Here is a 144179-nt window from a genome sequence, read left to right as displayed (position 1 = left end):
TGAGGACTTTAGAAAAGCCCCTGCAGTCTTAACCTTTTGATGTTGTTGTAATAAAGGAGTTAACATGTTGCATTGCATCCTAGCAAAAAAATTGAACAACAACACAAATATTTAATTAGACACAACACAAATTACCTAGTTACCTAGTTACCTTCTCCTAGACACAACACAAATACTGAATTAGACACGATGAAAATGTAAGTCTGTATCAATGCTTGACTTATTTAATCCTTCCTGAAACATGTCTGTAGTCAGCCTCCATGCCTCTGACACATCACTGTTACACGGTTGTTTGGCCAAAACAGTTTCTGTGGTGTTGTGGTTGATACTTGTTGATGCAAATCGATTCCACCTTTGACCACAATGTGCGTTGTGATGGTAACGGTGTGGGGCTGTTTAATACAGACAAAGAAGCCAGTCGCCAAAGCATTTTGTGTAAAATTACAAAATAAATCAATCATGTTGGTTAACCATCCCTTTGCATAAAATTGTGAACAAAATTTTGTGAGCCTGTTCATGTGACCAAAGGAATTCAGATGTACAGGAAAGAACAGCCATCCATCCATCCATTTTCTACCCCTTATCCTGTTAAGGGTCTCGGGGGTGGAGCCTATCCCATCAACTTTTGGGTGTGAGGCGGTTTCCACCCTGGACAGGTCACCACTCCATCACAGGGCCAACACATATGGACAGACAACCATTGGCTCTCAAAGCCACGCCTACGGTCAATTTAGAGTCTGGATTAACCTCGTCCCCTCTTGATGTCTTTGGACTGTGGGAGGGTACCAGAGAGAACCCACACAGGAACAGGGGGAACATGGAGACTCCACACAGACAGACCCCGTGTTCCAACCTGGAACCTTCGTGCTGTGAGGCGACAGTGCTGCCCACTGCAAATCTGTGCCGCCCCAGTAAAGAACAGTGGATCACAAAGACCCTCATTCACCTCCACTGTGTATCCTCATCCTGCTCACCACAAAGAGAAAGAGTGGTGGTCTCACTCTGAAGGCTGCTGGTCCTCCCTTCAGTCCAATCATCTGGCCTTTGTTATTGTGTCAGGGAGGCTTCTGCAGATGAAAGATATGATTTTTTTACATGAGGGACAGAAGAATTTTCTGTCACACGAGTCATAACTTGCATAGGGGATCATTCTTGGAGATCTTTTACTTCTGAAAATGTCAGGGAAACCAAAACTAGACATGAAAACTCCTGAAGTATTTGAACCAACATTAGTAATATTTCACAGTGTGTGTGTGTGTGTGTGTGTGTGTGCATGCGCGTGTGTGTTGTGCGTGCGTGTGAGTGAGTCCTTAGAGAGAGAGAGTAAAAATGCAGGCACAGATGTTGGCAGTGCTGTGGAGATCCAAGGGCCACGGTGTCCTCCCTGCTTCACCCTGAGGGATATGACTGATGGCCCGAGGGCATGAAGATGAAGTTGAGACAGAGGAGGAGGAGGAGGAGGAGGAGGAGTCAAGAGATGGAAAATCCAAATGTGAGGAATACAGTAGGTAAGGACTTGAAAGTGGAGGCTATGTGACAGGGACCAGAGGATGTATATGAAAAGATGATGAAAAAGGATCCAGTGTGGGGTTGCTTAGTATGAATGGTTCACTTGTCTCCTCCACGTCCACAGCACTTCTGTCTCCTCATTGTTTGTCAAAGAGTTCTGGGATGTTAAAAAGGTGATGAGCGTCTGTAGGTAAAAACTGTACAGTAAATGCTTTCCTTTTTGATGAGAGAGAGACAGACAGAGAGAGGAAGAGAGGAATGGTTTTCAAAGCTGTGCTGTCAGATGACACATTTTCAGCATAGTGTGTAACGTATCCTCATTAGTCAGTCTTCATTCAGCTCACTGTTGACTCATTGCTGCGTTATTCCTAAAAAGCTCACCTCGGTCCACCAGCCGTGTGTATTGATACTGCACCTTGGCTGTGATTCCCCTAAAAGATTTTGGGTCCACAGACAATCCAGGTGGCCACTGCCTGACCTGCTGTTTGCTGCAGAGTAGAGAGATTGACAAAGGATTAGAGAGACGGAGAGTAAAGGATTTTTTAAGCCTGTAAAATCCCATTTACTCTGCCAGCAGCAGCAGAGAACACTCTCTACCAGCTTGTGTTGAGAGGGTATAGCTTAGTAAGTGACAACTTTGAAAATTTTTACATTTATAAGAGAGATGACAAGCTGGAGCAACAATCAGAGTCTTTCTATCCCCTTTTCTGGGTCGCTGTACAGCTGCAACCTGGTGGGCTAAGTAGAAGAGAGCATTCTTACTTTCAGATGAATATACACAAAAATAAAACTGAATCCATGCTAAATAATACACACTTCACTTTTAATACGTACACAGATGGCGATTCCAGCGTCAGTCAAATCTGAACAAAATACACCAGCACAGTCATTAAAAAGCAAAACAGCTCCATTTCTTTAGTTTGAACAATTCTTTGACAATGAAACTACTGTCAGCTCATCTCCAGTGGCAGCAGACACCCACATAGAGGAAACTGACAAAAACTCAACAATCAAAGCTAGCAAATAGTTTGGTGGAGCATTTAGCCGTTCAGGGAGACTCAGGAGGCTCGGGGGGTGGTGCATTGAAACAACAGCCCCAAAAATATCTGATTTCATAAAAGTACATGGAAGTTATCACAACTCTGTAAACATGTAAATGTTTAAGTGTAGGGAGTGACTTGTGGCGGATATCGATTGGCGTGGAGTGGGCACAGCCCCGCATGACAGGGCATGCACAACAGGCACTGTGGTTACTTCTGGTTTGTCTTCCGTTAATAAATGTGGATAAAATCCCTTCTGACTTTCCAAACGTTTTCCAAACGTCATCTGACCTTTCACAGGGGTGAAACTATCATTTCTGATAGAATTTTGATTGGATGTTTGACAGTCAAAACAATTTATCCAGGGTTTTCTGCCATAACTTTATGTAGCTGTGGAAAAACTGCAGAGCAAGCTACTTCCGCTTAGCCCTCTGCTAGCTTGGATGTCAATTTAATTCAACTGTGCAGCTCTTCTAGACCTTCCAAATGTTATCAGACACATGGATCCCATTATCATAGTGAAATAAATGAGGGCGGGACATAAAAATCAGAGAAAGCTTTTTCATTGCACGCAAAATTCCTACACACCCCTTCGTTCAAGAAGAGTCATCAAACATTTGACTTTTTTATACAGGAAGAAAAAAGAGAGGGGTTTGGTGTAATAATACTTATGTATTGCATTTGGTTTTGTTACATATTCTGCATGTATCAGGAGATGAATTAATAATTAAAATGGGATTAAAACAGGTAAAATGTATTTGTCACTTCATGGGACCTTTAACATGGCATCACTCTCTGTTGCCTTCTGTTGACGTCATTTCCAGGGTGCTGGAGCGGGATTTTAAGATGCGGTGACACCACCATGGTGCCAACAGAAAGGCAGCGGGAATCCTTTCATGGTAGCAACCAACATGGAGTTTTTCGAATGTAGTTTATTTTTCACTTATAACACTGATTTTGTCAACTGGGAAACACAATAGACCAGAAGTGACTTTATCATTCATTTGGAGAAATGTGTCTGGCCACCTGGTGAATGGAAGTCGTAAGCTGCTAAATGCTGCATTGTGCTGATAGTTGACCACTGAACAGCTGTGTATTTTTTATAGTTTCCTCTAATCTCTTTGCAAAAGCTCATAGTGACAGCCACACAGTCAAAATAGATCTGTTCTTCTCAGAAATCCCTCTCTGGAGTGAAGGGCCATCAGAACTGCGTCTCGGAGGGTTGATCCACATCTACGTGTGCTTCTTTGTGCATTCAGGATGCCATCTGCCCCTACTGTTATTTGAGTGGCGCTGCCTAAATGGATTTAAACTTTACAAAATCTAATAGTATTCTTCCACAGCATCAGATGTCTTCTCAGAGACATGACAATAATAGGACGGGTAAGCTGAGAAGGCTTCGATTTGTAACGGCAACACGAGAGCTGGAATGGAGACAGAGAAGGTGAAGGAGACTTAGGAGGGATGGATGAAGGGATACAATAAGGGGAGGTTCAAGAGGGATAGAGAGAGAGAGAGGAATAAAGACACAAATACACTCAAAATATTCAGGGGAAGCACCATCCATTTCAGTGTCAGAATCAGAAATCCTTTATGAATCCTTTGTGGAAATTTGTTTCTAGAGAAGAATTATTTTACAATGTTGTGAATACCTGTAGTCTTGGTGCTCAATTGATGATGGAATTTTTTTTTTTATCTTATGTATGTTTTAACTTTAAAATTTTGTCTAACTTACTTGCATGAAACTATAGTGTTAAAAAAATAAGGCATCAAAGGGAGAAGGAAGTACGTGATATGAAATAAGGGAGCTATTTAATGAGGACATGATATGGAGAACATTTAAAACAGGAAATAATGAGGCTTTAAAAAAAAAAAAAGACACCAGTGAACTTAACGTTTGAACTGCCAGACTCACAGCAGAGCCTGGGTCCGCGCGCGTGTGTGTATGTGTGTGTGTGAGAGAGAGAGAGCAAGAGAGAGAGAGAGCTAAAATTTAGAAAGAAAGAAAAACCAGCAGCCCCTTCCATGACTATAATTTTAGGGTACTTTTGACCCACTTAGCAACAAATTCTCCAAGACGGTGGCAATTGGCAGCTGGAAGCTCAAATATGACTACGCTGAAAGGTGAAAGGCACGTCTTCCTTTGATAAACCATTACTGTGATATATGTTCATATTACCAAGATGCTCTTGAAGAATTACAACCTTGGCACTGAAAAGGTGCATAAAAGTATGGAGGTCTGAGAATGGTGGTCTATAAATAGCCCGCTGAATCGCAGCCATAGAATGATATGGACTGCGCATATTTTATTCTTTTGCAGAATACCTTTGCTGACTTGTACTCATATTTCAACATATCAAGAATCCAAAATAACCACATGAATGCACCGACCACATTCTTATGAGAGTAGCTCATAAAAATCACATGATAATATAATTATTTGAGGCTAATCGACATGTTAAATGTCCAGTGGCAGTGAAGGCAGGTGGTTGATGCAGTTCTTCTCGTGCCACACTTTACCAAGATGCAACGGTTTAACTCCCAAGGCTGCAGATCGAGGCTGCAGCTGTTAAGGGTTGGCTTTAAGATGTCCTTATGGTGTTTCCACTGACCGCCATGTGAGCCCGTTGCCATGACACAGTTTGCCGTAGAACAGCCTTTGAGGCAGATGTTCGCCTGCCGTGCAGTGGATGTGCCCAGCCTATCTCAGCTGGGAGTGCTTGAGGATGTGTGGGTGCTCTCGATTTCGGCCCCATGGAGGATCTAAGTGTGGTGAAGTCTCCAGGCCCTTGTCCTGCCATGTGACGTGGAGTAGCTTCCTGATGCATCTTATGTGAAAGCTCCTGAATTGCTTAGCACGATGACCCAGCCCAGTTTTCACAGGCATACAGCAGGGTGGGGAGGACAGTGGAGGAGTAGACTAGGAGTTAGAGTTTGAGGGGGAGGCTCTCTGTGCTCCCAGAGGGAAGTCTGCCAAAGGTGGCACTTCAGACAGTCCTGCACAGGTGTCATCATGGATGCTGCCCGTGCGAGACAGGGTGCTGCCCAGGCACACGACTTGTCTGCCACATCAAGCTATTCCCTGTTCACAATGATCAAGGGCCCGGTGTGGTGGCTCCAGGGGCGGGTTGGTGCGTCACCAGTGTCTTTTGGCAAAATGATCTATGTTTTACTGTATTACTAGAAGGTCAAGGGCATTCAATGGGAAGTCAACTGTGGCTATGACCGACCTCCATGATGGTTCTCTGTCCTTTGGTCTGGGCCTGGACTCTGTCCCACTGTCACATGCTGCTGGTGAAGGTGCAGCTTGACGACCAGGAAAAGGAGGTTAAGGCTGACAATCTTTAGGGTGCTTTTTCTAGCCTGTTCCTCTTATCTTTGTGTGAAGATGTACCTAAGGCCCCCTTTGAGGTCCGCACTGCCCCCATCACCATAGGACTTAGAATACAGATGAGGTCATGACCAAGGTTTGGATTATAGTGAGGAGGGTTTGTGCTGAATTCTCAAGCCCAACTGCACCCAGTAGCAAGACGGAGCCGAGACGGTGGGAGATGGAGCCGAGTGCAGTGAATTGCCTGATTGACATCTGGGCCTCATCCAGGCCACAGGACTCCGTAGGTGTTGCTGGTGAAACTGTGACGCCTGTTGAGCCACTGGAGGTTTCCCCTCGCAGTCTGAAAAAGCAAGTCTTTGTACTATTCACTCATACTTAACACCGTGTCGGACTTGGCAGCTAGGTGAGCTGTGAAGGTGACACTGTTACCTTCACCTAGCCTTTGTCTGAGGAGGCACATCCAACGCTGCAGGATGCAGTTTAACGTTGTGCCCACACCAGAATACACACTTGATTAAGAGAGGTATGTGCATATTCATACTAGTAATCTGGATAAATGCTGTGATACAAACACCACACAGACACACACCATCACTCAGGGATGCCCGCCACTTCTGCTCTCTGCTGGTAAACAACTCCTCGACCTTTTTCCACTCTCCCATCCTCTGTGGGACTTATCGGCCCACATGAAGCGCTTGCCTGGTTGTATCAAACATACATTCCCTGTCTTTCTTGTCTCTTTTTAGAAACGTGGTACAGAGAAGCCAGGGTGAGTGAGCTGGAGAGTGTAGACTTTCCTCCTCCCACACACCTCCTTTTAAAAGCCGCCTCCCTCCTCTTCTCTGCTGTATCATTGCAAGCCTTTATGGACCTCTTGTTCCCGCTGTGAATTATTAACTATTGCTCTACAAGCCCAGACAGGCGAGTGGAGAGAGGGAGGGAGAGAGAGAGAGCGAGAGAGCATCTCTCCTTGCTTAAATGAAGAGAACTTCACTCTTGTTTTTAGCTTCCCTCTCACTTTCCTGTCACCCATGCTAACACTTGTGGAAAATCTGCTGGTATGTGTTGGAGAGGAGAGGGAGTCTCCCTGCTCCTGCCCCTGATACTGTCTGCTCATAAACTACAGATGGCGGTACACTGTGAAACTGTGAGACACATTTGTAAAAGCTTGTTGACACTAGTTCCTTTTTTTTTTTTTTTTACTTTTTCTTGGGTGTAGAATCAAATTTATCTAAATAAGCTGTTACATTTAGTCAAAACTGACATGGAGACATCAGGTGAATAATTCACCACTGCAGGATCATTTCTAGTGGAGTTTTCCTTGCTTTTGATTTCAGTAGTAAATATTTTCCGAGATGATAGAGGAGTGAAATCAATGAGTATTAAATTGTGTGTGTGTGTGTGTGTGTGTGTGTGTGTGTGTGTGTGTGTGTGTGTGTGTGTGTGTGTGTGTGTGTGTGTGTGTGTGTGTGTGGCAGCAGCAGCAGGGATTATCCTGTTACTGTACCAGTTTAAAGCTTCAGTCCCTGATTTCATTGAGCATCTCCAGCCCCAGAGTCTCAACATGTGGGCAGTGACTTTACTGGGCTTGTGATCTCCCTCACCGCTCTCCGTCATGCCGTTTTAGCTCAGGCTACTTTAGCTTAGCACTGACCGTGACCAGCAAATACAGCCCAAATCATCTCAAACATCGCTATCAGGTGAGGGGACGATAACAGAATGATCTATTCTTATAACATTACATATTGTGTTTGGGTGGATGTCACAGGATGCAAAGAACAGCCTGTATGAAGTGATGAGCTCAAGAAGTGTAAGAAGAGACAACCGCCCATACAGGTCACCATGGAGGTCAAACAGTGCATTTACTGTATGTCAAACAAGCCTCTGATTCACAGAGCGGAAATCATTCGGTCATCTGATTATCATGGATCCACAGTTCCTTTCAGAGTATCATTTCAAGTGTGTGATATGTGACTCCTCGCCTGTCAGTTGTAACCTTGAATTACCATAGGCAGTGGCTGGATAACAGCATGACTCATAGGCACCTTTCTACTCACCAGGTGACACAACGGGAACAGCCCCCCCGCCTCCAGTCTGCCCTATCAGGCTTCATTTGGGCGTAGGCTCACAAGTAGGAATTTGTAACAACTTTAATTGCGATTCAAAAATGCTCCAAAATGAAAACAGAGGCAGATGATATAGAAGAGCAACCAGGAACACACCAACCCACATGGATTTCCTCAATTTGTGTTGCATACATGAGTCCAGCAATTTTTGGGGATTTATCAAAACTTTTTTTCTACCTTGAAAAGTGCCCTGAAAGAGATGCTGCTAAAGAAGTGCAAATGTGCAGGCCACCTGTAAAAGGGCTGCTAGTCCCTGTGGTGTAAAACTTCTTGTAGGCTGGACAGGATACACCAGCTGTGTATTTTCAGAGGAACTCCAGCTATGCTTTGAAAACTTAAACTACGCAGGGCTGCTAATTGGTGATAGATGAATAGTAATTGCAGTTAAATGAGCATAAAGTGACATATACTTATTTACAAATTCATAACATGAACAAATGAGGCATTCATGATGAGCACAAATGGCTCAGAATTAAACTGGTGAATAAAACTGGTCTTTTCTTCAGACAGTGAGCTAAACCTGTTACTTCCCTAAGATTAAAAGAAATGATGGGATTTGGAGCCCCATCTCTCTCTCATCATATCATCAGATGGAGATTCGGCCTTTTTCGCAGCATACAGTTTCAGACCGCTGTCATACAGGAGAGACCTTGTTTCAGCTCTGGTGGGAACGCAGAAAGACAACCACAGCAGTAGGAACAGCCGACAGCTTCTCCATATCACGGCGATCCATGGTGGCTGGAGTCAGATACAAACTCAGACACATTCCCTTTCTATCACTCCTCTAATTTGTTTAAAGTTTAAAGCAACTGGAGGTCTGGAATAGACCTACTTTACGAGAGGGACTCACTCAAGTGGTCTTGTAGATGGAAGCTTGTTTCAACTACCGATCAAATATGTGCAATTTAAAACAAAAAGCAGAAAAGGGTTCTTGAGGGCGATGACGATGATGATGGTGATGATGACGGTCAGCCTGATGACACCCATAGTCAGCGCTCATGTACCTCTGGCTCAATAGTGGTGGGCCCTCCATCTCTTTACAGTGAGCCAGATCATTTGGCTCCACTCAGCAATAAGAGTCGCCTCTTTCAGCTCCCAAATGACTCTTCATTTAGAAGCACTTCTGTCTTTTATAACTCTGCCAAATTTAACAATGTGGTCGACCCAGCACTGCTTTGCGGGCATCCATCACTTAAATTATTCCATGAATGACAGTGGTCTTTTTAATGACCAGAAAACTTCGGTGTAGGTGGTGTTTAACGAACATGTTGAAGTGTCGTCCTATCATTCAAGAGGTAACGCGACGCCGGTGTTAGCAGGAAACCTCAAACACCTTTTGGAGGTGAAGTGATTGTTAGGCTTTCAACATTTCCTCTCACAAAAAAAGTTTTCAAATGGATCGTTCACTTGGAGTATCAAGCTAATTCATCACTACTGTATGAAGACTAGTTAAATTGTACATTGCACACTGATGTGATCTCCTTAAGACACCATCCCCTTTTCCAACTTACTTAGTCCAGGTTCTTGAACTGGTGCCATTCAAGATTTTCTGAATGTTGTATTTTTCTTCTGAACTCACCTGCATTCTCATCAGTTTTGAGCTGAGCCCTTGCATTATTGACAGTCACAGGGGGAGTTGCAAACCCACCAGAAGTCAAACGCCACTGCAGAAGTGACGCTATGATCCCTAAGCTAATGTTCACAAGCAGGGCAGGTGAGCTGTTGACATGGTTTGCAAACCAAGACAAAGCAGGTGGCATTATTTTTCATGCAAAACTGATTTGGGGGTTTGGAATGAAAAATATTTTGGTTCAACTTAAGGTTCAGTGTGGAATCTCTTTCCTATAGTGGGAAAGGCCAAACGGTTACCTAAAGCCACCTTCCTTATCATTTGTATCATATCCTTGGAAAAAACCTCCTCTGTAATAAACTCTAAATAAAATAGGGCAACATGACTTATTGATTGACTTCTGCAAATTTTTAAACAGAAAGCTTGAAAACCAAACAGCTACAAATGAACCAATTAGTGTGGTTGCAAGATTTACTCTGAGATTTATTTTATGTATTTCCATAACAAAGAAATGCAAATGTGTTGATTTGCTCGGACTAAAAAAAAAAAAAAGGAGGAAAGTGGATTAAAAGAAGAGCTGGTGGAAGTAGATGACTTATTCAAGCATTCATCCTTTCTCTCTCCCCTGACTGTGCTACAGTATGTCTTCTCCTCTTGTGATCCAGCGATCTTGCCTGCAGCCTCTTGTTCCCTTGTTTCGCATCTTGCGTGATAATTAGAGAGAACAGTTGGCCTTTTTTTGCCTCCCACAGCAGTGCTGCCCATCCATATGTTGATGCACCACAGAATATCTCTTTACTGCTTGTCAGTGAGCAATGATTGCAGGTTAATTGTAATTTAACATTCCCCCATCTTGTTGTGTGCAGACTATTATTTGAAAAATTAGACCAAGAGGAGGGCATTGAGAGGAGGAGCGAGAAGAGAAATCAGGGAAAGGAAACCCTAGAAAGCAGGAGTGAAAACGAAACTGAATAAGCGATTAAAAGGCTCTCACCACTATATTTTTCTGTAGGCTCTCCTTTGGCTGCCTAAAGATTTCAAGTGAATTCTAGTCATGCCTGATCTCCTTCTCTCTCTTCAGCACTCACATACATACACACACTTTTTTCAGTCAAACAGCTCTGAGTAGCTTTGAGCACTGTTGCCTCTGTGGCTTCAAGTGCCTGAGGTCAAAGGGGCACGCTTCAAGCAGAAACACTAATTGTCCTCTTGGCTTACACAAGCTACAGAGATGCAGATAAACACACAAGAGCAGACTCCACATCAAACCCCCTAAATGACTAGTCCTTCTCTTGTATATTGTCCACTCTCCTATATCCTTGCAACAAATACCCACAGAGCAATTAATCTCCCCCAAATAGATGTTACTGTGTAATAAGCAAGCGAGGACTGCAGAGCGTGTCTTTGCATTTAGTTCATGAGTCAAATCAACAAATGCACATGCAAAAACACACAAGCGCAGTGCAGTGAAGCATTAAATAGAGTAGCTGAGGAACATATCAGAGGAATAACCTGCTTGTTCAGGCAGATTCTGTATATAGGCAACAGTGGGATCAAATGTTTCCGCTCTCCAGTTTCCTCTCAGGGTCTTTTGTTTGCTCCATTAATCTGAATCAATTGAGAAGCAGAACTACAGATGCAAGGTATGATGTATTATTGATGGCCTGTTCACAAGGAAGCTCGTAATACTCACTTGTCTCTAGCAGCAGCCTGGATGAACAGAATCTACCATTGCTTCTGTCTCTGCAAATGGTTAATTTTCAGCTGTCACTGCTGCGGCTGATCAAACTGAGGACAGTTGGTAAAAACCCATCAGGACCACAAAGACAGCATAAGAAAAGTGGTGGAGTGAAATCCAGCCTTATACTTTTTGTCTCTCCTCTCTTATTACTTCGCTTGCGGCTGACACGGCTCCCCCGTGCTCACTCACTCCACTCCTCTTGCCGTGTTCTGGGGTGGGAATTAATTAGTGCTGCGGTTTGAGCTTGGGATGGAAGCTGGGATAGAGTGAAGGGAGCTGGGGATGTGGAGAGGGATTTGATGAGAATGTATGGATGTGGCAGCGTGTGTGTATGCATTGCTTGTGAACACACACATTCGCTTGAACACTCTAAGTGGAGGCTTGTGTGTGTTTTATTGTGTGTATCTCTATACTGTACTGCAACAAGCACCGACAGTGCACACACCTTTAAAAAGTATGACATAGTATTCCTTCAAAATTGTGATTTGACGTTATATGTCACACACATCCAATTCTTCATTGCAACAAAAATGCTGCAGTTAGACATAAACTGCCGCTGAGTTCTCGGAGGGTATTTTGTATTCTCTGCTTCACCGCATTCTGCCACTACAAACTCTTTGGCTGGGTGCTTGAGCTCAACCTTAAAGAGCAGCAACAGTCTGGTAATCATACAATACAGTAGTACTTCTCAAATAATGGGGCGAGGTGAGGTGTTGGGTGGGGGGGGGGCATGAGAGGCAGGGGGGACTTTCAGTATTAATGTCTTTATTCATGCTTGATTGAACAAGCATCCAGTCTCCGGGAAACCATTGTGATGCTCCATGAGGTTCGATGTACGAGCTTTCATTGACTTCTTACCATATATCCGAGAAAGAATTGTGAGTTAAAGGTTTCTTTAGATTCTTCAACCACCCTTCACACACACACACACACACACACACACACACACACACACACACACTGCAGGTAGCTTTTTGTGGCCCTGCTGTTTCTGTTGCACCTGTGCCTAACAAGCAGCAAGCAATTCAGGCTGAGTCCAAATGAGCTTCCAAGCTACACTGCCAAGCCACAAAAATACAGAAGGAAAATAAGTTTCAAATTGCTTCCCTGGAAACATTTTGTCTCTTACTTTTCTTCTCAAAGTCATTTCACACTTTAACCCCAAAACAACCTACAGTAGACTCATGGTCCAGTAGAGAATACTGTCTTGTCAATACACGTTTATATGCTTTGTAAATTTCTGTTGTCTTTGGTGCATGCATTTATCACTTCTAGGCTGGACTACTGCAACTTTCTCTTGTCAGGATGTCCTAAATACTCCCTAAAGAGTCTCCAGCTGGTCCAGAACGCTGCAGCGAGGGTTTTGACGGGAGTTAAGAAGAGAGAACACATCTCTCCCACTTTAGCTTCTCTCCACTGGCTTCCTGTAGGATCTAGAATCCACTTCAAAATCATTCTGCTGACTTATAAGGCTCTCAGTGATAAAGCTCCATCCTATTTGAAAGAGCTCATTAGTCCCTACTGTCCCACCAGAGCACTCCGCTCCCAGAATGCAGGTCTGTTAGTGACTCCCAGTGTCTCTAAGAACAGACTGGGAGGTAGAGCCTTTAGTTACTGGGCTCCTCTACTGTGGAACCAGCATCTCTCCATGGGTCAGAGAGGCAGACACTTTAACTACTTTTAAGTCCAGGCTTAAGACTTTCCTTTATGACAGAGCCTTCAGTTAGGACTGGTTCAGGTAGCTCTGAACCATTGATAGCTATGCTGCTATAGGCTTAGACTGCTGGGGGACACATCAGGTTACATGGAGCCCTCTCCTCCTCTCTTCTCCTCTCCCCCTCTCTCCCCCTCTTTCCTCCCTGCACCTTTCTGGAACTGTCACTACCACTACTTGTTGCACTTTGTAGTTTGGCCTTGGTGTCTCCCAGTCTCTCTGTGTTTCCACAGATCCACCAGAGCCCCAACCGCCGCCTGCATCGTCCCCCCCCCCCTGCCTCCCCTTCCAGAAGCTTCCTTCTTCAACTGTTATTAACATTTCCATGTTTTCCACATTTGTATTATAAACTCTTTTCTTGTCTGTAACAACATCTCCTGCACGTCTGTCCCTCCTAGTGAGGGATCCTCCTCTGTTGCTCACCCTGAGGTTCCTCAGATTTTTCCCTGTTAAAGGTTTTCTATGGAGTTCCTCCTCAGTCGATGTGAGGGTCTGAGGGCAGAGGATGTTGTTAAGATGCTAGGTGAAGCCCTTTGAGACAAACTGTTTGAAAGAACGGGCACACAAATAAAACTGCCTTGCCTTGCCTTTGGTGACAGTGGCAAGAGCATCCACACATCATCTCAGGTACCTGAAGGTTTCTCCCGTCACATTCTAGACCAGCTCTTGGGCCACGCGTAGAACTCTTGTCTGAGTATTAGTTTCCTCCCTGTCCAATTTGTTTTCTTCTTCATCATTTGGGCTTCCTTCCAACAGTCTTTGTTTTCACAGCTCCCAGCCAGCCACGCCCCCTCCACCAGTTTCCCATTTCCCAAAAGAGCACACCTGCAGCAGATCCCCACTGGAGGTGTACTGTACTTAAACCCTGGCCCTTCACCCTGTTCTCTGCCAGATCGTTGAGTTATCTTGAGCTTCTTGCACTCCAGAAATGTGTGTTTTCTAAATCTGCCTGCCTTGCCTGCTTGCCTGCCTGTCTTCTTCCCCACCTGCCCTGCCTGTCCTTCTCTCTGCCTTCCCTGCCTGCCTGCCTGCCTGCCTGCCCTGCATGTCTGCCCCTACATCCCTGGACTTCCCAGTACCAACCTTCACCTGAGCCTCGACCACACTCCTGTCTGCCCATTCTCCTGAATCAGTTCCATTAAAGGCTGTTTGTGCTCCAGATGATGCATTTGGGTCCAACTTCACGGTCCTTGTCAATTTGGCCACCAAACATCAAGCGGATGAACACGAAAACGCTTTCAGGAACACATGCTATCATTTCATCGTCACTGACAACAAATCCAGTGTATTTTTGGTGTGTCAGTATGTCCTCTCTTAATTTAAATGGTATACGAACCATCTCTCAACATCCCCTGTCAGAAGACTCATACACAGGGATTGCACAAATCTCCTCTGCCTCTTATTTGAAATTTGTAAACAACACTTGTACCAATTCCCTGGAAACAAGTGATGCATATTGGTTTGGCACAGTACTGAAACCATCTGAGGCCTGTGCATATACTTGGAAGTTTTTCTTAGAATGTTTCTATCTATGTTTCTATTCCTGTATCCTGTTTGTGAAAGATGCTGTTAATTCAACATTGACTTTATCTGCTGGACTGACAGCTGAAGGAAATATCCCTTCTTTGCAGATATTCTGTTTTCACTGTCAAGCAGTTCTATGGCAAGATCTGTTGTGCAAGAGCTTTCTTTAGTCCTTGATGCATTGTTGCTTTATCTTCTAAAAGCAGTTTGGGTGGTATTTCCGTCCTAAGGTCGCTTATACCTGCTGTGTTCACATGGGCCTCTTGGTAATACTTGGACGAATCCAGGATCTGATCACTCATCTTAAATGTAGACACAAAGTCCCTCATCTAATCAAGATCAACATTAGTTCCATTGACTGGAGTAGGTGTCAGAGACATAAGCCGCCAGCATCATATCGGTATGCCGCGAGCCTGTCGGAGGTCTGGTACACCTTCCCACTGACTATTTAGGCTCTTGGTAGATTTGTGGTGCATTCATGTGCAAGTTATTTTACATTTTACATCAGAAACACCATAAAACCTTTTTTTAAAAAAAAAGTTTAATGAAGATTAGTAGCAGTGCAGATGACATAACCACCTTGGCAGTGGAATCATAGTTGTTGTGCTGCTGGAGCACACAGGAGCTTTTTTCGCCAAGTGAGTAAAACTGAATATTTGCAGCTGGCAGCTTCTGAAAGCTTTTTACCACAAATAAATCACAGAGGATTGTAAAATAAACTTAAAGTTGATTTTTAAAAACAATTCTTTCCTGTCAGATACAGTGGCACTGTGATAAAGAGATTATCTCCATGCAGCCACTCCACTCACCTACAATTAACTGACTGATTCACACATACGCACGTGAACTCATCTCTCTGTTGTCTGACATCTTGAACAAGCATTCTCTCGCTGGCTCTCCTGACTCCTGTCTAGTCAATAGAGAGAAAAGCTGCAATCGCCACAGAGCAAAGTGGTTTGCTGCGATGATCCCCTATGATGACAAGTATGCTGTTTGGTTCATTGTAGGGGTTTCAAGTCAGAGAAAATTCAGGTTGTAATGCTTGAGTTTTGGGGGCCCATGGCAGCTGCAGGGCCCCAAGCAGCAAGCAGTAGCAAGCTGACTTAATGAGGAGGGTCGGCTCTGAAAGGACCGCATGTTAACCATGAGCATGCACACATAAACGCATATAGCTGCTGAGTCAAGTCAAGGCTATTTATATAGCGCCAAATCACAACAAAAGTTATCTCACTTTACAAGTAGAGCAGGTCTAGTACCTCACTCCTTCACTGAATCTACACCCAACAATTCTCCATCAGCAAGCACATCCTGCAACAGCAGCAAAGAAAACCTTCCTTTTAACAGGCAGGAATGTCGAGCAGATCCAGGATCAGTAGGGACGGATGAAAGAGAGCAGGAGGGCAGGGCAGAGACAAAGACAGATAATGGAGGAAGACAGATATACAGAAGGAAAGAGAGGGACAGAGATAAAGAGAGAGAGAAAGAAGGAGAGACTGATGGACGGGGACGTGAGCAGGTGGAGCTACGGGTGGCAGCTTGAGCCTCTTCAGGTCTGCAGCCTCCTCCAGCAGCATCAGTCTGTATTTAAGGTGCACTTAACGACTAATACATAAAAAAAACACCACACCCCTGGAGGTGTTATGTAATACTGCAACTCTTATTTCATAGTTAGATGGTGGATTCATATTTGTCACACATTGAACTGTCAAAACATGCTGTATGTTAGCTTTTCCTCAAAAATGCCAACCACGTTGTTTTCCAGAGAGATTTTTTTTTTTCATTTTCCACCGTGACTACAGATAAAAAGGGAAACTGTGGAGGGAAATTGATATACAGATTAATCAGGAACTGGATCTTTTAAAAACGCTACAATGTTGTAGAACCTGCAAAGATCATGGTTAGTACAAACAATCATAAAAACAAACATCCAAAGTAAACCCCACCTCCCGCCCCAAAGCCGCTGGGATGGCCTCCAGAACCCCCCCCCCCCCCCGCCCCCTTAACAGGATAAGCGGAACAAAATGAATGGATGGATGGATGGATGGATGGATGGATGGATGGATGGATGGATGGATGAATGGATGGATGGGTGGATGGATAAACAAACTTCCAGATGCAACCCTTTCCCCATGTTTTCTTTATCATTTCACTCTTTTCCTCATGTTTTCCTCACTTACTCCTGTACAGTTCTGGTCAGCACAACCTCCCCAAACCTCTGCCTGCTGCAGCCCCAAGGTCACATTTAATGGTCTCCATCTGCATGTTTGCATTGGTTGAAGTCCTTATCAGCAACAAAAATGCCAATGAAAGGTTGTGATATCAGCCAAAATGCACCAAGGAATTACTTGGATCTCTTTAACTCATGACATCATGTCTGATGAAACTGTAATTTGCAGAGCAGCAGATCATAATATTGAAAGATGCAGGTTAGAGTGCATTCTGAGTTACCTAATTACCCCTGGTTCTGGTCTATCGGTGCTGTGTGTTACTGTGGGACTAATTGTAAGAAAGTGACGGCACAGCTTTAGAACAGGCTGGAGGGGTTAGAGGAGTGATGCTGGCGGTCTCTGATTCCTCACTTGCTTCAGATTTGAAAATCATCCAGATGTGTCAAAACAATGTTTGGCTACAATACAAAGTTTCATTCATTGGGTTTTAGGTAATGCAATAGCAGTTGGTAGCACAGACTGACAGAGGGATAAGACCAGCATAAATAATTCATGACAGCTGTCACAGAAAGTCAGACGGCATGCCTGCTTCTGCCAGTCATGGCTGCAGCATCCAATGAGTAAGAAAATACGCGGCCAGCATGTGTGATCGGTCTCTTGCTCTGCAGCCATGAGTGTACATGTTCTGCTGTGGGCTGCTATGATGGAGGGATTCAATAAGCCCCCACTGTCTGCTCGTCACCTCCTCTGAGCTGACTCTCCCTTCACTCCTTCCATTTCTTTTTCTTTCATATAGAATGATTGCCTCTATTTGTGTGTCTGTAGTTGTGAGAACATGGCTAACACGCCCCCCCCCCCCACACACACACACACACACAAACCCAGCAACGGGCTTAAAAATGACCGCTCAACCCACGTTATAACATGCTGCCATGTTTAGAGGGGACGCTCTGATTAACAATAAGGGCAGCTGGCTCTCACACACCAGGCTGCCCAGATTAAACAAGGAAAATGCAAACACACTACTGGCAATACACAGCCACACGCACTGCAGCCACTGGCCGACACGCTCAGTTTAATTCAACATGAGCAATGCCAGAGTAATGTTAACAACATTTCACACTTCAGAGTAAAAAAGAGTGCAGTTTCAAACAAATTATAGCAGTATCTCCACATATTTTTTCTCTCTCTGCACCAGTGTGTGTGTGTGTGTGTGTGTGTGTGTGTGTGTGTGTGTGTCACCAATTCTCTCCTACTAGCTTGCTGCATCCATCACCTCATCTTCGACCTCACTAGCTCCTGTAACTGAATTAAATCGTATTCGCGGTATTTCTCTCATCATTCTCTCTGAAGAATGGACGCCTGTAACTGAGATCTACTTTCCATATTTGAAGACAGCTTGGCATCCACGACCGCAGCTGCTGCAGGGAATTGACGTCTTAGTTTAAGCTTGACAGTGTGAGTAGAGAAAAAATACAGCTTCCCCAAAGAGGCCCTAATTTTAGGAGGAGTTGAACTACATTTCAGCTTCATTGGACATTTGGATCAATTTTGGACATGCATGAAATTTTGATTAACCATCTTGACTCTTGAAGATGAGCCATGATTCAACACCCCAAGGTCCCCTCTTTTTTCCCCTCAGCACCTGTGAGATGTGGAACATAGAGTAACTGAGGGTGGTATGGGGCCACACGGCATCACGTGGATGGGAAAGTATGGAAGCCAGGCAGTTTTAGCTGTGGCAACAGTATACACTTATTCCTCAGTGGTTCCTCTTCCTCCTGTCATGAATGATATGAGGCAAGAAACATTCATTTCACCTTTATCATTCTAGATGTACCACACACAGCACAAACAGATGATGGAGGCAGCGTGTCTCTGCCTTGTTAGCATTAGTAAAGCCAGTAAGCCTGTGAAACACACCTCCAACCACCTCAAAGTTCCAATTAAATCTTTCACCGTGTGGTGACTTGATGATTTGACTGTTCTCTGAGCACATAAATTGTCCAGCAGGACTCAGAATTAAATTATCACAGTCTTGAACGGTTGATTTTTAGTTTTGAACTCTATTGCGTTCACCGTGAACTCAGTTATGGACACATTTGCACTCTTTGAGTTTTTTGACATCTCTATTGTTCTTGTTCTTGGTTTCTTTTCTTTTTATCATGTTGTAGTTCCCTTTTCATTTTAAAATGCACTTCCTTTTACTTCCTGTCTTTGTCTGTTTCTCTCTTTTTTGTGCGTATCTCATGTGTCTGGTCCATTGATCAGTGCTAGTCAGCCACAGCCCTGTTCCTAGCTGTTCCTATCCAATCAGTGCCTTCCCTGCCCTTCGAGTCCCCCCACTTGGATGTTTAGTTGTGATGGAAATATCGGGGATGTTTGAAAAGTCCTTCCCATCTCCTCTTCCTAACCTCACGGAGTCAAGCTAAGATGTCGAGGAGAATTCATAAAAGAAGTAGCCTTTATTGTCACATGTACATTGAACAGGAAAATGACTCCTCTACATTTACGTGTCATCTATGGAGCAGTGAGCAGCCACGTGCAGCAGTCAGGGACCAACTCCAGATCTTCCACCAGTGTTGGTCAGGAGCACAGACAGGAGTAATTAACCCTGCATACATTTTTGTGATGTGGGGTAACCTGGAGCACCTGCAGGAAACCAACGCAGATGGGGAGAACATGCAAACTCCACACAAACAGGACCTGGGATGACAGCTGAGAGAACCCAGGAACTTGCTGCTGTGAGGAAGGAAGGTACGAAACGGTGCTGGGGGAATCTGACTAGACTTTCATGAGCAAACAAACACACCAACTTCTGGTCATCATTGATCATCAGTGACCATCAGAGAGGAGGACTCTAGTTGCTTTAAGCTGGTTTTGCTTATTGAGAACATTTTAAATTTTGAAGGTCACCAAAAAGTCAAGTAAGCTGGACTTTGGATGGCTGACCAAATCAGAGTAACATACAGAGAACTGATGACACAAATGAACCCACAACTTGCTGTCCATGACAACATGCATGCATCATCACAAAGGCTGACAGCACCTCGCTACTCTCATGTGCTGCATGTTGAAGTTGCTACGAGGAGCCTGTAGCAGCTAGCATTAGCCAAGAGACTGATCTGGGCAGTGTTATAAACTTTCATCTTTGTTAAGAATAGCCAGTGTTAATGATCTTCCCTTCTGCTCATGTGGCAGACGACTTTTGCTTTTTTTGCTGTGTATTCGAAAGGACATTTGCTGATTTGTTTTGGTCAGACATTTCCTTTGAAAATAATTTTAAAAATCCAGTTGAATCCATCCATTGTCTTTGTGTTGTTACAAAAGATATGAATGATTTGTTTAGATGGAACTTAGATATGTTTGGAATCATCTTAGAGATACAAACTAAACTCTAACATCTCGGAAAAATCCCTCATCAGGGAATGTTACGTAAAAGCTACAAGGTTCTGCTCTGTGGCGTTGTGGATGCAGGTCCATCCCTGGAGAGAATCGATCCCTATTCAATTAAGGTAATGCAGATGAATCAGTAGCCACAGTTGATCACCTTGCTAGATGAGGTTCTATCTTCTTCTTGCCAGCCATATTATCACTTTATCAAGAGCTCTGTCTTGATCCAGAGCACAGTGGTATGTATTCTGTTACCAGTAATGAGATGTTGAAGGAGAGAGGCATACCTGGTTGAGAACTCAAGTTGTGTGTGTGTGTGTGTGTGTGTGTGTGTGTGTGTGTGTGTGTGTGTGTGTGTGTGTGTGTGTGTGTGTGTGTGTGTGTGTAAGGATCGTGTTGCCAGCAGTCCAGCTATAGTGTTCCATTTGTCTGATGGAAAGGAAACTCCCAGGATCAAATCAGGTCAATGGGAAGGAAAAACATTCATAACCTTTGACCAAAGCTCTGAGCTCCACCTCATCCATGCATGGGTTCATCCGAAGGTGCTTATCAAGAACTCATTACCAGCCTTCAGCCCCCAGTTGTTCCACACTGAAAGCTTTTAGCCAAAGACAAATGGAGTTGTGTTTTTTTTTTTCAGGGTTTGTTTGATAATTTTGGACCAGCCTTCTTAAAGGCTCAGCCCTCAGAGAAAGAAAGCGAGAGGAATGCAGGCTTTTGCAAGGATTCTTATTTCATTTCCATTTATTTTCAAGTGGGATGAAATAGACCAGACAGCCAGACAGTGTAGTTAATTTGACACATTAATCAGTTTAATTAAATGAGCGCACGATGTGAGCTAGAGGCTTACAGAAGGATGTAAAACCTTAAAATTTGAACGTAGTGGAAGGAAGATGAAAAGAAGAAACTAATGGACAAACAGAGAGGACTGAGACAGGAGTCAGTGATTCACCTGCTATGCTGCCATAAGAATCCCTTTAACGCTGGCAGTGATTGTGAAGTCAGCAGGGAGCCTTGTTGATCAGCTGTGAACCTGCTCTGAATATGAATGATGTCACCGTACGTCGCTGCTCATTTCAACTGATTTAGCCCATCCAAGCGTGCAGTTTTGAATATCTTTATGATGCATTCTGTACGTCCACCATCACTCACAATTATAAACACGAATCATTATTTATCCATCCCAGTTTTATCCAGCTGAAAGCAACTCACCCACCAGGAGACTGGCAGCATCAGTGTATCCTCAGTTCTCCCTATAGCCCGTAAATCTCTGCAACAGCTCCCTCTAACAAAATAGCTGAACAAAGATGGCAGAACAAATCAGCTGCTTTTATAAACAAATAGAGCTTCTTCCAATAGTACGCTACTGCACATACAGCAGAGTGGGAGTCTGCTATGCTGCTTTAATGAATACTGTACACTCCACTTTCTCCTCTTTTATCCATCCGAGCTGAAGAACCCTCCAACAGGAAGCAGCACAGGTAAAAGACGCGGCTGCCTCCTAGCTCGTTCTGGGCCATGCAGAGGAAATCCCAGCCATCACCTGTAGGATGAAAAAAGAACATTCCTCAGGTACTGAATCCTCCCCACCAACAATAGAGGCAACATTCTTTTCCCTCACAGATAAAACAGATCATGAGAAGGCTTTCAAATATGTGCAGGTTCTTGCGTAAAAACCTTTTCCTTTTTTAGTAACATGTCTATTTTTTTGTTTTAAAGAACGATGAGTCCAGATAAATTGAAATGTTTTTTTGAGCTCCCAAACCAAAATGTTCAAAATTTGTACTCCTCAGAAGATAAATTAATGCTGAAATATTAATGAGTTCACGAATGAGAACATTTTCATGGATCACACTGTTAAAGCGTTGCCCAGTCAGACTGGCCTCTTCTCCAGTCACCCAGCCTCGAGACTCGTTTAGGCAGTCGTGAACAACATGGAAGTGTGAAGTAAATATCTGCTCGTGGAACTCAGTAATCATTTAAAAACTTCAAGAACAGTAGGTGCACGCCCCTGCAGGTGATCAGAGCATGGCCACTGGGAGTCTCAGGCACACTCCTGGGATCTCATCAGGGTTGTCTGCATCCAGCCACAGTGTCCAGCTGTACTTCAGCTTGGTGCATCAGGGAACACTAATATGTCCGCTCCCAGTGTGTGGAGAAGACAACCCTCCATTTGCTGTAAATTCTCACTGAATGACGAGCAACATGATGGACATAAAGTGTTGAGAGGGCAGAAGGCTTCATTACCCAACAAAATGTAGCAGGGGAATTAACAGAGCACAGTGGTGCAAGATGCTGTGTATCAGGACTCTGCTGCCTGCTCCTCTGCAGTGGTTGGCTCTCTGATGATTCCTGGCATTGCTCTGGGGGGTTGTCAAACGCCCAGAACACAACATGATAGCATGCCCCACTGGCCTGCCAGAACAGAAACACCAGCAGCTTTTAGGCTGGACTCCATCCATTGAGTTGACGGACCATCTACAGCATGGGGGCGGTGATAAGGTAAAAGTCAGGCCAAGTGTCTGCCCCTGACACTGGTATGCCATGTGTCGTGCCCCTCTATTTTCCCAGTAAATTTGAAAAAAGACCTAGTAACATGGTGATATGCTGTATATCATTTGACAATTGGAAAAAGTATCATTTGAAATGATCTTTTAATGTTTATCTTATTGTAGTGCAAATCTGTGCTTTACAGTTTTCTGTGTATTTAGTGGCACTTGAGGTTTTTCCACACGTTACAACTTAAAGCTGTTGCAGCAGGCCCCCACAGCACCACTAACCCGTTATCATGTCTGCAGTACCCACGTCTGACGGACTGGAGAGATGAAACCCTCAAGGGTACAGTTAAGTGATGAAGAGACCCCAGACCTGCCCACAGACCACAGTCTGACAATGAACCAGGAAAACAGGAGGAAATATCAGAGATTCAAGAGACTCAGGAAGAGTTATTGTCAAACTAGCGTACGTTTACACATGGTTAGCATGAAATTTCACCCTCAAGGTCCCTTTTTTATGCCCAATAAATATCTAAGAAAAAATAGAATAAGATAAAAGAAAGAGATCCTACTGTATGTGCTTAGAAATATAAGCAACCAAGAGTTGTTTTCAGAACTGATGAAATGGTAGCCCTCAAACTGTCACTAACGTAGACAAGTTCGCCTGAGCTGTACTATATTGTCTGTACTGTATATAATCACTACTGCAGTTCACACCAGCAAAGACATGACTCAGGCTGAAGGGTTTAATCAGAAACTATAACAAATGTTTATCATCAGGATAAGAGATGGCCTACAGTCTATCAGGATTAGAGATTCTGGTCATGTGACGCCGCCCTCACTAACTACAACAGCTAAACTTCTGATTGTCAACGACAGGACGCAAGCTCTCACGAATTTGGCCTCATCCCTCCTTGAATACTGTTTTCCTCCACCACTGAACAATCAAACTAGTTTCTGCTGTGCTACGCTGCGTCTTTACTAGTATATTTGTTTTTTTTTGTTTGTTTTGACATGGTTTTGGTTCCGTGGGATGAGTTACACACACATACAGTCAAACATTTGTTTTAAAAAAGAAAGCAGAGGTAAATATCTTTGTTGACAGACAATGTCAAATGTCCATGCCAGCTGTAGAAAAGCATTCTTTATTTTGGTCGTGATGTAGAAATGACAGTGCTGTGAAAAAACAATGCATAACATTTCAACATTTACAGGCAACTTTATACTGTGAGATCAAAAGGAAGAAGCAGATCTGGCTGGCGTTCCTTCTTGCATCTCTTAACACCATGTACAGAAAGAGAAACAGACGCAGGATGGAAATGAAGTGAGATAAGACAGTCTGGAATTTTTAAGTTCATTAAAGTGCAGTGTTTCATTAAAAACTAAACATTTAATGGCTTTTTGCATGGCTTGCCCATGCTCTGACCAGGCCGCAGAACTATGAGCCCATCGGTCCGGTAGTTTTTGTGTAATCCTACTAACAAACAGGCAAACAGACAAACGAACACCATCGAGAATATAATCTCCCTGGTAAGTATCAAGTAAATGGAAGCCACCAACGGCACAAGACCTCCCATCAAACAAAACAAAATCACGTGATATCTCATGTTCAACTGATGAATTACAGCAGTCAGGGACTTGTTCTTCCATGGCCCGAGGTCCAATACGAAGCAGATGATGCCCAGACACACCAGAGTCATGACTAAATTTTCCCTACCAGAATTGCAGTTTTCCAGAATGTTTCCAACACAGACGAGAGCTGCTCCCACTTTCAGCAGCCGCCAGAGTGGCCTCACCAGAAATGTGATCAAGTGAAAGGTAAGATAGATGAGCGTGAAGCTAAGGAGGAGCAGCAGAACCCACTGGGCAACGATGATGACCCCTTCTGGTGTCACTGGATTGATAGGAATGCCATCTGTGGAGACATGGGGGACTCCAAATAAATGAAGACACAAGTAATAATAATAAACTGTATAAGTCCTTATAATGTGTATTATGTCTTACTACATGTGTTAATAAGATTGCACAAAGACTATAAGACTCTCTCCCATTTGATGTACGGTCTCACCACAGAATTTTTCTAAGAAACAAACTCTGCCTTTGTAAATTTGCACGTTCACCATGAGATGTGTGCGACAGGAAGTGATTGTCTGTTTGTCGTTGGGAGCCCTGTTCCTGTGTCGGTGGTCACGCTGTTCATGTGTGGTGTTTTATTTGCTGGTATTTTATTAGTTGAATTTTATTGTCATATTTATCTTTTTTAAACCTGTATTTTTGTTAAGAGTTCTTCCAATTTTACTTGTATGAAATGTGCTATTCTGAGAAAACTATTATTATTATTATTATTATTATTATTATTATCCATCCACCCATCATCGTCTTCCGCTTGTCCCTCACTAGTAAGGGTCGCGGGGGGGCTGGAGCCTATCCCAGCATGTACGGGCAAGAGGCGGGGTTCACCCTGGACAGGTCGCCAGTCCATCGCAGGACCAACATACAGAGACGAACAACCATTCACACTCACATTCATACCTACGGTCAATTTAAAGTCTGGATTAACCTGGTCCCCTCTTGAAGTCTTTGGACTGTGGAGGAAGCTGGAGTACCAGAGAGAACCCACACAGGAACAGGGAGAACATGCAGACTCCACACAGAAAGATCCCGCGCTCGAGCCGGAACTCGAACCTGGAACCTTCTTGCTGTGAGGCCACAGTGCTGACCACAGCACCACCGTGCAGCCCTATTATTATTATTATTATTATTATTATTATTATTGATGTTGTTGTTGTTGTTACATACAGTAAGGGTTAATTATAGTTGGGTTATAAGACACAGGGCTGACTTAAGTCATATGTCTATGTTGACCTTATACTAAGCTTGTTCTTTGCTTTATTCAGATTAATACAGTACATATGAGGCATTTATCAGAACTGCAGTCAACTAAACCTTTTGTAGCTGATGGATCTAAAGTGAGAACAGTGCCTATCAAAGTTCAGTCATTATTTTGCATTACTTAACATTCATACAGCCTTATTAACACCTAATGAGCATCTTGGAGAGTTCTAAAGGCCTTATTACCGAGTAATTAACACTTATTAAATGTGCCAGAATTTACAGACCAGAGCCCTGACAAGCTTTTCATTCCAGTCAGACGTAAAATAAGTAATCAGTGGTTCACGTTAGACGAAGTAGTTGTCAAATCTTGAATGAAACTGTGCCTACAAATTGCGATAATTTTAACAACGATTACTGGAGCAATTCACGCTCCTTTGACCCAAGATTGAATCACAGCTGGGTGTGAAAATCACACACATACGCACACACACACACGCACACACTCCAGGTTCAGCCACAAACTCACTTGACTAGTTTTAAGATTGAAGATGAGATATGGTAAACCTATTTGTTTGTACTTTCTTTGTTTACAGCAGCAGTGACAAACACTCTCATACGTCATATACTATATATCCATAATAAATGATAGTATACTGTATTATAATGAAAAAACACTGCATAACTCTATTTTATACAATACAGTTTTGTCATATATCTACATTTTGTGTATTCTGGTCATTTTAAAAAGCACATTATTACAAAAAGAGAAACAATATTTTGTGACAGCAACAGACAGTGATAATGATAAATGACTCCTCCCTTTGATACCAGCAGCTTGCAGGAGGTCTGTGGTAAACTGCAAGAACTCATTCAGACCACTGGTGGAGTGCGAAGCCAAAGCATTAACAGGGTTTGAGAACATCTGCAGGAGAGTGAGGAGAGGGGAGACAGCTTGATGTCAGACACTGAGTCTGCACGTATTACTGTGAAAGGCTGGGATGATCTCACTCTATCTGAAGCAAGTCCCCGCAGGAAGTGGGACCAGAAGAAAGCTTTCACTTTCTTTACAGAGAATCACCCCCCCCCCCCCGCTCTTCATATACAAGGTACACATTCTCTTAATAGATTATTTCTACTGTATGAGGACAACATATTGCTTAATAATGTGAAAGGGAAAAAGGTTTAATCAAGCCAGGATTAACCTACTAGTTATTTGCTGGGAGGCCCTCCCCTACAATCACATTTTCAGAACTCAGAAAACTTTCAGTAGATGAACGTGAAAACAAAGTCCCTACTGAACATCACGCTGCAGAGTGACGCTGCCAACTGCAGCAACCAGAAGAAAAATGCATTTTTATTACCTTGCTGTTTTCCAGCATCTCTCTCTCTCTCTCTTCTTTTTTTATTTTAAAATTCAGTGATGTGTTCTGGTTTTAATGATGTTTCATTTGTTTTGAAAAGGCTTGCTTTTTATGGTATCTAAATCATTCATTTTATTGTTGCCATGGTAATTGAAATTTTAAATCGATTCTTGTTTGAAAAGTCGAGGAGTAAATATTTCTGCATTTACGTGACTAATCTAGTTCTACTTTTGTAAAATATTAGTTGGGCTTTTGGAAACATATATTATTTAACTGTCCATTAGGACGCGTGTAATGTTGTATTTCCTCTAGACAGTATCATGGCTCTCTTCTGTTGAGTTTCTAACCAACATTTTTGCTCCGAAATGCATGAAAAACACTGAATCTGATGCAGGCTTACAGATTTGCTACTAAACGATGCAGCACTGCATCCATAGCCGAGGGAAGCTGCACAGTTCACAATGGAAAGCAAGGTTTCCAAAAGCAGGACAGTTTACAAGTGGATGATTTATGTGCACGCGTCTTTGGGTGAGGTGAAAGTCATCACGATCCTTGTCCCTGCATGGATAGCTTGCTTCAACAACACTGAGAGCAACCTATCAGCCAATAAGACACGAGTGTTCCCATGCATTTTTCTGTAAACACTCTCTCATTGGTCTTGTTTTTGTTGCATTCACGGACCACAAAATTACAACACTGTCATCACTGTCACTTATTTAAATGAGAAACCCACCAGACACACACACGTACACACACACACACACACACACACACACACAGGAGAGAAAGTCAAAGGGGAGACTGAGAATCATTTAGAGTAAATGAGATCTTCTCCAGAGCAAGGACGCTGATCTCAGACCAGGTTACACCTCATATATATATACTTATATACTTGTTCAGACTGGGTGCTCCATGTCACGTATCTGTCGTAACTCCAGCTCTAAGAGTATGGCCAGATCCCTCAAAGAGATATTGCTGTTGAACAGTGGGTATTTGAGGCTTTTTGCTCTGGCTGGAATCTGGCATTGTGAGGTTTTGAATCGATATCAGATTGTATCATGATGGCTGATATACAGTATCTGTATTAATATTGAGTTAGAGAAAAAAAAAGCTCTTATGTCATGCAAAAATGATTCAAGCATTGAGCAGCTTTGGTGTTGTTGGTCTCTTGAGCAGACCAGAGGATCCATCCATCTACCCATCCATTGATTTTCTACCGCTTATCCTGTTAAGGGTAGTGGGGGGGTGGAGCCTATCCCAGCAGCCTTCGGGCGGGAGGTGGGGTTCACCCTGGACAGGTCACCAGTCCATGGCAGGGCCAACACATATAGACAGACAACCATTGGCCCTCAAAGCCACGCCTACGGCCAATTGAGAGTATCCAGAGAGTGTCAAACAGGTCACTTGCCACCACTCACTGTTAGAACATGAACAGCATCTCCCTCAGACACCTGAGGAAGAACAACCAGCTCTGTCCCTTCCTGTGGGGTGCATCACATTCATGGACCTGTTCAGCTTCTTCAGGTGCTATAGGTTTGCACCACCTTGATGTTGTAGCCCTGGGTGCTTACATGGGTGGCTCCAAGCTGCAAAAGTCCACGACCATCTCCTGTGTCTTAATAAAATATCTAACTCGTGCAAAAATGATGACATCCCCATCAGCGATTAGCGCTATCTGGAATGTTTCTAGCTTCATAAAATTGTTAAACATGAGCATGTGAGCATTTTAGCACAGCCTCACATACGCAGCTGCGACAGTGGATATGTTAGTGATCCTGTTCTACCTTCAGTAAGATGACGTTCGGAGCAGCAAACAGCATCATTTTACTCCTCATGTCTAGTACAGGAATCTGCCCTACAGAATAGAATAGAATGCCTGTACTGTCATTGTATGGTCAGATACAATGAAATTGAAAAAATTGGCAAGGTAGAGAAAATATTATTCAACAAGAAATGTAGACAAAGAATTTAAATTGATATATTTATAAATTGGAGCAGCACAGTGGAGCAGTGGTCAGCACTGGAGCCTCACAGCAAGAAGGTTCCAGGTTCGAGTCCCGGCTGGAGCACGGGGATCTTTCTGTGTGAGTCTCCATGTTCTCCTTGTTCCTGCTGGGTTCTCTCTGGTACTCCAGCTTCCTCCCACCGTCCAAAGACATCAAGAGGGGACGAGGCTGATTGATACTCTAAATTGATCGTAGGTGTGACTGTGAGTGTGAATGGTTGTCTGTCTCTATGTGTTGGCCCTGTGATGGACTGGTGACCCGTCCAGGGTGAACCCCGCCTCTTGCCTGAAGACAGCTGGGATAGGCTCCACCCCCCCCCATTGACCCTTAACAGGATAAACGCTAGAAAATGGATGGATGGATATTTACAAATTTATAAATAAGTAAGTATTTATTTATTAAATTTATATTTATACAGCCATCTACATTTGAATACTTTCTCAAGGTCATTGGACCAAATGTCTCTCTGTGACGTCCCAGCTGTTCAGCCACAGTAAAAGGTTTGTTGTTGTCATCCTTCAAAACAGTTAAGTCAGCATTTAGATTTCTGTTCCTATGAAAAAGAAAAACAGCGACATTTTTGGATCGTGTGAATGTCGTTGTTCAGGACACTGAGTGAAGGAGACTTGATGTGCACACTGTCTTCCAGCATCAACCTGGTGTTTCATCAACCTGTCCCCTCCTTTTAATTTCAATCTGCTCTTTCACGTGTCTCCTCGCCATCTCTTTTCCTGCCTGCGTGAAGACCTTTTCCCTCTCTTCCTCACCAATCCCCATTACTCTGATCCTGGCTCTTTCCTGTTCTCACTAATGATCTTTGCTTTTTCTTAATTCCGTCCTGGGAACCGAGAGCTAATCTAACCATTGACATTGTCTGTTGAGAGTGTAATTAACCTGATCAAAACTTGCTCCAGGTGACATCACACAGATTTCAAAGTGGAGGGCCGTAAAGGAATCTCTGAGGGAAGAAGAACTGTGACACTAGAGAAGAGTCTGCTAAAGGAAATGATAGAAAAGACTATCGGGTGGCACTTTGAGGTGGCCATCAGAGTGAAAATGTGTTCAAATGGTTTTAAATAGCTGAGTGACTCATTGCTCCCCTCCTGCATGCACCTCACACAACTGCTCATCAGACCCTAGCATGCCGGCTGCTCCGATCTCATCTCAGCCCCTCTTGCCTGTGAGGGATTAAACTCTTAATCCGCCAGACTGAGGCCTGCTATTAGGACCGACAGGGCTGCAGCTCTCTTTGTGTTTTGGGCTGGATGCATGTGTGCGTATGTGTGTGTGTGTGTGTGTGTGTGTGTGTGTGTGTGTGTGTGTGTGTGTGTGTGTGTGTGTGTGTGTGTGTGTGTGTGTGTGTGTGGTGGGTTCCATTGTGGTGTATTTGAGATTTAAAAAAAACGATTAGACAGAGGAAACATACTTGATGTCATTCATACATTCATATATTATTTTTTCTATTTTGATTCCTATTAACACCCGTGCAAAATCCCCACCCAAACCACTGAGTTTATCGATGTGATGATAAAATCTCAAAATGATGGATGGAGAAAGAAGATATATTTCATTATTGTCATAGTGACGGGGGTTGCAGGACAGATAATCTATGCAGCTGCGACTGAAACATCATCTCCTTTGTAGAAGAAAAAAAAAAAGCTGACACAGAACTAATCGCCCAGCGTGTGTGATCAGTCTCATGTTGCATACACTAACCAGCCACGGGCATATGCTGCACTGCAGGTTAATGAATAGTGATGGAGGGATTCAATAAACTAAGCATGTCCGTTCTCATAACACACACACAAAGATCCCCCCACCTACCTCAACCTCACTAATGTGTTGTCTGTTCCGTTAGCAGCCATAAGGGCCTGGACAAAGTGTTTGCTTGTTTTAGCTGCTCCCTCAGGCGCATGCAACCTAATGAGCTGCCTCTCAAGGACAAAGTGGGCGTGCGAGGCCAGTCGCACAGGCAAATATCCCAGCATCATGATGGATTTTTCCCTGAAAGTTCTCCTCATGCAAATTGGTTCCAGTGTTGCGGAGGTTTGGTGTGGAACTGCGTGCGTTAATGTGGAACGTTCAGGTTTTCAAAGTCAGTCCGAAACACTGAAGTCAGTTGCTGTCCATAGTCGTGCAACTAAAATCTCTACTTTGGTGGGATTAAAAGATCTTCTATCATGTATGTGGCATTAGGTCATAGGCTCCGCTGTAGCATTGTTACTGTTTCAGTTTAAAAATTCTTGTAAGCATTCAACACCCCCCCCCCCACACACACACACACACACATAACAACTTGTTTAACTGACACAGTTTTGATTCAGTTGATCTGATTTGGCAGCACTTTAATAATGAAGAGAGCCCCGCCATTACATTGCTCTCCATACTGAAGCTAACGACAAGTCATAGTATCCAACAATTTAAGTCACCGCGGTCATGGAGTGTCACACACAACTTATTCAGTAGTTGCCTTCTCCTAGAAAGATAGGTTTCTGTTTCAGGCTCCATCAGGAGATCACATCACATCACAATTCATGTGGATACAGTGCTAAATCTGTCAGATTGACAAAAGATGCAAGTAGGGAGCATCAAAGACTCTAAATTGACCTCTGGTGTGAAGGACTGGCTGTTTCTTCATATCAGTGCTGTGAATGACAGGCGACCTGCCCAGGGTGACTCCGCCTCTCACCCAGTGACTGCTGGGGTGTGTGCTCCAGCGCTCCACAACCCGCAACAGGATAAGTGGTGTTGACTATAGATAGATTTCCAGAACATATAAGCGCCATTGTGCTGAATTTTCTTTTTATATGTATCACATTTTCTTTAGAGGTTTTTACATTATCTTCTTAGTTTCCCATTATTATTCAATAATAATAATTTTAAAAAATTACAAGACTGGCAAACAAGACAGGACTGGTGACCTGAGCATATAACACGTCAGTGTGACTAAAAATGTTTCAACACTGGACTCAAAGAGAACATCACACTACCTCAGCGCAGACAAAAAAGAATCCATTCACATACTGTATATGGAGGTGCTACTCCTCTGTTTGTTCTCATTCTTTGTATTCTAGCTGGTGTTTTCACACTACCCACTTTGGTCATGTTCTGACATCATCCATCCATACTCTATACCGCTTATCTATCAAGGGTCGTGGGGTCGGGGGTGCTGGAGCCTGGAGGCGGGTTTCACCCTGGATGGGTCTCCCGTCCATCACAGGGCCAGCAGGACCAATTAGGGGTTCAGTATCTTGCTCAAGGACACCTGGACATGCTCACCGGGGGAAGTGAGGATCGAACCAGCGACCCCTCAGTTGCTAGACAGGCACTCTACCTCTGAGATGTTTTGACAGTATTTTAATGTAAAACACAGAAGAGAGTTCGGTTCATCGATTCTGGGTTTCTGTAAAAGTCTGGCAGTGCAAAATGGTGCAACCTGTATGAGACGAGAGCTTCATTCTTAGATGGAAAAAAACCCAGGTAGGTTCAGACTTCAAAATGCACACACTGGTGCTGATTTGGGTCATTACCTGGGGAAGGACAGACTTCCACATACTGGCTGATCTGCCTTCCAAGGCTGCGCCTTGAGTGTTTTCCTGCAGTTAGTCCCAATATGATTGAAGATGGACACCACAGTCAGATTGTGAGGCTGCCTCCTCTTCTGCTTATAGTTACCTGGCTTTTGTGGGTTGACCCTAACATGCTCCTCAACTCTCTCCTCCATGCTGCATCTCTGCTATCATGGCTGAACAGGTTTTCACGGCTTCCTGTGGAGGAGGAGCATCAGCTCTTAAATGGTGGGAGACTGAAGCCTTCATCTTTGACAAAGGACAGGACAGATAATTGTTTGTGCTTTTCAGACTGATTAGTCCAAAAGGAGAGCCGGCTTTGTGGTCGCCTCACTGAACAAGTTTCCCTGCTTTCTGTTCGCCCTGTTTGGTGGCGCTGATTTGGAATAATGCAGGACAGTATGATTTAACCAACTTGCCCTGTGCGCTCGCCAGTCATGAAGATTCAGCATCTCACCTTCAAAGAAACTAAGCAGTCCAGTGAACAATGTACACACACTTAGGTTCATGGAGACCTGTTAACCTGTCAATCAGAGCCATGTGAGAGCACAGTGTTAATTGTTGCTTCAGTCAGAATATCGGATCTCTCTCTCTCTCTCTCTCTTTCTCTCTCTCTCTGTCTGTGTCTGTCTGTCTGTCTCTGTCTCTCTCTCTCTCTCTCTCTCTCTCTCACACACACACACACACACACACACTGTGTTACTTAATGCGCTGCAGTGTTATGAGAGGCAGCCTTCGGGAGAGTGAAGTAATGTGAAACGGGGAATGGGAAATGTCATTGAGCAATAGTTTTGATGTGATAATTGTATTTTAAATCCTTTGCGCTGTGCGCTGATAATAATTGGTTTGTGCGTCCCAGTCTGCCACTGCCTACCTGGCCCAGTATCTCACTGCACGTCGGTGTCAGGTGACTATACACGACTGAGATGATTAAATTCTATTTCTGCCATTCGAGCCCTCAAAAATCTAACAGTGGTTCTTTCAAGTTGCCTCTGTGGTGGTTTGCTTGCTCCCGTTCCAGCCGTCAGACTCACACCGGCAGTGGTTTTAGTGTGCAATTATCATGCCACTGCCATGCTCTCTGACAGCTTATTTGACTGCAAACTTGTGGTTAGACGTAGAAGCAACCTTTGGAGAACCGCGCCCCCTGACGCGCAAGGCGCAGTCAGGATGGGCAGTAGACATGGAAGCGCATCTCCTCTGTGTCCTTGAATTCTCTCTCATCTAAAGAGGAATGTGGAAGTGTGTGTGAGTGGACACACACTCCGCCTACAGTTGTCTAAACCCAACGCCTCCCTCTCTCCTGGTCACCCCGGCTCTTGTCAGCTTTACGCAAACTTGAACTTGGGCACCCCCCCCCCCCCTCCCAGTATCAAGCACCCCTCCCCTCCTCTTCCTCCGCTCCTCCTGCAGCAGCAGCAGCACTGTAACGGGACACTTTGAGCACAACTGGTGCACCGAACCTTCCGTCTCGGCTGTGTGAGGACTCAGCGCTATGCCGGACAGGTGTCCCTGTTATTCTTCGGCTGTGGCGGTAGAGACTGCTCTCTGACTCCGCGGCTTGGCGTTGAATCATCGGAGGGACAGCGAGACGTCCCCTTCCAAGCGGCTTTGGGAACCTGGAGATGAGTTCGGAGCCCGGGTGGGTAAGTTATACCGATGTCTGCGTGCTTCATGTCTGAGCGGCATACGGGAAGTTATTGCAGTAGTTAGAGTGAGGAATGCTCGTGTCTTATCACCTTGTCACCATTACAACATGCGCACTGTTGCAGGAATCGAGAAGTATAAATGTTTGGAAATCGCAGAAAAAAAAACAATTGTGTATTTTGTCATGAATTACAGAAGAAATTGGAGCCTTTAGGCGTCTGTTTGTTTTCCTCTCTACAAAACGGTCTAAAAGCTGGGAAATCTTCATTAATCGCCCTGTTGACCAAAGCCTAATTAAAGACTTCATAGGAAATTGTTCCGCGGAACCCTGTGTGTGTGTGTGTGTGTGTGTGTGTGTGTGTGTGTGTGTGTGTGTGTGTGTGTGTGTGTGTTTGATAGAGAGAGAGAGAGAGAGAGAGAGAGAGAGAGAGAGAGAGAGAGAGAGAGGTGTTCTCCTATAGTACCCAGGGCAACCTGTTCCATGAAAAATGAAGCTCCTGGCAGATGCAGTTGTTGATTTGCTCATGATGGCCAAAAACAATATAGCAAAAATACAACACGTAAGAAAATGATGGTTATATGTCCCCATGTGTTCACATTTTCATCACCAAACCTTCATTCTCCGGTTAGATCAGTGACTTCTCCCTCTGCTGTATTCTTTGTAAATGCAGTGGAAACCCAGGAGGTCAAACACAGCTGACAAACCAGGGTTCCCCTTAAAACAGCTCTTCAGTTAATATTAGAAATACCAGCTATGTCCACGGGGAGCACAAATCGATTACTAAATAGTTTATCATGCTCTGCTCCCCTGTGAGGTGGAAATGAAACACCACCAGTGGTGACAGAAGTGATTTATGGGTTCCTCCGATGCACGATCCATCTCTGGATCTGAATTAGTGACGCATGCTGCAGTCCAATGCTTCAAACTGTCCTTACTGTCCAGCCACATGTTTTATAAATCTGTGGTTACTGTATTAATCTGACTATTCTCATAGTCAGTCGCATATAACTGCCACATGACCCCTTGCTGTGCTCCTCATCGGGCTGTTCACACTGATGGATCAGTGGTCCACAAAATGTGAACAGGAAACTTTCCACCTCCATGTGAAACGGCCAGAGACACGCAGGCTTGTCCTCTGAGATTCTGCTTCACCTAAATTGCTGCAGAAAAGCTGTCGGACCACATACACATTAAGTCGGCTGTGTTGTTAGGAAGTGGACACAACAAGCAGAACAGAGAGTCAGTGGATAATTCCTGCTGTTGCAACCTGGGCTTCATCCTTTCATCATGCTCCCTCCACCCGTCTTCACGAACCACTGCAACCAATGTGGAACTGGTTCAACTGCACCAGCAAATACGTCGGATGAAAAGAATTAGATGCCATCAATCAATAAGACAAAAGAAACTATTGTGTTTGACATTTTTCACTGCAAACATGCTGATGCGTGGCACTGATCGGTCTTAATCGCCTTTCACAGCAGCACAGCTGGGATCCAGCTTTTAAATAACACTATTTAAGTGGGCACTTCCTTTTTCGACATGTCACTGGTAGAGAGGAGCAAATTCCAGCATACTGCCCTTGTATTTGCTATAAAGATTATTCACTGACCTTAGATTTTAATGATGCAAACCTGATGGGGGTTTAGTCACAGGGACAGAGTGTGACAGGACGCCTCCTTCAAAGAAACTGAAAGTGCTCATGAGACTTTGTGGTTAACATTGGGTTTCAATGGATAACAGTGCCGATCCCCGCGTTGTTCACCTTTTCAACAATAGATCCCAGAAAAATGTCAAAAATATATTTTACTCTATATTTCTATAAAAATCCAATGTTTTTTCCTTCAAACACAAAATATGACACTACCACTGATGATCCCGATTAAGAATTCACACAGTTGAATCTGATTGGTCACGTTTGCTAACCGTCAACTTCCCATTGGACCATGTCTAATGTTATTTCTTGCTGTCTGGTCCATATTCTCTTTTTCCCACACCAGACAAAAGAGCTGAAACAAAAAAATAACAAATTGCAAGATAAAACTAAACCTGATTTAAATGGGGCATGGAATGCCTCCCAGCCACATGTCTACAAACTAAGCTATATTAGTTAGCTAGCTAGCAAAATGGTTTGTAGTTGATGTTGCGTCTCAATCCCTATTTTCATTCCACATAGTGGTACAGGCCCGCCGGCTAAACTGTATTCACAGTGAAGAAAGTGGGATCTGTGACGGCTCCAGATTACATTTGAGGAACTTTGCGGAGGACTGCTGCTGCAACTACAGTACTCAAAGCGCATGACAGGCTTCATTTCCCTAACTGACACTGCTTGTCCATCCGTCTGTCTACTCTGTCAGGCCTTCGGGTCTGAAACCGCCTACTTCTCCAATGAAGTTCCAATGAAATTCCTCCCAATGTTATTTCCAACCTAATACGTCACCACAGCAGTTGGATCTGCTCCTATTGCCATTTCAGCTGGACTTTTATTCTGACAGTGGTTTCATGTCCACCTTGATTTGTTGTCAGCTGCTGAACTTTGTGCATTAAGATGGTAAACATTGTTATGCTCTGAATTAATCAAAACTATTTATGTCTTTTGATACATAACAAAGCATTCTGGGCAGCCGTAACAAGTAACAGTGCCAACTATTGTCAGGGCTAAAGTATTGCCAAGAAAAACCTTTTGGACCCTGCGTTTAAGAGTCTATCTACAACAGGCAACTCTTCAGTGTGAAAGCTGAATGTTCTTTTCTGCTGCTATTTCTTGAAATGTTTTAACACCCGTAGAGACTGAACCAGCCAGATCACCCTTTAATGGACTAGATTTGAGGTAAATTCCCTTGCTATCTGTTAAAGTCCTGTGCTGAAGGGTGACTGGGCATTTATAGCAGCAAAACTGATGTTAATCTGTCCGTGTCTCACTGAAAGAAAGTGAGAGAGCAGCACTGCATATTCATCCAAGTCTGCTCTATCTGTCTTTTCCTCAGGATACAGTCTGTTTTTACTCTCCTTTCTTTGTCCAGCGTTGCAGCGTACCTCCCTTAATCTCAGTCCATCATCACTCATTCTGACATTCATCCCTCTTTCTTTGTCTCTCTGCCTCAGTGCCTGCATGATGCCACCACTGGCCCTCCATAATCCTGCTACAGAAACACAGAGTATCCCTTGTCTGTCCCTGGACACCACAGTGCCGCACATTTGGCTCCCTGACTCATCCGGTTCATTCTCTGCAGCCAGCAGCCCCCGATCAGTTGTAACCCACTCTCTCTTTTTGGGCTTCCTTTCTCCAGACGTTCACCTTAACCAGGCTTATTGATCTTATTTACTTCTGAATCCCAGTAAGCCTGTTGAGTCAATCCCCGAGGCAAAAACTCGTCCACATTCAGATGTGACAGCAGAGTCCCCAACACTCCTCATTCTTCTCCAGCTTGTGTCTTTGCTCTCTCAGTTGGAAGACAAAGTCCAGAGGTTGTCTGTCACAGAGAAAAGACCAAATGTAATGAAGTTCAGAGGCCAAAGACTGAGGGCTATTTTTTTTCAATAGCCCAGACTGGGGCAGGAAACCTTTTTTCAAGTGCAAACCTTGATATACGTAATTGGAGGCTACAAGTTGGATGCGATGGACTGAAAAGTTTAGCCTGGCAAAGAAAGTTTTGTCTCTTCCCTGATCTGAGCTGCCCCGTCCAGAGCAGCGAGCTTCCCAGATGCTGCCATGCCCATCATCAGCAATGCTAACCATGACTTCAGTAATCTGTCTGTCAGCGATGACAGCAGTCTTGACCGCATCTTCACTGAGATCCCTGAGACTGAGACCATCAAGGTATGCCTTTTTTCATTTCAAATCAACAATCAAGCTTTGAGAAATAGTTGTAGTCATATTTCAGGTTCATTTGGCTTTTTTCTCTCTACAGGGCGTGTACTACAAGAGGGCTCAGTTCATCCAGCGGCCAGAGGACCTTGTGTCCATTGACCACCGCCTGCTGGCTGTGATCAATGTTGGCGGCAACCGCTACACCTTCCCTTGGAGTACACTGGAGCAATTCCCCCTCACTCGGCTTGGCCGCCTCTGTGGCTGCCGTTCACCTGAGGACATCGCCAGTGTCTGTGATGACTACGATGAAGCCCGAAAGGAATTCTTCTTTGATCGCTCGCCATCTGCCTTCAGGGTCATCCTCAACTTCTTGGCTGCGGGGAAGCTGCGGCTGCTGCGGGAGATGTGCATCCTCTCCCTCCATGATGAACTCACCTACTGGGGCGTAGAGATGGCCTACATGGAGCGCTGCTGCAAGAGGAAGATGTACACCCGCATCGAGGAGGTACATGAGCAGGAGCGGCGAGAGGAGGAGCGCAGGCAGAGAAACGCCATGCAGCGTGTGCCAGTGGAGGAGACCAGATACCGGAAAGTCATGAACTGGCTGAGAGATATGGTGGAGAATCCGCAGTCTGGCTTACCGGGGAAGATCTTCGCCTGCTTGTCAGTGATCATGGTGGCGGTGACTGTGGTCAGCTTGTGTATCAGCACCATGCCAGACCTCCGGGAGGAAGAGGACAGGGTGAGTGTGATGCAAGTGATGTGTCAACAGCAAAGGGCACTCAGCCCAACCCTCTCAAACAATTAATGATCAGCTATATATATATTTTTAACTTGAACCAGGTCCATACAGTCAAGGTTTGTAGTAAGAAGATTTATCACAAGTCGTGTGTGATTGAATTTATTCCCCACTCAACGACACAGGGATCATGACACTCTATGAGCAGTATCTCATAACTTACATAAATAAAATGGATGCTCACTCAGTCCTCGCAACATTAGAAGACTCAAACACGTTTGAGTCCTGTTCTATTCATTTCAAGTTTGGGCAAACACGCTGCAAATAGTCTGGTTTCAGAATTCAGTAAAATAAGAACTCCCTCCCGTCACACCCTCTTAAATATCCCAGTGGGGCAGTGCTGTGTGTGAGTGTGTGTGTGTGTGTGTGTGTGTGTGTGTGTGTGTGTGTGTGTGTGAGTGTGTGTGAGTGTGTGTTGGCTCTGCGTGTCCTGTGATCTGTGTCTACCCATAGCAGTGGGGGATAATGAAGCTGCTCATTGAAGTCTGTCCAGTATCTGTCAGTAAACACTGGGGGAATAATGAAATGGGCTTACTGTATCTCACACAAAAGACACACACACACACACATATAAATGTGTGCAGAAGCAGACATACTTGCACATACAGACAGATACACAGTAATGAAATAGTAAGAACCTCATCCCCTGTAACTGATATGGCTGTCTCTGGATTTTGCACATTTACTTTGGAGTCTTTTGTTCCCTTCTAACCCACTCTCTGTCACTATTCGGCTTTTTAAATGACACTTCTATTTTCAACATCCTCGAGGTAAAGATACTCTAATTTACCACTTTCTCATCAGGTTCCTTCAATCTGTGAACAAACAACTTTGATCAGGACTTGGATCTGTCAAGGTGACCTTGAATTTGTGTATACATGCTGTAGGTCCTCAAGTAACTGCTTTTTCATGCATTATGCGCATTTTGAAGTATTGCATTCAAAAATGATGATGGAAATGGCAAAATCTGGAAAAACGGCCTCGGTTTTGCTGAGATGTTACTCTTGCTTGTGGTAGATCGTATCTTTTTCAAAACAGAGTGGATGTGAAGGGAATTCCTCTAAACCTTTCTCAATGTTTTGCTGGTAAATGGTTGTGATTTGGGGCGGCACAGTGGTGCAGTGGTCCTCACTGTGGCCCCCCAGCAAGAAGGTTGTGAGTGGAGCCCCGGCTGCAGCACAGGGTCTTTCTGTGTGAGTCTGCATGTTCTCCCTGTTCCTGTGGTTCTCTCTGGTACTCCAGCTTCCTCCCAAAGTCCAAAAACATCAAGAGGGGACCAGGTTAATCCAGACTCTAAATTGACCGTAGGCGTGGCTGGGAGAGCCAATGATACTTTTTGGCAGTATTTCCAATATTCACTTCCAGTATGATTAAATGCAATGTGCAGTATGTGTCAGCTTTGTCAGATGAACTCAACACATCTGTTCAACATCTTCTCCTCGAGAGGTTCACAACAGCAGTGCCCCTGGATTCATTTTTGTATTAGCAGTCACAGGTAGCCAAATGATGGACTGCAGCAGGGTGTGATATGAGAGGGTGCAGATGGCTTGATGAGTTGTAAAGACAGAAAAGAGGATTTTTAGTGCCCTGCCAGGAGGATCTAGTCATAGGAACACAGATGGAAGCACTGACATACAGGATTGGACTGAATCCATGAGTGTGTGGATGCTGTAAACCTGCAGGGCTGGGGGATGTCTTGGATTTGGAGGTTATTCTGCAAGTCTGAATGAATGCACAAAGAGAAATCTGTACAAAACCCATCAGGGCTGGATTGTTTGAATATGTGATCAGTTTTTGTCAGGCGTTGTCTCTGTGTCAGCAGTGTTATTTCCCACACTCATGGGTGGGATGATGCAGATGCAACTGCAGATGGTTCACACTCATCTGCAGTTTCTGAGGGGCCCCGGTGATCGGGCCGCTGTTGTTTAAGTGTATGATTGTAAATTGAATCATGACCGTAAGAAGAGTAATTGGAGTTCTAGGATGTGTGTTATTTAGAAACAGAAAAGACTGAACTCAAAGAAGATGCACAATTTACTTTAGTGCTGTCATGTAAAGGTGGAAATGACTGATGTCTCAATGCACTGCATAAAGCGAAGAAGTTCCCTGTAAGTAAAAAACCCTGCCTGTGTTGTGTTCGGTAGATTAGGGATATCAGTCGTGGATTTACTGCGTCTCACACGATATCTACTGTGCAAAACTGGTCTGATGTAGTGCAAAACATTTAATCCATAAAAGTGATGCGCTGACGCGTAAGGGGAATCGTGAGAGAGAGTAGGACAGACGAGTTGGCTGTGCTCGTAAATTGATGTGTTTTAGGGGTGAGGATGACAAGAGAAACCAAACAGGGTCTTTCCTTTCAACAGTAACTGTTTCTTTTATTGATTTATTATAGTTATTTATTTATTTATTCATTTCGTTTTCCTGCTTACCATGTAAAGCATCTTTGAGTGCTATATTAGGTGCTATATAAGTCGCGAATATTATTATTGTTATTGTCATTATTATTATCATTTCTGAAATGCTACTCACATCTGTGTAGCTGCTGTGCTAAGTGTTAGCTCACAGCTTTGGGCTGCTGGTTGAAGCTTGCAGGGACGTGATGACAAAGTTTGTAAATTGGCAGCTGTGTTGTGAATGGAAGTGCAACACTAGCTAACAGTATTAGCCTTATTCTAGTGAGAGCCTCCCCCTTCTCTGGACAGCTAATGCAGTACCAGACCTGCTGGTGAAAAGCCAGTGTCACCGATCCACAGCCGTCGTCCAAACCCCTTTAAAAGATTCTGCACCATCCCATCTTGACTGTAGATTTTATTCTGTGCTTTTTCCATTGTACCAGTATCAGAGTTTCCCCTCCTTCTTCTTCTTCACTATCTTTGTCTCATTCACTTTCTTTTTCGAGCCTTCGTGATACATTATGGTTAGATGAGACTCAAGTGATCAAACTAGATGTGACTTGGCAACGCGAGTGATGCTGTGACTGCATCGCCTATTTCTGGCTTCAAACGGCTTCAGACACATACCTTAGTGTTGTTTAGCAGTAAATGATATTGTTTGCTATTAGGGTGCCATGTTGGATCCATATGGCATCAGTGACACACTTCTCTCTGTTTCTTCTGAATGAGCAGCAGCTAATGAGACAGTCCACAGCTCACTGTGATCATCCAGTACCATTTGCCTCGAGAGGGCTGGTGCTTTACTCCTCTCAGAAATCAATGTGGAGACACATCTGGGAGGTTTATTTTCCTTAAAATGGAAACAGTGACAAGGTTCACAACAAATCAGGCAGTATTCAGATGCAAAGAGATACTTTGGCAGAAGAAGTACTATTCATCCTGCAAAGAGATTGCATTACGCAGTGTGTATGAAGATTGTATTTCTGGTGTGAACTGGATGCAGTATTTTCTGTTAGTGATTCTCTCAAGTCAACACAGTAGCAGTGAAGGAGGCATGAACCTCAATCGGAGAATTCAAGCTGTCCTCAGGAGCCAATATACTCCACAAAGGGCACTATACACTGCGTGAACTTGAAGTATTGCTCCAGTACCTCTGTATGTGTCTGTGTTCATTCCTATAAAGAGATTTGAAGGTAAATCCAGTTCAGTTTTCTCTGGCAGGCTCCAGACTCACATTATCCTCCTGCATTTGACTTTGCCCACCTCAGTCTGTGGTCTGGTTAGCGCTGCAGTGGCCCAAAGTTTCCCTCATCCACTCGGCCCTGCCTCTCTGCCAGCCTCTGTGTGAATAAGGAGTGTGAAGGGAGCGATAAAGAAAGAAGATTGAAGAAGAGGAGAGTGACAAATGGTATACTATATCTCTCAAAGTGTTTGCGAATGAGAGATGGAGACAGAATTAAAAAGGGAGATTAAATGACAGTGAGATTCTGGTGGAAAGGAAGCAAAAGTGAGTCATTGGTTCACTAATTCATTGATTTTTCTCTTCATTTTGCTCAATACTTTATCCATACAAAGTGCGTTTTCCCATCTGATCGCTTTCATCCGACAGTAAATCACTAAGCGTGAAATGCTTTGGCAGTGGCTTTTATCTTAAAGGCCAAGTCCACTGATAAAAGCCACTCTATCATTCCTCCATCTCCTGCTGTCTGTTCTCTCTATACGCACTCTGCTCTTGATGTTAGAACTTTTCTTTTCTAGCTGCCTTCATTTTTCAGGCTTTGTATAGATGCAACATTTTTGATGGGAAGCAGAGCCCTTCCTTTAAATGTTCGTGCAATGCTAATAGATGCATGAAATATTGATATAATGTCAGAGAGTAAAGATGTCGGTGTGTTTGTTGACTGGAAGTTTAATCTGCTGTTAGAGTTAGCAGGGCTGGGATGTTTCTAGATAAAATGTAGTCTTTGACATCACGGACATGATGAGCATGGCGAAGTCAGGAAGGGGACTGGAGGACGACCACAGACCTGGAGTTGTACTTGCTCTAATACGTTTCCAAAACTGTAAATGTATAGGTTAGGTTATAGTGTGTGTGTGTGTGTGTGTGTGTGTGTGTGTGTGTGTGTGTATACATATGTGTGTGTGTTTGTGTGTGAATATATACATGTGTGTGTGTGTGAATATATACATAGGTGTGTGTGTGTGTGTGTGTGTGTGTGTGTGTGTGTGTGTGTGTGTGTGTGTGTGTGTGTGTAAGAACAAGAAATCAGGAGCGTAAAAAATGTTTTCTTTTTAATGATTCCACCAAAGCGTATATAAACTTTTACTGTGCAACTTTTCTTTCTAGCACGGCTGGCCTCCAAATTCATGAGATAAATTGCTGCAGGGACCTCCGTCCTGACCCAGCACAGACCCAGGTTATCTCCCTGAGTCAGATCTCTGACGGTGTTTAGATTGGAAAGGACGGGGCATATGCAGTTCAGCTGTCCCTGGAAAGCAGCAGGCCTCAGCACACATTGATAACCTGCTGGAGTTTACGTCTGTAGCTGTTCAAATGTCAAACAAGCACCAAACACAGTGGCTTTCTTTGCACACATTCCAGAGCTTTCAGTTAAAGAAGCAGCGAGTGTCTTCCCATTTTTATATCATCGTGCGTACAGTACACATCAACGCGCTGGACAAGCATCACTCTGATCCTTGTCTTTTATGTTCTCGCTGATTGATGAAGTATTTTCAGACGGTCTCATCAGGTTTATCCTCATTTTTCTAATCCACTATTATTCTGGCTTTGGGAGTAATTGAAGTAGCCGCTTTATGTCCTTAATGGTGTAAATTGAAGTGGGATTTGCTGTTCAATAATGATGTCGCAGGGCATCATCCGCAAGTATTTAGTGAGAAATTAGAGAGCGGAGCGGCTGATTGCATGACTTAAGCTTCAGACTTTGAGTTCTGACACATTCTCTGATTGACTATCCACTTGTCCTCAAGCAGAGACTTGTCGATAATCTTATTAAACATAGACGCAGTGATTATGTAGAGACAGTTATGTGACTTCTTATTCTGCCAAGAAAGGAAGGAGAGAGCGTAATACGAGGATAATGTGTCATGTGACGTCTGAAGGGAAGATAAGGTCATTATGTATGTGCTGGATGGGAGGGAGGAGTTGAAGACAGCTAACAGAGAAAGTGAGGATTTAAATACTAAACCAGCTGAGGTCTTTCTCTGCTGCCTCCATCTAGCCTTCAACAGGAGCTGTTTACATTTAAATAACATTATTAAGACACAACGATATTATGTGGGCACAAGAGGTAGGAGGAGACACATACATACAGCAGGTAAAATAATAATGCTACACATCACCATTCTTCTCCATAAATATATTTCTAAAGGTGCTATTGACATGAAATTTTCACCAGAATCAGATTGAAGACTGTTTGTGTGGAAGAATGAGATAAAATCCCACCTGAGCAATGCATGCAACTGGTTGCTCCATACAGGAGGTGGCTTGAAGCTCTTATTACTAACGAAGGCTTTTTTGTATGAAGTCCATCCGTGCATCCATTTTCTACCGCTTATCCTGGTGGTCGTCGGGGGGTGGAGCCTATCCCAGCTGCCTTTGAGCGTGAGCCAGGGATCACCCTGGATAGGTCACCAGTCCATGGCAGGGCCAACACATAGAGACAGACAACACTGGCTCTCACAGCCACACCTACGGTCAGTTTAGAGTATCAATCAGCCTTGTCTCCATTTGCATGTCTTTGGACTGTGGGAGGAAGCTGGAGTACCAGAGAGAACCCAGCAGGAACAGGGAGAACATGGAGACTCACACAGACAGATTGTGTACCAATGTGCAGCTTAATCAACATGTCTGGCTCATGAAAAGGCTTCGACTGTCTAGTTTACTATCAAAGACCAGCGAGAGATGTGTTTTTTCTTTTTATTGTTTTGCTCTCACATTCACAAGCAAAATATTTCTTGATCCTCTGATGAACCAATCTTCTAGCTCCCTCTTTAATCATAGCAAAGTTTAGTATTCTGCGGCTTCGACAAGCTGCAAAAATTGTAAAAAACAAACCTCTCTGATGTGATCGCGGCATCAGCTTTTCATGACCACTGAAAAAATGGCATTAGTTATGTGAATTTCAGTGCGAAAGATTATTTCATGCATGTTCTCTCAATTGAACTGCATGAACCGCAGATGGGTTGAAAGGGATTCTCGACAGTGATCCCGGATTTGCAGAAGCTTGACTGCTTTTGACACCACATACACTAATACCATGTGTGTCAGTTTGCGTGGTGTCACATTATGTGATTATAAAGTGTATTATCACATTTCAAACATACATGGTAATTCATCAATATGTTCTCTATGTAGGAATGGCAGCCTGCATTTTCCAGGGTCGCTGGTACGCAAGAACTGTGGAGCAGCTTCGTTTCAATTACTTTGTTCTGTAGCCTGTCATTTTTTTACCATGTCCTGCTCCCCTGAGCGGTTTGGAGGAGATCAGAAGGTTTGCTGTGATGGAGGTTCTCTATGTGCTGTGTCTTCCTCTGCTTCTCAGCAGCGCAGAATTTGTATAACATGAATCAGGATGAATGTAACAGTCTGTAAACAATCGTTAGCTTATTTGGTGTAACACATTTGAAGGCATTAGATTAGATTAGACTAGATAGAACTTTATTGATCCTTTGGGCTGAGCCCTCAGGAAATTCAGGTTCCAGTAGCAGCAGACACCGAGTATACATACAGGAAAAAGCCCAGAGAAACACAAAAGGTGATACAAAAGTAGTGCAATAGCATCACTATCAACTATCAGGAAATAGAAATGTCCACAAACAACAAAAGCTATTCACACAGTTGTGAACAAAAAACAAAAAAAAGCAGTTGCACATTGTAGAGTACTGGCAGGAACAAGTGGCAACATAGCAGCAGTAGTGGCAATAATAATGATAAGTAGCTTATTATGTTGTATTATAATGTAATATTTAATATGTATTAGTATAATATATACTAATACTATAAGTAATGATAATAGATAAATGATTAACTAGCTTATTATGTTTGATATTTTACAGCAAGTGATAAGTGATAAAGTGATATTAGTCATAAATAGATGTCCAATGTCCCAGGCCATACAATTTGGCATGGAATCACCTCATAATTCAATATACCAATCAAACTGTGTTTAGGAAGCACAAAATCACTAATGAGATATTGGCAATTTGGACCACGACCCCTGGAGGAAGACTGACTGAGATCCTTATAGAACCTCTGAAACCGAATGAGCACCGCACTCATAAAGGAGAAATACAAATAAGAGAAAAGCTTTGAATGGCTCAGTATCTGTGTTTAACAATGAGGGCAACCAATGAAAAAGCACTCTTCATATGCAACATTTCATAATTCTCCTCATAATTTCAGCCACTTTAAATGAACACAAAAGGAGGATAAACAGGAGCGTGTGTGTGTGTGTGTGTGTGTGTGTGTGTGTGTGTGTGTGTGGTTTTATGTCCTGTTGGAGACATTTTCTGGTATAAACAATAACCATATCAGGACCCCCAGTCCTCATGGGTACTAAAGAGCAGTCTTAATGTGGCATTCCTGAGTTCCTGGTCAAAATTAGAATTAAGGTGTGAAGGGTAAAGGCAGGATTAGGATTAGGGATTGGATTGGGCTGTCCACTGTGTGTGTGTGTGGGGGGGGGGTGCGTGCGTGCGTGCGTGCGTGTGTGTGTGTGTGTGTGTGTGTGTGTGTGTGTGTGTGTGTGTGTGTGTGTGAGTGTGTGTGTGTCCAATGTGCTTCTTCGTGTTGCTGTGTACAGAACTCAGACCATATCAGCGTAGAGCAGATTTCATGCCTATTACAGTTTATCTGGTTATGAGCGCCATTCACTCCGTCTCATGCACTGCATGGCTGCCAAGAAGGATTATGGGAAGTATGAGGTGCTTATCCTGTCCATGCCAGGATAGGATTGTAAAGCTAACACAGCACAGAGGGGCAACACAATGCAGTGAGGCTTCTGACATCTGATTATGTTAGCAATGCAGGCTGGGGAGGACAGTTCATATTCGTCATTCCAATATTGGGGACTCACTGGCTTTTGATATATACGATGACCTTGGCATGACATTGACAGAGCAGGTCCAGCAGCTGTCACAGCTCAGTGCAGTGTTGCAATTCATAGCCTCTTTTAAAGAATTTCATTTTTGCAAAGATGCCCTCTGGAGCATCAAGAACCACTTGACCAAAGTGAATGATGGGGTCATACGTGCCAATGTCCTCCAAGCTTTATCTTCAAAGAACTCTCTGACTATGTATTGGAACTATAAAGTGGTTGTCTGATTTACCATGCGATGGAAATCACCTGAATGCAGCATGAGACAGGAAAGTAATGAGCAATGGATTGTGGGAAAGGCTGTGCATATGGAGAAACCTCTGAACTGGAACCTTGTCACTAGTGTGTAAGACTTATCTACAGCTGACTCCCACACTGAGAACGCAACAACTGTAAATGTCTTCACACCCACAGTTAAAACAGATGAAAGCATATAACTGATACCACGATAGCAAGTAAAACCAAGGCTGGGGACTCTAACACTCATAATAGAGACACTTGGCAACAAAATGTTATGTGATGAGCATTGCCATTTCACCTCCTGTGAATGTGGAGAGGGTTCAGTGAATTGTGTGTTTTATGTGGTGATCTCAGTTCTGGAGCTGAACAAAAACTATCGAATTGAAAAATGGAGGCGATCATGTTCAAACGAGACTAAAAGGTGCATCAGATCTCACAAGGAAGTTTGGCAGCAGCTAAGAAAAAAAAAAAAAAAAAAAAAAGCTACAAAGATAAGAAATGCAAGTTCAACAAGCAAAAGCAGACCTGCCAGCAAGTACGCATTTCTCGTCCTCAGCACGCATTTTGACCCTGAAGTACGCTTGTACGATTCGCTGCTCTCCAGGTACGCATTTTGTTGCATCTCACTTTTCATCGGTTTCAGTTTTGATGCATTCTATGGAGTTGATTCTACCGCTGAGCCACATCCAGCTGTTTGTAAGTGGAGTGAAAAGCTTTTGGCCAATCAGAGCACTGCATTTGAGCCCACTCGCCCACTTGCACCACCCACCAAATGGTAGGTGCGTTCGTTCAATTCAATTTAGTGCCTCTGCTTCAAGGAATATCGTTCACCCAGAAGTGAAGAGAAGTTTAAGATTATCATCATACCGAAGTGATATTCGTCTGCATCCCTTTTCCTTACCATTCTAGTTCAGTGTTCTCACCAAACAGCATTGAATAAATAGTAGGTTCCTCAATACGATGAATACAATAGTCTGTTAAACTGTCACCATCCATCCATTTCAGCCTTTTACCCTTTTAAGGGTCGTGGGGGGTGGAGCCTATCCCAGCAGCCTTCGGGCGAGAGGCGGGGTTCACTCTGGACGGGTCACCAGTCATAGACAGACATAGACAGACAACCATTGGCTCTCACAGCCACGCCTACTGTCAATTTAGAGTCTGGATTAACCTGGTCCCCTCTTGATGTCTTTGGACTGTGGGAGGAAGCACCTCCTCCAGTACCAGAGAGAACCCACGCAGACACAGGGAGAACATGCAGACTCACACAGAAAGACCCCATGCCCGAGCTGGGGCTTGAACCCGGAACCTTCTTGCTAAACTCTCACATTTTCCCAAAAGCATAAAAACTTCAGGCTTGCGCGTCATGGCAGAACAGCCTGAAAAAAAGGCTAGAAAATTCCTTGAAACCTATCAGGAGAGATGGCCTTGCCTCCTCAAGTCCAAGATACCTTGTCACGCTTTTTGCACCATTTGCAAGACGGCCATTGACATCAGTCTCCTGGGGACAAGGGGTTAAAGAACAGTCCCTCACACAAGGAAAAAAAAAAAGCCTGTCACATTCGCCATCAGTTGGAGGCAGCAAAGTGAAATTACTAGAAATCTAGAAGGTTTTAGATAGGTGCTGATTAAGGTAAGAAATAATAATAATAATAATAATAATAATAACATTACAGAGCAGTACATAATAATAGAATAACTACAGAACAGTAGGTCATAGGTTACAGTTATTAGGCTGTTTTTTTTAGTCTGATTGAATGAATTTGTGAACTTTAAAAATGACTTTGACATCATGACAGGGATTCAAGCTGTGACAAGCTATTGTAGCTCAGTTAGTTATGCATAGCACACAATCGGCCTTTTGGCAAGGCCAGTGTGTGGGCAACTGACTTTAGCATTTAATGCAATGTCAGTCTTTTAAAAGCCTATCTTAGATTGTCTGACCCCTGCTATTTACTAGCCTATAGTCTTCCCTCTGCCAGGCTTTAATCTTGTGCTTTTGTGGTGGTTGCAGTGTAGTTATGAGTAAAACATTACTAAGACCAGGCTCCTTAATTTCCCTTCAGTAATCGTAAGAAGGTTACGTGTTAACCTGGTCTGACTCGCATCTTTAACTCAAGAGTCAGTTTATTAGCTTACTCTGCTATGCCTCTTGTACTGACCATAAATAGTGATTGGTGAAGCTTTAATATGTGCATATTATATATGATGGTGTTCGGTATGGGGTCAGTGGTGGTAGGTGGGCAACAACGGAGCGTACAATGGCACTACCGTGGTGGGGGCACGTGGGGGGGGGGTGCTTCGTACTCATAAAATTTCTTCAATGTTGGCAGGTCTGCAAATGTGACGGAATGTATCGGCAGAATGTAAGGTCAGAAAATGGCTGTAATTTGACATTTTAACAACTGGTTTTAAGCTGGTGACTCAGAGTAACTAGCTACTTTTAAAATTATCCACTCATATTCACCATCTTCCAACTCAGTGCAAATGTTGCAAGTTGCTAGACAGAATGTTAACAATGACTGGTGGACAGAACAAGGACGTAGATCTGATATCTGCTGGTTACACTGCAACCCTGAAATTCTGACCCTGGCTCCCAGAGGCTACGTTGTCAGATGTAGCTGATGGTTCCCAGATTACATCAGGCTTGGCTTGTGTACACATCATCTACAGTATGAGGCATGTCTGCACTTGTGACATGGTCACAGCTGTTGCAAAATTAAAATGTCACCTTGTGACATCTGTCCACACAAATCAGTGTTGAGCCTCACCTGGCAGGTTTATTGTTTATTGTTAACTATGGATCCTCATTAGTTGACGCGGAGGCGGCAGACTCGTCTTGCTCCTAACTGTCACCTTCAGTGCAGCACACCAGAATCACAGTCAGTCCCAAACAACCCGTTCACACTGCTGCTCCTCTTCATCATAACCAGAATCACGTCCCTCCTCCTGACAGCCTCCAATAGCAAGCATGTAGCCTCTGTAGCCTCCATGTTGTACAGACAGTCCCCTTGATGTTAGTCGTAACATATCTTGGTCAGTGGACCTGGATTTTAACGTCGGGGAGAACATGATCTCATGTACTTAGCTCTCTTTTTTTAATGTTTTCCATATAACATGTAAAACACAGGCTATATATTTGTGCTTCATCTGTAGTGTGACACTTGGACATCTGTTTTGGTGATTTTGACTGGACTGAGTAGCAGAACTTGAGTGACAGTTGAGAAAAGTAGGAGCATTTTGTAGATAAAACTGGCTTAAAATGAACTGAACTGTAAATAGGTGTAGTCTGTGTGGCTATTCTCAGTGCTGCGCACTCAATTCTTGTCAGGGCGGTCCTTGAGGAGTGACCCCCAGCAATGTGGTAAGGGAAAAAAAAACTCATTTCGGCTCTCTTTGGAAATTTCGGTGTTCCCAGTGTGTGTGTGTGTGTGTGTGTGTGTGTGTGTGTGTGTGTGTGTGTGTGTGTGTGTCTGACACTAGCAGTCAGAAAATAGGGACATATAGGCAGTGGGAACCCTGTGCTTGAGATTTCACCTGATCTTTTCTTTAGTAACCAGCTTTCATCTGCTCTCCTCCTCCCTCTGCTCCATCTAGCCATCCTTCTCAAGTCCCCTCTTTCATTTTTCTTCATTAGGGCCTTTGCTCCTTGTCGGAGAGGGTTTGCACTGCTGCTACATAGAACAAAACTATTAGGCTCTGCTCTTACACTCATGTCGAGGATGCTTGGGGTATGGAGCCGAGGCTGCTGTGAGTCAGCGTGTCTTGGGTGGAATCGGCCTTTTTCTAGTCTTTTTATTTTCAAGGACTCCTGGAAACGACTTGATGGGAGCACAGTTGCATGTCCTGTGAGTGTGTGTTTGTCTGCATGTGCTGCTATCAGGTTGCAGGAGAACAGCCGGATGATGGATAGAGATGTCACATAATACAAGCCCTTTAATAATCCATGACTAGTGAACGCAGTGCTTCATGCACACTGTTTCAGGTTAAGGCCAGTGGTGCGGCATTCAACCCCACCCTCTCTTCCACTTCCACACCTTTCTTTCTGTGTATTTCATCTGTTCTTCCTCTCCTCTTTTGCCTTGGTTGGAAAAGGTGTAAAAGTGTGTGCAAGGTCAGTGAATAGCATGCAGAAGCTTTGTTCACTGAAGTATGCTCAAGGTCCGCAACACGGTAAAGCTGACTGATGGAAGGACTCTTGTTGCTCTTCCTGACCAAACCATTGGATACAGCAGGATTCCTGGATCATCACTGGGGATTTTATACCAGAAAGAAAGACCTGACAGCCAGAGTTAAAATAGATGCTTGGAACAAAAATACTGATTTAAACAAAATGGGCACGTAACAATGATTCTATATGAAGCAGTTGAGCTGTCACATATGGAAAGAGTCACCCAAATTGCAACAGAACACAGAGGAATGTGGAGCTTTGAGAGACACACAAGTAGAAAAACACATGAATAATTGAGAACAATAGAAGCTTCCTCTTGTCCAACAATAAAAAGACACATTTACACTTCAATCCCCTGGTACACAGAGTGACCTTGCTGTTGAGCAGCCAGCAGCTGTCTGGTTGTGCGCTGATGGGTCACTCAAAGAGGTTAGGGAGGGGGGGGGGTGTCAACAAGAATGTACAACTCAAGTGCTGGAAAAATCAAGATGCAGCCAGCAGTTGTCATGACACGGCTGGATGATTTTAAACCAAATATACACTCAGATTAACTCTGCATTCACGTCTGTTGTTGTGTCCAGACTCACTTGTTGAAAGAGAAACCCAGCACACTTGGGATCAAGTATTTTGCTATCAGCTCTCTCTGTGTGTCAGGAATAATTAACTGCTGGTCAAAGTCAGGTGTTATATGAGAGAGAAGTATAACAGGGTTCACTAAATGGAGCTCTCTGACCATCTGCCCAGTCGCTATCACAAGCGCTCACATCAAAGAAGTGCACAGAAAATGATCATAATGAAGCAACATTTACCAGATGTTTAATCAGAGACACAACTCAGAAACAACCAATTACAGCCTGAAATACACCAGGCACAGTCGCCGCGGCACGACACGCCTGCCGCAGCAGCATTACAAACAACCGAGGCTGCCACACTTAGCGAAAACGTTGCACACACCTGCAAGGGCTTCCAGCTCCATCTCTGGGAGGCTTGTCTTCCTTTTTCTTTCTTTCTTTCTTTCTTTTGCTGCTTTGCACGGATATGCAGCCCTCGTAGATGTCATATATGCTCATTAATATTTCTCATCCTCAACAAGACAAGTCAGCTCTTCAAATATCTACAAATTAGAGTGCAATGCTGAAGAAGACGGGTGTTGTCCAGCTAGTCTAAAAGCAGTACTTCACTGAAAAAAAGAGTGTAATATGTTTTTCAAGCACTCACAGAAAGGAACCTTGAATTTACAAAGGTGTTTTTGTACCCCTGCATTACAAATTAGAACTTTTCCAGTTTTGGGGTCATTCACCCAAACACAAAACCCATTCTACTGTTGTTAGCTGTCAGTCTCCATGAGCGTCATTAGCTAATGTACGTGCGTGGCTCCCTCTGCGTTCTGGGTCATCAAGGTACGATGCAGGAGGGACAAACATCTTCATGAGCTCAAGACACCATTTGTAAGTACATAAAAGGCTAAATTTACTTCACCTTGTGCGATGTTGGTGTGCAAAAAATACAACAGCAGGCTCCTGTCGCACAAAACACTGCTGAAATGACTGAACATGGATGTCCATGAGAAGATGCATTATACAGTCCTTCCCGAAAAATTAAGAGTTTTATTGTGATGGTTGCGGGTAAAAATCCTTCATTATGTGGCACATTTTTTTTTTAAAATGCAATGGAATATGCAGGATATTTATGCAGTTTTATGCAATGAAATTGTGGGAATTTGCAAAAACTGCAGTTTGATGAATAAGGAAGAAAAAACTGATTCCCACAACCGTATGGCTACGAGCTTAAAGGAAAGTGTCATTTCTAATGACTTCCCGTGATGAGCAAGCATACTATGCCACAGAAAGTTCTGGGAATAATCAAGCTCTCGTCTTGATTTCTTTCAGACCAAAATGAAACGAGCTCCAAGCTTATTTTTGTTGGCAAATGAGACTGATTTGCGAACTTCATTGTGTCTTCTTCGCGGGGTTTGCAGCTTTCTGATGACATCACTTCACAACGTTCCCAAGGCAACGGGAGGAAAATGGCGGCTCTTGTGTGGAGTAAATGCAACATTTTCCAACTTTCTGCGAAAACTTTTCTGACTTTGTTGCAACGAAAATATGAACTCAGACAAGCCCTGCATATTTTGCACATTTTGCATGGAAATCAGCGATTTATTTATCGCCGTTTTTGAAAAAATGCAGCCCCTGCATAAATGTGCGCAGTTTGGCTAATTATGCATTGAATTATGCAACTGCATAATCACGTTTTTCTGGAGGGACTGATAATAAAACACATTGTATGTTTTAGTGACGTAATTTATGCTAAATGCAGTGTCGGCCTAAAATACAGCTAAATGTTAATGGATAAATTAGTTTTCCAGAGACTTTAGAAAAAGATGATGTGCCATGAAAATGATTTATTTCTCGGCAAACATCAGCTCAGGTTAGGGGCTCTGAAACACTTCTACTATCCAGTCTATGTCGATTTTTGGAGGTTATCCATTGGTGCTTTTAAATCGTCTATGTGACGAATCATGGGATGAGTACGATTAAACATGGCTGAAGGGTGGAGGACAGGCCAAATTTACAAGAATATTTCATGGTGCTCATGAAATATTTCAGGCATATTTACAGGAATCATACCAATACATGAGTGAGGATCCCAAAGTTTGGCAGGAGGGAAACAGAACACATATAAGCAGAGGTGATCTTGATTCACACACTGTACGTTTCAGCAACTGCCACTCGTCACTGGTGTTGCTGAAATAATGAATAAAGCACACATGAGTTTTGCATAGAGTAGGAGGCGTTCATAATGATCTTTAAATCAGATCTTTCAAAAGAAAATCTCATCTTTCATCATCAATGTTAATACCAGAAAATACTATGGCAGCTGCTGCATCTACATTCTAATTGAACAACATGATTCTGTGGGGTCCAATAGGAACAAGTTTTATTGCAGGAAAAGTCTGTAACAGCTCTTTCTTTCCAGTTTTTTTACCTTCCTCTCTGAGCAGTTTGTTGGTGTAACAAATGCTCCGAGCTGATGAGTATTAGGCCCTAAAAGTCGATCAAATTCTTTCTTGACTGTATTTTGTCCTCGCCGGCTGGCCACTCTTTGTGCTCTCCTCTCAACAACATGCAGTGAAAACATTTTGGTGCTATTCAAGTGTGAAAATTAGAGTGTAGTAAACTTAAAAGTGGCCAACTGTTACGGTTGCTGTCCAAATTGGTGCTTGTCAGTGTTGGGGAAGTATCTTCAAAGGGCTGCGTTTAGAGGATGATTATCGAATCTCTCTCCATGTCCAGGACCCTTCAGCATCCACCAGGAACCTGCTCCTCCTTTCAGAGATGTTTCAAGGATGCATCTCTACCTCCTCTGCAGTCACTAGTCACCCACATTCCTCTGGGCATGTCATGAGGAGTCGTCAATTTTTTCTGGTGTCAGTGCCACAAAGATGTTGTCAAGCAGCGCTGAAGTGTAGCATCTTGGGCTTGTAAATCATCTTTGGTTGGTTGGTGTCTGCATGGATGACAGCAATGGCATTTCTGTTACATTTTGGACTTGGAGTTGCACTCGTGCCTGAGATGAAATAAACTTGTGGAGGCAACAAGCTTTTATTGTGTCACTGATATACTGTATATTGTTGATAATGTTGACAGGGGAGCTCTGATCACTCAGCGTATGTCGAGATTGGAAGGTGTTCTGAGCCAAAGTCAATAAATACTTGTGTGTACAACAGAGTCATTTGACCCCGGAGCGAATGCTGATTGCAGCTGTTGCCATTACAGACTAAAGCCTCATAGCAGGTTTGTTGGCCAGTGGGCAAGATGCTTTAAAGGCACCAAAGAAGCAAATCTGAGGCAAAATGATCCACAGCATGATCACTGGTGCAGTGAGCACTGTTTCCTCGTTTCACAGGATTTAGAAGTGACTGGCCTAGGTAGGATAGGTGTATGACTGTAATTGGTATTTGGCCGGATCATTCACCGCCCTGCAGTTGCAACGACTCAAACAGAGTGAGTCATCTCCTCTTGAGTGAATTCTGTTGTCCTGTCATTTTCAGGAATCAAATTCTCTCAGCTATCCAATATTAAACGATAACACGTTGTGGTCAGGGTCACAGAGATTGGGACATCCCTAAGCTCAGGTGGTATAAAAACTCAAGACATAGTAAATACTGTAATAAATACTGTAATAAATAGTGGTTTCCCACGAGGTCACCCCAAATATCCCGGAACTGCTTTGTTAGATGGCCTCTATCCCCACGGTGGTCCTCATCTTAATGTGACATGAGAAGTGTTAAGAGGACCAACGATGAAAAGCAGCTGCTGGGGTGAACAGCGTTAGTCTTGAAGTGAGCTGTCACCAACAGTCCTACAGAGTGTTGTACCGAGGAGATAGTGGGCATTGTGGGAGGTATTGTATGCATCTGCCAATGTGTGTGCATTTGATAAAGACAGAAGTCGAAAGCCGCTAGCTGTAACAAATGGCCTCTCATGCAAAGGGTGAGAGCGTGTCGCAAAGCCCTGATGGCCCTGATGTCAGCATGCAGGAGAGAGAAACAGAGGGGCACCGAGAGAGCAGTGGGGGGGGGGGGGGGATAAAGGACACATAGAGAGGGCAAACGTTTAAACTGAGGGGAGAAAATGTCTGAAAGATTGATAGAGTAAAGGCAGCCAGGAGTCCCACGGTGCGTCGGACTGGACAGAACACAGAATAATTGTGAGGAATGCAGACAAGATTAAGGAGGAGGACAGGTTTGGGGGTTGATTTCTACTCATCGTCATCTCAGGGACAGACCCTCAAATTATCACATTCGTCTTTTCCCTCTGTAAATGTCCTCTGTGTGAGGTCAGATATCCCCCCTCAGTCCTTCAGACCTCTGGAGAAATCATGTGTGGTTCCAGTTTTTATTCTGCCGGCTGCCACAGTTGACAGCTGATAGGCTGCTTCTCAGGATGCAGCAGTTTCACGGTGCCGTAAAGGGATCAAGGGATTCAATAACATGGGAATTTAGCATTTTATTAATAAGTGCAACTCACTACTCTTGATGGAGTCACTTTCTAAGATATTCTCAAAGAGGCAAAAATCGATTAAGAATCACGACTGAAAATTCAGACAAATAAACAGACAAATATTTGAAGCAGTTCTTTAACAATTTTGATTCGTTCCGAGGTAAGTTTGTTGTATATTAAATACAACTTTATATATACTGTATCATAGACAAATAAAATGGATATTCTGAATAATTATGTTCAGAAATTTACAAAGTTTAACCGTCTTTTAAAGTAAATACTATGGAACAGCAACACAGTTTTTGTCCCTCCAGTGAAGTCGTTTTTGATTCACATTGATTCTGAATGATTAGCTACTTTTCCTACATTTACACCCTACAACTGGATGTATAAAAACAAACATAAACAGCGCAGTCTGACTCAAAGAGTACTTTTCAAAGTTGGCCTGACATAACTAGATCAGACCTTTCATTCTGTACCAGAGTTGATTGATTCAGACAGCCTTAGGTTTTTACCTGACATGCTGTACTTGTAGGTCTGGCTGTGTTGTGAAGCGCACACAGTCAAGGTGGGTGACATCATGGTGGGAACTCAGGCATAAACAACACATTTTTGGGCAGACGAGGAGACAAACATGAGGCTGCCACAGCTGAAAGAGTTGTCAGGTTTTTTTTTGATAATCTTTGAATTGAAGTCAGCCTTTCAACAGGGATGCTGTTTGTTCGCTGGCTTATATTTTTGGTTTATGTGACAAAACAAGAAAAAATAACCACCATCTGACACGGATATAATGCCACCTGCTGTTATGGAGACGGACATGCGATGTATCTGATCTCCGGTTCATGTATGCTGGGATAATGACTTAAAATGGCCTAATTGAGCTGAACAGCAACTGTGCACATAAACTCACTGAATCTTTAAAAGGCCTGACAGTCAATGAAACGTCTGCAGCCTTTTAACTAGAAATGTCAACAGATCAATATTCATTTTCAAGTTAGCGCTCTAAAGTGCATGAATCGACGACACTATAAGGAGTCCCTGACAAGTCACGAAAGCACACGCAAGATGTGGCAAAAAAGCGACAAAGAATATACACAAGACAGGACCTTTTGTTCTAAAAATAGCTGTTCACTGAGACTTGGGCAACCGAGTTTGTTTGTCTGCCCACTCTGTTTTCTAGAGAACAGAAGAACAAAAAAGTAAAGGATGCAGGTGAAAGAATGAATTAGGATGTTGCCGTTTGCTAATGTTCACAATGCTTAGCCTGTTAATGTGTTTATTTACATTTTGAATATATTTGACACATACAGAAACAACTGTCACACACACCCCACAGGTCTCCTCATTCTTTGTCTGGAGGTTTTATTGGCTGTTAAATATTTAACCCGCTACTTGTCTCAGACGTGTCAGCGACGAATCAGCAGCCGCCCGACTCGCGTCTGTGAGCAGCTTCATATTACGCTCTGCTTCTGATCTGCTTCTGATCTGATCTTTGTTCAGCAAGCTCCAAAACCCTTCGGCTGTTGGAAAATCCAGGCCGTACTTGGCAATAAATTCCAGATATTGTCCTCAAGAGTGGGTGGAGAGCAGACAGAGCTAAAGGAGAGTAGACTATTAGAGTTGGAATATTGGAGGTGTCAGAAGTAGTTTGTTGTGCTGCTGCAAAGTGGCCAACAAATGTTCCAAGTCTCACTGTTTCTCGACTCTATAATACCACTGTGTATACACAGAGAGGCACCAGCAGCACACAAATTGCAGATAAACATCACCCAGCGGGACTAAAGTAAAAGGCTAAGAGTCACACTGGGGTGAGAGAGGCGGGGAGAACATGAGTGGTAAAAGAGAGTGAGAGGAAGGTGACATGTGTGAAGGATGCATCATGAATAGAGGAACAGTGGAGGGAGTTGTGTTTCACTTCAGGGAACAGTGAATGAATGAAGGATTTTGAAGGAGAAAGAGTGAGCTGTGTGAGGGGACAAACAGAGTGAAGGATGAGCGGGTGGGAGTTCGGACAGGGTGATGGAGGAGGAAACTGAATGAGTAATGAGAAGGTGGAGTCAGGCTGCTGGAGAAGAAAAGGGTAGAAAGCAGAAAAAAGAATGATGAGAGGGAATGGAAATACGTGAGTCACAAAGTCTGAGCGGAGAGATGAATGTGGAGAGCGAACAATGGACAGAAGACAACGGAGGAAGAGGCTGCTGGCTCGCACAAATATCATGCTTACGTGGCCTCAGTGTTAACATTATATTTTTGTCATAACAAGAAAAAGAATTCTCATTCTACCACACAGTACAAGCAAAAATAAGGATTGTATCTGCTTTACACCCATGAATAAGAAATTCTGCTCAAGTGTCTGTTGTTCAGTGGAGAGGCAACTTTGTATCTATACAAAGCCCCAGTAATCTCACAACCAAGTTTGGAGACTTGCAGCAGTGATACATCTAAGCCAAGAGCTCCTCTTCTATTTGCTGTTTATAGTTGACAGTCAAATTAACAACTTTAGATGCAAGAATGATGAAGAAAAAAAAAAGCAGAATTCATCCATAAAATCAGCAGGACACTCAAGCAACCCACACCCCCATGCAATGTAGAAGCCCACTCTGCTCCTGGGGTGGTGGAGGTGGGCTGGCTGTCATCCACCCAGCTGACATCCTGGTCAAAGTGCATCCAGTACCAAGTACCACATCATTTGAGTGTGTTGTTTGAACACTACCTGGGTCTGCTCGCTCTTGCCTGTCCTCATCTGTTGCCTCCCTGAAGCATCCACTACTCATGTCTGCGCTGTCTGAGTTACTCACTTCTGTCTGCTCCTTATCTTCATCTACTCTTGACTCTGGCCCTCAGTCAGTCTCCTTCACCCATTCTGCACCCTGGTTTTACCACTGAACTATGTGCCATGAAGGCTGCTGGTCCCCTGCTGGAGAGGCTCTACAAGAGAACCATCTTCCAGGTTCACCTTCACCTTAACAGCTTTTAAAGACCCTGTAACGTCCTACAAAAATGCTCTCTCCCAGGCCAAGGCACAGTAATACTTGATTCTCATCAGTTCCCAGAAAACAACCCAGAACATTGTTCTCCACCATCAACCAACTACTGCATCCCTCTTATGTCCACTACCCCCCAGGTGCCCCTGACCTCTGTTCCAAGTTCCTGGACTTTCTTCAGACAAACATGGATTCTATCCACCAGTAGCTTCTGGTACTGCTTAACTTGGCCACATTAGTCTACTCCTATTTTACCACTCATTTTCTCTTTCTATCCCCCTAAACCACCCATCTTGACTACGTAGACCTTACCAGGACAGTTCCTCCTGATTTGAGTCATACCTCTCCAACAGGAAACAGTTTTTCACCATCAACAGCTCCAGTTCCCCCCTGACCCCTGTCAACCAAGGCGTGCCCTAAGGCTTGGTGCTTGGACCCTCTAAATCAAGTTCCTGGATGTCATCAAACCTAGTCAAGCTGGACAACAAGAAAAAGCCCACAAACATTCCAGACTTTGGCCATCACTTTCCAACTATGTCACTGAGATCTTCATCCAAGCCTTCATCACTTCCTGTCTGGACAATTGCATTGGCGTCCTGTTTGGTGTACTCAGTAAAGCCCTGGACAGGCTCATCCAGAACTTAGCTGCCAGGGTCCTTACCCACACCAAGCCCTGGCAGCATATCACCAATTTCCCCAATTTCCCCGCCCAATACTTTTCTGACCTTCCACACCTCCATACTCCATCTGCGGTCCTCTGGAACGGGTCAACCCTTCACCCCCCCCCCCCCCCCCCTCCGCACCAGCTGCCAAGCCTGTGGGGCCTGTAGTTGGTCATCTCAGTTTGTTGGTCAGCCAATTTAATTAATAGTCAGTTTTTGTGTTTTGTCTGTCTTGGTTTGTCTAATTCGGCTGATAATGGTATTTTCATCCCTTAGTATCTGTAGTTTTTTATATGCTTTTTATTTGATTGGGGCTGGGCAAAGCAAATCTGTAATATCTTTTTGAAATACTCCACAAGTGTTTTATGTTTTTCCCTCTCCTTTTCTGCAAGGACCTGCTCCTTCTCTTCGTTTGATCGGCACGACTCTATCACACTCCACTCACCTAAAGGCTCCTTCTGTAGAGCCGCAGGCTTTTCTAGATCACACATGTACAAAGCAGAACCTGAAGGAGAAGGCAGTATGTCAGCTGGAGACAGAGTCCTGACTGTTAAAACCTCCTGCTCCTGGACCTCCAGTACCATGTTTGACAGTGCTGGCATTAATCTTTGTGGTGCTAGCCTAGTACCATCTGTGGAGGTAGAAGAAGGTACACATTAAAAGGTTCAATGTCCATCCATCCATTTTCTATACCACTTATCCGTTAAGGGGGGAGCCTACCCCAGCTGACATCGGGCGAGAGGCGGGGGTCACCCTGGTCGGGTCGCCAGTCCATCCCAGGGCCATCAGGAGCAATTAGGGGTTCAGTACCTTGCTCAAGGATGCTTTGAGATGGTCAGCGGGGAAAGTGAGAATCGAACCAGCGACCCGTCAGTTTTTAGAGAGCCATGCTACCTCCAGGCCAGGTTGAATGTTTCTAGGGTACATGGGAATTTAAAAAGTTGAGGGCAGGTAATCTTTTAATAATGTATGCTGTGTGCTGAATTTTTATTCATTTTGTAGATTAAAAACTGCCAGTCGTTAATTGCTGGAGGGGCATTTTGTTGATGCGAAGGCAGAAGGCTAGACCTGATCCAGGGGGCTCATTGCTCGTTCACTGTCATACTGTGAGCCACCTGGCTCAACAAAAGGGTTTGCTGGCACTGTGACGGATTGCCTAAAACACATCCTTGATTTATTAAGTGGTGATTGACAATCTGCTTGCCCCAGACTGTGCACCCAAAATATTCATCATTGAACTGACTTGAATGTATTGGATACGCCCCAAAAACTCTTGTGCAGTGACCCTACAATGTAGGCCACTTAAATCGAGCCCAATATCTCCTTCTTAAGCAAAGAAAAGAGTGATTGATTTTCTGGAAACAAGAAGATGAATGAAGAACAGCGAGACTGAAAAAAGATATGTGAGCTGAGTGATGGAAGGAGACAAAACTACAGTATGAAGCAGAGGATCTGTTAATATCTGTTCTCTCCTGTTTCATCGTATTAGGTTCTTTCCTGCTTGCGCTGCTCTTCATTGACGCTGTAGTTAGAGGGTATGCCAGCCTGATTGCTTTCTGTCACCGCTCCCACTGAGTGCCATATTATTCTCTGAAACGTGCCATAATGAAATAATTGATTGATTGTGTCACTGTATGATCCATCAGTGCGGCTGCAGCTGCGTCGCCATGGGCCCCACTGTAGCTCATGATTTATTAAAGATTACCAAGGGTGATTATCTGACCTGAGGATTTTTGTCTTCTCCCCATCTTCCCATTCTCTCCTCCTCCTCATCTGTCCTGCTCCTTGGCATATTCCCGATCCTCTTGCCCTCAATTTCTCTGTCTGTCACTCTCATTCTCCCTCTTCACCTCAGGGCGAGTGTTCCACTAAGTGCCGCAACATGTTCATCATAGAGACAGTGTGTGTGGCCTGGTTCTCCCTGGAATTCATCCTGCGCTTTATTCAGGCTCGCAGCAAGCTGGACTTCCTGCGTGGGCCACTCAATATCATCGACGCCATGGCCATCCTGCCTTACTATGTGTCCCTGGTCGTGACAGAGGAGGACCAAGCCCTTGAGCATGAAAGGCCAGGAGGAGGTAAGGTCTACCTGGACAAGCTAGGTCTGGTGTTGAGGATTCTGCGGGCACTGAGAATTCTCTATGTGATGCGGCTGGCTCGCCACTCTCTCGGCCTGCAGACGCTTGGGCTGACTGTCAGGCGCAGCACCCGAGAGTTTGGCCTCCTCTTGCTTTTCCTCTGCGTGGCTGTCACCCTCTTCTCCCCGCTGGTCCACTTGGCTGAAAGCGAGCTCACAGGCACTCACGACTTCAGCAGCATCCCCGCCTCCTACTGGTGGGCCATCATCTCCATGACAACTGTGGGCTATGGCGACATGGTGCCTAGATCCATCCCTGGACAGGTGGTAGCACTGAGCAGCATCCTCAGTGGCATCCTCATCATGGCCTTCCCTGCAACCTCCATCTTCCACATGTTCTCCCGCTCCTACCAGGAGCTCAAGATGGAGCATGACCGGTTGTTCAAAGAGGAGTGCGCAGCGGCCGCTGCCGCTGCAGCTGCTTCCAGCGAGCTGCAGGAGGGGAGAGATGACAGTGGAGGAGGTGAGCTGGAGGACTCGGCTGCCTCTGGATTAGTATTACGTCTAGACAAGGATAGTATGTACTCATTAGAGTCTCTGTTAGGGAAAGAAGGTGACGGTCCAGGCAATAATAACCACAGCCTTCCAGCAGCAGCTTTCTGAATGAGCGCCACAGAACTCACAATGACTGACTCAATCCAAACCTTCCAATAACCCTGTTACATAAATTACTGCTTAAGGACCATCCTTGTAATGGTCTCATTATCTTAATTGCATCAACAACAAGGAGATTAAATAAACAGCGTTTCTCTTTGTCTGGTGACAAGTGTGTATCTGAACTACATGCTCACAGAAGACTGCAAAGACATCCGAATACCCTTTAAATTGTCTTTTTGAAAGGGAAACCCTCCACGCTGCAGAAATATTAGTCACTGTCTGCTTCCATAAACATGCAATATCAATCCAAAGTTGCTTTTCCTTTCACTGTGAAAATCCTTTGCAACTGTATAATGTTGCTTACAGTACGAACTGAAAATGCCTCATACTGTATATCCTAGTTTTCTGCCATGAATTTATATAAGTGCTCCTCTACTTTATTTTCTGAGAAGCTTGAAGCCATGTTCTGAGTCAAAATATAAACAAAGATTTTTCCCATAAGACATGTACTGTATATCGATCTCTCTCTCACGTATGTTTGTATGCTTCGATTATATGATGTGATGATTGTCTGTTTTCCATCATCGACCGCAGGTAACAGGTGTGAAGATACTGCAGATCTGATGCATTTTTGATCAGTAAGTGAGGGAATGACTGGATGAAGAGAGGCAGATGTGCTCCTGTTAGACAGAGTGGGTGAGAGAGTGAGTGTGAGAGAATGAGTGCTAACAACCATGAAATGTACTTTGCAACGCTCCAAATAAAAGCTCTCAAAGTAATCGGAGAGAAATCCATTTTCTGAGCTGTAGTTTTTTTTGGTGTGTTCTGGGTATAATCACTTCAGTTATTCCAGGATGCGCAATCAGAGTTTCCGAGAGAAGAAGGCAGAGGACAGCTGTCCCAGCCAGACACACAGATAAGTATTCTGTGAACGGCGCTTCTGTGCCAATCCCCTTCTTACATCATCTCCTTGTTTTCATGAGCACAATTACACCACACATGGAAGGGTGCCATGTCTCTCTACAAATCTTGCCGAGGAGGATTTCAGTGATGCAGCGTGACTAAAACGATCTACTTAACTTGAACATCTTCAGGTCTGGGAATGAACCAATCCTATCACTCTTTGTCAAATCCAGGGGTGGTCAGACTCACTATGGGGTCCAAGAATGGTGTGGAGGCACGCAGGCATGCCAGATGTGGACGTAATCTAGATTAAAAATGGGATTAAAAGACCCACAAACGCCTGTAACTCAGCTGTATCCAGTTGCTTCAAATTTGTTTTAACTATTTTTTTCCTCCCCCAGAATCCTATTGAAATGACTTTTTACTTGCTGTGGCGTTTATTTGCCATATGGCATCCCATTTATGCAGCAATAGCTATGGTGGGATTTACAGGTGCAGCAGAATGTGTTATAGGAGCCCCTACAGTAACATATGGCCCAGAACGAGGCAGTCCAAATTTGTACGATGAGACATGATGGATTGGAAAGATTAAAGCTATTATCCATCTGGAGAGTCAATATCTCAGGAGACACTGATATCATAAATCATACATAAAATGTTTCATGTGGGTGATTAAACAGTAACTAACCTGGTTAGCTGATGGTTTGACAGTTAATAAAAGGTTAGTCAGTTCTCTCACTCATCGATCCATACCAACCCAGAAATAGTCCGTAAAGCTTAACATTGTTTGCTACGCAGAACCATCTGAGAAGTTGTCACAGAATGTTTGGAAAACAGGAGACACTTTCAGTACTCAGCAGGTAATTGGATGAAGCATCTGTCTATAAGCATCGATCAGATCAATGAAGTCATGTAGAAGCTGAAGTCAGTCAGTAGAAGAGTGACGTCCTCTTTCCACCGGAGAAAGTCTTCTTTTGAAATAGAAATGCTCTCTAGATCTTGTGTTACTGATGCTTTAGTAGCAGCTACGCTCACCTCTTCAGGAGAGCGACATTGTTGTTTTGAATCAGTGTCTCACACTTAAACCACACCCCCATCTCCTCAGAGGATGCTGATTGGCCCATATCAGTCTTGGTGACCCTAACCTTAACCTACAAGAACGTAACTTGAAGCTTGTCAAAATGGATTCTGGTTTGGTTCTTGCTGCCTCAAAAGGTAGTGGAACTAGAGCCAAGGGCATCTTTGCCTGAACACTTACAGCCATAGTTAACATGGTGGGAATGACAAGATCTGCCTGCCAGCACCTAAAGTTCACAGTCGCAGTTCGTTGTTTCTTTCTTTCTCAAGGACAAATTTTAAGATTTGCCTGTTTGAAGATGTGTGTTTTGTCAGTCATTGAATTTAATCCAGCTGTTAAGGAGAACTAAACTTCTCCCTGGGGATCAATTGAAAAATTACAAGTTTTCATCCTTTCACAGAGGGTTTCACATTTTAAAGTTATTAATTAAATAACTAGTTGATGTTACACTATGTTTTATACTCCTCAGTGTGACACAGACATTTGAAACTGGTGGGTTAAATTTGTATTATCCAGCTCACCACCAAAATTGATGTTTGGTTGAATGTCAGTGGTGACACCAAGAGATCAAGTCAATGTCAGGGCAACAGGTATGAGCTGAAATGTTGATATGGATTCAAGAAAGCACAGCGAGTTCATGCTGGCAGTCATGGATGTTATCGAACAGTTTTAATACTAGTGAGGAAAAAGAGATGCAGCCGCTGAAGAGCCGCGACCTTGAAAATGTCACATTGCAGCCCCTCTGTAAACTGACTGCCAATAAAATTCATTCCTTCATCGTCACCAATGTGCCACATGGATGACGTTTTTGTAAGCTAGCATTGCCGTCTTAGCATAAATGTACAGTGACCAAATCCCAACATCTGTTGAACGTCACAAAGTTCCCGCCCACATAACGAGACGTCTACTGCAGTTATGATGCATTTTAGTCCACTGACATGATTGAAAACTGGAAAAGTTGAGCCTGTCAGTCTGAAAAAAATCTTCTCTCATTTTAGGGACAAACAACCCTTTAAAATATAAAGTTCATCCCCACTCTAATGTCTCATTATGCTCACACTTGATAAATTACTGGCATTATTAGTTACCTGACTGCTCTCAACCTGGCAGCTCTGTTATAAGGCACTCATTGATGGCTATGACAGAAGCAGTGGCGTGATCACCACCCGGTTAAACCACGTCAATGGATTTTAAATTTTCTCTCCAGATATTAAAAACACTTCAAGGCCAACAACAGAAGTGCCAAGAAGTGCTGGTGAACTTTTCAATGAATAATTCATGTTGATGTTTCTGAGGATTTATGAACATGTATTTTATGCTTTCATCCTCTTTACCACCACGTTATGACTCTGTCTTTTGTGCAAAAAGACACACACACACACACACACACAAATAACCTATGCGTGCAGGAGAATCCTCATAAATGACCTGACTGCTCCATATGTCAGCCCTCTCTTAGGGTCTCATCTGCAGGCGCGCACACATTGTTTCTCCAAACTTCTACACTCCCCGTGCTGAACACTGAGCTCTATCAGTTTCCGAAGATGGTTGTCTTCCTTGTGATATCTGCGCTGCGGTCCTTTCTCTACTTCTGTATCTATTCTAAACATGATCAAATTTAATTTCCTTCCTGGCTTCTCGCTGTCATTGTCTCTTCACATCAAATCAACTTAATTTGCGTAGCCACTCATCTGAAACCAAAGTATTATTCCAAAGACAACCATCACTGCACCGCAGCATTACAGTCACAGCTGTAACCTCCCATGCATGCTAAAGATGTAAACAAATCCATCACAAGTTTATAATGGCATGCCTTACATCTCTCTCTCTCTCTCTCTCCCTCTTTCTCTGTTTGTCTCTCTCTCTCTTTCTCTCCCTCTCTAACACACACACCTACTCACATTTGAGACTGAGGTTTTCATGAGAGTTTTTTGGCTCATTGAAAGTCTAAATGTTGAAGAGGTCGTCACCTGCATTCATTGTTGCCAGAACGTGGGCGTCGGGAAGCCCTTTGAGACTGTAACTGTGATAAGGAATTCTGCACAAATAGCCTGAACTAGAAAATGATGTTTCTCTCGCTACTCTTTGCTGCCGCTGTTGCTAAAGGCAGGGTGGAGGTGCAGGGGGTTGCATGGTTACCGCTCTCCTCTTGGCACAGGGAAGTGAAAGGAAAAACATTTACTACAGTGTATTCAAAGAGAATGAACAAAAAACAACATTTTACAATCAGGGTACATTAATAATGGTCAGTTAACACTTAGTTAACCACTAGTTACCCGTTAACTAGTGCCCCGGGGGAGGTCGGGGAGAGGGGTGTTAAGGGATACACGTTCCCACTTTAAAATAAGAGTCACAAGGAGAATTAATTAATTTTATTTGCCTCGGTTATGCTTATCAACAATGTTTTATATAACTAAGCATTAACTAAGGGTTATTAATGTACCCTCATTGAAAAGTGTTACCAGATAAGGAAAAGACTTCACAGTAAATGATCCAGCTTGGGGGGACATTTTGCAGCAGGGAAAAATGACAGATTTTATTTTAAAAGAATGTCTTAAAATAATTCATGTCATAACGACAAACTTTGAGGATCTCTGGAGCCATAGGAAGAGTCAGCAGGATGTCAAAGCAACATTGACAGATAATATCTGAGAAATCAGGACGGTCACGTTAAAATCAGTCACTTCTGGTGAGCTGTTTTTTCATGCAAACATGAATTTCCATTGAAACACTTTGGTCCAACATAAATGCCGAGGTGATTACAATTCAGCGTGTGCAGTGTATCATTGCGCAATCCAGCTGGAGGTCAAACTCACTTTGGCAACTGAATGATCTTGTGTGGTTTTATGCTGCAGAGATCCTGAAGCCATGGAGCAGATGAAGATATGAAGGCTATTTAAAATTCATTGCCAGCTTCTCTTTCATCCTATATTTATATACCGACGATGGCTTGACAGCAAGAGTTAAGTGGCAGGAGCTATCATTTTTGTGCTGAAGCAAGCTCTTGACTTTCAGTATTCCTCCACCATGAGTCAATAAAGGTCAAATTGATGTGTGTGTGTGTGTGTATGTGTGTGTGTGTGTGTGTGTGTGTGTGTGTGTGTGTGTGTGTGTGTGTGTGTGTGTGAATGCTCAGTACAAGGCATTATTCTTCACATTAATGTTCATGTTCTATGGTTCAGAAATGAAGAGCGTTTTAAAATGCTCCTGTTTTCCAACAGTCTGTGCAACTTGAAAAAAACACCCTGAGCAGAAAGAGTAGATAAAACTTTCAGTGTTTCCTAAAGTAATTTTTCTCCTGAGAGAGTTAGGCAGATTAAGACAAATGTTTATGAATCCTTCAGCTTCAGTGAATAAATGGTGGTGGACTTCAATCAGATGAAAGTTAGTGAATTCTGAAGTGTTCCATATTACTTCTTGTTTCCCAAAAGTGTCACTTACATCAGTTAGTTCCTGTTTTATTTAGAAAATCTCTTTCCTCTTGTGCTTTATCCTACTTCCTGCCTTTGGCTGTTCTCCCTACTTTATTCTGTGTTCACCTGTGCATCATTTATCAGTTCTGTTGTCTCATTATGCCATGCGCAAACAGCAGCTACAAAGCTGTGGCATCACAGTGTCATAAGTGAGAGAACTACTTATTAAACAACTTGGGCAACTTAAGAAAACTAAAATCTTAAAAATAAAAGAAAAATAAAAAAGATTCCTCCAAGTGTCTCAACAACTTTATTGACAGTTGTCGCTAGAGCAAACGTCCTCCAGCTGTACTGTGTCACCATTCATGCAGCTGCATGATGGTGCGTCAGCACTTCCAGAGCTTTGGCTTTACATCTGAAATGATCTACAATGTTAGCTGGGATCAGACGCCAGCATCTTTGTTGTTCTCCCTGTGTTCCTCGTGCCTGTTGAGCCTCCTCGATCCTTTTTTTTTTTTGTGTGTGTGTGTTTCACTGAGCCTTTGTAGTTGTTTAGCAGTTCTATTGTAAATTCGCTTATGGTGTTAACTGATCAATCTTTGCTGCTTTCCTCATCTTCTGCCTGCTTTTGCATTCAGGTCGGCTCTTTCAAGGAGGTAAGATTTGGAGATGACATTTACTGTCATGAAACAAGTATAAAAGGGCTATAACTTTTTAATTTCATTTGTTTAAACTTGGAAATAATGGCACTACTATGGTTTATTTTACTTTTTTTTCCCACAATTTACTTTACTGAATTGCACATATGCTTCCCATTCCATCACAGCTGTGGCTAATCAAAATGCTAATGAATCAGTAAAATCAGTCTGTGGGCATGTATACAGTATATAGTACAGTTTGGACCAATGTTTGGCTGGATACGGATCACCTGGAGCTCTGACGATGTATCAAGACCCATTTTTGTGGGAGTTTGATGATGACAATTCAGCCTAAAGGTGAGTAACATCACTGGCACCAATTCGGTACATATGTACAATCAATTTAGAAAGTTCCCTTGTTTGTTCTGCCAAAGGAACAGAGGCTGAGTTACACAGTGCGTGGGGTATTAAGTATAATTTATATTCATTTTTAAATCTTAATTAGACCAGGAAGGTCTTAGTTATTTGCCTTTGATTTGTTTGCACTGATAAAAGATTCCAGATAAAATCAGGTTCAAAAAGAATCTACATTTTTTTCAGTCATTTAATGGTTGCAGCAGTTGTTTCAACATCACACGAATAATTGCTCCAAAAATGTCAACAAAAAAAAATCAGTAGACCACCAGTGGATTAAATAATTCATGTTCAACTTCGTATTGATGGCAAATGAAGCATCTCCTCAAGAAGGGAAAGGTTAACTGTAGAATCAGAGGCGACAACATAAAACAGCAGATTTGCAGCGTGAGAAGGCCGTGTCAGCACTCAGAGACCGAGCACCGGTGGATGAAGTACAGAGGTTTTTAACTCGTTACGTAACACAGACAAATGTCATGGTAGAACAATATTTGTACTCCTCTGTTACTAATCCCTTTTGGAACTTCATCTTTGTCTCAAGATTGAATCAGTCTGTGTCAGCTCACGACAAGTTGCGTCATGGTGGATGGAGATCACAAGATGCCAGATAAGACATGGATCCAGTTAAAGTAAACAGACACTTGATATTTGGGTGGAACCCCCTTTCGAGTCCATATCACACCATCAAGAGCAAACCAGCGTGGCTCAGACTGCAAAAATGTCACCAGCTGAGCGCATCTTAAAGGAGTCATGCAGTGTCTTTAGTCCTCCAAATTAGGGGACTGAGAAAGGAAATCTACTCGAGAATCCGTCAGCTCTGCCTAGTTGAAGCAGCCAGGCATTCTTGATGCAAGCAAGTGAGAGTAAAATGTGGTGACCAAATTCCTGTATGGTCTGAATTGTTTTCTTTCTTGTTCATGGCCTGAGAACAGGTGGGGGGAAAGGGTCAATTTTTGATTGTTGTAATTTTCTTTTTGGCCTGAAGAAGCTTAAGATAGCCACCTGTTAATACCATTATCGTTTCTCATTTTTGGCTGGGCATTTCTTCTTTCTTTCCTCTTCTTTCATTTAGGATGTCTTTCCACGGGTCAAGTTGTATCCCAAATGAAACTTCTTGGAAGGCAGGCAGTCCCGATGGTGGCACAGAGCAACCATGTGGACTTTAAAATTCATAACAAATCAGTCATAGGCGCTACAACTTTGCAACTTCAACCAAAATGCAGGCCATGCTGATGAGTCACGACGTTAACATCCTGCTCACATCTCTGATAACTCTCCCTGAGAGAACCTTAATGCTAATTTCCTGTCAGGCACTGCGCTGTGTGAAGCAGGCCACGTTCACACCCAACACAAAGTCAGTCTTCACCTTGCATCATTCACAGGAATTTGGGTGCTGGATTATTTATACATGTTTGTGTCATCCAAGCAAGTTTGGATGGGCAATCATTTGTCTTGAGCCAATCATAAACGAGAGTCTTCTAGTGTGCTCTCCCTCGAAAAAGGAAAGGAAATCTGATGCTGTTTTTGTGCTAATTGGTTTACATTTCACACGCCTTTCAGGCAAGGATGTAGATGTTTGGACCCACAATCCAAGGATTTTTTTTTTGGAAATGATTAGAATTTGCAGACCTAATGCTTAGCATCGTTTAGCACTGAACAGTTTCCTCTGAGCGGGCATGGCTGCTGGTGAGTGCAGAGGCTGGCTAGTTAGCTTAGCTGTCCCCGCTAACAGGAGCTCACATCCCTGACATCTCCTCACCACTACAGAGAAATTCAAGCCAGCAGTAAAACCCCAACAGGATTCATCCACATAAAGACTGAGATAAGACTTTTTCTTAGCTGCGCAACATCAGTGACCCACAGGCAGGACCTCCTGAAATCTACAGCTAGCCTCGATGTCTCTGTCGCAGTTAAACATGACAGCTCTGATGCACAAGGAACTACAACGATCAGCTTGTCCTCCACTGCCTAACAGGACGTGCGTGGATTGCACACATTGCTTCGCAACACAAACTCAGACTCCATCCTCTCCGCTGGAGAGGATAATCATGTATTCAATGAGGCTTAATGACATCGTTACAAATATTGTGTCATATGCATTCATGAAAGAAATGTACTACAAAGATATCTGTATCTGTACAGGTCAGTGATATGGTGCAGTGAGACCAACAGCAATATTGTTGCTGCCGCCAAGACAGCAAACATTTGGTAGGAAGAAAAAAATATTGATAAGTTATGTGCAGTTATGAAAAAAATATAATTATTGCACAGGATGTTTGTTTTATTTGGAGGACAAATTTCCGTTAACAACAACATATATGTCTGCTTCACACACACACACACACACACACACACACACACACACATCCCATTTTAAGGCATGTTTCACACACAAACTTCTGCTTTATTCTTCGGATCATGAGATCAAAACTGTTATTCACTCAGGTCAGAGTGACCTCTTCTGTAGCTTCAGGTTAACTGATTAACTAAACCATTACTGTCATATAATAAGACACATAACACAATAAAATATTGCACTAAAATGACAAAAAAAGGACATGAGTAACGAGAGGAATAATGCAGTGATAAATGTTATTCATCGTAGGAAGGAAACATTTCCATCGCCCTCTCACCTGCTGAAGACATGAATTTTTTTTCCATGTTTTCTTTTTTATGGTTAACCATTCAGGAAGGGATGATGCCAACAAACCAGAGAGAGTTATTCCCCCGTGAAATCTTTATTCAAAGCACACACACACACACACACACACACACACAGAGCTGATGCTGTCCAGCTCTTACTCCCTCTTGTATCAGCCTGTAAACACTTTTGCATTTCCTGGAAACAACCTGCTGACTCATCACCCCGTACGGCTTGAGACCAGAGCACATGAGCAGGTGAGATTCACCTCTTACATCCTAACACACATCAGCTTTGTTTCCATCCAGTCGTGTCGGGGCTGAACTGTTTTTTACTGCCGCTGTTAAGGTTGGCTGTGGTGTTTGGGCAACTGTCTGAACAAACTGGGATGTCCCTCCATTTGGCAGCGATTGATCTGGAACCAAGATTGTGTCTGTCACTGTGTTAAAAGAGCATCAGAAATGCAGCAAATCACCATAACTGCTGGTGTAGATGGCTGTGAAAAGCAGACATTAGGTAAGACAACCCTTTCTAACTAATGGGATGCTGACTTCATCAACAATTCTCATGTTTTTAATTTCAAAAGCTTGTATATTCTTTGTGATGCCTGGGCAGGGATACAAATGATGAACATGAGCTGGCTGTTTTCACAAACTCACCATTGGGAGACAGAAACCGATGCAAATGTCAAAATTTATTTTTTTTTGTTTTTTTCATATAAACACTCAACAATTAAACATGAATGTCCAAAGATATGTCTTCATCATTTAGACCACGGTCTCCACGCTCTCCTCCATAGGCTTGAACCCAGTGGAACGCCATGTGATTTAAAGGGAGAGTTCACGCACAATTGAAAATTCAGTCATTATCCTCTCATCCTCGCGCTGATGGAAAGTTGGGTGCCATGTTCTTACTCAGACAAAGAAGAGGGCACCAGTGACATTCTTCAAACAGCATGTGTTGCCTTTTCTTGTGAAACTCTAACCCCCTAACCCTCCAGCGGTGTCAACCAACCTTCCAATGGCTCGAGGGTGAGTAGATAACAGCTGAATTTTCATTTTGAGGTGAAAAATCCCTTCTGTCCCTTTATGCACTGATGCTGCTTTCAAGTAAAAGTAAAGATGAGCTGTTGTCTTACCTTGAAACAAGGCTCGATGTCCCTCCTCCCTTCTTTGTGGAGAGCTTGTTCTCACTGTTCCATTGGGGGTTCCAAAAACACGCAAGTTTGGTTAACTGGAGACCTCCATTTGGCCAAAGGTCTGAATGTGAATGTGAGTGGTTGTCTGTTACTATATGTGAGCCCTGAATTGGCCGGGCGACTTGTCCAGGGTGTCAGGTTGAGGAAGCAATGAAATGATCTGCTAAATTCCCTGTTGCGGCCTGAAACAGCAGTATGCCGTTATCCAGTGTTCCCACCCTGAGCATAACGACAGAGGAACATGGCCGCCATGTAAAATGTGGTCCCTGTGAAACCAGTTCTTTGTTTTTGTTCTGGTGGTGCCAGCACATGACTTTAACACACGGCACACCCCCATCACCCCATGTGAAGAGGTCATGTGACATATTTCTGTGAGATCAGTTCATCTTGACCTTGGCAGTGATCGACAGAGAACATTTAAATGCACACGTGACTTAGTAAATGGCAATTATTTAGTTCCTACCTCGATTATCCTCAGATTTTAAGTGTGCTGGTTTGTCATCCACACCAACAAAGTTGGTTTTCACCAGCCCACATATTCCTAGAAATGCCACTGAAGTGCAGCTGAAGTTTTATCTTCACTGTTAGAAAAGGCTCTGTGTGGCTGGTGGATGACCTGTGTGCGGTCAGCTAGTTGGCTGCCTCCTCTCTGCATCAACAACACTACCATCTGCGTAAGCCCACACACACCTGTGCTTTCTGGGAGGGTGCCACAGTGAGGCTAGCAAAGGCTGATTCACTGAAGCAGAGGTGGAGGACAGAGACAGGACGCTGGGCTGGACGGGAAAGGTCATTCACGCGGAGACTAATGCGCATTATCATCCTATTATTAAAATGTGTTACAAAATAGTTTTCTAAAAGTAAGAATCCTTGTAAATTTCCCCACTCTGGGACAAATAATGGTTTATTATTTTTATTCTTATTCTTGTAAATCCATCAACCAGCTGGTCAGAACACTTAAAGTAGTGATGAAGCAGCTGAGAGAGATGAAAATGCATATGAGGAAGGTTAAACCTGTGGTCCAAATTCCTCCTCACTCGGACATTTCATTCCTGTGGATGAGTCAGTAAAAGAGGGGGGACGTCTGTGCTACAGGGCACAGGGGCTGAACTCGGTGTCTCATTCTGACAAAATGAATTCAGGGAAAAGTAGGAGGGGTAAGCATTACACCTGTTGCTGGACCCACTTGGGCACAGTACGAGCTGATCCATGGATTAATGGTTATCCACATCAAAAGGTCACATCTATCCCCCAGGGCTCCCTCGCTGCAAGTGTTGGCTGAGTTTGTGTGTGTCTGCAGAATTTCTGAAGAGGCAGGCAGCTACCCTGCAGAGGAAGGCCGCACAATTCCTCTTCATTCAGCAGAATAAATCCCATACATCTGACAACATTTAACCAACCATTCTCCAGGGAGGGAAAAGATGCGTGGCGTTTGTGCTGTAATGTGCACGTGGGCATGATTTTGTTTTTAGGTTTAATCTTAACAACCTTTAACACAGAAAAGATGGCGTGACTCAATTTTACAGCACCTGATGAACTTGAGTGGAAAACTTTCCTCTGCTCAGGAAGCAGCAGGACTCCTCACAGCCGTATCATCAAAGACCAATCAAAATCATAAAAGAATGCCACAGGGATGATGCAATGTTGTAGGCCAACCAGCTGGTTAGTAGCACCCTAGGTTCCCGCAACCAAAAGCTAATGGGACTTTGATACTGGATTATTAACTCTTGCAGAGAAGAAGCAAAAAACATGTTTATTTGACTTGCATTTTTTTTAACCAAGATAATCATGACGATTGAATACTACTACTGGATTTTTTTTAAACATAAATGTAATTGTTGGAAGTACAAAGCTGACGTTATACCCCACAGACACGACTTCAACATCGCCACAGCGGGGTTGATGCTTCTTCTCATGTCGGCATGATGACATATAAAGTCCGCTACAACCTCTGTGGTCTTGATTAGCCACTCGTTAGCATTCCTGCACCACTCTTATTTATTTTTTAGGTTCCAGCAAGGAGTTGTCACTGTTTCTGGGTCGGATTAGATCACAATAAATACATTTTCAACCACTTAAGTTGATGAGAAAAACCAAAGCACCAATGTAGCTTAAATCACTGATACTGCATCTTTGATAAGTGGTGTGTGTGTGTGTGTGTGTGTGTGTGTGTGTGTGTGTGTGTGTGTGTGTGTGTGTGTGTGTGTGTGTGTGTGTGTGTGTGTGTGTTTGGCAAACCCCCAGAGATCTTGGATAAGATTTCTATCACACACTAATACACAGAGGTGAGCTGTATATAAAGCAGTGATTTAGACTTTTGCCTCCATTCAGGCAGAGGGAGCAAGGAATTAGCCCCCCTCCCCCAACATGGTTACCATGGATTGGTGTTTTACAATGACCTTGGTTCATAACACACTCAAGTGTCTGATTGCATCACCCATACACCCCAATGGGCTTGTTAGTTTGCATGGTAATTACTGTGCTACTGTTCTGAGTGACTGCAGGACACATCCAGGCTCCATCAGTATTCTCTCCCTGCTGTTGCTTTCAGCGTCGCACATTCACAAATCTGTTCTGCTGCAAATATAAATGTGACAGCACACTTGCTGGCATCAGCACATGGAGGGGCCATATTTCAGGAGAATTGGAGGAAAGTTGGAGGATCCAAAAATATTAACCTGTCTGTGTTTTCACAACATGATCAATCTTGTGCAAAGTACTCATTGACCTACAGCAGCTGTACTCACTGGCCAGTTTACTCACCAAAATAAGACTAACACAGTGTGATCCAACAGCCTTGAAATGATACTCCCATCATGAGAATTGTTGGTTTTATTTGTGTCCGCTGCTTTAACAGGGAATGAGGTTCTACATAAGCAATTACATTTGAGCACAGAATACAACAGGAAGTAGCTGTCAAAGATGGTGAACCCAAGGTTCCCATCATGAGGGGGGGTTCATTTTGGCACTGTCCCATCAGGAACATGTTTAGTTTGGTTATGGACTTCTAGTTTTGGACACTTTTGTTTGCATTGGTGAAAGTTTAGTGTGCTTGTTCATGTGTCTTGTTTGTGTTCCTTCCTCTGTTTTAGTTCACTGGTGTTCAGTTTCTGTTTTATTTTGTCAGTTCTTCCTTCCTGTGTCTTTTCTTGTCACTTCCTGTCTTCGTCTGTTTCCCTCCTTTTTGAGTGCTGCACCTGGGTCTTGTTTCGTCATTAGTCCTGGTCAGTCTCAGTCCTGCTCCTTGTGTTTCTCACCCTCTTAGTACGACACAGGCTGCTTCATGGCTGTACTCTGCCTTTGGGTCCTGCCACCACTTCCACAGGACAACTTCATTGGCATTGGTGCCAACCTCATGTTTTAACTTTATTTGATTGCTATATCGCACAAAAATTAAAAAAAAAAGAAAACATGTCAGACTTAGGGAAATCAAATGCCTGTGAGTTAAGTTGGTTTAAGTTATGTTAGGATACTAAGTGTGTGTGTGTGATACTGTTAGGATACCAGACCTATAGACTTCACATTGACAAGAACAACATGGACAGCATCTCTTCTTCCTCTCACTGCACAAAAATAAAGCCCAGATGAAGATGCTTCCATCTGTACCAGGGTACCCCTCACCTGAGTCAGTCAGGAGAAAACTCTCTTCAGCAGAGCATTTATTTTTTTCAGGTTTAAACAGACAATCTTGCTCATGCCGAGCTAGAGTCCACTATCTTATGTTGGCCTAAAATTCACAAACAGAGGTCCGCTGATGTCTCTATGAATAAAGCTATTTCCATCTGGTTGCACATACTTGGACCCTCTCACTCGCTAATGTTGCATCACTAGTGGACATCCACTGTCTTGGGAGCTTTTTAGTGTTCATCTCTCCACAAATCCTCAAGCACAGCTGTTGCTGCACCTGCTGCAACCTTCCACATTTGGTTGTTGTCCACGATCTCCATTCAGTACTAAAAAAAGGTCCATGATACTTTGGTGTTTACTCTGTATTGGTTGTTGTAGCAGGTGTACTCACAGCAGCTGAACCCTTTCAGCAACAAATACCCAATTATGCTGCAACCAGCCACCAGGGGGCAATTAAAATGTTTTAGCTTCATTGGTTTGCTGTCATTGGGTCCATCCGTTACGTGCGCTTATAATCCAGACAGGCTCAGAGGCTTCATAAAGATTGGAAGTCAGTTGATGTGACATTGTTTCTGTCGGAGCTTATAACATTTTTGCTGCAGTCTTTACAGTCTTCACCAACAGCTCAGACATCATGCTAAATACCATCAAACCTGAATAATCAACAATATACACAAAGTCATCAGAGGAGTCCACTCTCCTCTGCAAACCCAGCTGATAACACTTTTCTCTGGCCCACTGTGTCAGGCTTCAGCAGCACGAATTCATTATTCAAAAGGCGCTCCTCTCCATCCATACCAGCGCACGAGCCTTCCCAGTCATCCCCAGCATAGATTTATAATTCATTACCCAAGCCTATAAATCTTTGATTGTTGCTAGAGCACCCTGTGGGGATGTATAATTCAATGTTCTGTACCAAAAGCAAGCGTTTCACACTCAGATTCAGCCAACTTTATTGATTCCAAGAAGGGCAATTAATCTGCAGTTTATCCAGTACACAACTCCAAAACTCAGAGGAAACAAATCAACATACATGAATCAATAGGGGCCATACAGTGAGCTGCAGTAAATAGAACAAAACACACTTACAGTTCGTATGTAAATCAGCCAGATAGTGGCTGGATTGAAGTCCTGCATGCGGGGCGCGTAACGACCCCGACCTGAGGGCATTGCATTGAATTCACTGAGCAGGAATTCCATGAAAGTCAAATTACCAAAGTTATTGGGGGGGGGGGGGGGGGGGCTTATAGCTGAAATTCTTCTCGCGGTGTTATGCAACACAATCTATTTTGGAGATCAAATATCAAATCTTAATTATTGAATAGATTAAGAGAAATACGACTTCTTTCTCTCTATGCTCTAATACCTGTGACCTTCACCACAGAAGAACTCAATAAAAAGAGTTCTGCTACTCGCACAGTAGCGGTGGAGATGTTCAAAACCCAAATGCACAGTATCATGGGGTCACATGTCTGGGAAGGAGCCACTGAATTATCATGTCATGGTTTGCTTACATCACCAAAAGATCGAATGTGATCCGTGTTCCATTAATAACAATTTATGTTTCTATCAAAGCAACACTACAAATATTGCTGTCTGCTGACTCAGCAGCCCGTGAAGACTTGGCCAGTCCAAGGGTCTTTGGACAAAAAAAGTCCAAAGTGCTCAGAAGTTACAACAATTGTGCTGAAGGTGCTCCTTTGTGTGGAAGACAAATGTTGCAAAAAAAGAACAAAGGTCCACGGCAGTCTTTGGGTAAAATTATAAAAAGTTCTGATTCAGATGGCTATTTTCATACATAGTAAAAGATCATATTCTGGAAAATCTTATTTTCATTTAATATCTGTGTTTCCATTTGCTTTTGATTTTTATTATTTTCTATTTCAGAAAATACATTTTTGAAAGATTTTTATTTCTCATTTTATATCATTTTTATTTTACTTTATATCTTGTTTTTTGTTTGTTTATGTTGCATTGTTATAATTTCTTTTTTTACACATCCTCGACCTATAACAGACTTTCTGTCACCATGTAGTGGCCATTTTGTGTTTTGTTACCTGTGAGTTCACTCAGGTGTTACTCAGTGTCCTACATCTGGAAGGAGAACCTGTTCTGAGGGCTACACCCTGCTGAAGGCTCCATTTAAACATTTTTGTTTTCACAAATAAAGCTATCAAAGTACAGGCATTTCATCCTGTTGGTTGTGCTGACGAACACCGTAGACCTTCCTCTGTTCAGCAAAGTACCCTTGACTCTGAAACGCTTGTCCCCAGGTATGATCTGGCACCCTCCAAACCTGGAAACCCTGCCTCTTTCCTGGACTGCTCAACTCATAAAACAGGCTCACAAGCTGAATCAGTGGAAAGTTTATTGGCAGGCAGTGCTTATTTATGAGGCATTTGTCCGAGCTGTTTATGAGATAGTGAAGCCTTTTGACATGTCTTGTCTTCAGATGATGATCCTCTTTTTCTGTGACCAAGAAAGTTGATGGATCAAAGCGAGCCACTTCACAAATATCTGGATGAACACCTTTTCTGAGGAAAAATCCAGCCAGAGAGCTTGAGTTTTTAACTTGTTCTTGTTCCAGGCTGCAACTTCTATAGATATACACAAAATTATGATCGTGGTTGACAGGCAAAGATTATAACCCTAACCCTGTTAAGGGTGGTGGGGGGTGGAGCCTAACCCAGCAGCCTTCAGGTGAGAGGCGGGGTTCACCCTGGACAGGTCACCAGTCCATGGCAGGGCCAACACATATAGACAGACAACCATTGGCTCTCCCAGCCACGCCTACGGTCAATTTAGAGTCTGGATTAACCTGGTCCCCTCTCGATGTCTTTGGACTGTGGGAGGAAGCTGGAGTACCAGAGAGAACCCACACAGGCACAGGGAGAACATGCAGACTCACACAGAAAGATCCGTGCTCAAGCCACGGTTTGAACGCGGAACCTTCTTGCTGTGAGGTGACAGTGCTGACCACTGCTCTGTGTCAGCATCCTCATGCAGCAGTGCTGAGATTTGCATCATTGTCTACATGTATCTGCATGCGTGGATTTGATGGCATGTATTAGTAACCTGAATTGAACAGCCCCTTGTAAACATTCTTTGAAGAGAACGTGTCCAGTCGGAGCACCTTGCCGGCTTTGCTCTGTGACACATTCTCACACTCTAATCATCAAAGCTGTTTCTGAGTCTGTTATTCATATCCAACTCATGCATCTGCCTGTGACGCAGGTGACATGTAAGCGCGGCGGTTCTTAACACTTATGAAACGGCGCTCTGAGCTCCCCGCCATGGGGACTTGTTCCTCACAGCATGTGCTGTCCATTATCTGAGCCTCTAGCTTGATCTCCTCACATGCTGTGTGTGCGTGAACAATCTCACGGTGTGTTGTTTCAACGGCAGCAGTTGCCAGTGGGATTTCTTCTGCACTACCACACTTGTATGGAAATAAGTGCGAATTTTGAGTGTGACTTAATGTTGTGTCAAACTGTGACAGTTTCTAGCTGAATACACTCACCGAAGACTTGTTTAAACCACACCTACAAATTCTGACTTGTACAAAGGCCTTTTCCTACACCACCATTTGCCAATCAGGCTTTGGATGTCTTCCCATGTCAAAGAAGCCCTAATGAAAGTTTTACTAAGAACAAGAGGCCTCATCTATCCATCCATTTTCTATACCATTTATCCGTTCAGGGTTGCAGGGGGGCTGGAGCCTATCTCAGCTGACGCTGGGCGAGAAGCGGGGTTCGCCAGTCTGTCACAGGGCCGTCAGGAGCAATAGGGGGCACAGTATCTTGCTCAGGGATTTAACAACATGGTCACCTGGTGAAGTGAGGATCGAACCAGTAACCTTGAACCTTGGATTGCTAGACAGCCATTCTACTTCAGAGCCACACCAAACAAGGGGCCTCATTTATGAAATGTTCCAACACACCAATTTGTTCTTTAAAATTGTATGACGTTTTAGCGCTCAGTTTAGCCTCTCAGGAAGCAAAGTTGCTCCTGGATCCCAATGTCCTCGTGTAACTGTCAGTCACGCTGGTTGGTGCAATCGTGAAAGTTACAGGTAGACAACAGTTTGGAGAAGCAAGGAGTTACAGATGAACATCAGGCTTAGCTTCCTGTCTGTGGGACTGTCAGGACTCTAGTCGTAAGAATCTGTGTGTGAAAACAATTAATCAACATTCTCTTGCCCTTCCCACACCAACCAGCAGGAGAAATCTTTTGAGCCTAATCTAGATCACCGTTAGACCTTATGGCTCAGTTGTGGCACTGATGCCGGCCATACTGGGGCCAAGTATACATGACAGGGTGCAAACACACAGGAAGAGACAATGGAACGTCATAATAAATTGATTCTAATTTCAGAAATATGCTTATCTGAAATCTGGGTGATGAGATTAAGGAAACATCCAATGGGAAAAAAAAACAACAAAAAAACAAGTACAACAACCAGAAGCCAAATGTCCATTGCCAGACATTTTGATATGTAAAAGTTTGAGCTATGAGGACCCCCGTGGTTCACGGGGCTTGAGGCGGTGAAGTCTCTCGACAGGCTGAGGAGCCCCATATCAACTTGGAATCAGCCATAGTCTGAATGTTCTCTGATGTCATACAACTGGACTCATTCTTTGCAGAATTTTTTGATGCAGTTTTTTCACCGCGGTCACGGAGAGGGCCAGGCGACCTCTGGATGTCAGAGACCAGAGGGTTTTGTGATGTCACACAACAACTCATTGCCACTCGAACGCTAATGATATTTGGAATGCACTGCCATCAGTCAGTGGCTCTTCTCTGCAGCAGCACACGCGAGCACCAGCAGCGGCTGGGACCACGAACCGCCGCCCTACAGTGCACATCCTTCTGCATATCTGTGATACATGAGCACACTCAGCTTCATCATCACAACATCTCAAGGCTTTTTTTTTTTCCCTTTTCTTTTTCTTTTTTTTGTATTTGTACTTGTTGGTGTGAGAAGCCTTAAACTGCCTATTAAAAATCCTTTGACAGGGTTGGAATTCCAAACTGGGCAGCAGGTGATTTCCAACCAACTCAGAAAAGCTAAAGTTAGCTTTTTAATATCTAACAGTGACAGTTTGCTTTTCAGCAGGCAGAAACAGACAGGAGTTAAAAACCAACTGTTCTAAAATTATTGAGTTTTAAAAGATGAATCTGTCACTGTTGTGGTGACCTGCAACATTCAAACGCGAAGGAGAATGACAGACAGCGCATTACAGGAGGTGACAAGGAAGGTGACGTATTTTTATTTGGTACATTTAGAACAATTTAGATAAAATCCCAGGAGAAATGTCAGAATTTGTTTTTGCACTGATTTGAGGTTGGTGTGTTTCTGTCAAACTTGGATTATTAATTATATCGTAATGATATTTAGTGAAATAGTTTATTGGAAGTTTTCAGGAGTTAAACAAATACATGATTCTCTGTGGGGAGGTTGTTTATCTTGTTTTTTTCACCATTTGTTTACTTTTTGAAGGTGATATGGATCTGTAGATTTTAATCTCTATACTTAAATTGTTAAAATACCAAAGAAGGAGAATTATGGTGTGTGAGATAAGACTGCATTTCATTCAAATGCGCTCTCTGTTACATTAACCACAAAAAAAGCTTTAAAAACATTGCTGTGCGTGTGTTATTGGTTTTTAGCTCGATGAGGACGCCACACAAAAGGTCAACAACAGCCCGTTGCAGTGGGCTGCTTGTGTCATGTGCGCATGAGTTAGGTGCAAATTCAGCCGAGAGTCTCAGATAATGAAACACGTCATCAACAGCCTTACATGGTAACTTCAGCAGACATCTCATATGGCCAGGCTTTGCAGCTCAGTGAGCTCAGAGAACCACATGACTTCTCTCAGTTGTTCTTTAAGTTGTTTTTTTTTAATTGATGTGGTGTTATGTTATATACATACTATATAATTATGTCATTCATGTTCCATTAATATGTTAAAAAATAATTTTCCTTTAAGTTTATGTGTGTTTTTCTTATATTTTTAATGAATGCACCTTTTAGAAAATGTTTTTCCTTTGACATGGAACCAGATATTTTTACTGCACTTATCTTGAATTTCAACATAAAACCTTAATGTCCTTTAAAATGTCACAAAAGTTAAGCAGTCAATTTTGAATTTCCGAGTATTTAAATGAGCGCCAGATAAAGGGTTAACAGGATTTCAACTCTCTGCTGCCATTAAATTCTGTCCCCTGTGCTAGCTGTCATTTATTATCCATCTTTGACCCTTGCACCCTTTAACCTGTGTGTGTGTGTTTGTGTTTGTGTGTGTGTGTGTGTGTGTGTGTGTGTGTGTGTGTGTGTGTGTGTGTGTGTGTGTGTGTGTGTGTGTGCCACTTTCACAACTGGTACATGTGATGATGAAAGCTATTGCCATCAGATTATGAAAGCTGACCAGAAAGAGCATAGTGGATTCAGTTTGACCACAACAGAAGAAATCGATTTAACAGTAATATTAGTACATATTTGGGAGTCATGATCCAGCCTGGGCTCCAGAACTGTAACTGCAATCATACAGGAGGTGAGTAATCTCCAGCACTGGAATGCATGACAATCATGTGCTAAAATGCTTTTACAGTAATTGTTTGTATGTCGTATGTATTTATTTAAATGGGAATTTGGTTAACCCCCCCCCCCCTCCATTCTAATCTGCTTGTGCTGACAAAAAGGGGACAAATGCCATATTAGCTGAAGTTTGACTTTCTGTCATGAGTCATTTATTCTGCTTCCATAAGTATAGTTTGAAAAATGAGGTTGGGGGAAACATAGAGTTCCAATACCAGAGAATTTTAACCCCCTTAGATGGATGGTTGAGTCACAAATCTCCCTGGCCGAGCATCAGAAAGGGTCAGGGAACGGTCAGTGTCCTCTGCCATTCTCATGAATGAAGTTTTGTGACCTGCTGGATGTTGCAGTTGTTCTACTAGCATTGTAATGATTAGCCAAAGTGTAGCAAAACAACTCTGATTTAAATGAACTATAACCTAGTAGATTCATGGTACTGTCCTGTTAAGATGAACAATGTACCGTTACACTTTAGCAGGGATGAGGGTTTTCTTTTTAGGTTACTCTGCAGGTTAACGTCTCCATGATTTCCCTTTAATAAAAAGCCAATGGTTTTTTTTAATCATTTTGATAAATTAGTTAAGAGTAAATTATGTAATAAAGAAGACTTCCATTTTGTTCAGCAAGTTCATCTTCTCACTTTTTTTTTTTAATTTTTGAAGGGTAAATGCAATTGTCGGGAGTAAATGATCTCAATGCTAAGAACAAACTACACCACTTGAAATTCACAAGTGTGGTATTGACTGACGCATTCATGCCAAACAGAAAAATGTTCAACCGCTTACTTCCAGGTTTTAGGACTCATTTCTTGTGATCATGCCTTTATAAAGACCTGCTACTTTTTTTAGGGACAGAACTTCCCTCAATGTTTGTTTTTTTTTTAAACTTAATCTTTGGGATTTACTCTTGAGTTTGATTTTACTCTGGGAGCATAAGGTCAGGGCCCTGCACGCGACAGCAACATCAACCTGGAGTTAGTTTTGGGTGGTGGGAGTAGGGGATTAGGGTGCTCTCAACCCTCTGATGAGAAATAAATTGTGGCTAAACTAATAAATCCATGGAAGCTGAAGCCTCTCTTCATGTAGAGGTTTGCAGTTATGTTCTCAATAGCAAACAACAGAAGTATAAGCAACCATTCGAAGTTTAAGTCTTTGTTTGTGAACCTTTTTTGTGTCACGTATTAAAGAATAACCTCCTGTGTCCCCCCGTCAGTCCTCTGAGTGTTTCAGGAACCAGGCATTTCATCATGGACTCCTCAGTGAAGGCACTCAAGTCCAAGGCTGCAGTAACAGCGGGCGCAGCCCCAGATGGAGGCTATGCCTGGTTTGTCTTGCTCTCTTGCTTCCTGGTCTTTGGTTTAACCTTCGGGGTCATCAAGGCTTTTGGTGTTTTTTATGTTGAGATACACCAGTACTTTGAAACCACGGCAACGGGAACCTCCTGGATCACCTCTATTGCCGTGGCTATGATCCATGTTGCGGGTGAGTATCACAACTCTTCTCTTCCAAGAATGGAAACGTTGCAATATTCTGTTTTCATTTGGGAAGTGATTTAAGGACATTGAAGGACATCTAGATTTTGGATAACTCTCAGCCGCTGTAGTGTTTCTTTGTTTTGTTTCCATGTCTTTACAAATCATTCACCTTTTTTGCTCTTATAGGAATATCTCAAATTAAAAACTGTTAAATGAGACATTATATTGTGCTGAATTCATTTCCTACCTCATATAACAAAAACCAGCATGAAAATCAGCAATCTGACAGAAAATATGTGGAGTGACCTCAATCTCTTAACAGCATATTAGCGGGGGTGGCAGGTAAGTGAAGAAACGCTGTTAGAAATCCATTAAGGTCCTTTTTCATGGCGTTAGTAGGTCACATGACACGCAGTAGTTACTTTAAAAGAAATACAAAATACTAATGTCCACATTCCTGTTTATAATACTATGTTAGCCTCTTTTTACACCTGAATCTCCCTAGAATTGAACTGTATCCACACATTATTTTCAAGCAATGCCAAAAACATCATTCCTCTGCCTCAAAGCTGTTAGAAGCACTAAAATGATTAACTGACTTCCCTACATCACTCTTCCTGTGGCACTGGCACAGAATTCTGTTTCTATGAGATCAGGTTGCTTTTGCTGACTTTAAACCGCTAAATGACAAATTATATCTTGAGTTGAATCTTATATTTCCCTTTAATTTAACGTGAAAGCACGACTGAAAGTAGCCTTCGATATGATTATTATTGATCTCCAAAATTTTGAGTCTCTGTTTAAATTAAATTATTGTCCTCAAATACCTCCTGTAGAGGGAGCCACTGGGATTGATTCAAACACTTGATAGAACTACGAACGCGCTAAAGAGACTGACGCTATGAAGTGATTCTCCCTGCAGCTCCGCTAGCCTCAGCTCTGAGTACACGCTACAGCCATCGCTCCGTGGTGATAACGGGGGGGCTGATGTGCAGTTTGGGAGTGGCGACTGGGGCTTTTGCTCGTAACCTGACGGAACTGTACTTAACAGTCGGATTACTAAATGGTGAGAAGTCTGATGCAAACACACAAATATACATGCAAAACTAAATACACCCCCACAGTTCTGTATGTTCTTCATGGTCTTCCTCGCCGTAGGGTTTGGCTACTCCCTGACCTGGACTCCCACAGTGACCATGCTGGGCTTGTACTTTCAGAGGAGGCGACCGGTGGCCAATGCTCTGGCCAGTGCTGGAGAGTGCATCTTTACCTTTGTTCTCACACCCCTGTTCCAGCTGTTGATTGACAGCTTCTCCTGGAGAGGTGCTATGATGATCTTGGGGGGTCTGCAGCTCAATCTGTGTGTGTGTGGGATGCTGCTAAGGCCCCTAAAAGCCACTGGGGATGTGAGTTTTCTCAGTGAGGCTGAAGCAGAGATGGGGAGCCTATCAGTGGAATTGCTGAAGAAGGAGGACTTGGATCAGGGACAACCAAGCAGTCTTGGGCCGGAAGAACCAGGACTATCTGAGGAGGCTGTTCAGGGGACAGTCTCTGCATGTCATGAAGACGGTCAAATTCCTGACACCGAGGAGCCACCTAGTTTGACAGACACTGTACGGGACTGCAGAGCTGAGAGGGTTGAAGTGAGGTCCAAGATTCTTCACTATGTAGATTATACCCTCCTCACCAATGCAAAGTTTATGGTCTACTCAATGTTTGGAGTTTTTGCTGCGCTGGGTTTCTTCGCCCCAGCACTGTTCCTGGTGCCATATGCTCGCAGTCGAGGGATGGAGGAGTATCAAGCTGCTGCACTCATGTCCATCTCTGCGGTGCTGGATCTGTTTGGGAGGGTCTTCTTTGGCTGGGTGGCAAATTTAAGACTGGTGGAGACGGTACATTTAGTTTTATATTTCATTCATACAATGACATAATGAAGTAAGACAATAATGCACTGCAAAGTTTCACTGACTGCAGACTGTTGTGCAGATTGTTTCCTACATGTGATGACTGAGAACGGTTTAGCATTTTGATGAATTCTTTCTTGCTATTAAAACCCTCTTAAAGTGAATAGGAGGATAGAGTAGCATGCAGCCAGAGAGCTTAGCATAGCACAAAACTGGGGCAAAGGGAAACAACCACCATACCAGATGACATAATTTAGTGTCAGAAAAGATTTTTTTGTCTTTTGATCTCATGCATGATCTCTTCTCCCTCCTTCGCATACAAACAGCCTCCTCAGAGATTTTACCACACGGTCGCATCACCTATTCTAGTTTCAGTGCATCTCCCTAGCTCGCAAAAATGTAAATATTTTAGGTTGGATGCACATATGCGTCACTTAGTAAAGCACATACTGCAAAATAAACGACTTCATGTAGCATTTAACTCAGAAATCTACTGAAATTACAACAAAAGTTGTTTAAATGGCAAAGTTGGTATTTGTCTAATTCTCCATTGTTGAAGTACATGTGATCATCACTTTTTGAAAATTTGACACCAATTTTTACTCCTGCATTGAACTGACATGCATAACCACCAACCAACACTCTATAGCGGAGCGCAACATGTACCTCCAAAGAACTGTACCTGCATGTTGCAGTACTGCGGACCCCTGAGAGCCTTTACCACTCTGTTTCGTAGCTTCATGTTCTTTTCCCCACCAGCTTCTCTTCAGGTCTGATCTCTTTTCTGCAGTATATTTATTTCAGTAAAGCTTGAAATCTTAATTATCTTGTCTTGTCTTCTCTTATATATGACTCTGGTCCCACCAGGTGCAGCAGCTAACAGCCACCGTGATTTTGCTGGGCGCAGTGTTACTCCTCTTCCCACTGGCCTCCTCCTTCTTGGAGGTTGCTGCCTTCAGCGCAGCGTATGGCCTGGTGTACGGTGCAACCGTCGCCATCCATATCACCGTGCTGGCAGAAATTGTGGGCGTACACGGGCTTGGAAGTGCCCTGGGGTTTTTCATGGTCATACGCAGCAGCGGAGGCCTGCTTGGTCCGCCCATTGCTGGTGAGTGAAAGAGAGGGCTGCTGTGTGCCGACTGCATTTAATTTTTATGTTATTTCTGTAAAATTCCCCGGGATCCTTCCCCCCCATGCAACTGGCTGCATTGAACTAGCAGCGGCACCGAATAGTTAAGAGCTGCATGTGTTGGATGTTAATGTTCCTGTTAGCAGAGCCTCAGAAAAACTAAAGTCACTACCTCAAGGTGACCGTGTCATTCATTCTCTGGGTTCGCCTCTCCACCAGCATATTGAATCTCTCACACTCATACATGGTCCTGCAATATTACCGCTGCCCAGTGATCCTCTTCATCTGCAATGAGATTTTGAATGACTTCCATCTTGCTGATGGTCCACCTCCATGGAATGCTTGGCAAAAATGTATAATATCATAACGCTTTATGGTTATGTTAATTTCATGGACTGTTGCTTTGCAGAGATTTTTTTTATCCTGTGACATGGAGATTTCCCCCCTGATTTTCTATTGTGTTACTTCAGACGTTCCTCTACATTTACATACTGTGTCCTACAAAACATGGTCACATGATAGCAGGCTCATAGACAATCTTATAGTGGTCAAAAACTGCTTATTCAAACCTACAACAGCTGGTGCTTTAGCTAATGAAGAGAAATACATTTCATTATTCACTCTAAAGTTGATATGGTGGCATTGTAGCAAAATACTGCTTTTATATATCACATTAAGCAGATATGGTATAACATTAGCATTCATTTTGGGTCGGATTAATGCTAAGTGTCCTTTTGGTTCTGGTTTGGTCTATGAAAAGTCTTGAGCAAAGTATCTGTACAGCAGCAGTTTGCTGCCTTTGCCTCTGTTTGTTGTTTGACTGTCATTGTGGCTAAAACCTTGCAGCAGTGAAACAAAGTGGATGTAAATGCAAGTATGTTTTTACAGCTAGCTGAGGTGAAACACGACACAGAGTCATTTGATTTCTAAAAGATGTCAGAGGGAACAGAGTTGAACATCTGCCAGGAGTGGTGACAAGAGAGAGCCCATTGAAAAAGATCCCAAATTATTTTTGCTAATATTTTCTATTCTAATCAAAAGATTTATTTGAACTCTGTTAATGAAGTCAAACCAGACAGGAGTCCTACAGTTAAATATACTAAAATTTCCCTTTACCACTATAACCTAATTTTAATGGTTAATTTGCCAAACTGATATTCTAAAAGATAAAGATATAATTATGATAACTATAGGAATAATTATTATAATTATATTATTGATAGGGTGGCACGGTGGCCAGTACTGTCGCCTCACAGCAAGAAGGTTCTGGGTTTGAGCCCCGGCTGCAGCACGGGGTCTTTCTGGGTGAGTCTCCATGTTCTCCCTGTTCCTGCTGGGTTCTCTCTGGTACTCCAGCTTCCTCCACAGTCCAAAGACATCAAGAGGGGACCAGGTTAATCCAGACTCTAAATTGACCGTACCAGTACCAGTGAGAACCCACACAGGAACAGGGAGAACATGGAGACTCACACAGAAAGACCCTGTGCTCCAGCCGGGGCTCCACCCACAACCTTCTTGCTGGGGGGCCACAGTGCTGACCACTGCACCACCGTGCCACCTCTATAATCATTTTTATAAGGGCCTGAGCCTGAAGGTACTTCAGGCGAAGACCCTATTATGTTTGTTATTATTATTATTATTATTATTATTATTACTACAACTACTACTACTACTACTACTACTACTAAAACTACTACTACTAAATACTTCAAATGTCTGTCATTTTTAGATAGATGTTCTTTGTTTCAAAAAATTAGCTTCAATTTGGAAGTATGTCATGACCCATTAGAGGAGGTTTACGGCACGCTCCTGGGCCAGAGGTTGGAAAACATTGTTTGGGACCAACACTGTTAAAACTTGTTTCAAAACTGAGGGGTTGGTAGATGCTTAGCTGCATTTATCTTGGACAGACCCATTAAATCAAGTAAGAGTATTCAATTCAACTGAGCATCTTACATATGTACAGTAGCTGGTGTGATAGCAGATTATGTAATCCCAAATTAATCTACTGGGATTTATAGTTGTCTGCAATGAGCCAGAGATAACCAGTTGTATGGGTGCTACAATGTAGCTGCAGTTTTGAAATTATAGACATCCAGTGCAGACTTTGGTGTGATACTGGCTGGAATCATGAATTGATTGATTATTTGAAACGTACTCACCACTCATTCCTACTATGGAAGGATAGGTAAAAGAAACCAATCTCATTTACATCATCTCTAATTAAATCTTAGATGTTGTAAATTTCCTCACTGGCAGATTAAATTGGGTGAATTAAGAAAAGTGACCATCGATGGACTGTAGGTGTTTTTGCATTCCGCCAGTTCATCCACTATAAATTCATATTCATTTTTCAGAGTGCATTTTCTCAAGGACTTGAAGGCATCTTCAGTCTTTCTGCTGTTTTGTTTTCAAATAAATTGGTATATTAATTACATCGGCTGCACGGTGGTGCAGTGGTCAGCACTGTGGCCTCACAGCAAGAAGGTTCCAGGTTCGAGTCCCAGCTCCAGCACGGGGTCTTTCTGTGTGGAGTCTGCATGTTCTCCCTGTTCCTGCGTGGGTTCTCTCTGGTACTCCAGCTTCCTCCCACCATCCAAAGACATCAATTAGGGGACGAGGCTGATTGATACTCTAAATTGACCGTAGGTGTGAATGTGAGTGTGAATGGTTGTTCGTCTCTGTGTGTTTGCCCTGCAATGGACTGGTGACCTGTCCAGGGTGAACCCTGCCTCTCGCCCGTAGATGCTGGGATAGGCTCCAGCCCCCCCGCGACCCTTACTAGTAAGGAATGAGACGACGATGGACGATGGATGGATTAATTACATCATGTAGTTCCCCTTGTCAGCTATGAATCTAAAGAAGCTGCTGAAGTCCTCCTGCGGCTCTCAGTCAGAAGACGAAAACGTTGTCCTGTTCTGTCCTGTGCAAACCGTCAGCCCTACCCCCCACAGCACCGACCTACAAACCAGCAAGCATTTCAGCTTGATCACTGAGGTTATGACCCATTTTTACTCTCATCTCTAAATAATAGCAGTATACACGGTTTGACAGAGCTTAGCACTGACATCCAGGCACTGCAGGTCCTGCCAGGGAGTGTCTCAGAGGGCGTCCAGCAATAAATCAGCTGGGAAAACCTCCCCCCCTCCCCCCCAAAAAAAACCCACACATTTAAGTAACCATTGTTTGGATTGTTCATTTGATGCTTTGTAGTGATTTCAGGGAGGAGTTTCCTTTTGGTATTATACATTTTTAATGTAATGACAGATGTAGAAAAAGTCTAGAGAACAGATTTGTTCCTCCTCAGAACCTTTGCTCTTGATAATCTCTTTCCTAATTTGGATTAACGCGATATCACTACTTATAAATGTTCAATTAAAGATACGACTTTAGGCTGAAATTGACCTCAAATCAAGTGCTAATTAAAGTGAAGTAGATACAAATATAGCCTGCGGTGTGCTATTTATAACTGCACATGCTCCCTCTGACACGCAGGCTATTTCTTACTTATCTACTGTACAGTTCAGCACTTCCTCTACTTTGAAGACCAAATATTTGATGCATGTTTAGGATGCATCAAAGCATTCTAATTATGTCCCGTTCACAGGAGGGAGGTGCTGGCATCACCGCCTGAAGATAATATTCATCTTCTTGCAGTCCTGTGTGCCTCAGTCTTCCTTCATATCTGAGTGTCAGACATTGATTGCAGATGGGACGTGCGGGGTTGTTTTGGCTGCGCTGCTGCGTTACACCCAGGAAATCAACTGCTTCCTTGATGCTGTCATTGCTTTCACCTTTTAGGTTTCTTCATTGACAAGATGAGTGATTACGGGACGAGTTTCATCATGGCAGGTGTGGCTCTCATCGTCTCTGCTCTTTTCCTGCTGCTGCTCCTTCAGATGAACCGCAGGGGTCGGAGGTCAACCACCCAGATGCAGAGCTGAAGCCAAAGAGTCAGAGATGGAATGAGTGAGAGGAAATCTCATGTGCACAGTAAAGTCAAAGTGAAGCAGGGTGCAAGAGCAGTGACGTTCAGACACGTACAGTAACTAGCATTTAAGCATTCTGAGTCACACTTGCAGGTAAACATGTGGATTGTGATTTTCACATTGTGCAAAGTTGGCCTAGTGGAAATGAGGTGTTAATGCCTTTTCTAAGCAGCTGGTCAGTCCTGTGTGTCATCACTATTGACCTGCTCCACGTACAAAGTGTTCATCTAAGATTGAACTTCTTTTCTGGAACACAAAATATTATATTAGCCCCATTTGTTTAAAAAAAAATGTATGGCGCATTACTGCAAGTGTCATCAAGCCAATGAAACCTGTGCAAAATACACTCTGTTAGAAGGTACTAGAGCTCCGAATTGTGAGAAATTCTGCACATCTTTACACAGCAGCACCATTTAAAAACAGACCATTTGAAAAATTTTGTTTGTGATCTTAAATCTGCTATAAAATGTGACTGAGCATCAAAGAAGTAACCTAAGAGAGAAGACCAGCATCAAGACTGTGATCAAAGGGCTTCTGGGCTTTTTCAATGTGGGCATCTGAGTGTCAGGCCTGTGTACAAAAGAGGGGTGTAGCAAATACTCCTTTAAAACACTTCAGATTCTATCGAATCAACTAAGAATCCTCTGACATCAGTCAGAGATCATTGTTTTTGTCCTTTGTGGGTTTTTTTTAATTTACTATTGATAATATGTTCAAAATACAGTCAAGATATTCAGTTTAAAAAAACAAAACACCAGCATACAGTAAATTTCCAAATACAACCCAGTAATTATTGTCACAGAAGCAAAAGCGCAACATTGACAACAAAGTTCAGAAAAAGTTGCTGGCAAATTCAAAATGTTCTTCTCGCCTTCTCAAAGGCCAGAGGCAGTGTATAGAATAAAGAGAAGTATAATGTCTCATCCCCGCGACCCTGAACAGGATGAGTGGTAGCAAATGAATGGATGGAAAATTTCTCATCTGCATTATTCAAAAAATGTTGTTGGATGCGTACCCAAAAAAGGAAAATATTCCCAGATTTCATCATCTGTATAACTGTTGACCATGCTTTAGTCCTTTTTTCCATTTGTGTCATGTATTGTAAAGGGAAAATGTGGCTGTGGCTCCCTCCAGTGGCAAACTGCTCACATCGCCCTTGTAACCTTCACAACTGCAAAAAATGTGTACATTATACGCATGTACTAACTGTACCACACAGAGGATTAAAATACCAACCAGATCACCAGCTTGCAGGGAGTTACATCATGCGTTTGGTTCAGTAATGAAGCTGCATGCTGCATTCAGAGCTGCTGCAAGATTTGAAATGACTGGAAACCATAAGCAGCTTTTTAAAAGGATGTGCGTGTGCGTGTGCGTGTGCGTGTGCGTGTACGTGTACGTGTACGTGTGGGGGGGGGGCTGTTTATGTGTAGTCAACCAAAAAAAAAAAAAACCTTCATAACTCATAGGCCTGAATGTATGTGATTTGGATAAGAGATCATTTTGTGTATGTTTTCAGTTTTGCAGATCAGATTAATTCATGCCTGAAGTAAGACTTTTATTCTTATGTTTGACTTTTAGTCTAAAGTTTTGTAAAACAGCAGCTAGAGGGGCTCAACTACTGTGTGTCTCTGGTCTGGATCAAATTACATAATCAGGGTCCCACAAGCATCTAAGAACTTAGTGAAACTACACAAGAGTGGCGCCTTGTTCTGAGCTTTGTCTGAGGGGAAGTCAGAAGTGTTGAATTACATTGCAGAAACTTCAAAATAATTTTAAATTGTTCCCTCCCAGTGCAGCCACGAAGCCAGCAGGGAAAGCACTTCTTGATTTTCCTCCTCTGCAGAATGTTTGGTATGTGCAACCATCATGAAAACTAGCTTTCATAACCCCGAAGCAACTGCAGGCTCCAGATAAACATCATCAACCGGCTACAACGCAATATATAAATACACACATCACTCTCCATTAGGCTGCAATAACAAATTCTAAACCGAGGTTTACAAACACACTGGAATCCCCTAAGTGCTAGCATATAGTACAAGCACACACACACACTCGCGCGCACACACACACACACAAAGAGAGAGAGAGAGAGAGAGAGAGAGAGAGAGAGAGAGAGAGAGAGAGAGAGACCAGAAAAGAAAACCTGCCCCACAGAGAGCTGGTCACAAAATACCACAAGCTTTTGATCTGCCAGACAGGAACAAAGGCATAATCCACGTTTCACAGGAACTCTACATGTAAACCAAACACACACACACACACACACACACACACACACACACACACACACACACACACACACACACAATACGCTACTGTATGCTGCCAGGAGACAGAAGAGGCCACCTATCATGAGAGAAATGGAGACCAACCTGTCAGAACACTTCCATCCCAGTGAAGCTACCATTTACTGGTACTTGATACACGTGGATGTTTGATCTGTTAATTACACACCAGCCTTCCTGGAATCTGTCTGAAGAAGAAGGAATCTCTTTGGCCAACTCAGGAAAACCCTGAAATACTAAAAGTTTGCTCCACAATCATGAAAAATACTTTAGATTCACCACCTCCATACGACAAAGTAACTGCTTAAAGTGAACCATATTATTAAAGATGGTCATGTTTCGTTCCAGTTTTCTAACAGTTTGTTAAAACATCTCCACCTTAATATCTAATGACTGTGACAGCCTGATTTGGTTTGTTTGTTTTGGTCCCAGCCTGCTCTCCATTAACACTTATTCTCTCCCATCTGTCAGTCATTAGTCATGATTAAACCCCACTTAACCCAGCGTGACCCAGATTTATCCGACATCTTTGACCTCTTAAGTGGGTCTTCTTGGTTCATGGGCCTTCCTTTCAATCTGGCTAACACCCTACAATGACCAACCATGACCTTTTGCATGCAGACAAAGGTGAATATTCCATTCATATTCTACTCAATTTCATCTCTATAGACAGATTTTGCGACTCTGTTGGCAGGGGAGAATATGTTGAGATGGGGAAGATATTTCAGTGATTTTGTCCACTTACGTTTGAGCAGGCCAAAGTTAATCAGTCCGTGTGGAGCATGAAAGAAGCCAAACACTTTAGCCAGAATGCTCGGTCAGAAAAATGGCTGTTGCGGTGGTTTTGAACTGATAATTGAGTGTAAACTGGCTACTTTTAAAACAATCCGCTCATAATCGTCATCTTATAACTCAAGTTTATTGACAGACTGAAAACAATGAGCAGTAAACAGAACAAGGATATCTGGTGGTTATACCAGCACCCTGAAATACTGGCGCTCGTTCCCAGAGGCGACGTCGTCCGACGTAGCAGATTGTGCTCAATTTAACCGCTGCCTTTGTCATAATCAATTCCGCCTTTTTACTTGATAGGTTGCGGAACTGGTTTGGCATTTCTGAAATGGCTTTTGACTGGTTTCACTGTAATTTGTTGACAGATGTTTTAATGAATCATAATATTTCCAAGTGCATCTTGTATTGTGATCCCGTCTCAGGTTCCCACCCTAGTCACTGACAAAACACACCTGCAATTGTGGGCTTTCATGAGTTTGCCTGCACCAGCACCCGAGATGTTCAGTACACTTGAAATATGTCACCGTGGACTATTTTTGAAAAGTTTATACACTTGAGATCTTGCATAAAAAATAAATGGATGAATGAGTCAGCGTGATTAAGGCACTTGAGCAGTGTGATATTCCTTCACACCACCAATACTTCAGCAACAACGGAATTCCTGAACTTTTTGAAAACACAACTAGAAACTGTCAAAGAATTGTCTGCCACAACTTGATCTTACTACTGGTGTGCAGCACCGTCCAGTGTGGCAAAAACTTTGATACGCTAGGATGTCGCAGTACTGTGGGCGGGGCCCTGGGTTCCTTCATTTTGTGGCTTGCTTTATTGACTTGTAATAACAGATTAAAGTGTAAAATACTTCCTTTTCTATTAATCTTGAATAGATAACATCAGAATATTTAGCTTGTTACTTTTATATTCCCACAAAGAATTTATTTAGTACTCTCAGCCTTTTTATCCCAAAGCAACCTGAATAAATGACCCAAACAAATCTCACGGTGGTGCAGTGGTCAGCATGTCGCCTCCCAGCAAGAAGGTTCCAGGTTCGATCCCTGGCTCCAGCACGGGGTCTTTCTGGGTGGAGTCTGTGTGTTCTCCCTGCGCCTGTGTGGGTTCTCTCTGGTACTCCAGCTTCCTCCCACAGTCCAAAGACATCAAGAGGGGACCAGGTTAATCCAGACTCTAAATTGACCGTAGGTTGTCTGTCTATATGTGATGAACCCCACCTCTCACCTGAAAGCTGCTGGGATCTGCTCCACCCCCCACGACTCTTAACAGGATAAGCAGAAAAAAATTGAGCACCCAAAAGAGGACAAATTAGCACCCAAATAAGTTTTTAGCTGGGTCCGTTGTGTATATTCTGGACATTACTGCTCTGTTCTTGCTCATCTCAGATTGTTTTACATTGATATTGTAATTCATCAAATAAAGATGAACAGGAGGATGTCATCTCTGCTTTTTGCGAATGACATAGTCCTCTTATCTCCATCAGGCCACGACCTCCAGCTCTTGCTGGGACAGTTCGCAGCTGAATGTGAAGCGGCCGGGATGAGAATCAGCACCTTTAATTCTGAGGCCATGGTCCTCAGGCATAAAAGGGTGATTTGCACACTCCAGGTCAGAGGGGAGGTCCTGCCTCAGGTGGAGGAGTTTAAGTATCTCAGGGTCTTGTTCATGAGTGAGGGTAGGATGGAGCGGCAGATTGACAGGCGGATAGGGGCGGCATCCGCAGTGATGCGGGTGCTAAACCAGTCCGTTGTGGTGAAGAGGGAGCTTAGCCAAAAGGTGAAGCTCTTGATTTACCAGTCAATCTACGTTCCAACCCTCACCTATGGTCATGAGCTTTGGGTGATGACTGAAAGAACAAGATCGCGAATACAAGCAGCCGAAATGAGTTTCCTCTGCAGGGTGGCTGGGCTCTCCCTTAGAAACAGGGTGAGAAGCTCAGTCATTCGGGAGGGGCTCAGAGTAGAGCCGCTGCTCCTCCATGTAGAGGAGTCAGTTGAGGTGGTTCGGGCATCTGGTAAGGACGCCTCCTGGATGCCTCCCTTGGGAGGTGTTCCAGGCATGTCCGACCGGGAAGAGGCCTCGGGGCCGACCCAGGACAAACTGGAGGACACTTTTATCTCTCGGCTGGCCTGGGAACGCCTCAGAATTCCCCTGGAAGAGCTGGTGGAAGTGGCTGGGTAGAGGACAGTCTAGGCATCCTTGCTGAGCCTGCTGCCCCGCGACCTGGACCCACCGGATAAAGCGGAGGAGGACGATGACAACGACAAGGACAAATAAAGATGAGTTGATATTCTGGTATCCACTGGTGTGTTTGTCATCTTTCAGCCTCCTACAGTAGCAGGGGTACACAGGTTCAGTTAAAGGATCACTACTCTTGGAGAAACATTCTTATAACACATCCTTAATACACAAATCAGACATCTGTAATCATGAGTCACAAGTTTAGTCCTCCGGGCGGCAAAGTGGTGCAGTGGTCAGCACTGTCACCTCACAGCAAGAAGGTTCTGGATTCGAGTCCCGGCTGGAGCACAGGGTTATAGTTTTGTCACAGTGTGTATTCATGGATATTATATGTTCGTGTGTTTTCTGCAGTGGTTCAGTTATTTTGGTCTCTGAAGAGCACTGAAGCACAAAAAGACACAACATGGTTCAGCTGGAGATGTTATAAATGGAGTAGTGAGAACAAAACTTCCATCCATCCATCCATTTTTTTACCACTTATCCTGTTAAGTGTTGCGGGGGGGTATCCCAGCAGCCTTCAGGTGAGAGGTGGCGTTCACCCTGGACGGGTCACCAGTCCATCGCAGGGCCAACACACATAGACAGACAACCATTGGCTCTCCCAGCCACGCCTACGGTCAATTTAGAGTCTGGATTAACCTGGTCCCTCTTGATGTCTTTGGACTGTGGAGGAAGCTGGAGTACCAGAGAGAACCCAGCAGGAACAGGGAGAACATGGAGACTCACACAGAAAGACCCTGTGCTGAACACTGCACCACCGTGCCTACTACTACAACTATGAAACCTTAAAATCTGAATGGACTGGTGAGAAGACACTGGGTGAATGTGAAAATACGTTCACCAGAAGATCACCGTTTCTCCTCACTCGGACCAAAATGCCCAGCCTGTACGCATACCGCAAAGCATGTTGGGGCTTTACTTTGACATTCAAAGGGCTGGCTGACATCTGATGTCATAACTGGCTTCTGAGTGGCAATTTGAGGTTTTGATTGAAACGTATCCGGAGATTATTGAACACCTGATTTAATCACAACCAGGCATCAAAAGCGTGGACGCGCTGGATTTCCTTCTTCCTTCAGTCTCACTATCGGCTCTCAGATGGTTTCCATCCTGGAGCTCAGAGCTGGGTGAGACGTCGCTGCTCCCTCTTCATGAGAAACGCCTGCAGTGTCCCTCAGGCCTGAACATATACAAAACAACAAAAACGAACAAAATTAAGAATTAAATATATAAAAAGACAGATAAAAACATATCGTTGAAAAAAATTCTGTTTTTACATTTAAGTCATATATTTCAGTATGACTACATTAGTTTATACCTCCACTTCATTGTCCGTAGTCAGCTGTTCTATCAGTCTAGAGCAGAATTGTACTGACAGAAATACAGAATGTAGATCTAGATGAATACAGAATCACATGTAAATGTAGATCAAACCAAAAAAATACATGAAGGAATGCGTGGGATGGATGATGGGAAACCGCATGAAAGGCATGTGTCATTATCAAGATGTATCTCATTTTATGTCATTTTCTTTCTTGGGTAAAAACCTGTGCTCAAGTAAGCTTCAAATGTCATTGATGGATTAAAAAAAAAAAACCTGACACATTTAAAATGGGTTTTGGAAGAGGGAAAAAAAAATAGTACATTTGAAAATTTCATTCAACTTCAATGTCATTCGACTCTTAAGAATACTCTTCATCAAGGGGTCTCCAAAATGGGGGTCCGGACCACAGGAGGACAGGTTGATGGTTTTCAGATATCAAACGAAACTGATGAGAAGTGATTAAAGATGGACAATTTTATCCATCCTTGTTACAAAAGACAAAGGGATAAATAAATAGATACAGAGGATAAATGCAGAAACTGATTTTTTTCATAACCGCAGTTGATTTATTCGTGCGTATGTCATTTTAATTCTGTTGTTCATTCCAGGTAAGCTACTGTATCACTGCCCGTGAAGTGGTGAGCTTCACATTTCACTCACACATTGTATAAAACATTTCACCACAATGAAACGGGGGCCCAAAAGGTTTATAATCCAGTCGTTGACTCATTGCTCCACTGGTCCCTTCCCACCAGGCATCTCTGCAGAGCTGTTTGCCTCTTCGGTTCCCCCTGGAGGTCACCAACATAAGGAACAGCCCTCTTTATGACAGTGCCATCCTGAGCCTGTGCCACAACTTTGTAACAGTTTCCCATCATTCAGCTCTTGGGATTCTGCTCAGTACAGCTTCTCTTCACACCATTTGGCCATGTGGTGGAGGAGCAGCGGGAGAATGGGACTCCAGCTCACTGAAGGGCAGGGCAACCACCATCATGAGTGCCCCAGGATGGCTCTGCCTCCTGACTCCCACTGTGGCTGAGCAGAGGATGCTCCGAAACCTGATGGCATATGGAGGGAGGTCCTTAGGGGATCTGATGGGCTGATGGGAACAGGTTCCCCAAGATGTCTCTGACAACTAAACACTCCTGAGGAAAGAGAACAGGAGAGACCGATATTTCTCTCCCCTTCACATTCCACCTTCTCCAATAACTCCACCAGTATGAATGGAAGACCCTTATTTATAACAAGTGCACACAATATTTGCATTGATGAATACTTTACTTGATTCATTGAGCTTCCTCGTCTGACATTTTTGTCTGCCAGTGAGGAGGAACAGGGGAGGTGGAAAGGAACAGCACCTGGACAGGAACACCAGGAAATGAACAGAAGAGGGTCTAAGGAGGACACCAGGACCAGGAGCTGAGGAGGGGCCGAGGAGGACAACGGGACCAGGAACTGGAGAGGGGCTGAGGAAATAAACAGAGCGGTGATGAGGAGGGAGCACTGAAACATCTCATTTAAATAAAAAAATAAACACACATTTATTCAGATTCTTGTCAGTATTTTGATCGTGACTGATACGTTTGTCCTCTTTAAATCCTCCTTCAGATCTTAGGAGGAGTTTTCCAGGGAGGAGGAACCATCGAGGAGGCCAGGCCTCTGAGGAAGGCACAAGTCAAAATGTCACCATGTCCCTGAATAAACACGCTGACCATGAGTGCTCCAGTGGTTTTTACTTTAGGGAGTCTGGAGTAAGAGCCCAGGGATTACAAACATTGAATGAGTTCATCTTTTGAATAAAATCCCCAAAAAAAACATAAATACTGAAACTTTGCTCCTTAAATTATGTGTTTTTCATGTAGGCCAACCAGTTTTAATTTGATGAGTAAGGTGTTTTTTCACAATTTGGACTCATCACTCACATTTAAAGGATCTACACAGTGAACCTGCACAGCAATTCTACAGTGGATTTGCTAAATTAGTGGCCAGAGAGACAGATGTTGCTATTTTTCTTTTTTTGCAAGAACTTTTATTTTGAAGGATGCCATTGAGAACTCTAAGTATTTTGTGTTATTTAATCGTTGTTGGTATGTTGACAGTTTGTTCTTATTACATTAATAAGTACGTGTGTTTTCATGTTTAAGTAAACACATTTCCACAACAGGAAATGATGAGGCTCATCAGCCTTTACATGAGGTTACGTTACTCAACACTCACAGGACTCAATTCATTAACGTGACCGCATTTTAGAGGCACAGTGTGTAAATCTGCTAATTAGGGGAGAAGTGTGTCGGAGGCTAATTGTTAGCGTCTCACACTAGCCCGTAGCATTAGCTATTGTTGCAAGAATTTCAGTGGTGCCAGACCTGGGGGAATTCTGGACCGGCAGCAAGGCTTACAGATGCTAGGAAACACTGTGTGACCACCAGATCTGTTGATCGGCTGAGGGAGGACCACAGCTCGCGTCTCTCACCCACCAGAGTTGGTTTCTTTCATATCGCATATATTCCAGGGACATAATCTCAATTTACAGATTTGAGTGCATCATGTTCAAATTCATACCACAGAGCTTCAGATACGAAACAAATTATAAATATACTGTCCGAAGGAAAATAAAATACATTGATTAAAATAATTCACATAACCAGAATTGAACTTAACTCAAGAAGGTATTTTCCAAAATGACAAGACACATTTCCACACCTTTCATATAACATTCTCATTCTCATTCACATACTGTCTTGTCAAAACTCCATCCATCCATTTTCTTCCGCTTATCCTGTCAAGGGGGTGGAGCCTACCCCAGCTGCCTTCAGGCGAGAGGCGGGCTTCAACCTGGACAGGTCACCAGTCCATGGCAGGGCCAACACATACAGACAGACAACCATTGGCTCTCCCAGCCACGCCTACGGTCAATTTAGAGTCTGGATTAACCTGGTCCCTCTTGATGTCTTTGGACTGTGGAGGAAGCTGGAGTACCAGAGAGAACCCAGCAGGAACAGGGAGAACATGGAGACTCACACAGAAAGACCCCGTGCTGCAGCCGGGGCTCCACCCACAACCTTCTTGCTGTGAGGGTACAGTGCTGACCACTGCACCACTGCGCCGCCCATGTCAAAACTCATTAAACATTAAAATAACATAACAACAATCATAAAAACAAGAATATTTACAAAGGCTTTACACTTTTCTATACATCTTTCTTACAAATGCACTTGCACTTCAACAACAGCGCCGAACAAGAAAACATATGCAGGTAACAGGGAATGTGAAAAGAAGCTTGACAAACTTTTCTGTCTTTTTAACATTTACTCACCCACGCTTTTAAAAAACAGGAGTGTTCCGTTACAGTGAATGTGGATGTGTCTATACAGTTCATCGCAGAGATGAGCTTCACAACAAAGTTTACCACGGTGCATCACACACCTTAGACATTGCTACCTGTTCAAACCACATGCATAAATGCCCCATATTGACTTTAATTGAATTTGAATGTCAGGTATAATTTAATCTCTTCCTGATGATGTTTAATTCAAGAACTCAAGAGTTTCAACATTTGACCTGAATCCCTTTACAGCCACTCTAAGTGTGAAGTGTTGAGATGAAGGCTATTATGCAGACTTCTGATCCATTTATTAAAGTGGACTTTGTTCATTTAATGGTTTGATTCAAATATTAAAAGATTAAATTTTTTTCAAACCATATATCATTTTTAAGGTCAAGTTAGCAACCTGTGAAATGAAGAGTTCTTCATAAACCCTCCGAGGTCGACTTCTTCTTCTTGAGGAAGCTGACTGTTCTCAGAACGGGAGTGGAGCACAGCCCTCTCAGAAGCTCTGTACTCCAGCACGTTTTAGGAATCCATCTCGTCTTGTGTGAGTTTTACTTCATTATTTGTGCTGAAAATGGCTCACTTACCGCTCTGTTCATTGCTGTCACAACCAAACCGCATGACATGACTGTCAACCACAATCAGAGCTGTCACAGGAACCTCCTCGCTTGAGTAAGGAGTTTTCACAAGCAGAATTACTTTATCGAGTCCTTAAATGTTCACGTGTGTACATATGTATGCATTGTGTGTGTGTGTGTGTGTGTGTGTGTGTGTGTGTGTGTGTGTGTGTGTGTGTGTGTGTGTGGGGAGAGAGTGACAGAGACAGCGGAGTAGCAGGAGTGACACATTTGGACTCTTTTATCACCGACAGCAATAACACAGGAAACACAAGAGGAGCTTTCACGTCTGGGGAGTCTGACTGAAGCACCTATGGTCACTTTGACCTCACGGTGGAACTCCTGGGATCGGGGTCGCTATAGAAACTGCTGAAAACCTTCTCCAGTGTTTCTCCCTTTTAGCCCCCCTAGTCGACCCTGTTCCTGGGGGTCACGGTGTGGAATGTTGCAGAGCTTCCTGAGTTCAAATTGTTCAGAGGTGAGAAGAGGAGGAGGAGGGAGCAAGAGGGAAAAAGTAGGAATAGGTGTCAGAAAAGAGTGGAAAGCAAAGACAAAGTCAAATCAGGCAGAGAAATAGTTAGGAGGCAAACGAATGAGACAAAACGGAGGAGCAGAAGAGTTGACAGACTTTGAGGCGGAAAAAGTTGAAGGGCAATGAAAAGATCCAAAGGAGCCAGAAAGAAAAATGATAGAAAAGAACCAATTATAAAGGGGAAAATTGAGTGCAGTCCATTGAAGGTGCTAATTAGGGTCGTTAGAGGATGAAGAATAACAGGAGATGAATGCAATAGCCATCAAGGAGAAGCAAGGGAGTTTGGACGCGAACGTCCTCACTGATTAGAAGAGAAGAGAATCTAACGTGATGTTGATGAGAAACGATTAGCCCAGCTTGGGGGGGGGGGCTCCGCTCTTTGAAATGCTGTGTTTCTGTTTCAACCCAGAAGTTAGCAGCGGCAAAAAGTCTAATGGGATGTTGCATTATTTTATTATTTTTTTATGCAGAAAATAAAGTCCGGGGTGAATAAAAGTTTGCGAGTTGTTTTGTTTGTTAACTTGATCGTCTCCATGAATGTATGTCACTTGTAGGATTTCCGAAGTGTAGACATTGTCCGGAGAGAACAAAGTTATCATCTCCTGTGGGAGCTATGCTGTAGATGCATGACTTCAGCACAACCAGCTTAGGTCATGTTTGTCTTAAGACATGTTAAAGCTGTGGAATTCACATGTGCTGTATTTACTGAGCTCTTTCGTTCTGAAGAGCACGAAATAAACTAGGCTGGAGTCAACCGCAGACCTCGTGTCAGGGATGTCACTGAAAACCCATGCAAAATTCTGATTGGGGCGAGGGGACACTCAACGACGTACAACAACTCTGACCTCCATCCAGCTTTTGGGACTCAATCCTGCACCACTGTGTTGCAGACATTTTGGCAAGAGTATGTATTCTTATATGGAATTTGAAATTTCAGCTCCAGCTCCTCACATCGGTTTAGAGTCGGACACTTTGTGGAGTACTTTTGTTGTTAAGTTTAGGGGTTTTCACTCTCCACGAGTGGGCATTGCTGCCAAATTAGAGCGCTTTCATGGATACTTGGATAAAAATGCCCCATTGAAACCCAGTAAAACTGCAATTTTGGATGCCATTGCGATTACAGCATTAAATCTCACACAGTTACTTGCGGTTTCGATCTGGACTCCTCCAACTAGGTGAAGACAGCAAGAAGGGTCAGGAAGAACATTCAAATGATACTGAAGTGGGAGATGTTTGGTCGATGTGAATCTGTCTTTGTCTGCTCTCAGTCATTCCTTCAAAGCCTTTTTTTCCGTCTTTATCAATCCATCTGCGATTCTTTTGCCCTCCAGCTTCTTCTTTGTTCTTTTTCCTCCTTGATCATTCTCAGAACTTCCTGTTTTTCCATCACCTTTGCCAGTTTGTATCTTTAAATACCTGTCCCACTTAGACCCATCAAAGCTGTTGTGTGGCCATAACATGTAAAACAGCACGTGTGTGTTTCAAGTTGACACAGAAGACACAATGCATCATGTTTTATACATCAGAAACTGACTATAAAACATCGATGCATTTCTGATTCCATTTCTGTTTGAACGTACCTCATTAAAAGTGGAGCAGATGGTGCTGGTCCGGCACTCCATGTATGTTTATAGTCAAATAAATCAAATAAAAGCCACAGCAAAGTCTTTGACATGCATGCCATTAAATGTGTTTTCTATTTCATCACATTGCTCAGAATAAACAGGACCAACACATTTTCTGTCACCGACTTAATCTGCCATAAAATCTGAGATTTATCGTCCCTCCTCATCTGCTCGACGTTTATATTCCATGAGAAACACATTAAAACCAAATGCTGTGACAAGCAGTGAACTTTTTAAATGAGAGCCAATTAAACACACCCGAGAAGAATTTCATTGCAGTTGCTTTATACAGCACATCAAAATAGGAAAATTAGTTTTAAATGAACTGTGAGAGTCAAAGTAGCCTCTGCTTGACTCGACTCTGTACAACTGCACAGTGTTGCATCACATCTTGCTTTGTTCCGTTTCCTTTTGTTGTTTTAAGACGTTTACACACACAGTCTCATCAGAAACGTCAGACATGTTGGTTCCAACATTTCATTCAGGTACGGTCATTAGCATGCCTGGTGTCCGCATATCAATAAAAGCAAACACAATCAGCAGGAGTTTAGCAGGGACTTTCTTCCACAATACACACTTCATTAACGTTTCCTCGCCATTGCTTCATGCTACAGAGTTGTGGTTGCAGTTTTAGGGCTTTATTGTTTTGTTTGTTTGTTTTGAGTGAGCACAATTCTAGTTACATTACTTTTGTCAGTGTAGGAATCGTACTAGAATACCTAACGTGAATAAATCATGCGACAAAGTAAAATCGTGAGGGGAAAAATCATGCAACATCAACTTTATTTTGCAGGTGTGTGGAATTCTAATGGTATTATTAGACTGTTTGAACGCTAAAAGTTGAAAGTGCAACTTTCACTCTTGTCCAAATCCAGCAGCAGAATACATGTCATCTATCACAGCTGACCTCTGACCTTTCAGGATGACCCCTGACCCCAGCTGACAGTGCTGATTTGGAGGGGACGGCTTTGACAAGCTTCTGCTTCAGGCTCCAGCCAACTGACACAAGAGCAGCCCACCAGAGCAGACCACTAATAAACTTTACCATGACAAATAACTTGGTTACCTGGTTATCACGTTAGCGAGACTATTTAGAAGTGTAATATTAGACCAGTTATAATACGTGTTTAGTAACATACATATATCTATAGTCCTCACATTTCAAATTTAATTTGGAGTAAAAATCTCCACCAACTTTAATAAACTTAACAAGAAAAAAAAACAGACAGTTTTGATGAGGAAACATTTTCCACACATATTTGTGTTTGGCTCATTTCAATCATACTTGCTGTCCTCGTAACCATCACATAGGGCTGCCCTGACTGCTGAGCCAGTTCCACCTCTGGACAGCGACCAACTATTACACCAGGAATCTGGCTGGATATAATCTCGGCCGTCATGTGATACGAAGCCCCCTGAGACTCGCAGACACTCCACCCTGCAGAAACAGCTACAATCAACATTGTTACTCCAGTGAACGCCTCTCAGATGAAAAGAATTTCAGTCTGGCTGCCTCTGAACAGCCTGAATACCCGACCACAGTCTCAGAGTTATGTTCTGCAGAGTTGTGTCCACGCAGTTATGTGTATTACGTGTGTATACATGGAATATGCCTGAATGTTTCAAACCATATCCTGCATGAATGCGACTGTTTACTTTATTTACATTCCAGATTTAGAGAGACGGCAGGATACGGCTGGTGCTTGTTGGAATATTATAACACCAGACAGCTTCAGTCTTCCCCGTTAATTCCGAGAGAACTGAAGATAATTTCACCTCTCACTAGTTTAGATGGTTATGATGCAATCATACAGAACCAAACTGTTTTCTCATGAGTATCATCCCAATGCCACCAAAATCAACCCCTGTTCCAAAATTCTTGGTTTCTCTGTAGAATCAATATTAAACTTTCATGATATATTTGGTCCTGCAAGATATCATGATTTATTTCAAAGGAAGCTCAATATCACATGGTATGTTGATCATAAAAGACTCTACTGCTTGGTGTTCTAAATTAAATTGACAACTTGATACATGGTAGAAAAAGAAGAACAAGAAAAATATAGAAATTAGGCTAAAAGAATCATGCCGGATGTCAAAGTTTGACATTTTTGAAGATGCATTTACTTTCTTTGCAAGAGTTCAGCGAGTTATTTGATAGCACTGTGATATACTATAATTCTTGACATACTAATTGATGCCTGACAGCTTAGAGGTCGACATGAATGTTATACAATAATCCACACATTAGCGTTCAAAATGCACAAATTACATCCTTCACACAGACAGAATATTTTGCCTTTCAAGTATTCGCTCCTACATTGTTTATTTGATTATTCGCGGCAAAAGAGCCGGACATCTCATCTTAGTTTGAAGCTAAGGAGCCGACGACTAACAACAGCAAAGCTGGCCAGAACATCACTTTCCAAACTGTCAAGTGCAGATGTTGGGATAATCAGTGTTTTATTTCATCCATAAACACACACACAGTCACTATTAGCCTCAAGCTAAGCTGCAAATAATATAGGACTTAGAAAATGTCTCTGAAAACTCAGTACAACATTTTGCAAATACTTGAAAGACAAAACACTCTTTTTTGGGGTATTTTTTTACACTTCCTACCTCATTTTTTCATTCTTTCAAGTTTTTTCCCTCTTTTTTCTGACTTTTGGACAGTCAGGCAAGCTGCTTCTTTTGCTCCTTTATTATGCAGAGTGGTAACAACTCAGCAAATACTTGCATCTCTTCACATGTCAAACTCCTCTTTTACAAGTCTTTTCCTGGTCATATCTGCTTCCAACTGCTCGAAAAGCCTCAGTCATAGACCAGTTTTTGAGTCTTTGTCACTCTTTCCAGTCTCGACAGCTAGCCGTTTGTGCATTTCTCTCTCTTTCTCTTGCTTCTTTTGTGTAAGTGAAGCCGGGGCCTCCCAATGACATGAGCCCTGCTCCTGTAAAAATAATAATGACTGAGATTTGTGCAGGCTTAGCATTCTTTCTCCCTTTCAGTGCAAGACACTGGCCTGAGAATGGAGTGAGGGGAGGGGGGCAGCGAGGGGGGAAAGGTCCAAGTGGTAAAGGTGTCCTAGTTTATGAGGGAGCTATTTGTGAAATATGTGGAAAGCACAAAAGATAGACACACAGAGGCCCATTTCCCTGAAACACAGTAAATTCTTCTTCTTTTTTTCCTGTGCTGTTGCTGCAAAAATCCCACTGCATCTTCTTCAAACATATCACTCAGACACAAGTACATACACAAACATTCTCATCTCCACTCACACTAGTTCAGGTGCGTTTAAGTGCTCTCACAGATTCGAATAAATCATATGGTCCACAAGGACGATCAGGAATGCAAACGTGTATGCTGGTGTTGCTAGGCAGGCAATCAGCAAGAATTTAGAGAGCTCCTTTTTAGCAAAGCTCCTTACTGTCCCTCCTGTGATCCCTCAACAGTAAAACCACAGACTATAAAATATGTCTCCACTGCACAATGACATGTGTTTGTCAAATTCACATAAAGATCCCCAGATGTGCTGTGAGATGAAACGAGAGGGCAAGGGGGAGGTCTCACACTCACACTGCCCTCTCAAATGCTCTCCCCTCCCGCCCATCACGCCCTCCCCTCTCCTCCCCTCCCCTCTCCCAGAGACATGTGCGCATGCTGTCCCATCAGACAGCTTCAACTGACTTCAACAACTGATGCACAGACAGCTGCTGTGTCTCTCTCTTCCCTGCTCCTCTGACTATTTTCCTGCTTTCATCTTTCCCCTCCACTACCTCCTTTGAGCTCCTCTCTTCGTTCCCCTTCCTTCCCTCCACTCTGTCATTCTGCCCTGCACTTTTCCTCAGGCGGATATAAAGGCAGGTCCTGTTGGAAGGAGAGGTCTTGTGTAATCTCTGGCTGCACATGAGCGCCAGAGATTCATTGCCTCAGCTGGAAAGCCAACGCCAATGACCTAGAAAACTCTTGGAGGACAAACTTTGGAAAAAGGAGAGGAAGAAGGAATACCTCTCAACAGGAAGAAGGGAGATACAGAACTTGTTTGGAGTTGGGGTGCAGGAGTTCTATACAGACAATGTCGTGCTCTCTGGTGCTGCTGCTGTCGCTGTTGGTCCTGTCCACAGGAAGTGATGCCAGAAGAATCAGAAAAAGAGGACTCAACCAAAAGGTGGGGCTCGTAACCTTGCTATTATATGTGCTGATCCTTCCTGCATCTATTTCCGGGGGGGTGGGGGGGTGGGGGGGGTACAGAAAGTAAAAGCTGACAGTGATTAAAGTCCGGCTCTGTTTCAGACAGCCACTTTGGCTCTGTAGATGGTCAGAGGTGAGATGTGCTCAACTTTTCCTTTCACCTGAAGCTTGACATTTTTGCTATTAAGTTTATTCACGTTGTAGTGGGAAGTTTGATGGTATTAAAGGCTGCAGCCAGACACCTTAGCATACGGGTGCATTCAACGCAGAAAAGTGCTGCCTCGCTTCCTATGTAGGCAGGTGCTTCAGTTCTGTGGCACCTTTAAAGCTCACAAACCAACATGCCGTGTTGTGCATGGTATAATGTGTGAAAGCTAAAGTAAAAAAATACAATTTTGTAGTCGTTATGTGCCACACAAGTTTGGGAGCAGTGAAATCAGAACTTTACTTCATTGTGAATCCTCATTAGCTCCAGCTCAAAGCAGGTTTTTTTCTCCCTGGAGTCCAGAACGTACCACCAATTCAAACCTCAACAAGTAGTTGTTACTCTTTTTGTATGGAGCAAAGAAACCATGCTAGTCATTTCAGGTTCTGCGTAAGGAAAGGTACACTACGCTAGCCGGCAACATGGCTGTCGCAGACGCCACTGTAATTAGGATATTCTCATCTAACTTGAAGAGAAATCAATGGACAAGATGATGGTCTCTAATTTGAAATGTTTAAATTTTTACTTCTACTGGAACAGAGTATGTTGTGTTTATGGGGTGTTACTGCACTTTTTACTTCAGTAAAATATTTGAAAATGTCTCTCACCACTGGAAAAACAACAGTTCAATGCTGGATGAAAAATTAATGAAAATACTTTGATTTTGAAGCATGAAAAATCTCCATAGACAGAAGCTAGCGTGTGCAACAAATTGGAATAAGTCGCTGAACTTCACATTTCCATATGAGTAACCGAAGAGCACACTGGATGTAAAACCTTTGTGTGTGTGTGTGTGTGTGTGTGTGTGTGTGTGTGTGTGTGTGTGTGTGTGGTGTGGATTATTAGTGTGGTGGGCAGGAACTGAACTCGCACACTGGGCCCCTGCTTGTTAACTCAGCTCAGTGTAGCTGATTGATCATCTTTAACAAGGGTTCACTGTAGCGTGCTGCCTTCTCTCTCTCTCTCCCCTCCTCTCTCAGCAACCTCTTGTGCTTCAATATTCTCACTTTCGGACTGCTTTATGCCCTTATGGGTGCTTTTCCCTCGCACTCTCAGCCTTTATCTCTCCTCTCCTCTTTCGTATGAAGTATTGACCCTTTTCTACTCTCACTCTACCCCCCTCACCCATGTGCCTCTCGCAGTGTAACCCCTTGCGTACAAGCACATAGTTTTCCCTCTTTCAAATCTCCTTCAGTCTTCCCATCCTGCTGTCAGGATGAGCTAAAAGCATCAACTCGCTGGACTCCGCTTCAAAGCTGCTGTAATTGGAACATGCTGTGCAGAAGAAGTTTGTGTCTTTCCTTCTGAACCTTTTCATCTCTGCATCTATCAATCTTTCATTTTTTTACCCAAGTTTACACTCCTACGCACACACAAGCATGCACACACACACACACACACACACACACACACACACATACACACACAGAAACAAAGACACACAGACACACACACAGAGACATACTTACAGGGCCATGCAGAAAGACAAAGTATGGTCAGTTAGTACATCCTGTTACTATGGCTCCCTGGAGAGTTATAACTTGTTCCCTCAGTGTAGTTACTTTGAAGCAAATAGATAGATATACCTTCTTCAAAGACACAAAATAACTAAACAAGTTTTTTCCTTATCTTGAAATAAGCAAATTGAAGGAACAAGTTACATATTTATATATGTATGTGTGTACACACACACACATATATATATATATATATATATATATCTTTGTTACTTTTGCTGCCTCATACTGAACTGTGTCTTGAAAGAGAAGCTGGTTAACATCATAACAAACTCATAACCGACATTATACTCCGAATCTTAATGCCACAGTTGTAGTCCTGGTCTTTGCTCATATATATTCAATTTCACCACATTCCAGATGTCTAAAGGAGGCCAATATTTTGGGAATTATATCACAATAAAATAATGGAGACTGTCACAAGAATTGTTGGATTAGTGTGGAACTGTTTTGTCAAACAAGCTGCAGTCCTGCTATGTAAGGTTATCATTTAAAAAAAACAGAAAACAAAGATCAACAGAATTACACAATGCAAAAGATCTGAAAGAGGCTGCTTCTGTTACCGTCTTTTACTTGATCTTGTGTTTACCCTCTAGTAAACTGATTTGAAAATACATGGGTTGCCGAGGCGAGTAGTTACATGTTAGGATGTTAGAGTGTAACTACAGTACAGTAGCCAGAGTCTAGCTGGCTCCAGTAAGAAGGAAGCTCGTGACCACTGGGTCTAATGTACTTCACAGCACTTTCATCTTGGAAACGGAATGTATTTGGATTATGTTTACTCTTGGCTCCCATGCTAAGTCCTGGTTTTGCACAAAAAATGTAGTTATATCACTCACCTCTGGAAAAAGAGAAAGCTTACAAAAACATGTTAAATTTGAAATCTAATAAAGTGGGGACCCTAACCCTGTAAATCCTATCCTGTTGGTTTAGAGGTCACGATTCCAACCATGACCGATACAAGCTGAGGACCTCTGTTACATGTTTCCATTCTGTCCACTCTGACAGAAACATGTCTCTGTGAGGGTCTGATCACAGGGTAGCAGCAAAGCGCTTCCTGTGTCCATCCCTCCATCCATTGTCTTCACCTCTTATCCTGTTCCTGTGTCTGCTCTGCTCAAGACTGAGAGCAGAAGAATGAACACGAACCAAACTGAGGGGCCTATTCTCACATTTTCCTTGCAAACTAAACAGCCTGATATGTTTGATATAATGTGAATGTACCTCTTGTAAAAACATGATCATGATGCTACAGATGCAAGAAGACAATATAGATGATTTTATATTTATATATATATATATATATATATATATATATGATTTACTTTGAGAAATATATATCTACATTTACATAGATATAGATATAGATATAGATATAGATGTATATACAGTATCACACAGGTGTCTGTTTGACCTGTAGATCAGATGATCTCCCCCTCTGAGGTCATGCCCACCCTCTCTTATCTAGACCTCCACCTCACCATCTGGACCAACGGTCACCAGAAGCAGTTTCTTCATTTCCTCTCTGTACAGCAATCAGAAATCCTTTGAAAACCCGGCATGTAAGAGATGCTTTAGAAGCAGAGAAACATGTCTGGCGCATAGACGAGAACACAGGAAGTTTATGGACGGAGGAGGGGAGAGAGACAAGCAGCGTGGCACAAATGGTAAAAACACAGTCGCCTTCAATTTTTGTTATCTAGTTTTTGCAGGAGATAGCAGCATAAATATAGAAAGGTCAATGAAGTCGACATGCTGCGGTGGCACGATCCTGTGAAAACATAGTTATTAGAGTGCTTTTAGAATCTTATTTTAATTAGAACTGGATTTGTGCATTATTGCAGCTTGAGCATTTTATGAGGACCCCAGGAAGACTAGCCTGTGTATCAGCTGATGGGGACTTCAATAAAATAAACAATATTTCCAAAAAATATTAATTCAGTTTTCAGGAATAAACTTGATGATAATGTGCTCTTGTGCGGCTTCTGAAAAGGTTTTTGCAAACCCGAGTCTCAGTGTAAGACGTACAAATTAGAGGCAGGAGGTTTTTACAGTGACAGCGATACATAAATCTTAGACTAACACCTGCGCTTCAAGCATGCGCGCACACACACACACACACACACACACACACACACACACACACACACACTCATACTAACACACTCACACATGCACACCAAATTATTTAGTCTCAACGTCTGTCTCACACCTGCCTGAGCATGTCAGCATGCATGAGGAGGCCGGCTCCAACCGTGAGTGTGTGCAGTTAGTTTGACGTGAAGCAGGGAGCTTTCTGACATCTCCTCCTGATGTTGTGACTGCTGATGCTCAGATGTTTTCCTTGGCTTGGGGCCATTACAGAGAACTACCAGATCCACTGAGGGAAACGTCTTTCAAGGAAGCCATACGTCATATAGATATGATCAATGTGTACAGTGACAACATCTAATTTCATCAGATGGTAAAAATACAGCCCACAGAGAGCGATGATTGAAAATCAACATCACATGTGAGGAGAGACAGACACAGAGACATTGTCACCGTCTGGTTCTGACTGCTTGGACCCCTATCCAAGGCTGGGCTTACTTTGTACTCCTTTGGTTTTTGCTTTGTTTCGTATTGTTCCTTGTTTTCTCTTCCTGACAGTGTTGCACCAGGTCTTGTATTATTTTGAAAATCACTTCCGCTTGCGTCTACTTGCTGTTCTCCTCAGTGTGTGGGTGGTCGATTCCAAAATTGATGAGGTTTTGTTATCAAACGAGTTGAACAAAGCGCTTTGGATGAAGGGTAAAACAGATGCAATGATCTGCAGTGACATACATATCACAGATTTAATAATAATATTACGTATCCTCACCTTCTTAAGATAATTGTCTATGTCATTTTTTGACTTTTTTTTTTGCTTAAATCAGCTCCTTGTGATGTTTTGTCTCCAGTTTTGGTTTTTTTTGTGGTTTCCGAAAAACTTGAAAAAAGTGGCTCTGGCAGTTATTTTAAGAAGGCGACAACATTTACTTCATATAATATCGCATAATAATTTCATATTTATTTCATATATTTCTATAATATCAAAAGCACGTACCTGAGTAAAAGAGCATGAAGGCTATTGATTATGTTGTAATAGAAGAGAGGGAGAGACCAGCATTGTGTTGCTATCCAGCAACCTTCAGGGAGTCTGGTGGGACTTAACACCGTATCACCAGATGTGTATCATGTGTTTCTCTAGTATCTTTGTGCAGCTGTAGCATCATAATCATCACCATCATATTGATAGCCATCATCACCGCACCATCATCTCTGATTCAGACCTTCACTTCCTTCTGTTGGAACATCAGGAATTTCATCCGTCTCAAGATCTGTCACAAGGCTGGAGAGCTAGATACAAATAGATATTTAAACACTGAGAACACAGCGAACACAATTCTGAAGAGACGTACGCATCACGTCCTTCTTCTCACCGTCTGAAGTACCTTCACAAAACGACCTCAAAATTGTCGTCACTGACAGGTGTAAATTGCCAGTTAGTAGCCGTTCCAAGATGCAGCTCAAATCTATGACCATTTGCTTTGATGCTCACACTGTAGTTTAAAGGATGAAATGCAGTAATTACAGAGGGAAAACTACAAAGATGATGCGTTGTGCAATTTTCAATCCCAGATCTCCCCATAACAAATTAGAATTAGAACTGTGCCAGGTGTTCAAGCCATGAAGTTCCATTTCTTGATGTAAAACTTGATCACAAAAGTATGAAAGCTCAATACATACTTGACCTTAAACTGTACTAATGTGTGTGTGTGTGTGTGTGTGTGTGTGTGTGTGTGTGTGTGTGTGTGTGTGTGTGTGTGTGTGTGTGTGTGTTGTGTTGTCATATGATATTAATGAATGCAGCCTGTATTTCCTCACAAGTCTTGAATTTTTCCATTTCTTTCTAACTATAACTACTGACATCTGGCCACTTGCAGTTGTGTGTCATTGTGACTTACAATCTCGACTCCAAAATCAAATCTAAATCTGCAGGAGAGATCAGCCAACGTACTGCACTGCCCTATTGTTTAGTCCACTGTTTACTGTCATACCTTATGACAAATATTCAACTGGAAAAACAAATGTTAAAAAAAGTACTTGGAGTTCCACAGCCTCCCATTTCGTCCCATTTCGCTCCTTCCAGAGCCTGCAGTTCCTCCTCTGTGTATATTTGGTTCAAATTGATCAGGCTCAGGGTTATGGTTCCTTCAGCAGTAATCCTCCTCATCTTGTCTTACAAAGTTGTTCATAATCAGTAGCCACAGTCGCTCTTCCGGACATGAAACGTTTTGTTCAAGTGACCAAAGTTACAATGGGGCTTCTGAGGTGATGAGTGAAATTGCTGTACGTAGTCAGGAAAGTAGCTCTGGATAGGTTTCTGATTCCAAAATAACAACACCTCCTAATTTACAACAGTATTTTCACAGTGAATGTTAATCACAACCTGAGTTCCATTAATTCAGGTAAACTTTCTCTACTGCCCTACTGCTAGCGTTCAGTGCTGCTACGTTAACTCCGGCGATGCTCTGGGGGTTTGTCATGAACCACAGAAAGAGGGCGCTAAATGTCCTCGGTTCATTTTGTGATCATTTCTGTGTGGTGTCACTTTTATTGATATTTTCTGTGATAAACTAGATCTTTTTGTAGAATGGCAACAGCTGTGCCAACTGTTGTTGAAGCAGCAGAGCTAATCCCAATCAGATGATGTGAGCTTGGTGCATTGGTGCGGATTGCTTTGTTTGGCCTTCATACATGTCAAGTTGCCTACGGACGATGCCACTGCCATCACTCGCAGCTACTGCACTTCAGTTCTCTGCTGAACCACCTCACCTATTCAAACCAACACCAAGTGGCCACACTCACTGCTGGTCTGCCTCTGTCCTGATGTGTAAACCCACATCATAATGGCCTAGTCCTTCTGTAAGCATTTCGAGGACAGACGTTACCATTCTGAGCTGTGCATGTATCCATTTGTCCGTCCGTCTTGTTGTGTCTCTGCCTGCCAGCGTGTTTGTCTACCTCTCTGTCACTGCTGGTACCAGGACAGGAAATGAGTCCTGACAACCCAAAAGCTAACCAGATGTGTGCTGCTGTGGACTACTTCATTAAGACATGGGAGTACTGACTTTCCTTGTTTATGCTTGGGTGCAGTCAGCCGTTCCTTGACCTTGCAACAGTACATATGCGTATACTGTATGTCTGAGACTGGGTGTGTTGCCGGGAGTCTGGGTGTGTATCATTACAAGGAGGCAGCAAATCTCAGGAACTGTTTGTGATCTCTGCATGGAGCCATGAATGGAGCCATGAATGACCTAATCTCAGTGTAGTTGTGGAGCCAGATGGTGTCTCTGGTGGCTTCTCCCCACGACCCCCACCCCCACCCCACAATAAACCACTGGGCAAGAGGGAAATCTAAAGCTGCCCAACTCCAAAAAGAGAGAGGAAGACAGGCAGCGGTAGATTCAGGGCCATATAACTGGAAGAAGGGAGATAGCAAGTGTGTTACAGACAGAGCCGAGGGGGGGTCTGCCCCCAGACAGACGTGAACGTCCCACACGAGCCCGCTGGCAGTTACTCTAAAGGAGAGCAGCACGGCAGACAAAAGTGTAAATAAACACGATGGAACATCAGAGAGATGAGAGCGGGATTGTGTGATAGAGCTCAGGATGTAACCATGGCGGCCCCTCTGGCACAGAGACATGAAGGCAGAGGTCTAGAAATGAGACGGTGCTCCGGCTCTGAATGACAGACACGTTACGAGTGAAAGGTTCAAGGAACTATTTAGTAAACACACACAAGTGCATGAACTTGTTCACCTGTGCAAGCAAGCACACACGTTAACGCAGACATAAACGGGAAGGAAGCACTTGACCTTTGTGGGATATGAGATAAGGGGAGACTGCAGCAGTCATTAAGGAGTCATTATGTCATTATCCAATCACAGCAGACTTTGTAGTGCTCATTCATGGATCTAATAGTTGCAGGATACCTTGTGAATGGACTGTGGCTCCGGTCGCAATGGCAAAAGAGGTTCCCGTGTGATTCTGGCTTGGCATGAATTTTCAACATTTTTCTTAGATTTTATTTAAAGGAAAATATCTCGAATGCACAAGAGTTGGACTTAATATGGGATCGCTGAGCTGTAGAAGAAGTGGCTTAAATTAATCTAAAATGAGAAAAATATTACAAATTAGTTAACTTTTAAGTGTTTGATCATCACACCCAGCAACGTGACCCTGCCAGATGGGAAGAAACAAGGACTTTTCAGTTGGACAGTAGTCTGACAGTTGTCTTGCTCAGTGCTGAACTGGTACCAAATTTTGTGTCCATATTTTATAAATTGATCCCCAAAATGTCAGGATGTGGGGTTTAGGTTTATAAATACTGCAAATATCCTTGTCCTTGAAGACCAGGCCCAGCGAGCTGAATGACTTCCAACCGGTGGCACTCACTTCACATCTGATGAAGACACTCCTCAGCCTCCTCAGACCCCCAAGGACAACACGCACAGGACTGCCCGCAGTTTGCATACCAGCCAGATGTGGGTGTGGAGGATGCCATCCACACCCAGCACATCCAAGAAGGACACTGCTAGACTGGATAAAGTAATCAGGCAGGCCGGCTCTTTCATTGGCATGAAGCTGGACTCACTGGTGACGGCGGCAGAGAGAAGGACAATGTCATCCCCCCCCCCCCCCCCCCCGCACACCGTCATCAGCAACCGGTGGAGCCTGTTCAATGGAAGGCTGCTCCTCACCAAATGTAGGACAAACAGACTTAAGAACTCCTTTGTCCCTCATGCCATCAGGCTCTATAAGTCCTCACTTCAGGGGGAGAGGAAATATGGAGTAATAGGACAGTAGGAACAATAATCTGGACTCTCTTCTGCAATAACATCAACCATTCAAGTACAATATTTTAACTGCTAATTTAAGTAGCTCTCTACATTTTGTTTGCATCTGATTTAATTTTACTTGAATCTTATTTATATACTTAGTTAAAGGTTTATTGTTTAGTGTAAAGAGTTTATTGTTTACTTAAGAGTATACTGACCATCTCCTCTATTTTGTAAGAGTATTTATCTTCTTTTTGCTACTGGAAAGTCAATTTCCTTGAGAGAGCCATCCCAAAGGGATCAATAAAGAGATGTCTGAGTCTAAGTCTAAATTACATCATGTGCTACGGCATCTGTGCTCCTCCATCTATTACTGCCAGCAGACACATGTAGGGAGTTGGTGGAGATTAAACATGCGCTACATAAAAGAGCAATTTACAGCAACATTTCTGCTCAAAAACACACAAAAAAGTACTGGAGTATTTAACATAATCTTACTAACGTCATGATGATGATGATGATGATGATGATGACCACAAACTCTCCTCAGAATAAAAATAGTTTAGCTATGACTGGAACTTAAAGGAGCTCGAACATTTCAAAGTTCTGGTTGCAGAACCACACTTTTCATGGTGTGAATCCACCAACCCAGGAATAACTCTCCACCCACGAACGCTGCTGCCAGAACAAATCAACGTGTTCAGCGTGAATACACACACAGAGTTTGTGATACGACCATCAGTGCCAAACATTTGCTTTCGATTTTCAAGTGGGTTTGTAAGAATGTCCACAAGACTGCAAAATAAAGTGTTTGAATGATTAAGAGCAGCCCACGGGCTTATTATCTAATTACTAATCCAAGGCAGAAAAAAAAATTCTCTTGCTCTCTCACCAGCTGAGAATGGGGTGTCTGAGAAATTCCTCTACACAACTGACTGAATGATTTGATCCACAACCATAAAGACTGCATAACAAAGCACTTACGATCACAAAAATCAAGCCAGAAAATTATAAGAAACCTTTCTGCGTCAACCAGGAGCAGCTTTAAAGATTAGGAGGCCCAACCAGGTCACCACCAGAGCGAGCGAGCAGAAACTGTTTCAGTTGAGGCCACAAACATGACACCAGCTTGTTTCTGTTATTCAGTAATTACCAGACTTTGACCTGAAAAGTCTGTTCAGTCTGATTATTGTGAATCTCTATGGTAATAATCCATCCATCTTCTACATCTTATCCTGTGTTGGCTCACAGATGAAGTAGTTCCAGCAGGGGACCCCAGGCCTCTCTTCCCCACAGGGGTTGCCGGGCCATTGTGGAGACTTGGTCCCTGGGCTGCCACTTCCTCAGCCCACTAAATGGCAAAACCTTTGTCCCCACAACGACACATAAAAATCCTGTCTGACATCAGGTTCCTCTGGGTCTGAATTTAATAGGCTTGCTTTATTCTATTTTTTTTTTTAATGCTTTCTATTTTTATTGCAGGCTCACAAATACGGCTAAATGTAACATGATATGAGTGTTGGCCATCAGTGGAGGTAGAGGGGGCACGGGGCAAAAGGTAGACTGGGTCAACAGGACTTAAAAAAACTCAGGAACCACTGGATTGACAGTCCTCCACCTGGGCATCTTCCTCTTCTCCATTGAAAATGCTTTTTCGTAACAACTTCTGATGTGTCTTACATGCCACATCATTATTATATACAATTCAGCCTGAGGTTCATATTGGAATGTAATGTGGATCACACTGAAAACGTACCTACTTGGATAGGCCCACAGTTATATGGAAACTGATTTATTTATTTGCTTAAAAAAAAATCTCACTAGGCCCTGTAGTGGACGAGTCAGTTAAGTACAGACACAAGATAAAAGCGCTTGAGCCTTCGCTGGAGGAAGTCACTGATTCAGCCAATGTACCAGCTTAAGAACAAACCTGAGGAACTTTGAAGTGCAACCTGCCAAATCCATCTCTGCAGTGTAAAAGCTGGCGGGGTTCAAAGAGGACCACCTGCGAGTCGTCCAGTCCAGTCGTCCAGAGACGACTGCTCCCTCGTGTTCTGAGACAGCAGTTTTGCTTCTTGACCCAAACAAACAAGTGGAATGAACAGGGACCGTGACGAGAGTGAAGCCTGACATTCATAAGCGAATACAGTGTATGAGAAAATATGAGGGTTCATCTTTCGTCATGGGCAGCTGTGCTTCTTGGGATTTTCTAATTCCCTTGAGTACATATCCCAATAATGAATGACGGCATATACCATGGAACAAAACTTGTGATATTTTATACAAACAATGTAAAAAATCTCCACTCAGTTCCCATGTCCTAGATCCGTCCTAGATAATGAGACGGAATCGATAAAGACGTGCAGCTTCACCACTGAGACCTCTGTTATGCATGTAAGACGAATGTTTTCTGCAATAGGAGGTTACAATGTGCATTTCTACACACATGTACTGTACATGCAAGTGCGCTCACTGAGCCGTCATGAGTGTGAAGCATGTTGTTGCGTGGCAGGTTCAGTTTCTGGCGGCCTATTTTCTGCCTCCCAGACTCACCAGGGAAGTGTGTGTTCCCACAGTGAATCACCTTCCCAATCCAGGTCAAGAGGTTTTCCAGGCAGGCATGCATGTACAACCCAAACCTGCAGGCTTTTTCTTACTACTGACATTTCACTTCCAAATATCTTGCTGCCCTCCAGTGGTTAAGAGAAGACATGCAATTCTACAGTTTTTAGTGACTTGAGGATTTAATTTCCCACCCAGAAAAACTCTCATGACCCTCTTTCATCACTTTTAAGAAAATGCAATTATGCTCTTATTCCTAAATTTCCACCCTGCGTCTAACATAAACTGTGCATATGACTTCGTCTGCTCTGGAAGGACAACAACTACCCAGAACTACTTTATTTAGTGGAATGCTGGCAAAAAGATTTGTTTAAAATGACTGAGTGTTTGAACATGCTCCTCCAACAGTCTTCTCACGATGGCTGAAGTTTATAACCTTCAGGACACAACCGCTGTTGAGATTAGAGAGTCAGATTTTGGAAAACAATCTTCTACATTCTCCCTAATTTAGACATACATCTCCTCTACCCCTGCCTCAGGACTACGAGTACGCTAACCACCCCCAGTCCACACAGCACCAGAAGAACGACCGATGTCCACCGCCACCCCAGATGCTGCCAGAACGAGCCTGCGAGGTGCCGGGCTGTCGCTCTGACTCTGAGTGTGAGCGCCATAAACGCTGCTGCTACAACGGCTGCATCTACGCCTGCCTGGAGTCAGTTCAGCCACCTCCAGGTCAGCGGAACCACCCCACACACTCAGCAGTGTTTGCACTTTACAGCTGAAAATATGTGTAATGTGCGTGTGCGTGTGTGTTCTGAGCAGTGCTGGACTGGCTGGTTCAGCCCAAGCCTCGGTGGTTAGGAGGTAACGGCTGGCTACTAGACGGCCCAGAGGAGGTGCTGCAGGGTGAGTACACAAGAAGGTAATCGATTCAAGAAATAAAAGACACAAATCTAGAAACTCTCTGTTCTCACATAAACATCAAGGTAAAAAATTAAACAACAAATACTCAAATTTAAATAGAAATACAGAAATCACACTTTACGTTATACATTAAATGTTTTCCTGTTTGACAAATTATCTATGTTTTATTTCTCAGATTTTATATTTGTTTTCCAATTATGTTTTCTGCTTGTAGCTTATAAAATAATATTTATGTGTTTCATTTTTGGGGGGTCCTAAATACTTGGTTTGATTAATGAGGCTTTCATTCAGTTATTTAAGTCCTTCATAGCCCTGCCACTGAGGTCACAGAGGGAGCCTGCACAGGAAGTTATTCATCTGAAATAATCATCATTTGTCATTTTGATTTACGCAGTCATCAACTGCAAGTTAATGTAGTACAGAGACAACCTGCCTCACTGAACTTTGTTAGAAGCTTCATTCATATTTGACTGATACACATCCACACTTCTGTTCAGGTATAAGAAGCTAAAACTGCGTGTGCTTGTGTGTGTTACTGAGTGTTTCCTAGGTGTTTGTTCCTCTGATGCACAGTTTGTATTCTGACCTCCAGCTGAGGCCTGCAGCACCACCGAGGATGGAGACGAGCCTCTGCACTGTCCGACAGGCTACGAGTGCCACATCATCAACCAAGGGAATCCCGCCGCTGGCATCCCTAATCGGGGACAATGTATCAAGCAGCGTGGTAACTCTGGTATGATGAGCAGAGCTTCTCATCGCTGAGACATTTGCTGTACAACTGCAATTGGGGTTTGGATCCAGACATTCAAGCCACTGCATGTCCTGCACAGCAAATCTCCTGTTTAGTTGAAGTCCAACGGTTGTGCTTTGTGGCGCACCTGAGGACAGTGAGAGGACGCAGGACAGCGCCAGCAGCTTCTGAGACTGATCTGTATTTGTTGACACATTATAGCCAGAGGCCAAGTCTCTCCTAATAGATACATCTTAAAATGTCTGCATCCCCTCAGCTGGCCTGGCAACTCAGCAGACTGGTACAAGACTTGCTGGACTTGTCAGAAATATGAGTCATGCCTCGAATGTGGGAGGTTTTGGCTTTAAACGCACAGCGATCAAAGATTAAAACAAATTCAGAACTTGACTTAAAAACTTTTAAAGTATTTTTATCCCGTGACACTTTTTTTTTACTAGCGTGTATTTGATATTCAACTTGTTCTGAGTCCATAGATACCAAACATCTGATTGTATTTGTTATGTTTAGTCTTTGGATATGTGGGACTGCTGTTCTATGAAAGGGTTGAGTAATGAAGGGATTTTCACTGTTTTCATCGAACACTTGGACGAGACTCTCTACGTATTGCATTTAAATAAATGTTGGACAGCACTGTTGTTATTAGACAGCAGGACGAAACTTTGAGGAGCTGGAGTCACTTTCTCTTCGTTTCAGTATATTTTTATGACGTCTTGTTGCTTGACCTGCTGTATCGAATGGAACTACAGATTTTTACAAATTGGTTAAAATAACGTTTTTATGCTTTTATAGTAGCACTCAAAGAGTTGTGCGTATGACAGAGTGGTCGATAATACTTTGTAAAATTTTGTTCACCGTGGTTATTTTATTTGGCAGATGGACGGGGGCTGAGGCACAAATATTTCAAGGACTACAAGGACTACTTAGGTAAGTGAGGTAATATGGAGAATTTAAAAAGAAGTACTAGTACTGCATGAGAAATCTCACCAATCTCCCTGACCACGATGGGGGCTTTCTTCCCGGCAGGTACCAGTACCAACAATGCTGTCGGCTACGAAAAACATCACCACAAGCACCTGGGATGAAGAGCGTCTTCAGCCATGCTGAAGCTCTTCGATTATATCTGCTTTCAGACGACGTTTTACTTTTTTTTTGTTACATCTGCTCTCAGATTAACCTGACCTCAGTCCCACCTTAACCATAACACAACACCGGGCATCAGCTGGTGTTCTCCTCTCGTCACATCTGAACCTGGGTCAGATCCGACCTTCCTACTAGACCTAAAGCTGCTACCTCCTCTTTGCAAAGCCTGCCCTCAGGCCTCTCCTCAGTCATTAAGTCCTTTGGGAGGCAATCTGGTGCATCTACAAATAAAACACAAAGCCAAAGAAAAAAGTCTCTATGTCTGATATCTGTGCCAGGATGAAGCAGAGGGTGATGATGGAGAGGGAGATGCACACCAAAGCTGTTAACCAAATATAAGAAACCCGTGACGTTATTTATTTCATTACACCTCGCTCCCTCCCCTCTAGTCTGTCATATACACACAACACACTCTGTTAGTAATATGATAACGAAAACAAATGATCTGGCTACATCAATAAATTACTCCTCATATATTCTGAGCAGCGAAATGAAGTTCCTTTACATTGATAGAAAACATCTGGCCTTCTCTGAAAAGCCCAGGCAGTGTTTGCGCACTGCGTCTTCCACATCTCACTTGTACAAGTTGTTTACTTGCCTTAAAAAAAAAAAAAAAAAAAAAGGTGTCACAAATGCTGCTCATGTGCAGAGTCTTTTCATTCAGAATATTTGGGAAGGAGACAGTGAAACTGTGTGGTGAAGCTCAAACAAGAAGAAAGTGGAGTGTGAGTGAGAGGAGGAGGGCCATGAAGCTGGTCAGCAGAGCAAATCAGGACCATGTGGCTCTCTTCTATTCCCTAAACCACTCAAACTTCCTGCTCTCAAATCTGGAACATTTTATTGGCAAAAAATTGAAGCAACAATTCCAACTGCAACGGTCGCATTTCCTCAAATTTAATATGGATGTAATATTCCGACAAGAAACTAAAAAAAAAAAAAAAATTCAGTTCTAATAAACAATGCCATGTGAGTCCATGGCTTGAGTCCATTTTGGAAGATGGGGAACACTTGAGGATTTAGTTTGAGCCAAATGATAATGGCTGAAGAGTCAAATACTCCACCTGTGAGAACAGACGCTTTCAGTGTGGTGCGGTGAGAGTGTTCCAGTATTTCCGAATTTAAAATATGTTTTGCAAAAAGGATATTGCATTCTATCGTCTGTCCCTTGAACTATCAAACACCCCATGTTGCAATCAGACATGATAACGAAAGAGGGCTGTCGCACAGAGCAGATGTTTAAGACTGGTCTAAAAATTGTGTTTTGTGTTGTTCTGACACTTCACTTGCTTGACTATCCATCTTTAGAGGACACGCGAGTGTCTGTCTCATTGGTTCAAATGGTGCTCAGGTTCATTGCTGCCTATAATAACAGGAATAAGCTGGTTTGCAATACAAAGACACGCAATAAGCTCAACATGTGGAATAAAAGCTGTAACCATTATCTGTGTGCAGAAATAAAGCGATGTGTGAATGTCGCTCTCACTGGTGCTGTAATACTGCCTTGTTTTTTCAAAATAAAACACATTGTTGAACTAAGAGTTGTGTGGTAATTTCAAATCAAGGACAAAATACAAGTCAGGCATGTTACTTTATTGTTGCTCCTTAGAGGTAAACTGTAGCGAAATGAGATGAATGGATTCCACTCATTTCATTATGTTAAAGGCCAAAAAACAATACCACACGAATGAATTAAAATGACTAATCTTGTTCCTGCTATGGCAGTAGGAGTGACATAATAAATAAAAGAAAAGCACTATGTTGCCCCCCGGGAAAACAAACAACACAATAAGCAGACACAACATGTGTGTTACATATGTGAGCAACAGGCTTTTTCACAGCAGCTGTTTTAACATGTTTAACAGTAGAGCACACACATGATGAAGTTGATCAAACAAACTAGAAAATTCCAGCAGAAACGTTAAGTGGGCCTGCAGCTGGACGCTCCAAAAGTGCCGTTTACTTTGAGGGAAAATACTGCTACCAACTCTTGTTATTGAGAAGTCTTTTATTTTGAAGGCATTAAAATATACGTCTGAAAAGAGTTTCAGGCAGCTAGCATGTCGATTGCTATCATGTGTGACTTTAGCATGTTAGCAACGTACATGTTTGACATCTATTGCTGGAGCTTTTTCAATGCTGCTGGGGGAGCTAGACACCGAACAACCGGGGTCAGAGTAAGAATAATATCATCTATAAGGAACAGCAATATGTGCTGCTATGGCAACTGATTGCAGGCACATCGCAAAGGTCCAACCGAGTGGTGAGTGATTAGGGTGGCTAGCATGCAGAGCACCAGGGCCCACACGGATGGCCCCATGTTAACAACCCTCTGTCAACATATTGACTCTCAGTTGTCGTGAAAGTGTGTGTTTGAGAAGATAAAGAGCAAAAGCAAAGACACCTAGTTTCAGGAAAGTCTGACCATCCATCCATCCATCCATTTTCTTCTGCTTATCCTGTTAAGGGTCGGGGGGGGGGGGCTATCCCAGCAGCTTTTGGGCCTGAGGTGGGGTTCACCCTGGACGGGTCACCAGTCCATGGCGGGGCCAACACATAGAGACAGACAACCATTGGCTCTCCCAGCCACACCTACAGTCAATTTAGAGTCTGGATTAACCTGGTCCCCTCTTGATGTCTTTGGACTGTGGAGGAAGCTGGAGTACCAGAGAGAACCCAGCAGGAACAGGGAGAACATGGAGACTCACACAGAAAGATCCCGTGCTCCAGCCGGGGCTCAAACCTGGAAGCTTCTTGATGTGAGGGGACAGTGCTGACCACTGCTCCACCGTGCTGCTCTTAAGTCTGACCAAACTTTCTTAAATGGAGCAACTAGTCACTCCACAACGGAGGGGGAAGCTCAATGTTGGCTGAAGAGCCCAGGGCCTGCAAACCACTGAATCCGCCCCTGCGCATGAGTCACTATAGACCCTCTTGACTGCAGTCTTCTTTAGATATGAAAGACGATAAACAGTATTCATAACGACATTCTGGTCTCTTTATAAGCCTGTGAACAGCCCTCCTCCCTGCAGTAAGCTCATCAGGAAAGAGAGCCTCCCGCCGTCTCTGAATGGGGGGGGGGGGGGGGGCATGTCTTTGTGCAGAAACGGGAGAACCGCTCGTGTTACTCTAGCTCCTGTCATTACTGTCAACTACAGTAAGTGGAAAATGTATAGCCCTTTGGGTGTCTTGTCCTCCATTGTGTCGCTCTCTACCCCCCCCCCCCCTTTCCTGGTCACGCGCACACGCGCGCGCGGTACCTGTGTGTGGAGGGTGTCCGGGAGAAGCCGCTGGTGGTCCGACCGTCCCGGCGGTGTCACGCACCTCAGACTTCAGTCATGCTGCGCATCTTGTCGTCTAACTTTAATTCACCATGAGTGCGAAGAGCAAACCATCAGAGAAAAGGTGAGTTTTGTCCTCTCCCCTTTCAGCGTAGACAGTTCACGTGACTCTGGTTGTTTCCCAAAGTTCGCTCCTTACCCAGGCCAAGTGTCATAAGTGACGCTTCTCGTCTACACGAGACCGAACAATGCGCTTAATCCTGTTGTGGTTCTGTTGCTCAGAGGAGAAGTTTGCTCTGATGGTTCATGGCAGACAGCCCTTCTAAGTTCTATTGATTTTAAATTAATCAGTTTTATTTGTGCAGCTCTTCCTAGGAAGGCTCTCCAACAGAACAGCCTTCCAGGCCAGCTTCTCCCTGGTGCTCATAGTGAGTGTTTTTATGTACATGCGCCCAGAAGATGTCAGTGTAGTTTATGGAAAAGACTGATCCAGTGGAAAAGGCTCCGCTGTGACTTTCTTTGAGGGGAAACAGCTCTCAACCTTGTCATCTCAATATTGTGATTGGGATGTGTGCCTCATCTCTGTCAAGGTCAGGGGTTTAGCATTTAAACACTGAAACAAAACCTTTTGGTGTCATGGCAGGCCAGTTGAAGTGCCCCTTTTTCTAGTTATTAAACTGCTCTCATTTCTCTGATCAGAAATGGCTCGAAGAACAAGCTGGATACCCCGCTGAAAGAGCGAAAAGGAACCTTTCCGCTGCTGATCAAGGTAGGGGGATGGATTCTGAAGAGTGCCTTGTCATTATTAAACATGTTTCTGTGAGGGGATGGTGAACCTTAATCACCCTGCGCCCAGCGCTGGTCTGCAGGCCATTAATTACATGTTATTTGTGCCATAGCGTGCAGTCAACAGAAGTGATTTATTAGGGAACATTCTCTACTTTCTGATGCTCTTGGCCGGTACAGAGAAACCATAAAAGAGAGGTGTCCTCTTCCTCTTCCCGTGTCAACCAAGCAGCCATGACTCACTACAAGGCCCCGACTTTTGCTGTGTGACACCTCACGGCTGTGTTCACCCCTTCATCTCGTCTTCTAATGACGCTCCACAACTACAAGGACGCATTCATGGATTGGTGGGCAGATCAGAGTGTTTCACAAGACCCCCCCACCCCCACTTACTCTTGATTAAACATGTAATAGTGCAGAGCGCTTTATCATCAAGGCCAGGGTTATCACACATCGGTGGAGCAAGAACGACTAAATCCACTTGGTGTGAAACATTTTACGGCACAATGCTCCTCTCAAGCTGCCTGTGCTCCGGCTTTATTGAGCCTCCATTTATAACTACAAGAAAGATGCTTTAATAGGAAAAATGGATGAATAGGGAGGACAATACACAGGTTGATGTGTCGGCTGCACAATAAACATTATGACTGCGACCTCATGTTCAGTGGCTGTTTACAACTGTTCAGCTCTGCAGTCGGAATAATTGGAACAGACATTTTAAATCAATTGGTTTTGACTGGGTGTGTCAGCTGAGGTATCAACATAGTATGTGATGTGCTTATTAAACTACCCAGGTAGTGCGCAGGAAGTTGCATTTTCAGCTCTGCTCTGAACATTAAATGATCGAGAGTATTGCAGTAATGTCACTTATCGATCACTAATGCAGCCGGTGACCGTTGTCAGTTATAAAGCTACTCGCCATTTTGACAAGTTTAGTGTCTGTGTGTTCGGGATTCTCCACACACATTGGGTGCGCAACAGGGTTTCACCTCAGTTGTCAAAGTGTAACTGATACCAGAATACAGGACAAATACATAGTTCCTGCTTTTTTAGGGGATTACTTTTTCAGGTAAACAAACACCAGGATGTGCTGTCAATGAATTCTCACACAATCGCTGCAATCACTGAGTTACTCTGTGCTTCCTGCTCTTGTATGTTATAATAAGTGGTACATTTCATGTAAAGTACCGTGTGCTGCTGCAGTGTGTTTTGTCCGCATTCTTTGATGCTCAGTCCTATTGCATTGGCTTTGGCATGAGCAAAAGTTCTTTCACATACATCTTCTCATTAATGAGGAGGAGTCCTGCCAACGGGTTCTTAAGCCGACCGACACTCTAAATCCTCTGGAGAACGATGAACGTTTTGACGTTTGAAGAAGCAGCATAGGCTCTGATGTGTTTGAGGCTGTTTCTGAGGACTGCACTCTTTTGGTTGGTAGATAAAAAGACTTCCCCCGTGTTAGATCAGCAGAGAGCATTTGCGTCATTTCAAAATACAAACGTAAGCAGCTGCTCTCTACAGATGACCCCCAGCTATCCAATATGCCCGGAGACTAGCAGCAGGCAGTTTTCAGGTTTCGACAGCATGACTCACAACTGGAGCCCACCTGTGAGTACTGTCGGACTATTCTGGATGCACCATACCAAAGCATAAACCCCGTATGCAGTAAAAACACTGGAGACTTCATATCACCTCTTTATCAGCTGAATGCTGTGTGTTCTTACAATCTGGCAGAGTTGAAATTTGCACTTCATGACCAGTGCTCATGTTTTGTTTATCAGGGCAGACCCGTGCCACTGGTCCAGCCTACCCCCAGAGGGACTGTCCTCCCCTATTATTCTGATGAACTCTTAACCTGATAGGGTTTCTCGTCACATCTTTGTCTGTAGTTGACACCGGACCCTCGAATTAAAGCCGGCCTTTTACAGCGAGAGCTCACCTCTGCTGAATTACCGGCTGCTATCTGGGTCACTGAGTTCTCAGCGCCACATATTTGTGCATCGGTGGGTGTGTGTAGATTCTAATATCATTTTACTATCACTTCTCTGCTTATTCCCACTTCTGTGTGTGTATTTGTGCATAAAATGATGCTGTCATGCGTGCAGTTTCGGTTACATTATGCATTTATGCGTGCCTGTGGGCAGCCATGTGTGCCAGCAGTAAGGCCTGTGGTTTGTTGTCAGGGCTGTCACATGGTTCAGGCTTCACAACATGTGAATATTCATGTTGTGGTAGCATAGCAGCATTCGCCCCGCTGTGAATAATAATAACTGTGATCCCTGGTCCACACGGGACTGTGAACGTATGGGCAGCATCTAGTCTTACTGCCGAGACTGACCCTGCTTGTGCTGCCGTGTCACAGCTGCAGCACTGAGACCCTCCTCAAGTCTGATAAACATTAAGTGGGTTTACAAAGAATGCTGGGTAGCCACCCAGGGAGTTTTGTTAATGAATGTCTGACTTGGTTCCATGAAGTGTCTGTTTTCCTTTCACAGTGAGTCATACAATGCAGAGCTGCTAAACACTGTATGCCAACGTCCTCCCCCATTGCACCTTCCATCTCCATAGGCTTAGGAGCATTGTTGTGTAATCAAGTGTGAGGTATTATCTAAAATATTGTTATATAAAAGGGCCCGGTAGTTGCTACCATGTTAGTCATACTCCACCATGATATACTGCCTAACTCAAGATTTCTTTGTAGACAAGATTCTTACTGTGTACGTGACTACTATTATATCTAGAGAAGCAAACATCAGTAAACCTAGAAGTGCACTTTAGCTGGCCGTTCACACAGGGACGGACCAAGTGTTGAAATGTGCTCCGGCTGCCTAACTGAAGCTAAGTTGGGCCAATGCTATTTTGTATTGGGTAGTGCTGCAATTCACATCCAGTGTTATTAGTTTGTTAGAAAAAAATGATGTACTTCATCATTTCACAGAGGCCTTCCTGTAGAAGAAAGCATCATTCTCAGTGAGCCTTAACCTTAGATGAAGGTTTAAACAGCAGGGAAACTCTGCTGCGATCAAACTTTCCTCCACTGTGAGAGGAACTAATGTTTGTTAAGAAGCAATGTTTACTCAGTTGTGTTGTCTAAGATTCTCTGGATCAGAGCTAATTTCGGTTGGCCGCCACTGGTCTGCATCATAGCTCGTTATCATGAAGATTCCAGAATTTATTCTGCTGCCCACGCTCACCGAGAAGCTTTGCCAATGGCCATCCTGCTGCCTGCAGCTAAAATACCCTGGTCCTCATCGAGCAGGGGTGTCAAACTGATCCAGGAAAGGGCCGTGTGGCTGCAGGTTTTCATTCTAACCAAGCAAAAGCAACACCTGATCCAACAATCAAGCTGTGTGGACACAGCCAGGTGTTGCTTTTGCTTGGTTAGAATGAAAACCTGCAGCCACACGGCCCTTTCCTGGATCAGTTTGACACCCCTGTCCTAGAGGCTCAGACTGGCCCCGTCACAGCCCACTTGACTGTGGAAAATTACCAGAACTATTAGAAATATGCTTACAATTATTTTAAAAGGTCCATTTATAATTTCCAAGAAATAAATGAAAATGGCCAAACAATTTCACAATACTGCGGGAAAAAAAACATTCCCTCATCTGTCAGTGATGAGAAGGGAGAATCGGTTCTGTTCCTCTTGGAATTTTCTGATTTCTTGTCAGTGTATGCATCTTAGCTTATCATTTGCTTTTTAAATGATGAATTATATAGGATTTGCCTGCATGTTTTTGTAACATTACAAATGTCTCCCACTACTATGATCTTGCAACAAGGAGTCATGGAGGAGAGGGAGGAAGGTTCCAAAACTTGGCTTCATTTCATGGTCACACCTCTGTGGCGTGAGCGCCACCTCCCTCAGTCGGTTGCTCTATATATAAGGCCCAATAATAGAAAATGCAAACATCCTTGGTCTTGAGTCATGATCCAGTTATTGCAAAGCTCACCGCGTTCAGAGGAATTTAATTGTTCTCAAATTTAACTTTGAATCAGTTGAGAAAACTCCATCACAGTGAAAAGAATGGAACTTATCAGCCTGTAGCAAAGGCCCCTGCTAACTGAGACAGAATTCCAGTTCAGTGGATCATAGCTCAGCCTTGGATAACGAAGCTATCACCATATTCTTCTACAGGCTCTAAATGTCCATTGTGTTTTGATGACAGGGTTGAACAGTATAGCCTCTTGCATTTAGCACCCAAAGACAGCGAGTGTTTCGGTCTCCATTGTCCACGCCGACCATGAATTCCATTGGAGTCAATCCTGCCATTTGGGCTAATTGTTATAATTAGAGGCCAGTGAATAGTCGGTGTCAATCTAGCTCGGGCATGGGCTCTTTTGTATCCAGGTGGAGACAAAAGCAGATCGCCTTGCTAAGTTCGTTGTGCACGGTAACAGGAGGTGAGTAGTTACAGAGTCAGAAGAAGGGAGAACAATGCTCATCATGGTATGGAGACAAAGCTCACATTAGCCTGTAACGTAGCCTGTAGGACCAAGAATTCAGTTCCAGAAGGGAAGGCTCCACCTGAGGTGGAATGACGGAACTGCAGGAAGATCTACGGAGGGGGAAAAGAGTAGGGTGGAATACTAAATATGGATGGATAACTGAAGACATTTGCTGTTTTGTCCAGGGATTTTGCTTCACTGAGGGCAACTTCAGAGCCATCTGAGGACACACGTGACCCCAGAGTTGCCAGAAATGCCAGGCCATCATCACTCACACTGACCTGGCTCCCCATGCAGCTCTGCTCAATCCTCAGGTTCTCAGGGTTGGCAGGCCAGAGTCACTCTGGGGCATTCAGGTCAACACATGCTACACACATGATGGAACCTGCAGGGTTCGATGACGCACGCTCATTTTGATCATGCAAATTCTCTGCACATATACATGAATAGCCTATTTGGACTTTTTACACTCCCAGCAGTAATAATGGGCCTCCCTCTTCATCTGACCTGCTTTATGGAGAAAACAGGAGGGTCTGCGGGGTGAGCGGAGCCAGGCGTGGGGCCCTAGGTCGGGTCTCATTCCCGCGATGGGAAATAGAACATGATAGATGAAAGAATGATTAATGAGATGAAGCTTGCAGGGTGAAGCTGTTTGAAAGGGGAGACAGCTGATAGCTTAGCAAAGTAGGTTATGGGGTCTTAAAATTGAACCTGTTTGTTATATTGAGTGTTTATTTGACATTTCCTCTTGAGATTCAAACCAGAAACGTAAAGTAAGAGAAGACTGGATGGCAACAAAGGTTACGTGACTAAATTCGGACAGGCAGGGGGGACATCCTCTGCTTCCCTATTGTTAGCTGCATCTGCTACCCACCCACATATTTACTATTTCCATGCTTGTGTTTGTTTTCAATGTTAGAGTAGACAATGAAATACACAATGACCAAAAAAAAAAATCATATTTTGTTTCTTATGGCAGTAGTGGTTGGATGAATGTCATTGTTTACTGAATCCTACCACAAAGTGACGTTCCTCTAAGAAACACTGTGATGTCATCACATCACCTTCATTTTCTTTCATTTCTGTATTTCCTGCACACTCTGAAAAACTGTTGTAGAAGAGGAAGAGGATTTAGTATCACTTTGCTTTTTTTTGAGGATTTTTCCAGGGGATTCATTTGTCTTTTGAATTGGGTTTCATTGTTTTCTTAAAGGTTAATTTAATGATCAGAGAGGCTACACTCAGTTGTTGGAACCCTGTCATGTGTACAGTGACGTCCTTAGCAGCAGACATCGGGGGACATTTAACCAGCCGGGCTAAAAACTGTAGTGATCAACTTGCCAGGACAGAGGGAGGGCCCCAGGGCAGAAAACCGTTCATCTTGCATACTTCATTTCCTGCCAGGTTTCTTACAGTAGTGTCTACTAAGATATTGGATGAGGATTTATTGTTATATTTAATATTATGAGTTTAAAAATCTTATGTGTTTCACATTACACATAGGATCTTGTATCTGTTTTACAGTTTTTTATTATGATTGACATCAATTCATTCATCTTCTTGGGGGGGTTTGCTGTCAAGACTTGTACTGTCACGGGTATCGAAGACAGAAAGGGGAGGGGTAGGGGAGCTGTTTCCTGCCTGAGGAGGGGAGACACGTCGTCTCCTGTAGATAGTGAGGTGGAGGTGAGCTGACTGCCGCCACTTCCTGCTTTGGACCAGCAGGCTCTGCTGACTTCCGTACGCTAAAAAGATGCTCAGTCACTCAGCTGCTCACTCCAGCTCAGACCCCGGCGGGGTAAGCTGCAGCACCTCCGCCAGTCGCGTTCTATTTCGACATCCCTACTGCTCTGCTCTGGCTGGCTTCAGATTAAAAGTGTTTTGCATTAATTTTGCAATTTATTAAATAACATCCGCCAGCCCTCTCTGGGCTGGACCAACGCAATCCAGTTCTGTTCTCACGCGCTGTGTTCTAAGATTGTTTTACTTTGATAATGTAATTTATTCGATAAATATGAGCTGATATACAAGTATCCAGTGGTGTGTTTGTCCTCTCTCAGCCTCCTACATTAGGGTTAATGGGGTTGTGTAAAGCATCACTCCTCTTGGAGAAACATTCTTGTAACCCAACTTAGATACACTAATCAATCCTCTGAAACTGCAAGGGACAAGTTCTACTCTCAAAGCTTTGTTCAAAGCAGCTCTAGCTGAGCCACGTTATGTGTTCTGCTGCATCAGTACTCTTCAAAGACTTGTATTCCTGAGCCACTATAGAAAACACATGAAATTGAAGACATATAATAACTGATGATACACATAATCCATTGCAGCCCTTGTCTGGCTCAATGTACAATTTATACACCTCTCTTGTGTAAATATCTGCGAGCTGGACTGAGAGAATGAATGTGCTTTCCTGCATTTTGACTGTGAACTGATTTGAGAACAGGACTTTAATCATGTCCATGAGCTCTATTATTACTGGGCGGCATCAAAATGTGACTCGGGTTCCTTCATCTACTCAGCCTTTGTCTGATATGAGATTTGCAAATTGCTTTGGCTGTGACGCTCAAAATTGTTTTATCCTGCTTGTATTTTAATTTGGCCTCGAATATGAAACTGGTTGTTTTGTATCAAGGGATGGGGACATGGAAAACTACCGCCATGGTCCAATTGTCTGCTGTACAAGGTCAGGAAACATGACCTGTGGCCCACTTCTGTCATTTTCCGTGACTGTCTGGGTCGCTGTCTGATAAAGCAGACAGACAGGATGCCTTTGTGTGTGATTATTACAGTAAATGAAACGGTGAGGAGTGTTTTATAGAACGTGAGAGGATTATGTGTGTACTCTGTACGTAGGTGGTCTTAACAGTTGACACAAATACACATGAGTGGGTATAAACTCTCAGTAAGAGGCACAAACAGTAGAAATAAAACAGTTATCAGACATTTCAGCTGAACATTATTATGATTCCTGTTATCAGACTGAATCATTCAGGGTGAACAGCAAATATAACCGCACAGGCAGTGTGCCTTAATTCATATGTAAGCCATTCAAATAAAACAAAAAAGGTCCATTCTTACTGTATGTCTTATCAGTGTATAGAGTTGGCTCAAATGTCATGGATTTGTTGACATGAAAATCTCCATTCAAGTACCAGTGAGAGACAAATTCCAATTTTTCTTCTACATAATGTATACTCTTTTTTTGTGAGTTTTCCAGTGTCATAACAGCAGCACAAGTCAAAGTCTTTTCGTCACCCTCTTATCCAGCACTCACTGAAATGACAACCCACACCGGGTGTATATGTCCCAGTGCAGAATGTTCCTAACTGCACCTACACGGCAAAAATGTGACTGGAAGAAGAATAACGACCGGTGCATCATGGAGACCTTGTTGTTGTTTTACCGCGATCCAGCGTCGGCTCCTGTCCCTCGCGTCGGGGACTGGGAGAATTAAGATGTTTATTGTGCCGCTCTGCAGCCCAGTGGAAAGAGAGAGCCTCTCCATGTGGCTAATGAGATTTGGCTTGACCTGAGCCCCACTTAGTTCTCAGCTGTGCCCACATCCGTGTGCACGCACACACACACACACACACACACACACACACACACACAGTCATGAGCAAAGACACACACTCAAACATTCAGTCCACTTGATAGAGAAAGACAATATGCAGAATCAGACATGATTGTGCCTCATCAGTCAGGATTATTGCAACCCTTCTATTTGAGTCCTGTAAAACAACCATTATTGCATTAAAACAAAAATTTAAATATATTAAAATATATTTTTTATCTTCGTGATTTTAGTGGATTTCCTTCCCTGGACTAGTTGATGAGGTGTAGAAATGACTGCATGATTAAAGGACATTCCTCTCAGGCCGTGTGGGTTGATTTTCATTTAAGGTAACACAGTAGCAGGATTTAAGACTGACAGAACAGTTGGTCCATGCTTCTCACCGGTCTGCCTGTTTCTCTCCTGCCAAGTACCATTGTCGTGTCATGAAGCGCGTTATCAGCCTTGTGTCTGAGTGTGTCCATGAACCCTTTCACACCAAAGATCAGGATTATTAACCAAAGTTCAACTCTTCTTTTGTCTCATCAAACCATGCCAGCATGGCTTCATCACACTCTGATAGTTATCAGTTACTTTAAAAACAACTCGCCTGTTGGAGATGCAATAGAAAATACACTGATTTCTTCTCACACTTAAAGTGGAATGGTACTGCCTTCTCTGTGTCCATCATGTTGTTGTTGTTACCACCACATTGCATTGTGGGATATTAATGTTGCTGTTCAGGCCATATCTAATATTGTGACATGCGCCCCCTGAAACTCCTTCCATGGCCATCCAGGTCAACCCCTCTTCACTGATACTCTCTTCACATGTCCAAGTCTGGCAGCTGGCAGCAATTATCTCAGGCCTGGAATGGAAGGCACCAGCTATGATCCTCTAAGACCAGGTAAACTGGTCCCGCTTTGACTGAGTCTCATCTGGCCTGGTATCCTCTCTATCTACCTGCTGTTCACGGCAACCAGGTCAGACCTCAGGGCTCAAAGGACAAGTAGCTCAGTTAAGACACCTGCCAGCTGAACGCACAAATTATGTAGTCGGACCATTCAGCAGATCTGGATCAGAGTTGGAAACGTGTTGTGTATGTAAACAAGACACGATGTTTACATTTTTATTCAATATCAACCCTTTCTGATTGTTGTTTTTTGCAGATATTTTGTCATTATGGACTGAAGAAAATTTCTCCGTACCTCAGTCTGGACACTTTAAGATAATTTGGAGTATCAAGGTCAAGACTGAGCTCAAAGCTTTGAGCGTCTCAAAAATAAAATTTAGCGACGCACATGGTCAGCTGGTAAAAGTCTGAACAAGCTTAATAGTCATAGTTTTTAGGTAAAATTTTAAAAGTTTGCTTAATTGCAGCAAGTAAGTGTAGTTAAGACCCCATAACCTAGTTTGCTAAGTGCACACCTTAATTACCACACTTTACAGACATGTACTGATAAATATGAGAACCTACTAGTTTGATTATTTAATTAGCTAATGCTTTTATGTTCGTTGTTTCGTAATGTTCCCTTAGCATGATTGGGAATTTACAGATAAAATATACAATATTCATTTATCAAACATTCAGCAGTGTATGCACAAAAATCCTCAGAATGTCTCAGTAAACATAATATCAAATTATCAACACCGTGAAAAGATTCTTTCTGTCAACTGATTGAAATCTTCTTGAGAACATCAGAAGAGGATGGTAAACAGGAAAAACAAACAATTCTAAAAAATAAGTTGGAAAAATTGAGTAGCATAATGTATAATGAACCTAATTCCCATGTCCAAAAAGTAGTAAGTATAAGTATAGAATTATTTAATCAAACTATAAAATATTAAACTAACTAGTTTAAGTTAGTTAATTAAACTTGATGTCTTTGAACTGGAGACTGACACAGTCTTTGGACTGTGGGAGGAAGCTGGAGTACCAGAGAGAACCCACACAGGCACAGAGAGAACATGGAGACTCACCCAGAAAGACCCCGTGCTCCAGCCGGGGCTCAAACCTGGAACCTTCTTGCTGTGAGGCGACAGTGCTGACCGCTGCACCAACCCTTTATCAAACCATTATTGATTCATTGATATTGAAACACCTTTATTGAAATTATAAGCTTGTCTTCAATAGACATAAACAAACAGATGCAAACCTCAATCACCCTCTCCTAACATTCATCATTTACATACATACACAGTGGCCAATTAACTTAGGTTAAATCCATATAATCCCTGCTAGCTGGGCTATCAACGCACCATCAGCCATCACCGAGGCAGACAGGCAGATTCCTTGGTCAGACATGTTTGTGTCTGGACTGAGAAAATTATAGTTCTGTATGAGGATGCAGAACACATATCAGAGTTTTGGTTTTTTTTGCACAGCCACCTCTGGACTGTAACATTTTACATATATAGTAAGGTACCTGCTTTCTCAAACAGGAAGATGTGCATGAAGAAACACTATGAACACACTTTAATATTTTAAACCTTTTTTTGTGGTTGTGGGAGAACACGATTCAGATGGCGGAGTGAAGAAGGGAGATGCAGCAGCTAGCTCTGAGTTATATAAGCATCAAGACTGGCTGACAGAGCAGTAATGAAATACAGTAGCCTGGTGCTTCGTGGGCCAGAAATAGCAACATTTTTCCTGACGCCAAAACAAGGTGATATACTGATTTTATTTTTAGTCGTGGGGCAGAATGTCTGTACGAAAGATACTGTACTTGTAGTCACCAAGAGGACATGTCACTTGCTATGAAAACAACATTTATAATGAAATGTTATACTTGTAACCTACCTTTATAAATGGAGAGATGGTGCTTAATCATTATTTTATTAGCTCCATCTAACCCTGATCCAGGAAGATAATCACAGCACTTTGCTCCTGCATGAATCTAAGCAGTAAAAGCTCACATTCATCCTGAGTGTCCTGTCCTGCTGTGGATTCTGCAGTTCCCCGCTGCTGCGTGCAGGCAGGAGGCCAGGAGCAGCAAGGGTGTGGTAGGATAATCTGTCTCATACGCAATATTTATCAGCAAGACTGTGGCATCCCGCAAGGGGTAGGTGGTAGCAGCAAAACAGGTGGAGAATGGTAGAGGAGATGGAGGGAGCTTGGGAGAGCGTATGACAGCCCCACTGGCTTTGTCTCCAGGATACGATGGCGAGTGAGAAGGCAGAGGAAAGTCGCAGGCATCTGTGGAGCCACATGGGAGGCCCATTAGAGCTGTAACTCCTGCCTGTCTGACTCCCTCATCACACGAAGAGCTCACCTGGGAGGATGAGGGGATCTGTATCTATAGTACCTCTCTCTCCTCTGTCTCTCCAGTCCAGCAACTCCCCCTCGCCAAACCTGCGCTCCCAGTGGTCTCTTAGAGGAAACCGAGCACCAGGCCCCTGCTGCTGTGTCTCCGGCTCAAGATGGGTCCCTCGTTGAGTCCCATCCATACGTCACAGACAGCAGCACTCCCTCACCGCTTCTAGCGACGGCACAAAGAGACACCATCCTGCCTGTGTGTGTCGGTAGCCGTCCTCTCTATTCTGTCTGTATCCTGGAGGGGAGAGAAACAGAAGAGGGAGAAGACGCGGGGTCACAGAGGTCTCAGCCAGCGGGGATGTAACCAGGTACAACATGGAGCAGAGCAGTGGAGAGCTGTGAAGAGCTACATGGATGTCAACATTAGGGGGGACACAGCTAAAGATGATGGAAACTCAGAGCAGCCACTGAACTTCATAGAATCCCGGGTCTTAGGTCCTATGAAGTCCAAAGAGGATTTCGGTTGGGAGAAAGGTCACGTTTCTGTAGTAGAAGCAGTAGGACATGCCGGTCTGGAACTATCCTTCTCGCCCCTCAAACAAGGCTCGGGCTGGTAATGGTGACTAGAGGCTGAGCTGGACTTCAGGGTGGGGTTTCGCAGCATGGAGGAGATGTGCTATGTGGGAAGACGGGACCTCACATGGCTGCGGTGGATTTAGCCTCCTCCAGGGCTGCTGCTGGGGCAGGAACCGGAGGGTCCAACCTGAGGTATGTTTGGAGACTCCGACAGTTGTTGGTCCTTGTTTTCTCACCCACTCGGACCCATGTTCTGTCTACATGCTCACACTCTCTCTCTTGTAATTGTGGTCCCAGCATGAAATTCTCCCAGTAAGCTCACTGGGTGGATCAGGTGCACAACAAATGTAATGCTTTCTTGCATTAACTTTTGGTTGCCATGGCAAGATCTACTGTAAATGTTTCGTTATCAATGCCAATACTTTATCACCGCTGTGGTGAAGTCCACATGCAACTGTTTTCCCAGGTGAGGTCCAGCAAGGTTTGCTGTTGCAGTTTGACTATTAAATGACCTCTCAATGGAATGTACTGATATCACTACGGGTTAAAATGTGATCATTTGGTTTTATTCACGTTACAAATCTATAAAGAGATTCGACTGCATACAGAGTGGTTAAGTACAGCCAGAGTTTCCTGAATCATCATAAATAAAGATGAACATCTTTGTGTGATTCTAACATCAAAACCAGCGATACCGTCACTAGCTAAGAATGTGTGGACACACAAAGACCCAGCTGAAACGAGAGCAACACAAAAGTCAACAAACAACTAGAGGACTGAGTGCAAAAAGAGTTCAATATGTCATTATGAATGTAAATTATTCATAGGTGGACCACAGTGCAGTTGTGTAGAGTACAAAGTTATTTATTCTTTTAAAAAATTGCTTTGTACTTTGCAACTTTATTCTTTTATTTATTTCAATTGATTAGGATAGCAACATGATGCAGCATTTGTTTTCAAGGGGGTCCTTTTATCAGAATTGTAGGACAAACATCTGCTGTGTTGTCGTAGAAAATGAACGCCTTCTGCTGCAGCTCTTGTCATTGTTCATGAGGAGTGTTAAAGGAGCCCATCGCCTGAGAGGGTCCCTCTGAAGGGGCCCCTCTAGCAGCAGGGGCCACTATCACCGCGGGAGCATAGATCCTGAACCTGTGTGTCTGTCCCAGCATGTTTGTCAGTGGCACCGTACACACGCCCGATCTCAGCCCGGTGATGTTTATTCAGAGTGGTTCTGATATTTGCAACTCCTGGATGACAACAACAGTAGATTAGGGAATAAGGGAATAGATTAGCAGAGTGTAATAAGCCCAGCAGACGCAGCTTCCTGGATAGCGACTGCTTGTCCTGTCCCAAGGCCGAGGCCGATTACTGAGAGGCTGCTGCTGTTGCATAACAGCTGTCAACTAATCATATTCATCTTCTGCACTTCTTCCGGGCCCCTCGTCATGGACGTGCTGAGTTCCTTTTACCCCCTGCTGGAGGGATTAGTCATTCAAGACTTATGTCCTCCTTTTAGGTTTGCATCATGACAGCGTGTGAATGCAGTCCAGGCTCTTGTCATTACAGTGGATAAAGTGTGATTCACATGGGTGGAAAAACTTCTGTTCAGTTTCAGGATACCAGCTGCTCTTTATAATGTTTATTTGGAAGGACAGTACAAACACAGACAGTCGCAGAAGCAGTCCTCCAGTATGCTGTACAAATATATAGTAAATAGTACATAGATAAGCTAGTTTCCAACACCAGTCCTTTGATGAGAGTTATCTTTCAAATGACATCAGTATGAGAATTGCATGTTTCTGTTTCAATGTTGCATCAATGAATGGAATTTGGTTGTCAAATCCATCATTTAATCACGTTACTGCTTAAAAGTCGTCATCGTCATCCTCCGCTTATCGGGGTGGCAGGGGCGGCAGCCTCAGCGAGCAAACCCAGAGCGCTCTCTCCCCAGCCTCTGCCACCAGCTCCTCTGGGGGGCTCCCGAGGTGTCCCCAGGCCAGCCAAGAGATATAATCCCTCCACCCTGTCCTGGGTCGGCATCGAGGCCTCCTTACGGTAGGACATGCACGGAAAACCTCCAGGTGGAGGCATCCTCACCAGATGCCCAGCTGTCGACTTGGTCTAAAATGCTCAAATAAAATAGCAGCCATCCAGAACAACACACAATCATACAAATAGACAACAGATGAAAAAAACCTGTTAAAACAGAGACAAAAGATCACCAAACATTGAACAATGGCTAAACGCACAGTTAAAAGTCCAGGTCGTGGCTCGCCGGGATCACGCTCTGGCCATGTTTTATCCAAGACTGTTTTGCTTGGGAAAAGATTTAAAATCCTGCAACCCTTTTTGGCAAGTGAAGAATTCCAGAGGGTTTTGTCTTTAACTGAAGATGCAATTTGTGAAGAAGTCTAAGAGTGTCTGATTGTACAGTTTGCTTCTGATGAGCTTCATGTATTCAAGGCAGTGAAGAGAGGCCTAGCTGCAAGGGTTGAAAATGGGCGGAGCTAAGTGGAGACATGAGGTTAAAGTAAATAATGAGTTTATCAAAACTGTACTGGATGCACTGATTGAAAACTCCCCTCTAGGTCCTCCAGCCTCTCTCACATCTCTTCAAATGTGGGTCTGCGCTGGTTCTTGATAGAACAATTAGTTTGCAAACCTGGGCTATGGAGGCCAATTTACCCAAAAAAGATACGAATATTAGAAATAACCTTTTCAACCTTCTCAACAATTTGGACTGCTGCGTCCACTTCCTTATTTCTGAGTAGTTTCTAGTTACTTCAATGGTTGGAACGCTAGCTCACTAAACCTAAGGTGACCAAAGTTATGGAGTTGCTATTTTGCTGGCGCCCGTGTCAGCTGGTGGGAGAGCTGTAGCAGCAGTCTGAGCCTACATGCTGGGATTGACAGGCGCTCTATGGAGCAGCCTACACAACATTTAGTGTGGCTGCGTGCTTGCGTCGGTGTAATCTTTCTGTGCGCTGGTCGCGTTGGTGTTGATCGCACAACACGGTGTAGGTGGACGACAGCGCATGGATGAAAACAGATCTATATCGGGACATCCCCAGCTGTCAGCGGCAGCAACCTGAACAGGTGGCTCCTCCGGTAAACGCGTCAAGGCGCAGAGCCCCGCAACAGCTTGTCTAGCTCGCTAATCTCCTCGGTGACGACAGCGCATTTAGTGCGCGTAAAACCTGGAGTACCGGCGGGTTCGGCTCATCAGCTGTTGGACCAAGTTGGGAAGGAGCGTGTGTCGGGTTTGAAGCTCTACTGACTGAGTTGGATACAATGACTCTCTCTTGGATTTCATAAGATCTCCCACGAGTTTGGACTGTCGAGCGAACGGACTTTGATTAATATCATGTTGCCAGAAATCAATAACAAGGTGAGGCTGCATCCATGTCTTGTGAGTCTTTGCTTCACGTGCTAATCAATGTATCGGCAAATTCTGCGTGATCAGTGATTTTCCCAGGATTGATGTCAGTCCAGTTGTCAGATGAAGGAGCACACTTACATTGTTGTAGCTCCCTCGTTAGCGCCTCGCTCAGTAGTGCCAGAGCACAGATTTCCTAAAGGTCTCCGTAAAGGAAGAGAATCATTTATCCGGATAGAGAGCTTCATTCCTGGCTTCTGTCATTAAGGAGAGCCTCTTCTGATCCGTCCCTTTGCAGCAGTAAAAAGGTCCCATCTTGACGGGATGAAACACTGTCGGAGCTGCTCTGCCTTCACCAGCTGAGGTGATGTTCAGGCCCCTTTTGAGTTCGGAATTTATTCCCTAATTATGAAGGAACAGTAGAGAAAATGCAAGTCATTTCACACAGTGTTTATTTGTTTGTTTGTTTGTAGACACTTTCTATGTGCTGCAAAGGAGGCTGAGATGTTTGAGTGGAAGTTTTTTTTTTCAGAAAACCCTCAGACTTAAGGAGTTTATTTACTGCAGTTTTCTCTAGATTTTCTCGTTGTTATGGGGTCTGAAGGGTTAATGAATGTAACTCATTTTAACTTTGGAATTATTTCAGTTTCTCCTCCACAAGCTATCCAACTTGATGCGTATTTCCTCGTCCACCCCCTCCCTCCTGACCGCACGCCAAGTCATGATGAAAAATATGATCCATTTCTATTTCAGTCGTTGTTTCACCTACTAAATTCAGGGTTTGTTGCTGACAGATTCTGACAGTCTATATGGGTTCTATATTTTCACACCGTACATGGAAACTGACATAAATTTAACCTTTGCTGGTTTGGGGACTTTAAAATAAATGAACATGTTGTTTTTGGCACCTGAAATGAGAACATTTTTGTTTGGAACAACTAAGGCCTATCTGATTCACATGAACCCAATAAACTGTGTCACTTTATTTATTGATTTTTTTTTTGTACTCAGAATTCACATCACATTTGACACCGGCAGGACACAGCGATAAAATGATCCCTCAATATAATGATAGCACAGATTTACAGTTTGTTGACATTTACCCTGAGTTACTTTTGGTTTTATTGCTGAGTGACCTTCTGACCAACTGACCCTCGTAGATCTGAATGAGCCAAAGCTGCTCACATGCACCTGCTGGGACGATCCCTCCTCCATCGCAGAGACACCGTGTCAAGCATCACTGCTGACTCCCAGCTACTTGTTTTGCCAACATGTCAAGACTATAAACGCCTTAAATGAATCTAGTCAGCACAATAGTTTGCTGCCTTTTACTTGTTTCTAGTGCGCAAGCACAGAAAAAGTACAAGCCTCTGACAGGTTTGATGAGAAACTTATGTACTTACTCACTAACTGGATTTCATCTTGATATTAAGATTTGTTTTCATCTGATGGCTTGACAGTCACTCCTCACAGCTGAATGAGGAATAGGTTATATTTTGGGGGATGGACAACAGTGGATGTTATTTGATTTTTTCTGATGTCAGATGCCAATCGCTGGATGATTTGGCCAACAGCCGATATTTACTGATCAGTGTTACGGTATCTTTATAAAAACAAGTTTATATGATATTCATGTTTTGGAAAACACCTCTGAACTGAAAAAGTAACATTTCTAATGTTAGTAATGATTCCAAAACGTGGAAAAGCCTGTATGCTAAATCAAGTATGTACTTTACTGTCGCCGCATCAGCGAACAGCAGACGGAGAGCGAAGCATCTTTGTTCATCAGACCCAGACTCATACATCAAAAAATGACCAATATCTGCTAATGCCAGTGACGTGCCAGCTTTAGTGTGCATTAGTACGTTCACAGTTTTCTTATTTCTGTCGCATGATGTGATGTGACTGAGTTTCCATGGGCTCGGTGCTCATTAGTCAGGCTTACAGACGAGCTCTCAGAAGCCAACCTGGCACAGTGACCTGCATGGCCCCCTCGAGAGATGCTAAGATGTCGACATCGTTATGTCGCC

The 144179-nt window shown here is 43.3% G+C and overlaps 4 protein-coding genes and 1 long non-coding RNA gene across 7 annotated transcripts in view; all 5 read left to right on the top strand.

Annotated features, from left to right (window-relative positions):
• The first annotated feature begins 33822 nt into the window (after window positions 1–33822).
• Window positions 33823–63779, top strand: kcng4a (potassium voltage-gated channel, subfamily G, member 4a). Of its 2 annotated transcripts, none has more exons than XM_086208206.1 (4): window positions 33823–34027; window positions 37136–37850; window positions 37942–38583; window positions 62068–63779. In XM_086208206.1, exons 2-4 carry the CDS (start codon window positions 37743–37745, stop codon window positions 62950–62952), a joined length of 1635 nt encoding a protein of 544 aa, XP_086064332.1. In that variant the 5' UTR covers window positions 33823–34027; window positions 37136–37742; the 3' UTR covers window positions 62953–63779. The 2 variants fall into 2 exon arrangements, with proteins under 2 accessions (XP_086064332.1, XP_086064331.1); XM_086208205.1 differs by having other exon boundaries at window positions 33823–34031.
• Window positions 63780–72260: 8481 nt separating this feature from the next.
• Window positions 72261–92011, top strand: LOC147258245 (monocarboxylate transporter 13). Its single transcript, XM_086207660.1, has 8 exons — window positions 72261–72549; window positions 72833–73064; window positions 83259–83412; window positions 84669–84937; window positions 85853–85996; window positions 86089–86732; window positions 87708–87942; window positions 91765–92011. The coding sequence occupies exons 4-8, from the start codon at window positions 84703–84705 to the stop codon at window positions 91905–91907; spliced, it is 1401 nt and encodes a 466-aa protein (XP_086063786.1). The 5' UTR covers window positions 72261–72549; window positions 72833–73064; window positions 83259–83412; window positions 84669–84702; the 3' UTR covers window positions 91908–92011.
• A 16396-nt stretch (window positions 92012–108407) lies between these two features.
• On the top strand, window positions 108408–124367 carry wfdc1 (WAP four-disulfide core domain 1). Of its 2 annotated transcripts, none has more exons than XM_086207658.1 (6): window positions 108408–108885; window positions 120594–120789; window positions 120880–120963; window positions 121574–121714; window positions 122606–122656; window positions 122756–124367. In XM_086207658.1, exons 1-6 carry the CDS (start codon window positions 108793–108795, stop codon window positions 122812–122814), a joined length of 624 nt encoding a protein of 207 aa, XP_086063784.1. In that variant the 5' UTR covers window positions 108408–108792; the 3' UTR covers window positions 122815–124367. The 2 variants fall into 2 exon arrangements, with proteins under 2 accessions (XP_086063784.1, XP_086063785.1); XM_086207659.1 differs by having other exon boundaries at window positions 122606–122665.
• Window positions 124368–126145: 1778 nt separating this feature from the next.
• On the top strand, window positions 126146–138462 carry LOC147258243 (uncharacterized). Its single transcript, XR_015116928.1, has 3 exons — window positions 126146–126274; window positions 126850–126919; window positions 138270–138462. It is a non-coding gene; the product is annotated as an uncharacterized LOC147258243 (long non-coding RNA).
• Window positions 138463–141647: 3185 nt separating this feature from the next.
• Window positions 141648–144179, top strand: part of dyrk4 (dual-specificity tyrosine-(Y)-phosphorylation regulated kinase 4) — a 12379-nt gene continuing 9847 nt past the window's right edge. Inside the window, exon 1 of the mRNA XM_086208204.1 lies at window positions 141648–142161. Within this exon, the coding sequence (XP_086064330.1) occupies window positions 142138–142161 (24 nt within the window). The 5' untranslated portion in view covers window positions 141648–142137. The remainder of the gene's footprint in view (window positions 142162–144179) is intronic.

This window comes from Aulostomus chinensis, chromosome 7 (genome assembly GCF_037954235.1).
Source record: "Aulostomus chinensis isolate RoL2024-O1b breed Wild chromosome 7, RoL_Achi_v1.0, whole genome shotgun sequence".
NCBI classification, from domain to species: domain Eukaryota; kingdom Metazoa; phylum Chordata; class Actinopteri; order Syngnathiformes; family Aulostomidae; genus Aulostomus; species Aulostomus chinensis.
This window is presented reverse-complemented; position numbering and strand designations above follow the sequence as displayed.

Bases quoted from the DNA above. Each gene is read 5' to 3' on its own strand.
- kcng4a (XM_086208206.1), top strand. From the start codon at position 37,743: ATGCCCATCATCAGCAATGCTAACCATGACTTCAGTAATCTGTCTGTC. The intron at 37,851-37,941 runs GTATGCCTTTTT...TTCTCTCTACAG, and splicing joins CTGAGACTGAGACCATCAAG to GGCGTGTACTACAAGAGGGC. The intron at 38,584-62,067 runs GTGAGTGTGATG...TCTTCACCTCAG, and splicing joins TCCGGGAGGAAGAGGACAGG to GGCGAGTGTTCCACTAAGTG.
- LOC147258245 (XM_086207660.1), top strand. From the start codon at position 84,703: ATGGACTCCTCAGTGAAGGCACTCAAGTCCAAGGCTGCAGTAACAGCG. The intron at 86,733-87,707 runs GCTGCTGCACTC...CACCAGGTGCAG, and splicing joins GAGGGATGGAGGAGTATCAA to CAGCTAACAGCCACCGTGAT. The intron at 87,943-91,764 runs GTGAGTGAAAGA...TTCACCTTTTAG, and splicing joins GCTTGGTCCGCCCATTGCTG to GTTTCTTCATTGACAAGATG.
- wfdc1 (XM_086207658.1), top strand. From the start codon at position 108,793: ATGTCGTGCTCTCTGGTGCTGCTGCTGTCGCTGTTGGTCCTGTCCACA. The intron at 108,886-120,593 runs GTGGGGCTCGTA...CCCCTGCCTCAG, and splicing joins AAAGAGGACTCAACCAAAAG to GACTACGAGTACGCTAACCA. The intron at 120,790-120,879 runs GTCAGCGGAACC...TGTTCTGAGCAG, and splicing joins GTCAGTTCAGCCACCTCCAG to TGCTGGACTGGCTGGTTCAG.